We start from the raw sequence: 144,179 nt of genomic DNA, 5'->3' as shown, positions 1-144,179 counted from the left end.
GTAATTCTTAGGTGGCCCAACTATAATTATAACCTCCCATTGGCCAAAGGGGTAAATCCTTTCTTCCCAAAAGTAAATTAAAGAAAAAAAAAGAAAAAAAGGGGGGTAAATCCTGGATTGAATTTTTGAAATATTCATTTAAATATTATTAATTGTATAAAGTGGGCCCATTTATTTTTTATTTTATTTTTTTGCAGTTGAGTTACAGCTCTTCTGTGTTAACATCCTGTAGAAGATTTAATCTGCTATGATCTCTGGGAAGTCACAAAGCTAGATAAACTAGCACAGTGTTTGGGATAATCATTTTCAAGAAAAGTCACTGAATGGATATGGATGAGGAAAAAAGCCTGCGAAAGGCATCAGGCACTGCAAACAACAGCTGCAGCTGCACACCAGGAAGCACTCGTATCTCTGTGTGACAGTTTGTTCCTCAGCCTTCCCAGGACTAGGGAGTGCACACAGACGACGCAGATAAAGCCAGAGAGAATCATTTATATCTTTACGATGTTTGTGTTTATGCACACGAGTGAACAAAAAGTGTCATAGGAACACATTTGAAACACTGCTCTGTGACGAAGAATTCTGTCTTATCGTCAAAGTCATAAACTGTATGAATTGCCCTCATTTATGCTGAATCTCTCAGAGGCACCCCAGCAGCTAAGCTGTCACTGCTAGATGACAGCAACTTGAAGACTGGGTATTCTGTGCACTCTTGCTGCTGATAACCCTGGAAGACAAAAGCCATGTCTATTGCAGAATAACATACATGGGAACCCTCCTCTGAGACGGTGGTGCGGGGAGTCTGGATTTTAAGCAGGGGACTGGTGGAGAGAGGGTAGGAAAAGGAGGGGAAGGGTAAATCTAACTTGCCCTCTAGAGAAGAGAGATGGCTACATATCCTCTCAACTGCACTTATTCCTATTGCTAGTAGCATCAGGAACAATCTCTAAATTCTATTGCTATGTATTCATCTACTGCCTACTTTGAAACATAGAGTCTAGTGTTTTCGTTTTTCAACATGTTTTGCTATTTGTTTTCTTTTCTAATCTAATGTTACATAACATCTATAATTTTGTGCTTAAAATATAAACTCTCTTATATAAAGAGAATAGTAACAGGATTTCATAAATGCCTATAGTTCTGACATATCAAAATAACTGAAACCTTTACATTAGATGTCAATATATAGAATCTCATTATTTTGGTATATTATGTACATATTAGCTAGGAGCATCTACCATAAGAATATGATAAATCATGTAGAAAGAAGTGATTTTTAAAAAAATTGACATAGGATTTTAAGTTGAATATATTTTGGCCATATTATATGGGTTTTTTTCATCCAAAATATATTTCATTTCTCCTTCACCATAGTGAAAAATTAGCAGCAGGAGATATCTATTGTTATTACAACTACTATGAAAACATTTCCAAATTTATATCTCCAATCTCTTTAAAGGACAAAGAACTTTCACAATTTAAAATATCATGAAAGCAAGATTTCTTGGTGAAAAGTGCTAAGTGAAAAATTAACCATGTCATGAGCAATAATCATATGGAATACATTAGTAACTTTTACTGAGAAGCAAAGAGGGAATTTGTTTTCCTGAATTAGTGACTCAAAGGATAAGGAAATGGAGATTTTAGATGAGGAAGTCACACTAAGTCTCTGCAATTAGAAGTTTCCCAGAAATACATCTGGGAATTGTATTTCCCAGGCTTGAGAGCCAACCTTCTTGTAAGGTAGTGTTATAAGGTGGTTATATTGTTTTCACCTCATCTTTACAGGTACAGCAGCTTGGTGGAATTTTGGGGGTGACTGGACATTTTCAATGAATATTGGACATGAAAAGGACCCTTTTAAAAATTAATTGGTTTTTTAAAATTAGTTTTAAGTTTACAAAAAAAAAAAAATGAGCAAAAAGTTAAGAGTGCTCTGGTCTATCCCTAGTCCCCCACTAATTTCCTGTATTTCTAACATACATTAGTGTGGTGCACTTGTTACAACTGATGAACCTATATTGATAAGTTACTACATACTAAAGCAATAGTGTACCTAGAGTTCACTGTTTGTTTTATACAAACAGCGGTTTTAACAAATATACACTGACCTCTATCCACCATTACGGTATCATACAGAATGATTTCCACTGTTATATTATGTTTTCATTTAATATTTTAAAAACAATTTACTGAATACATTTTGGGTTGAAGTAGCTTTCACTTTGTGCTGGATATTGTCCAGTTGTTCCTCCAGATCACTTACTTCTCTCCTTCTGTCTTGCTCTGAACCCCTGATGGTGACCTCTGCAGATTGCATCTTGGGGAATCTCTTCTGAATTTGCCTTGGTTTGGTCAGTTAAAAAAAGTTGCCAGCACATGATCAGAGGAAAAGAGGAGAAAGAGGTCAGAGTGTTTATTCCCTACTCCTTCCCTGTCAAGTTATGATTTTGGCAATGACTGTGTTCCTCTACTCATGGCTACGGCAAGCCCTTCTTCCTCAGGTTCAGCTCTCACCTGGTTCCAGAAATAGCTATCTCTCCTGTCCCCTCCTGTCACTGTTCCCTGTTGTAACTAGTCCTGGAGTATTTTACCATCTTTTGTTGCTTTTCTTATCCTGCCCACAACTTTGTAAATAGACTCTTCAATAAATTTTCTCCATTCATCCCTTGAGTATGCATCTGTGTCTTAGGGAAGAATACCTACCTATTTCATTGAATTCTTACCATATGCTTAGGAATTCTGGCCTGTAGGCTTATCCTCATTTATAGCCAGCTCCCTGTGCATAGGAGTATTTGAAAAAATGCTTTGCTATTGTGTGGTATGTTCATTGTTATCTAAAAAGAAAAATCAATTTAAAAGACTATTTCAGAAATACTGAGTTTGTAAGTGAACTGAATCGTTTTAAAAAAGTGTTGAAGTAATATATATGTTAACTAGTTTGATGGAACCATTCCACAATGTAATGGAGAGAAGCAAATGTATTCTCAAGATATATAGAAAAATTTGGTCACTGCTATTGGTTGGAAGATGTCCCTCAAAGTTCATGTGTTGGAAACTTAATCCCCAATGCAACCATGTTGTGAGTTGGGGCCTAATTAGCAGTGATTAGGTCATAAGGGTCATAAATAGGTTAATGTCATTATCCCAGGAATGGGTTAGTTACCATAACAGTGGATTTGTTATAACCACAAGTCTGGTCCCCTCTTGCTCACTCTCTCTCATCCTCTTCTGCCCTTCCAAATCCTGCCATTAGATGGCAGAGCAGGAAGGTCCTTGCCAGATGCTGGTGCTATGCTCTTGGACTTCCCACCCTCCAGAACTATGAGCTAAATAAATTTCTGTTCATTATGAATTACCCACTCTGTGGTTTTCTGTTAAAGCAACACAAAACTAATAAAGATGGTGACTGAATGCTTTATGTGGTAGAAAGAACAGACAGAGTCAAGAATGACAAACATTCCTCCCAGAATATCAAGTTTCTTTTACTACTATTTAGCCTTTGCTGGTAATACTATCTGAGAGATTTTTCATCTTAAAGGATCTTTAGCCAAATATCAGAGAATGCTGTCTATTGCAATTTAATCGCACTCATTGCTTTTAAACTCTGTTGGTTAGAAAGAAAAAGTTATGAACTAACAATGTTATAATTGACCCTTATACATCATTTTGAGATGAGTAAAGAGTTTTTACTTACAAGAAAAAAATTACTGCGGGTGCACAAATGACTGAGTGCATTTGAAACCTAACTCAATTAATTATATGAGTAAAAGAAAGATGTGTTTTGTCAAATTTTAAAATACAACTAATGTATGTATTTCATTTTGCTTTTGAAATGTCAGTTACAGCTCTCTTTAAAGTACACAGTGGTGAGAAAACACAACACTTCAAAACTCCACTAAGAACTACTTTGTAGAAATGGCAAGTTTAAGAGCAGAGTGGTTGACAAGGTTCTGAAAATCCTAAAGAAAAATTTTCCAAATATATCAGGAGAGTGAGAAATGAATTGGAGAGATGGGTCTAATCATAGTTTTCAACTGCAATTCAGCTCCATCAGTAGATTCTTGAATTTCACTGATGATGAAATAGCTGACACAAACATCTTATATTTGGTGACTCAAAAGTTTTCCTTGCAATCGAAGATGAGAGTCAACTTATTTGGGTGTGGGCACACCATGAGCATTTCAGTCATCAACAGTGAATCATTCTTGAGTCCCTATTATGTGCCAGGCCCATTTGCAGGTTGTGGGAGGCAGCAGTGTACGTGTGGGATGCAGACATGCTTGCTTCACTCTATGTCTTTTCACACGGACCTGAACTTAATTTCCTGGAGAGATCACCTTGGTAATATCTTGAAAAATTTCAAGCATTTTTTTTAAAGGAAATTTATTGAATTTTGCATTTTTCCTTTCTCTTTTCCTCTTAAAGTAAATAATTTCTCTTTAAAAATAAATAAATAATTGGGAAAGAGGATATTTTCACTTCATTTTGTAATTTTCTTTCATAAAATAGACCTAAATATTAAGCATTCTGTGTCTCCCAGTTTCTACTAAGTGAAGGCTTTCACAATTTATTCTTTGCTCTAAGAAGCCATTCAACTATTTTAGGCAGAAAATTTGAGGAATGCACATGAAACTTTAAAAACTATAGGCTCTGGAATGAGTAAGACCAGAGTTTGTATCTCAGGTTTGTCACTTATTAGCTGTGTGCCCACAGGCAAGTTACCAAAGATTTATTTTTTCTTCTGTAAAACAATGATATTTCAGAGGATTAAATTGCCCTACAATTGCTTATTTTTATAATCTTTCCCCATCATCACCATTATTATTATAAGTATTCTTCTTTGCTAAGGTGAAAATATTACTGGTAAAAATTGAAAGAAGCAAAAATTGTGCAAATAAATATAATATTTGTCATGTTTAATATTCCTAACATGCTCTCAAACAGTATAAAAATAAAAAAGCTGCTAGTATTTAGGTAAAGTTTTCCCCTTTTCTTTCTGTTTTCAGTCCCCCTGCCATGTTGGAAATAAATAGGTAGTTAACTCAGGCAAAAAGAGTGAAGACAGAATTCTCGTAAATATATGTTAGATAGCATTTAAATAATTGAAAGTTGACTACATGAATCTTTCATAACAATCTATTTGTCTCCTGCTTCTCAAATGCTTCTTCCCCTAAGCCAGAGGGGTTCTTAGCAAGTCAAAGAAAATTATTAGAAAATAATTTTATTCATAGTCTGTCTGAAAAGGACTGGTGAGTGGTATGAGTTTTGGAGGGCTATGTTCCCTACATTGCTGTTTTACCACGAATGTACTGAAATCTTTCTGCTGAAACAGGGAAGCCTTCATGAAAATAGTTTTGGATTTGAAAAAAAGTCAAGTCTCATTTCAGCTACATGATATTTTTGATTTGTGATAAATGTATTTTGAAAATCGAGCTCCTAGGTAAAAATTTTAAATAATATAAAAAGCCTAATAAGCCTATTAGTAGACAATTTGTTTTCTATTCCAAGCATTTTTCCTCTTTAAATATTTGCGGCTGCTCACTTCATAACATTGTTACTATGATTGGAATAATGCATCAGTAAGAGTGATAAGAAAATATTTCTGTTATTATTTTTCTCAGTTATTTTTTTGGTGGCAAAAGGAATTATGTTGCCTGCAGTTCAACATATATTATTCAGGTTCAAATGTGACAGATGTCACACGTGAATTTAAAAAATAAGATTTATTCGATCACAGTATTCTGCATATAGAAAGAAAATTATAGATTTAAGTTCTTTTACTTCATTAATGAGAAAACTGGGGAATAAAAATTTGACTTTCTCAAAGACCAACAGCTGATTTCCTTTATTTTAAATGAGTGAGGAGTAGTTTTGGTTCCTAACATAGTGATGAGCTACAAAAATATGCACATTTATGTCATCTGTGCAACTGCAAACCCTCTGCTTATTCATGGATCTATTTTTATGAATCTATTTATGGATATTATTTCTCTATTTTTTTATGATGACGATGATGATGATAAAAATAATGAGAAAACAGTAAAGACTGACAGTATAAGGATCAGCTTTACTGATTTCAGATTTCAATTTCCACTAGGATTTCATAGCCACCAAAAAGATGATTCAATGACATAATTTTCACTTCTGTTTCAGTTGGACCCATAGTTCCCCCCAGTTCTTCTCATCCCCACCACCAACTCTGTCACTGCTCAAAGTGTGGTCTGCGCTGGCAGGCCCCGGGAGCTTGTCAGAAGGCAACGTCTCAGGCCCTGTGCCAGGTGTACTGATTCAGAGTCAGGGAGCACATGAAAGGTGCTCTGGCTCCTCTCTGAAGAGAAGTTGGTTAATGCAGATTCTCTGAGCATGGATTTAAGGTTACAAATATCATTGTGCTTTGGGTTTGGGGCAGGTGCAATCAATACAATCCAGGCTCTTTTTGTGGCACTTCTGAAATGTTTGCTATTGCCAAGAAGTGAGGAATATTAGGCTCTCACATCAGGATTTGGTGGCACCTGTATTCATTACCGTTTCAAGGCTGCGTGGTATACACTACGCTTAGAAGGGAGACAGTGCACTTCACAGAAGTGGCTTTGCACTTCATAGCTGTTAAAACTTTTCCAGAAAATGCTACCAGCTAACTTACAAGGGTGAATTAAAGGGTGCCCTTTATAAATAGTCACAAAAGGCCTCTGCAGCTGATTATAGTGTGGGTGTAATTCGGAGAAAGGTTTGCTGTAGGCATGAAATTATAGTACTGCTATTGGAATATAGCCAAGAGCCTAGCCATTTCCAGTAGCTGTATCACCACCTGCTAGTACACTTATTCAGATTTGAGTCAGAGGGGTGGGTGAGGTTTAATGAGTCATCAAGTCTTCATCTAAAACACTGAATCTAGCTATTACTCTTCGAATGAGCCTTGATTGAGCCAGACCTTTGCCATGGGTTGACCCAAAGTCCTAAAGATAAAAGCTTCTTGCCAAGTGAACAAATAACTTCACACAGTTTTCGTTCAGAGTCATTCTCAAAATTTTGTCTGGATCTCAGTTCTCCTGGGGGTCCTCATACATGACGACAAGTCCTAAGGAATCTTTAAGTCTTCTTCTTGGGTGCTGTCTTGATTCTGCAGCCAAAAGTTTCTAGCGCTAAGCCAGCCTGGATGTCATTGTTCTTAGCTCCTTTTTAACTCAGAATGGCCTGGGAATTGCATCTTCATATCGCTGTTGTTATTCAATAACAAGTTGCTTGCCACTAAGGTCTGCTGTGCCTTGGGGACAGGTTAGCTAGGGAACAATGCCCCCTTCTAAGACTTCCTTTCCTTCTAAATAGACTTCTGATATCTTATCTGAATTGGACCAGGATTAATTTTTTAAGGTGTATCTGAGTGTATGTATGAAACTTTAATGTGCTTTACATAGTAATAATAATACTTACATTTATATGAAACTTACTATGTACAAGGCACTGTTTTTAGCACTTTATATATATGAGTGTGTATAAACACATATATATGCATGTATAATCTCATTTAATTATTACTACCACCATGACTTAGGTACTGTTATTATTTGTTTTGCAGGTAAGGAAACTGAGGCACAGAAATGTTGAGTGCTTTGATCTGAGACCATAAAGCTAGAAAAGAGGAGCCATGATGCTAATTGCATCTAGGCAGTAGAGATACTAATTTATGTTGTAATTGTAGATTAGTTAATGGTGCTCCTGCCTTTAGTGGAGGAATCAGGCCAGAGGAGTAGAAGAAGCCCTGAGAGTAGAGATCTCTAATAAGGGACTGGGAAGGAGAAAGTCCTAGCTTTCCCTGGGACCTGAAGCTGATAGAGTAGTAAAACAGAGGCACAGGCAGTTCCTTCTGTCTTCTCTGGTGAAAAAGCAATGGGGAGCAGAAAAGCAGGGGGAACATGCTGGCAGGCAAAATAAGGAGCAAGTCACGAATTCCTCATTCCAAGAAGCAAACATGCCAACTCCTAGGCAGGCCCATGTGGCTGCACACTTAGGATCCCAAGCAGACACATGTGAAGAGTTTTACCATCCGTCTGCTTTCTCTGAGCAGGAAGGAGCCAGGCTGACCCTAGGGCAGTTGGCTGGACTGTCAGAAGTTAAATGGTAGTATGTAGGCTGATGGAAGCAGATCTGAAAAATCCTGTTTCAGTTGTCCGTGCCCAGATGGTGGAGGAGGCACTTGTGGGCAGAACAGGGTATGGTCGGGTCAGCTGTAATTTCTTAGGGGCTGGAGAGAACAGCTAGTCCCACTCTCTCCCTATTTTGTGTATAATATTCCCAGCTGTATTCATTAGATTATATAATCTTGAGTATTGAGAAGAAGATAGAATTTCTTAAATTCAGCAATGCACAAAGAATTCTTCATTAAAAGTAATTTGTTACACTTTTAGAGATGGGCGACACAACTGCAAGAAAATATGCTACTGTAGAAGAAAATGCTTTTAATTAATACTGTCATAGTGTGGACTCTTCTGGCATTGAGAACATTTAATATTAAAGCAAAATGTTGTCTGCCACTTCCTTTTCTTTTTAGATCATTAGCATAGGATTAAAAATTTTTAAATGGGACTTCAAACAGGCAGCTGTGCCTTCTATTACAAAAGACAATACACTCATACATATGTATTATGCACTTAATTAAAATTGTTGATTTTCATTAAAAAAAGTTCTGATGATGTCCTGAATTTTTATAGTGATTTGGATCTCTGGTCTGCCACCAGTTTGCATATATTAGGTGGAAAAAAAAAGGGTTTGGGTGGGATAAGCATTCCAAAGTTTCTATATTTGGAGGGGCATGGCCTGAAACTAGCTTTACCACTAGCTTAAAATTCCACTTCTATATTTATATAGAAGGAATCAAGAAGTTATTTTCTCCTTTGAATATTTTTTACTATAAGTAATATGTGTTTATTATAGTGATTTTAGAAAAATATAAATAAAATTAAAATTATCTATAATTCTATGCTACCAAGATAAACATTATAACTCTATTGTATATTTCTCTCTATAATTTTATTGCCTGTTGTCTATATATTTCATGGATTTTGAATTATACCATATTCATAAATATGTATCTTTTAGTATTCACTTAATTTTAAGTGGTCATTATTTTCTCATGTCATTAACTTGTTTTCACAAATGTGAGTTTTCATGGCTGCATAATAATAATAGTTTTAGAATATTTGAGCCTTCCATTTTTATAATGTATGTAATTTGAATTAAAAGGGAACTAGAGACATGATAGAACTATATTGGAGAAGGGAAGAGAGAGGTGAGAAGTAGTCTAACATAAATCCTTAGAGATTAAAGCAAGAAGTATATTATGTGTAGAAATGATTTTTGTTTAAAAGGAAATAACAGTATAAGCATACAAAAGCCAGAAAATTTCAGTTTGCTTCTAGAAAGAGAAACTAGAATTCAAATAGGCAACTGATAATTTTCATTATAAGTTCTTCTAAATTGCTTGAATTTTAACCATAAGTTTTGGTTTTTAAAAAATAAATTAATTCTGGCAAAGAAACATTATGATTACCCTCAGAATATCATACCTGAAAGGAGGTATGTGTGAGTGTTTATGTGGGAAGCAGGGGCTGGTCTATCAGGAGTGGCCAGGTGGCGCCTGGGGGTAGCTACCGGGGAGTGATGCCCTCTGGGATAGCTTCAGGGCGTGGGGCCTGACAGCAAGGAGCAGAAATGGAGGGGGGGAGTCAAGCCCTTACTTCCTCTATCTCACAGCAAGAAGACCTTATCACGTAGGAGGTAGGATCCCAAGAGCAAAGAATTTTAGACTTGGAAAAAGGACAGTGCTTTCAAATGTTATCATTATGTGGAAAAACAAGGGGGCAGTGTTCTGAGCAACATGTCTATGCACATAAAATCGCTTCCTTATAAACTTTATAGTGTGCTCAAGTCATTTTTGCTGTGGTGTGATTATGTTAAATATATAGCTAAAAGTGACATTTCCAAGCTGAAATTTTCGGAAAGGAAAAACCAATACTTCTAGGTTTCCTGTAGCAAATTATGAGTTAAAGTAAAAAGAATCTTAACTCCAAAGAAAAATGGGAGGTATCATGTCTTACATCATCTTCATCTTCTTCTTCCCTTTTTTTTTTCTGTTCTAAAGGGAGTTGTGCTATTGTTTTGTTTGATTTGTGTACTCGGAGGTTTAGCTAGGAAGTTAGAAAATTTGATCAAGACATCTGATTAATTTACGGATTTTATTTATTAATGTCTTGAGTGTCTACAATGTGCTAGGAACCAGGTTAGCTGCTGGTTTACAGTGGCAGATAAAACACAATCTCTACTCTCTTGAAACCATCCATTTGGTTTGGGATTTTTACCATAGTAAAAATTTGATCATGACAGTAGAACTCTGTGTACAGCTCAGACTCGCTGAAATTTCTTCCCATATATATTATAAAATGTTAAAATACAACCATTCTTTGTGGAAGGAGTAGAGGAAGAATAAGTAAAAAAGAAGAAAACATTTGTAATTATTTTTGTTGCTAAAAATTCTTTAGATACATCCAGTCCTAAGCCACTAGGCAAATCTGCTTTAAAGAAAAAATTGAGAACATAGATGACGTATTTATTAATAATTTGTTTTTGTTGAGCTTTTCCAATAGAGATTTATCTTATCTATTTTTGTCTCCTTTCCAGGTAAATGCAGACAGTGTTTCCACATTTATCCCTCTTATGTTTGTCTTTCCATCCCTTCTCTCTCCCTCCCTCTCCTAATAGTTTCTCTACTCATTCTTTCTAATTTTTTTTGTATCTATTTTCCATTTTTTGTTCTCTTTTTTCTCCATTGCTTTATCATAACCACCAGCCATTGAATAGTTTTAAATTATATGAGGTCAAATCCGGCTTTAGAAAATACATGCACTGCAAACAAGACAGAATATTGTACCCTTGTTGGGACTGTAAAATGAGTTTTGCCTGCCTTGTGGAAAGCAAAATAACAGCTCCATAATATATTCATGTATTCATGTTCTTCTTTCCAACACCTGTGAATATGTTGGATGACAAGGCAAAGGGGAATTAAGGTTGCTAACCAGATGACCTTGAAAGAGGGAGATGATTCTAAATTATCATGGCGGACCCAATTTAATCACAAGCATCCTTAAAAGTGGAAGAGGGAGGCAGAAGAGAGGGAAACAGAGAAATGGTGGTATGAGGAGGACTCTGCCCAGCTTTTGGGTTTTGAAATGGAGGAAGAGAGGATCACAAAAGTGAAGGAACATGGGCAGCTTCTAGAAGCTGGAAAAGACAAGTCAAGGAATTCTCCCCAGGGCCTCCAGGAAGGAACACCATCCTGCTGACACCTTGATTCTAACCCAGTAGGCCCTGTGTTGAACTTCTGACCTCCAGAACTGAGAATAAATTTGTTTTGTTCAAGCTACTAAATTTGTGGTAATTTGTTGCAACAGCAATAGAAACTACCACATGCTCCCTCACTTTGCAAAAAGTCTGGAGAAAGGATGCAGTTAGGGTTTGTTCCTTGTCTAATGACTAAAGGGAGTTGTGCTATTGTTTTGTTTGATTTGTGTACTCGGAGGTTTAGCTAGGAAGTTAGAAAATTTGATCAAGACATCTGATTAATTTACCGATTTTATTTATTAATGTCTTGAGTGTCTACAATGTGCTAGGAACCAGGTTAGCTGCTGGTTAGCTGAGGGGGTTTAGCCCCTCATTAACTTTTCCTTAGGTCCATTTTGGGAATGGAAATAATTACTTTGCAAAATATATTCCTAAACCATTGAATGGATGGGGTACATAATTACTCTTACAGACCTTTTTCCATATTTATATTGCCTATTTTCTTTGAGTGTCTGAGATTTGGATAATGTTCAAGAGTTCTGTTTTGTTTTTTCTTTTCTTCCATGCATATATTTCATGGGGTCTCTATATGATCTACATTCTGTACCCCAGGTGTTTTGTCTTAGTGAGGCAAGCTGGATGTCAGGATTCCAGGACAGTAACAGAAGCCATACTTGCCTCAGGCCTGCATCAGCCAAAACTGTGAATAACACAGCATTTAAACCAGCTGGGTATTTGAGCTTTTCTTAAACACTTGGATAAAAATAATAGTAGGGGAAGTGGATGTATCTTACTGTTCTTAATGTCTTTTGCATGTTTGATGAGCCTAAATTTGGAGTAGGTTTCAGGAGGAAGGATGAGATGAAATGAGAAGTACTATCCCAGCCGCAGGAGAAAACTTTATATTATAAAAACAACACAGAAAAAAACAAAACCCAAACTAAAAAAACACCCCAAAACCATATCCCAAACTGAATATAGTGTGCCATTAAACTCAGAATGTATCTACAGTAATACAGTCATATTTAAAGGCATTTAGGTAGTAACTATAAAACTCAAGAAAACATAGGTCTGAAATATTTATTCATATCTAAGAGCTATTTCTAAAACCCAAATTTACTTCAATCCTCTTCTACAGTTCCAGATTGCTACAGAAAAATTATTGTAGAACAAGGTCTTTAAGGTTAGGGTGACATAAACTAGCATCACTGTAGTTTCGATTTGTTCATGCCATTTTGTAGGGTTTCTTATGATATTGGAATTCTGAAATTTATACAAGCTCAACTCATTGAATTTGAATAAAAAAATTGGAGCAAACTCAAGGAGCAAATAATGTTAAGGTATAACTCTCTGAGTTTAAAAATTCCTTGTCAGCATGCCTGTTCATTTGTTCAACAAATATTAGTTGAATATTTACCATGGAAGGCATTATTCTAGCAGCTGGAAATATAGTAATTAATAAAATGGAAAAATGATCCCCACTTAAGGGGGTTCTCTAACTTAAGGTAGATTAACTGTAGGCAGAAAAACCAAGTTATTCTTATAACAATTATGCTAATTGCAAAAGATGGTGATAGAATGGCAATTTGAACTCAGGGTGTCTGACTTTAAAGGTTTTTCTTTTATTTATTTACTATTCTTTATTACTTTTCTAAAAACAGGGTATTGTATAATACTAAAGACAAAAACAAATGAACCAACGTATATAATCAATGTGAACATATATACATTCCACAGTATTGCCTCAAATTATATAAAGCAACTAACAAGAATGCCAAGAGATAAACCAATAGAATAAAGGTGAACTCCTACTTTACTTTATATATAAAAGTTAACTCAAAATAGATCACCTAAATATAAGAGCTAAAACTATAAAATGACAAGAAGAAAACATAGTGTAAATCTTGATGAGTTCAGATTTGGCAATGGGTTTTCAGATTTGACCCCCAAAGCGCAAACAATAAAGAACAAATAGATAAGTTAGAGTTTATAAAAATTTAAAAAAATTGTACGTCAAAGGATGTTATCAAGAAAGTGAAAAAACAACCCACGGAATCATAGAAAATACTTACAAAGCACATATGCGATACGGATTTAGTATCCAGAATATATGAAAACTCTTACAATTCAACAATAAAAAGATAAACAATCCATTAACAAAATGGATAACGGACTTACATAGACATTTCTTGGAAGAAGATGTATAAATTAGCAGTGTGCAAAAGAAATGATCTTAAACATTATTACTCATTAAGGATAAGGAAATCAACAACTGCTTCACATCTACCATATAATCAAACAACTGAAAAGAGCAAATGTGGAGAATTTGGAACCGTTGTACATGGGTGGGGGTATAAAACGGCACAGCCACTGTGGAAAACAGTTTGGTGGTGCCTCAAAAAGTTAAACATATGATTACTGTATGACCCAGCAATTTCACTTGTAAGTATACGCCCAAAAGAAATGAAAACATATGTCCATATAGAGACTTTTGTACATGATTCAGAATAGCTAAAAGGTAGAAATGATTGATATGTCCTTTGAGGGGTGAATTATATTATTATTATTTAATTATATATAATATATGACTTTTTATATAATTATTAATTATATTAATATTATATTAACTTGTGGTACATAGATACAATGGAATATTATTCAGCCATACAATTAATGAAGTTCTGATACATGCTAAGGGAAACAAGCCATACATAAAAAGTCACATATTGTATGATTTCTTTTGTATAAAATATCCAGGATTGGAATCCATAGAGACAGCAAGCAGATTAGTGGCTTCCAGGGGATGGAGGAGAGGTAATGGGGAGTCTTTATTTAATGGGTATGGGGCATTGTTCTGGGGTAAAGAAAAATCTAGAAAGTAGAGAACTGTGAATGCACTAAATACCACTAAATTGTACATTTTTAAATGCTTAATTTTTTGTTATTTGGGTTTCCACTCACTATACGATTTAGGAAGAGAGGAAGTAAAAGAATAAAAATACTATAACTAAAGTCTCAATAAATTCCATGGAATAAAACTTTTGAATTTATGTTCTCCAATCGAGTGTAATAAAATTACAAGTTAAAAAACAAAACATAGCCAAAAATCCAATATATTTGGAAACTAATAAATAGCATAATTTAAAATAACCATTGTGCTAAAATCATAAAGGAAAATAATAATTACTTAAAATTTATTTAAATTATTTAATTAAACTTATAATATTTATAATACATAAGCCATTAATAAAAATTTGAGAGGCAAAACTAGAGTACTATTTAGAGGGAAATTAATAGTTTTAATATGTTTTTCTCTAAACAAGAAAAAGAAAAAAATAAGTAAACCAAGAATTCAACATAAGAAGCTGGGAAAGGATTAACAGAGTATAGAAATAAGAAAGAAGGAAACAATACAAACAGTAATGATACTAAATTATGTAATAAAAACAAAGAGGTAAATAAAATATAGAAAAGCAACAAAAAATAGAGAAATGAGACAAAATGAAAAACTAATCTTTAAAAAGGCTTCTGAGATAATGCTGGGGAAGTTGGGGAAAAGTAAAACTGGATCTCCACGTTTCACCCAGTCTTCACTGAATCCCCCAAAATTTCCTAGTTCTACTTTTTCTGCCATTTCCTCACCTCTTTCTTCTGATCCTGTGCTTCTAAACTATGAGAAATTTCCAATAATTTTCTACTTTTGAAAAATGTTCATAGAAAGGAATGATAGCAGAGCCCATAGTATTTATTTAGCCCATAATATTTGTACCTGTTTTCCCTCCTCCCCTTCTTCCCTCTCTCCTTCTCTCCATTCCTCCCTCCTTCCTTCCTTAAAATGCCACCTGTATTTATGTTTTAATTTTTTGTTGTTTATGATGGACAACTTGCTTGTTATCATGGGATACTGTATTTCTTCCATTCTTAGCTCTATAGAAAGAATATATAAAGCCATGAGTAAAATACATTTTTACTGTCAACATTTTGAACAAAGAATCAGATTATAAATCATGATTTTGACAGGGAAAAGAAAATGATCTTAAGCTTCACTGCCTTCATTAATGGGCATGCACTTTAGTGAGTCAGGCTTGACTAGTTTTATGATGCAGTTTGGAGTCAGATATGATTTGTAAGCAGGTTTCTAACCTTTCTTTTTTTAAGGCTGTCCTTGCATATAATAGTGTCTCCTAGCTATGGATCATTTGCTGTAGTCACACAAGTGATATTATTTCTTAAAGACAGAAATCATAACCCTTTCATAATAAGTAACTACTCTCACCTCTTGAGAACAGAAAAAAAACCTGGGCATAAATCTAGGCTGCTTGCTATATTAATTATGTGTATGTTTTGGATGGTAATACATTTTTCAGCCATTTCTCCTGTTGGTATGTATGAGTAACAATACCATGTTCCTCTTCAACTGATTGGATTCACTATGCAGCCCCGGCCTGTGGTTTCACCACTTCACTATGTAGCACAACGTTTTTCAGAACTTAATATATCTATTCTTCCTTGGATCTATTTTATTTCCTAGGAATGAGCAAACTATTGGAAAGGCCTCTTTGTTAATGGAGTTCTGTAAACCTCTAGGGTACTGATGAGAAGAGAGAATGCCCAGAAAATTAGCAAGCATCAGTTTCTTTCACAAAGATTAGGTTGCTTCCTGCTTGTCTGCTTCTGTCACCAGCATTCTTTACCACTAAATTTATTATTATACTATTTCCCCCCAACCTAACCACACAGCTTACCCTGACAGCTTGGAGGCTGAAGCCTGCTCCTAGTCCTGAGCTACTCTTACCAACAAAGAAAGTGTATCTGTAGTCTCGGATCCATCTCCTAGCCAGGAATTGGGATGAAGTCATGATTGCCTGGCTCAGTGACAACTGCTAGGCTTGCTTTCACACCTGCTTTCCTCTAGTTCTTTGAACTTAAAACTGATTTGGAGTTCTGCGGTATCTGGCCAGCGTCCTTCAGCTCTTCTTCCTTGAGTTGGATCAAATTCATGTGTCCCTCATTTTATCATTCATTTACTAATTTAGCAAAGGTGTACTGAACACTTCTAATTTTCCAGGCAATTTTTTGTCCTCTTGGGAGAGAGCAATGAATTCAACAAATTGCCTGCTCATACACATCTTAGTGGGAGAGAAAGAAATAAACAAATCCATCTATAATATAAGTTCTGGTGGATCTGGTGTATGCAAGTATTATGAAGAAAAGTAAAATAATAAACATTCATGAAATGAGAAGGCCAATGTGGCTAGAGCAGATTAAAGAATGGTTGAGGCAGGCAAGGGCCAGATTATGTAGGATCCTTATAGGCTATGATGAAGAGTTCAGATTTTATTATACTTGTGATGGGAAGTTATTCAATGGTTTTGAGCCAGGGTATGACATCATCGTTACTATATTTTAAAGGGTCTTTCTGCTTTATGGACAATAAACTGTAGCAGGACAAGAGTGAAAGCACAGAGAGCAGTTAGATAAAAGGCTATTTCTGTGGTCAAAGTGAGAAATATTGGTGGCTTAATTAAAACATGATAAATGATCAGAATTGTTATATACTTATGAAAGGAATAGTACCTTGGAATCCTTGATTCTGTTCCTTGACCACTCGACTTAACTCCATGGGGCAATTTGTGGAGCTATTGGGGTTTGAGCTTTCTAGTTGCACTCACCATTGTCAATTTCTCAACCTCTTTTAACTTCTCCTTACAAAGGATCCCAAATTTTGCCTAGTGCAAGAGTAGTCTACATTTAGACGTGAACTTTTTGATTGCCCTCTTTAATGTCAAACTAGTAGCCTCTTTACTCCCAGACTGTAACTACCCAACACTTTTCACCTGTGAGGGAGTCTCTGCTTGGTCCCTGCTCCCTCTACGTTCCCATTGGCCCTGAGCTTCAGAAGTCTTTGAAGGCTTCCCAATGAGCCTGTGAACTCATGAATACCATCGGAAACCTGACCTGTGTAAACGCAAAATAGTGACTAAATGTAATAAGATAAATCTGAATTTGCTGTATTTTTTTTTCAGTTTATGTGTTTAAAAATATTTCCTTTCCCTGCCCTTACATGGCTTCCTTATGTGTCAAGTACAATTTCTTAGACTCAGTCAAAAATAAGCAGCATGTATAAAGAGAAGATAAAATAATTAAACCAAAATAACAGAAACAGACCAACCCATAGTTAGTGCAAATATTAGAAACATAAGAAATGAATGTAAAAAGTAATTTTATATTCAAGGAATTAAAATCAACATTAAGATTTCTGGCAGAGAATTTGATTCCATTAAAAAATAAGCAAATGGAAATTCTAGAGCTTAAAAATACAAAATTATTGAAATTAAGAAATCAGTAGATGGGTTTAATAGCATATTAGACAAAACTGAAAAAAACATAAGCAAATTGAAATATATCCAAAAGTCATATGTCTGAGCTCAAATTTCCTTGTTGAGAAATGGATTTTTAAAAATAATTTTTTATAATTAGAAAAGGTACAAATTTGGGTCCTCATGCATACAAAGTTAAGTAAATTTTACTAAATTTTTCTCAATTATTCTTTTAAGAAATCAATTCCTTCATCCTTTGGGAATTATTTGGCTAAAGGAAATAATCTCATTCAGTTTTCCTTCATATGGACAGATAATTTTGTCTCTCTATATAATTATAATAAAATCATTATTTCTAAATTAATAACATGAACTATTGACTCATAAATGTCTCTAAATTTTTGCAGTTTTCCTTATCACCACTGTCAATACTATTTTTTAGGTACTAACATATTTTACATAAGTCACCGTCACAAAGTCCTCTTTTCCTTTCAATTAGTCTTCTTTAATTCAAATCTTTCTTCACATAGCTGCTGAAATGATCTTTCTAAATTGCAAGTTTGGTTGTAACATTCTCCTGCTTATTTGCTTTGCTAGATCTTGTCCAATTTATTTCTCCATAATCTTCCTCTCTCCTGATTGGCCCTCAAATTCTCTATCTTAAATCTTGCCTTGCTTGGCCTCATAACTCTCTATTTTCTTCCAACTCCCGATTTGTTTAAAATGTGTATCTTTATTTGTCAGATACAGTTGTTGAATGGAAAGCTGAGAGCCATGTTTGAAGGACCCAAATATATTCAGGGATTGCTGAGGTTTCTGTAGGCAGAAATGGAGCCCCCAGCGTTGCAATTCTAGGTCTACGGAGTCACTACAGGACATCAAAGTGCTGAATATGTAGCCAAAAAAGAGGAGAGTATGGACAAAAGAAGACAGAAGGCAAACCTTTTATGAAGTAATTGCAATTTGTGTTCAAATATCATTACATCTCTGGGTGGAACTTGAAGAAGCAAAAAAATAAGTAAAATAGTGGTCATAGGCACAATATCTATTATAATGCTATCTATACTAGACCCAAATCACATTTATCCTAGATTACTAGAATAAAAATTTTATAGTGTTAATAATGTTAACAAAACAAAAGTTATTAACTCCTTTTGATTTTTAAAGTATTTTCTGCCTTATTCCTGATATTCAGGAAGTCTTATGTACTAAAGACACTAATTCTCAGCTTTTTGAGCTACAATTGTAAGTGAATCATTAGTTCATTAGTCTAGTCATTCTCAAGTAGGATATCATTATGTCATGCAATTTTCAAAATTCTGTTTTCCTGCTGTTCTAAAAACATGGCCAGTTCCCTTAGTGGAAGAGCAAATGGTATAGATTTATTCTACATACCTTGGAGACAGATGTTATCTCCAAGCTTTGCAAATTCCCCAAATCATTCAAAGTAAACATGGTGTCCAAGAAGGTAAAAAATTTCAGCCAAACATCCATCCAAGAGCCAGCTGTTTTATGTAGTTAGAAAAAAGATGCCAATCAGAGCTTCTTTTTTCAGTTACAGGATTCTGTAGCGTGTTTTATAAATGCTACAAATATTTACTTTTCTTTCAGAATAGCAAACAGATTGCCCACAAATTTACTCAGCATTTTGTGTTTCTCTTTGCTTTTTCTCTGATGAAGAATGAACGTTATTTGAATTGGAGCAGAGTAAATCTTGGTGAATTTTGAGCTTTGGAAAACTGTAAAGCCAGCCCTGTGATGGCATGGAAGAGATCATTTTTTTTTTTTTTTTAATGGAGACTTCTATTTAATTGCTTGGATATTTTTCTGGAAGCTTCCTAAAGTTTTTTTAAATTCAGATTTCCCAGTTCAGATCACCCTTACCTGCTCTGGTGAAGAGAATGAATCGTAAAAGTTGATTATGACATTTTGCCCTGAAATGTGAGTTTTGCTACTCTAAAGAAATATATTTTAATTTTTTTTTCAGCAAAGTAAGTAGAGCAGAAATAGAATAATACAGGACCAAGTGTCAGCAATCTGCTAATTTTCAGTGACTGCTGGTGATATTGGTATTTTTGTGTCACTCTGACTCAAAAAATATTTTAAAATTTAATATTACTATTATAAATGTCTTAAAATATGTCATTTAGGCCACATGACTCAGAAAAGAATGACTTTACAGGATACATGTCAAGGGTGAATGCCTACATAAGAAAAGAAGTTAATCATGAAAATCACTAATGTACATTTTTAAATCAAAACATGTTTTTCCATTCAAACTACTGTTATCCTATAAAAGATTCTCATAATCTCTCATTTGAGCTATCATAATAGTTCTGTTACTGGTCTCCCTCCATCATACTTCCATTTTTCCCACTACCTCCCTTTCAATAAAGAAAACACCAAACAATACACAGGTGAGGAAGATACAACCATGGGCCTATCTAGATTTGGGTGGGGGGCAATTCTGAGTGCTCTGGCTACTATTCATTTTTTTCCTCTCTCTGAGAAAGAAAATAAGAATACAAACTAGTGAGAGTGTTGCTGTCCAGATAAGTGCACTACTTTTTTTGGTTTAATCTGAGTTTTTAATCATTCAAGTATGATTTATATACAACAAAAATCCACCAATTTTAAGGATTTCAATTTCACGAGTGATGACAAATGTACACAGTGATATAAACACCACCACAATCATGTGATAAAACATTTCTAACACTCCAAAAAGTTCCCTCAAGTCCCTTTGCCTTTAATCCCCTTGTCCCAACCCTTGATCCCTGGCAAACAATGATTTTCTCTGTTATAATGGGTTTGTCTTTTCTAGAATTTATAAAGTGGATTCATAGAGCATATTAATATTTCTTTATGTATGACTTCTTTCACTTAATGCTTTAGAGATTCAACCACATTGTTGTATGAGTATTTCATTCTTTCATATTGCTGAGTAATATTTTTTGGAGTGGATGTACCACAGTTTGTTTCTACATTCCAGTTGATGGACATTTGGTAGTGTCCAGTTTTTGGCTATTATGAATACAACTGTTATAAATATTTGAGTACAATTCTTTCTGGGAGCATAGGTTTTCATATCTCCTGGGTAAATACGTACCAGTGGAATTGTGGCTATCTAGTGAGTGTTTCTTTAAATCTATTAGGAATTTCCAAATTGTTTTCAAAGTACCATTTTATGTTCACAGCAACAATGTATGAGAGGTCAAATTTCTCAATATCTTTATCAACACTTATAAGATTTTTTTTAAGTATAGCCATTTTGGTGGATATATAGTCTTATTTGAGGTTTTAATTTGCATTTCCCTAGTGACTAGTGATATTGAACATCTATCATGTGTTTGTTAGTCATTCTTATATATTTGTTATTTAAGTGTATGTTGTCTGCACTCTGGGCCTAAGACACCAATCTCAGAGGCATTCTTTCTTTTTCTTGAAGGTTTTATAAGCCTGTTTCATGCCTGTAGAATTTAGGGACTCCCAACAGCCTTCTTTCATTTTGTATTCATCCTCTGTCTGTCTCTGTGAAGCCTCAGGCCAGAGGGTGGAGCCAGGAGCCACAGAGGATTATTTACAGACCTTGAAACCTAATGAAGTTTACCCAATTGAATTTTGAGAGAACTGAGATTCAGAGAGGTCACATTGCTATATGAATAGAAACCTGAGTCTCACTATAAAGTCAATACTTTGTTCCTTTCATCATACCACTTTTTGGGTATGATAGGTTCTTTGATAAAAGGGGACATATTAGTTCATTAAAAGAATAAGGTATTTTCTGGATAATAATATCTGAAAGGAAATTATTCTTTCATGAAGAATATTGAATAATGACAAAAGAACTTGATGATTTGACATAAGATACAGAAAATTTATTCATTTCTTCAAATTTTAACTTTAATAAATTATGATATTAAAATATATCTAAATGAAGATGTAAGTAGCTAAATAGCTGAAGAGTATGAATATAGCTTTTGAGTTGAATAAGTCTATACAAGGCAGAACTAGGGACATATTTATAATGTCCATTTAAAAGTGGCCAATAAATTTTATGAAGAATGACTAAAATTATATCTGATTATTCTGCAATGGCAATAACAGCTTCTATTTTTGATGATCTGAAATAGCTTTCTAGGTACTATTTTTTTGTTGGTTGGTTAGTTTTATATTTTTCTTTGCCCTGGTTACTCTATTTCATTTGTTCATTACAGTTTTCATCTTTTATTTTCCACCATTGTCATGTTTCAACTTTGATAATACACATTATACTTTAAAACATGAATTGGTTAGTTTTTTATATCTAAGTGCCAAATTCAACTATCTTGTATAAATTCTTTTTAGATTTATTTAAGACATTTTCATTTTAAAAATAGTGATGTGTAATAATTACTATTTCTCATTTGAGTGAAGGACATGAGGTAAATTTCCTACTGAAAATAATATTACTTGTTTGGTTAAATAATTGTGCAGAGACCATTGGCTAAAACTGACATTTATTTATATATCGGCCAAATTTATAATCTGTCCTTTAATCAAACCCTTTTCTTAGAAATTGGTTCTCTACTTATTTTTGAATCTTATGTCTCTTTGATAATCAGACAACACAGTGTTAATGCTTATTCTAAGCTATCCTTTTACTTACCATTTTTAATTTGCTATGGATTGTTAAGGATTTTATAAGACTTTAGGAAGTCTTATAAAAATTTCCTCTAGATTCCCATATGGCCTATAAGATGAATACTATTACAGTGATTTTAAAGGTTAGAAAATTGAGGTTTCAAAAAAGTAAGCAACAAGTTTACATAGCTGCTAAGAGATGGAAGGAGTCTAGTTTCTGTGAGGTTTCAGAGCCCACACTGCCACTGCTGTACGATTCTGATACCTTGAGTGGAACCGTCCATTGCATCAACAGATACTCATTGTATTCTGACTGTGTGCCACTCACTGGAAAGGACACTCGGGATGCAAGGGGGATTCTTATAGACATGGTTCCTATCTGTGGAACGTACAATCTAGACACAATCGTGGAATGAAAAAAGGTCGTTTGAGTAAAATGTTTTAAAAACACTGGTAAGTAAAGTTTTGAGATTCAGTCACACTAATCAATTCATACTTGATATCAATGTTGGGAAGGAAAAAACAAAGAAAGGGAAAGGAAAAAACAAATTGATAGGTAGACCTGTTTACCTGTTTAGACCTCTCCACCCTCGTTTAGAAAGCTCAGAGTTAAAGAGGGCAGGGGAAATAACATTTTTTCAACTCTTCTGTAATCTAAATAAATAAAACAAGGCACACTATACATTGGAGTGTGGGATATTATTTCCATTTTAAAGACACGGAAACTGACTCTCAAATATATAGAACATAGTGGTGGAATTAAAATTGTAGATTATGTTCAATGTCTTAGCTTCATTTAAAAACCTTTGTAATAAAATTTTCTTTACTCATTCATCCTTTATATTAATGCCATCTCTTCAATTTTTTTTTACTTTTTCTTTCTTCCTCTCCGTTCTCTTTTCCTTCCTTCCTTTTTTTCCAGCCAGCTTAAAATTTTAATGGTACCTACGTGTCTTAGGTGAGAGTTCCTTGGAAGCAAAACATGAGACAGGGATGTAGTGAATGTGATTTATTTGGAAAGTGATCTCAGGTCAACAGGAGAAATGTAGGAAAGGGCAAAGAGAAAAAGCTGATCGAGAACTTTGTCTCAGCTGGAGATGTTCTTCACTCTGATTGCTCGGGCACTAGGGAGCAGGAATTGCGCCGTAGAGTTACTCCGTCCTTGAAGCAAGGGGTCAGCCTCTGGTACCTTAGTGCTAGTCAACCTTTGTTGGAGGGAAGTTTTTCAAGGAAGTGGTAGCTGTGACACACTGTCAACTCTCAAAGTAGCTGGGAGAGCGGTGCGGCAGCAGGTAAGGTGCTTCTGGACAGGGGCCCTACACTATCCATTATTGCTTGGAGCGCCTACAGTCCACAATTCTATACTGAATTCTGTCAGCTAAATTGCTTTGAATTCATATTTGTGTATTCCCCAGGTTCAGTTAAGAGCTCCTGGTACTTGCTAATGACTCAGTGTACGTTTACCTAGGGGCTCAATAACTAGTGAGCCAGAAAGCTATTTTGTGGAAAGACAAAGTTGTTTTTGCCTGGTTGGTCAGTGACTTATTTGGAATTACACCCAACACTTTAATTTTCTAGTACTGTAGTTAACATTTATGAAAATGCTGCCTAATATAATTGCAGTGATAAAGCCTATGGAAACTCTATTTTTATATAGCTTGTTTAGTCCTAATTATTGTGTAGTTCAGCAGTGTGGAGTTATCAGGTGGTGTGGGCAGTCATTTAGGGTTTTTTCCATCTGAAAAAGATTGCTTCAAGACCATGGTGTTGTTTAGATTCTTCTGCTATTGTCTTTTGTTTTTATTTTATCATTGAAGCAAGAATGAGGCTATAGTAGTATATAACACATTTTATTATAATAAATCACTTACACAAACCTTTCATCTATAGAAAACGTTGAATAAATGTGAACTGAATCAAACCTGTTGAGTTGGGCTAAAAAATGTTAAATTCAGCAACATGATTCTTTTAGGTAAATGACATGTCACATATTCTTGATTACATTGATGTGTTCAGTAAAAGTTATTTTTTCCCTAATAAGGCATTTTTGCTTGAAAAAATACAAAAAAAATTTTTGTTGTTTTCCTTCTGATTTGATTCTCTCTGGTTACGTTTGTACTAACTACTGAAATAACAGAGTTCAATACCCAGACAACTGGTTGAATGTTAAATGCAGTGTGTCTCTGCCACCCTAGTCTATATGAAGGGGTATCAGTATTTTATTTGAAACAGTACGTCACTTTGGGTTTTATCCTATGATTATCTAAATTAGGGTCTATGTTTAGCTGAGACAATAACAACCATAACAACCCACAGTTTAGTAAAGCCAAGGATAACTTTAAAAGTCACAGATGAAAGCGATCTGAGGTTCCCTTTTCTGTATACTCTTACATGCTTTTGTTTACCAGCCACGTTTTGGAGGAATATGAGAGTCTTTCACCCAGAATAGAATATACAATTATAATTCAGAAGAAGAATATGGAATGAAAGTAAAAAGAATGAGAGGCAATCGAAAGCAAATAAAAACCTAGTATAAACAAATGTTATCATAAGATAATGTTTGAAAAATATTTACATGATTACATAGATTCCATTCCTAACAAAGATAGCCTTTAACTAAAAAAATTAGATAATTAATAAAAACAAAGTTTCAATTCATGGTCCTTTTAAGAAACCATAGTTTATTTATAGACATTTGGAAGCAGTAAGTATACCCTTTCGACCATAGGCTCTACGTCTTAAAACCATCACATTTCTTTGAGCCTGTGGATACATTGACAATAGAATTTCAATGTATTTCTTAATTAAAGATTAAGAATACTTTGAAAATATAAAACAAATGTGTCTATTTTTAATATAGCATTTGGGACCTAAACAATCGAAGAAATTGTAGAGAAGTTTGTTATGAGAACAGCAGGAATGTACCATAGATTTACAGCAGACAAAAAGGTAAGAGTAAGTTTTATAATTTTGTTCTCTGGAGGTAATGAAAAATAATTTATTAATATCTTTGAAATCCATTAATTTTGTTTTTCTCTTAAAATGTAGCAAATTAATTTGAGAAAATGATATATTAAATGTATGTCATATAAGAAAATTTTTAGGGTTTAAATATTTTATTATACTTGTACTGACTTATAAAAAAGAATATGGTATCATCTTGTCTGTCCAGAATCATTAGGCCATGAGTCATTTGGAGAACAAATATTTTTTAATTAGTTAAGGATTTATCCCTTTACTTGCTACAGGATTTGCTCATGTTTTAAATATTATATAGCATATTTTTCTAAAATATTGTGTGTGAGAATGTGTTTGTTCTTACAGAGTGTGATGAATACAATTTGGGCATCATATTGAGAGCAAAGATCATGAGCTTTGACATTGATTAGGGTTAGAATTCTAGTTTGACCATTTAGCCACTTTTGGTAAAGTTGTTAAAATTTCTGAGTATTGGGTTTTTTGTATTTTTTTTTTTTTTTTTTTGGTTTTGGTTTTAGGCTGTGACATAGGAATAATGAGATATATTTCCTGTAATTGTTATATAAATTAAGTCTGATAGAACTTATACAGGATTCTTGGCACTCATCCAGCCTTTAGATGTCTCAGGACTGTCCTTGTGAACATCAGTTGAGAGATTTGGATTGTTTGACCACATACTAAATAAGACTGAAACATTTTTAGTACCTTAATCAACTTTAACCTTTTTCTTTCTCCTCCTTTTGTCATCTGTCCCCTAATTTGCTCCTTCTAGTTTATTGTAAGCCTTGAAAAACAAATATAAGAAGGAAAAAAGGGAATAAAAATATCAACCAACCAAAAAGCCAACTAAAAAATAATTTTTTAACCACTATAGTGATTGTGTAGAACTGTACTGTTCAATTCAGTAGGCTCTATCCACATTTTAATTAAATTAATTAACACTCTAATTAAAATTAAGAGCTATCATTTCTTTGTGTTAGGAACATTCCAATTCCACTCTTTTAGTTATTTTAAAGTTTACCCTCACTTATTGTTGATTATAATCACTTTGTTGTGCTATCAAATATTATTCTATCTATTTAACTATCTAACTATATATTTATGCCCATTAACCATCTCCACTTTATCCCACCTTCCCGTCTACTTTTCCCAGCCTCTGGTAGCCATCATTCTACTGTGTCTCCATAAGATCAATTGTTTTTAATATTTAGTTCCCACAAATGCCTAAGGTGATGGATACCCCAATTACCTTGATTTGATTAATTCACATTGTATGTCTGCCTGTATCAAAACATCACTTGGACCCTATAAAATATACAACTATTATGTACCCATAATAATTAAAAATAAAAATATTAAAAAATGGAATCATACAATAAAAAAGTTAAGAGTTAAATTTTTTACATTTCAAATGCTTGACAACCACAGCAGCTAATAGCTACTGTACTGGATATCACAGGGAAACATTTCTATCATCACAGAAAGTTACATTGGACAATGCTGGTCTACAAAGTTTAAAGCTCTGAATTTGTGTTGTTGAATTCTAAAGATGAGTGGCATGTAGCTCTTGCTTTCATATAACTTTAGTGAAATAAATAAGATATTTAAAAGAAATGTTTGGAAAATTAAAAAATGCAGTGATGCAGATGATAAATAATTGAAAACATTGGAGAGTTAAACTGTTCAGCATAAAAGGAAGAAACAACTGAGCTGAAAATAAAGCATAGTTAATGGCATTTGTGATTCTCAGTGCATGAAGAATTATAAAATATTGCAATTCAAATGAACCACTTGCAAGAGGAGACAAGGGGAAGGGACAATGATATTTACATTCAGAAGAATGCTATATTTTTCTTTTAAAATGTTTTGTATTTAAAAATATTTACTATGGATATGTATTATTTCAATGATACAAATTAAAATTTTATTTAAAAATAAAAGTTAAGACTTTCTGCCTCTTTCCCCATCTCTGAAAAAATTTCCTGGTATCCCTTTCCATTCTTGCCTTTTTTTAGCTTGACCACACTTAAGGAGGCACCTATCCTCTTGTCCAAACCTATTGTATTCCGAGCTTGAATGCCTTTTCTTCCTATCTCAAATGTTGCCTCATATTTCATTCTTTTTCTCCTCTGTCTTCAAACACCTCTGTCTTCAAACATACCATTTCTATTATTTTCTCTTCAAGTCTATAAATATACGTAAGATTCTTATATCAAACTGCTGTTTTTGATTTTACATTTCTGTCACTTTCTTTTCTACCAGATTTTCTAAGAAGAGTAGCTTCCATTTGTTGTCTCCAATTCCTCATTTATAATTTATTTTTCAACTCTAAAATTCAATTTTTTTCCCTTACCATTAAATTGCTATATCTTTTACCAAGGTTTCCAATTATCTTTGTAAACCATTACTGCTGTCAATGCTAGCAGACCCTTTCTTGGTAAATATGTTGGCCACTCTATTAACTATGCTGATGTTTCCAAAAATCTATCTCTAGCATGTGTGTGTGTATGTATATAAATGCACATAAACATGGGTATATATATGTATATATGTACACACACATAGATATATCTAATCACATATGCAACTGACTATTAAATATTTTCACAAGCATTTGCCATAGGCAATTCAAACTTTAACACAAACTGATCATCTTACCAAAATTTCCTCCTTCTGTTCCTCCTGTTTTTTTTTTTTTTCTCTTGGGCAACTGCGCCACCATCTACTTATCTTTCCAAGTCAAAAGCTTAGAAAACACTCTTCTTTACCCCAAATATATTTGGTTAGCAATTGCTTATACCTCCTTAAAATCCCTCTAAGTCAATCTTTTCTTTCTACCATCACTGACTTAGTGCAAGTGTAACTTAATCACAAAGCCTCTGACCTTCAATTCCCACTTTTCTCCAATTCTTTCTTTACATTGCCCCCAGGGTGATCTTTCTAAATTCAAATCAGCTATATCAGTCTCTGTTTCCTTTATTTTTAACTTACTTTTCTGCTAACCTCTCTGATAGTTTCTCTCACTTTTAAAAATAACTATTGCCTAAATAAATATTTTTCTTGGTAAAGCAAATGCAGAATTTTCAACATTTGAGCACTGCAATTGAGAATCTAATGAAAAACATCCAAATATGATGCTTTTCCTTCGGTTTTACTCTCCCTTGAGGGTCTCTAACAGTCACTACTGTCACCACCAACATTCTGGGTCCTGAAGATACCACTTCTCAGATAAATTTTGATCCCAGACAATATCCCTTCTCTTTTGTACAATGTTCAAAGTGATTAAGTTTAAGTCAAATTGCAACTAAATTTTATAAAACATATAATTCAAATTTTGGGGAAGAAAAATGAGAAAATAGGCAAGGAAAAATTAAAAGCTTATTGGTTTTATTATTTTAAATCTTGCTACCTTTGTTTTTAACAAGTTCTATGGATCTCTTAGGCCAACATTTTACATGAGGAGAAAGTAGTAGGCTTCTAGCACAGCTATTCCACTGCTTTGCTACCTTATGAATAAATAAGCCAAGAATAATGTAGTGTTGATGTTTCCATTGCCTAACTACTTGGTTTTGATTATCTGTGCAGAGGCTGATGCCAGGCTCTGGCAGAACTTTAATGTGGACTTGCAGTTATGATACATGATTCACATTTAAAAATCCCATAAGAACCAGAGTTGGCAGGCAGTAGCCTGGCAGATTGAATAATTACTTTGATGATGTGAAAGTTATGTTTGAACTTTCCTATAAAATATATGTGAATGATACGACACTGCTTTTAGAAGAATTCAGTGAATATTCCCTCATCCTCATGAATAGGAAAGTTGCTCTTGGTAATGCAGCTAGGACTAGTCTCAAGAGACAATTGGCTCAGTCTCCTAATACCATTAATGCCATCGGTTTATTATTTGTTATTTTTAAATTACTTTCTTAAACAATTTCAATATTCTATCAGTTTGTTTATGCCAAATAACCCCACACATTAATTACACCATGTTTTACATACTTATGATGGGTTCAGTCTCAGTTTATAAGGACAAAATTTATTTTATTGAAACAGTATATTTTAATGAATTTTTTTAAAAAACATAGGACTCTTAATGACCATGTGGTTTTTATTAAAGTGGCATTCCCATGCCTCTGGCACCCCCCTTTCTCTCACCCAGTACGAATTAGCTGCAAAAGCCTTCTTTCATGTCATAAGCATGTCTGCTAATTGGCCCCCGGTGTGTACCTACAGTGATGTTTGTGTTCGTAATAGTGACCCTGAACTATTTTGTAAAACTGAACACCTTCAGTTCATTGCAATGTTAAAGTTAACTTAAATGCAATGAAAGTCTTTTAAAATTCTGGGATGAGTGTGCCTTGAATTGTAACCTTCATCAAACAAGTATATTTTATGAGATTATAAAAGACCTTTGAAATCATGTGGCTTATTGATTTATAAACCTGTTTATGGGTCAGCATCCCCTGGGGGAGGGTTAAAAAAGAATGTAGGTCTCTAGGATTTGCCTAAAACTGATTAAAATCCAAGAATCAGAGTGTTTAAGAAATTCCTTAAATATTGCTGTTGTTGATGGACAGCTAGCTTGGGAAGGAATAAAAACTGAATAAATTTATGGTTTCCAGCTTACAGAAGACTAAGGCAGGCCAAGAGAAGCAAAATGATTTTCCCCAAAAACATAGCAGATCTGAGACAAGATTCTAACTCCTGACCCAGTATAATTTCCATGAAAAAAATATAGAATTTCTTACATTATCTAAAAGAAGTAAATATCTAAAAGGAATTATACAAAAAAATAGAAAATATATAATTTCTGTGATTTAAGGATGGATTGTGCCTATTAGGAATAAACTTGTTTCCTTCTATCTTAGATGTTATTGGGCCAGATTCTGAGTAAGTTATCTGTTTGCTTGAAATGTTTGCTGTCATAGCATGAGGCCATGCTAATACAAATATTACCTATGACAAGAGCAGGCATATTATTGTCAATAATAATATGCATGTTATAATAATGTTTTTTTCATATTTCTCTAAGAAACTCAATGTGATATTTTCCTTCAATTTCTAGCTTTGTGGTTTTTATAAGCTGGATTTTCAAATGACATTGAATTGCAGCATTATGTTCTAAAAATATATTCACTTGTTCCATAATACAACATTCCTAAGACATGAGCAATCACTTTTTATGCTGCTGCAAAGTTACAATGATACTAAATTCTAGCCAAGTCAATAGGTTCAACTAAAGCAGCCATTACATGAATCATAAGTCATGGCAGGGACTCATATTATGCCTTGTATTTTTTTTTAATCTCTGAAGAACCATGCATTAATAAAGCCTCTGAAATCTATGCAGGTCTTTATTAATTTCTGCCTATTGACATTCTTCAGTTTTATCTCAGAACTCACTAATGATAATAAGCACTCTGAAGCATTGATATGGTTCAGAATTCAGCTCTAAGTGCTTTGGGTACGACAGCATTTTAGGTCTTTAAAGAATGATTTGTTTACAACAGTAATTATTTACTCTCATGCTAAATTGAAATTTCAGCTCTCTGTTTGGAAAGCCATTGCCATTCCATTATTTACTGGTCCTAGCAAGTACCATTAAACTTTGATAAAGCGGACAATCCTTTTATTTTTACCATTGTAAAATGTCTTCTATAATATATCAGTCAGTGAACTTTCCTGCTCTTAAATGAAAGGCAGAGGACTATCTCTGGCCATTCAGTCATCAGTGTACTTTGAAGTTTTATTATGTGGATCAATAATCATCGTACATGCTGAAGAAGTAGGAGCCTTTGAGAGTAGTAGCTCTGTTCCTAAATAGCAGATTCAGATTCAGTGCAACCACTACAACATAGGGACAGAAATAGAACATCTCTAAGGAGCTTGTAGGTCTAAAGGTCTGTATTATTTTATAAATGAGAGATTGGGCCACATCTGTATTGACTCTTGTTGATGATCTTAAATTTATAGCATCAACCTCTCTGTCATCTTTAGACTTCTATTAAAAGTAGAGAGGATATTTTAATTAACTGAGGTTTAATCTTAATTAGTAAAAAAAAAAAAATAATCAGAACATTGATTTACTGAGCATTTCAGCTGATCAAACAATGTGAATACTATCTGTGCAACAACAAACATGTAAATAAATACCTGTTAAAACACCCTTGTTCTACGGTCCTTTCATCTTGCCAAAGTTCTTCTGTCTTGTCTGTCATTCTTAGGGTAAAGAAATAGAGCAGAAATGACTCAGACTTCTAACAGCTGCAGCTTTAGTTTTTTTCTTCTTCTTTTTTCTATCATGTTGTCAGAAAAATGGGCAAAAATAATTAGAAAAATAATCCAATCTATTTAAGTTCTGAATGTGTTATAAATATTAACCAAAATGACTTTATTCCAACTTTTGGGGGTATCATGCTATTATTGGTTGTGTTTTAAAACTATTTGTCTAAATATGGAGTTAATTTAAAACACAACATATGTGTAAGGTGTAAGGAATGACAATTCAAATGTATGCTCTATTCAACATTTAGTTTTAGAAAATGATTATTATTCCCTTTGAAATCTCCTATATTATTCTGAATTCTATTCCTTTTTCTCTTAGCTCAGAGGAAATTAAATCATCAATTTTATGTTTAACATTGCTTTGCTTTTTGACTTTTACTATATATCTTTCTATGCTAAAACAATATATTGTTTAATTTTTGCATATCTTTAAATAGGAATTACATTGCACACATTTGTCTATGATTTGCTTTTTACTTTTATTATACATTGCATTCCTGAAATTCATTCTTATTATTTTTTAAGGATGCAATACGTTTATTCTCACTGTTGTCTAGTGTCAACACAATATGAATACACTGCAAATTATTTATTTGTTTTTTGCTAATGTACATTTGGATTGTTTCCATAAATATTCAACCCCATTAGGAGTATTTTTGTTCAGATGCACTTGTGCTGCTGTTCTCTAGGGTAAATACTCACATGTTGGATTATGGAATTACAGGTTAAGCTTTGTTAAAGAATGTAAATTTGTTTTCCAAAATGCTTGAAGCAACTGGCATTCATATCATCATTTTATGAAAGTTGCATTTGCATCACATCTTACTAACAGTTGATATTTCACACTTTGATGCCATAACATTTTATTAATCATTTTCTGTGTGTATGTGAATTTTTGCATTTTATTTAAGATAACCTTCCTTAACTGACAACATAAACTTCTGTTTTACCTTTTAAAAGTTTTATGGCTTATATTCCACATTAAGTCTTATACAATTAATGTTTTTGTATGTGATCTAAAGAGTTCAATTTTGTGTTTTCATAATAATAAACAGCTGTTCCACTACCATCTATTGAAAATCATATTCTTTTCCCACTAGCCTATATGCCAGTTCTGTCATAAATCAAGTTTCCAAATATGTGTGGAATTTTGTTTTCTGGAGGGGAAAGAAGGACTGTCTGTACTGTTTAATTGGTTTATACCTGCACCAATATCAGATTATCTTAATTATTATAGCTTGATAATATTCCTGATATTTGGTAAAGAAATTCTTCTTACATTTTTTTTTTTTTTTTTTTTTTTTTTTTTTTTTTTTTTTTTTTTTGAGACAGAGTCTCACTTTGTTGCCCAGGCTAGAGTGAGTGCCGTGGCGTCAGCCTAGCTCACAGCAACCTCAAACTCCTGGGCTAGAGTGATCCTTCTGCCTCAGCCTCCCGGGTAGCTGGGACTACAGGCATGCGCCACCATGCCCGGCTAATTTTTTATATATATATCAGTTGGCCAATTAATTTCTTTGTATTTATAGTAGAGACGGGGTCTCACTCTTGCTCAGGCTGGTTTTGAACTCCTGACCTTGAGCAATCCGCCCGCCTCGGCCTCCCAAGAGCTAGGATTACAGGCGTGAGCCACAGCGCCCGGCCTTCTTACATTTTTATCTTTGTAAAGAGCATCTTATTTATTCTTTCGTCTTTGTACTTCCATGTACATTTTTGATTAAGCCTGTCAAATTCCACAAAATAATATTTTGGGATATTGGCTGACATTAGTTTCAAACTATTGATCAATTTTGGAAAAATTGATATCCCTACAACATTGAGATCTGTATTTATTGTTCATGGTTCATGGTGTGTTTTTCTATACAGTCATGTGCCACATAATGACATTTTGGTCAGTGATGGAGCTCATGTATAAAGATGGTCTCATAAGATTATCATGTCATATTTTTATTATGTCTTTTCTATGATTAGATATGTTTAGAAATACAAATACTTACCACTGTGTTACAGTTGCCTAAAGTATTCAGTACAGTGACATGCTGTACAGGTTTGTAGCCTAGGAGCAAGAGATTATACCATATTGCCTAGTGTGTGGAGGCTATATCGCCCAGGTTTGTGTAAGTACAGTTACAATGCTTGCACAATGATGAGATCGCCTAACTGTGCATGTCTCAGAACATATCCCCATTGTTAAACCATGTATGACTGTAGTTTGTTTTTATAAATGTTTTTTCAGAGGGCTTTATAAGTATGTCTATAAATATTTTGTAATCTTTGTTAAACTCTTAGTATGTATTTTACATTTTTGATGATATAAGTGAAAAATTACATTTTTAAATTAATAGGCTTTATTTTTTAGAAGTTTTAAATATATAGAAAAACTAAACAGCTAGTACAGAGAGTTTACATATACCTCGCCCCAACTCCACAGTTTCCTTGGTTATTAATGTCTTATATTAGTGTGGTACATTCGTTACCATTGATGAATCAACATCAATATAGTAAGTAAAGTTCAGATTTCAGATTTCCTAAGTTTTTTTATAATTCCTTTTTCTGTTCCAGGATCCCAGCTGAGATACCATATTATGTTTAGTCACCATGTCTTTGTAGGCTCCTCTTGCCTGTGACAGTTTCTCAGACTTTGCTTATTTCTGATGACCCTGGCTGTTTTGAATATTACTTACTGGTCAGGTATTTTGAAGACTGTTCCTCAGAACTTGTCTGATTTTTTTTTCATGATTAGACTAGGGTAATGGATTTTGGGGAGAAAGACAACAGAGATAAAGTGCCATTTTCATCATACCATATCAAAGGTACCTACTGCCTACAGGATTTATAACTACTGGTGTGACCTTGATGATCTGGCTGAGATAGTGTTTGTCCTGTTTCTCTGTTGTACAGTTAGTTACTCTTCCTCTGTCCTTCCATTGTGTACTTAGAAGGAAGCCATTATGTACAGCCCACACTTCAGGAGTGGGGAGTTATGTTCCCTTCAAAATTACTTTTTGAACTTATTTTTTGCTGGTGAATAGAAATTAATATATTGATTTTTTTAAAACCAGCAACTTGCTGAACTCTTATTATTTCTCTTGTTTTCTTTTAATATAGACAGTGACACCCTTTGCAAATAATATCAGTTTTGGTTCTTGTATTTTGATACTTATTTCCTTTTATCGCTTTATTGTATTGGCCAGATGCTCCAGTACAATTCATAATAGAAATGGAGATATTGGATATCTTTGTATTGTTCCTGATCTATCCATATATCTGCGTTAATTTAAAGAGGACCCTGGTTGCTTGTGTCCTCAGAAAACTTGCAGAAACAAATTTTGAAAAAACAAATTTTTAACCAAATGTGGTAGATTGTATTATATTACAGCAATTAAAAAATTGTTTCTCCTCCCAAAGTCAGCCTTATTAGTGTCGACGTCTGGCTACGTTACCTAAAATGTAACCACAGATCAATTTTGTGACACAGCTAGGAAACACACATCTTTGTTTTCATGAAATTGTCCCCTCTTCCACTTTCTGTGTGTCCACAATACCCTTTCTATCTATTTCATTTTTCTCTTTTCGATTCCTAACATTTTTGCTAATATTCAAACCTGTCTTAATTCTATTTCTGCTCCCTAAAGAGGCATACTGAATGTAATATACATACTAGAAAATCAGCCTTTACTTCAAAAATTACAGCTGTAGTAATATTTCCATCTTACTAAAGTATCTTCAATGTGGTTCCTTAATAATCTGAACATGATGTTCAAAGCCCTCCTCAAAATGATGATGTCAATGTTTGTTTTTTTCAATTTGTGTCATCATTGCCTTCTTAAATTTTTAAAAAATAAATTCATTAAATTCAGAGTCATTATGTCTTGACAGTAAAGTGGAATTCAAAATGAATTTTTACCATACACAAGAAATGTTTTTCAGAACATAGGCAGAGAGAATATCAGCCTTTTCTTCAGTAATGCATCAATCTGCTCACAGTGTTTAATACGCTAATCCAAGTAAGGGAAGTTAGAGAACTGTTTTTTTAACCTACTCCTGACCTATTGTACTCTCCTGGGAAAGACTGCTTGTTCTTGTTTGCTTGCCTGTAAAACAGTAATCATAAAATGTTTTATTCTTGACTATCAACAGGTGAATTATATTCATTGTAGATAACCTTGATTTAAAATCCCAGTTGGCTTAATTATACAGAATAGTGGAAACTATCTTTAGTGGAAATTACATACTAACTCTTGTTTACTTTCATTCTTTCTCCAAGTTTACTGCCCAGCAAGAGTACTTTTATAAAAAAAATTAATATTTTCACATTTCCAGAAATTTCTGAACAATTATTTCTTAATTATACCTTTAAGCTGATACATTTTTATTACTCTGAGAAGCAATGCTAGTTATCTCTAGCTTGGAGTGAAAAGTAAGAATGAGAGGTGTCAAGAAGGAAACATTAAGTCATGTTTTCTAAGAAGGAAACATTAACTAGCATATTCTCATCCACAGCAATAACAGTTTTTAAACAGAAGTGCTTTGATGTTTAATGGTGGGCCTGTCAAAACTGTAGCTATTTACCTGGGATAATTTCTGAATTTAATTTGAATATGGATTTTGCCTTTCCTGTTTCTGATACCTTGGGTATATTACTTAATCTCTCTTAATCTCTGCATGCTCGTGTGTAAAATTGGCATTATACATTTTTATTTTGGTATACGAAGTACCTGAGATAATGACCCTCGAGCATATAACATAGCTGGAGAAAACTTGAGCAGACACTCCTAAGTGTCAAGTGTTATTATTTTCTTAATAAATGAATAACTGTTACTATTTTCTTAATATAAATTCCAGACCATAAGACATACCCATAATCTGATTTTTTTTTTAAAATTCAATTTCTGTTGATTCTTTGAAGAGACAAAAGGTTGTGATCACTTCACATTTTCCATGGAAGGACTGGAAACCTTGGAAGCATGAAAGATTTTTGTTTCACAGAAGTGTACATATATCTTATTTTATATAAGAAATGCTCTTCTAAAAAAATAATGTACAATTTGACATTTTTATAATTAAATGGATTTTAATAAGTAGAAGATTTCACCATTTAAAAATTCTTTCTATTAATATGATTGGCTCTACCCAAACCTCCCTTAGAAGATGCATCAGACATGTGTACTAATACTTGTAATAGTCAGAAATATGAGACATTAGACCAGAGATTCTCAAGTGTGATTCCTTAACCCCAGCATCATTATCACTTGGGGACTTGTTAGAAATGCTAGATCTTAGGCCCCACACCAGATCTACTGAATTAGAAACTCTGTGTATGGGGCCAAGTAGTGAGTGTTAACAAGTCTTCCAGGAGATTTTGATGATGCTGTATTCTGGGAACCACAGCATTGGAAATACAAATATATGAACAACAACACTGGTGTACAGTTGTGGGAGGAAGAATGGAATGATCATGTCTTCTTTGCTTGAGGAAAATGTGCGATAGCCACTACCTTTGAGCTGTTACTTTGTCCTTACTCTGAGAAGCAATGCAAAGCAGATAAACTTGGAAAAATTATGAAGTGGTGTCCAGGAGAACAAGGTGGGGATGAGACTCAGGTCACCATATCACATTTAGGAAGCTGAAAATTCTTTTGAATGCACAGCACAAAGGACAGTAGAGGAAACAGAATTTGTTTAAAAGAAAAACCAAGGAGTCAGATTTTGGTTTACCATATAATAAAGAATTTCCAGTATCTAATGGTTCAGTGTTTGGACTACATCATCAAGAAGGAACGGTAGAAATCTAAGATGGGAGGGGATGTTTATTCTCAAGGTTTTAGGATTCTTAAATCCCTAATTAAAGTGAGATCGAGGAAAAGATGAAGTCTACATCCAAACAATTAGGACAGGGTTGAATTCTTTAAACTCCGCAATTTACTATTTCTATCTCTCTCGGTTACTAAGAAACATTTAAATATGTATTCCAAACTGTGCGGATTGGAACTGACCTACTTTCAAGGTATTCCTTTGTTGAATGAATTATGTGAAGGTCAGAAGTAAAAACAAAACAAAAATCACCCCCAACACAGGAACGTGTGTTTTCGGCCAGGGTGTGCTGACTGGCTTCCCTGAGCAGATTCGTGATTGCCCTGAGGCACAGCAAGTCCCTTCCACTCCTGACCCTCTGCTGCCAGCTCTGCCTTGCCTGCTATGAGGCTTTTTGAGTTAGGAAAATGTGATTGTAGACATATGTTTGGAAATAATACTGTTCTGGCTTCAAGGCATACATTCTGTTACTTAAATTGTCACCTTGTATGTGCCTGTTAAGACAAAAAGGTTTAGGAACTATTCTAAGTTACTTACCGGCCTGCTGGCCTGTTCTGTGAACACTATCACCTTCTGAAGAGGCAGGAGACTGGAGGTTTGCTTTGCTTTTTAATGATTCTTTTCTTTTGTCTTTAGTAAGTATCTGTCTTTCTAATCAGGGGCAGGAGAGTCACCAGGGTCATAAGAATTTTAATATCTTATTTTTAAGGGTTTTTGGACTTAAAAATGTCCTAGATGGCAGCATCAAATATAGTCCTTGAACTCTATTAAGAAAATAATTGTCCTCATCATTCATTCATCAACCTAAAAATCACATTTGTCTGTTAATTTTTTTCAACATGTGATTTTTTTAAAAACTGTTTTTAATCCCCACACGGTTGTGTGATTCTTCCTTCCAGATTTTTCTCTTGTTTCGGATGCCCAGCTTGTGGAGAATGCTCCTTCTCTCACCTTCCATGTGCCACAGGGTCTCAAAACAATGAGGGTGTTATGGTTTGAATGTGGTTCCCAAAGTTCATGTGGTGGCAACTTAATCTCCATGCAACAGAGTTAAACACCTTAAAGGGTGATTAGGTCATGTGGCCTCTACCCTCATGAATGGACTAAAGCCATTATCGTTGGAGTGGCTTTGTTATCATGAGGGTCTGGGCCTCAGCTCATGGATCATCCCAAGGATAGACCATATATTAGGCCACAAAACAAATCTTAAAAAATTAAAAAATCAAATCATACCACACATTTTCTCTGACCACAATGGAATAAAACTAGAAACCAATAACAAGAGGAACATTGGAAAATACACAAAGACACGGAAATTAAACAATATGCTCCGGAATGACCATTATGTCAATGAAGAGTGTAAGAAATTAATAAAAAAAAGTTTCTTGAAACAAATGAAAGTGAAAGCACAACATATCTAAACCTATAGAATACAGTAAAAGCAATAATAAGAGTTTATAGAAATAAAAACCTACATCCAAAAAGTAGAAAAGCTTCAAATAAACAACCTAATGATACATGTCAAACAACTAGAAAAACAGGAGCAAACAAAACCCAAAAGTAGTAGAAGAAAAGCAATAATAAATATCAGAATAAAATAAATGAAATTGAAACAGAAAAAATACAAAAGATCAATAAGACAAAAAGTTGGTTTTTTGATAAGATAAAATAGTTACACCTTTTGCCACAGTAACTAAGAAAAAGAGAAAGAAGACCCAAATAAAATCAAAAGGAATAAAATCAAAATGAAAAAGGAGACATTTACTGCTGATAATGCAGAAATCCAAAGGATCGTTAAAGACTACTGTGAGCAACTACATGCCAATAAATTGGAAAACCTAGAAGAAGTGGGTAAATTCCTAGACATGTACAACCTACCAAGATTGAACCAAGAAGAAATCTAATACCCGAATAAACCAATAATGATATAGAAGCAGTAATAAAGAGTCTTTCATCCAATAAAAGCCTAGGACCTGAAGCCTTCACTGCTGATTTCTACCAAGTATTCAAAGAAGGACTAACACCAATCCTCCTTAAACTATTTCAAAGAATAGAGAAGGAGGGATATTCCCAAACTCATTCTATGAAGCCTGTATCACCCTGATACCAAAACCAGACAAAGACACAACAAAAAAGAAAACTATAGGCCAGTATCGCTGATGAACACATGCAAAAATGCTCAGCAAAATACTAGCAAACTGAATTCAATAACACATTAAAAAGATTATTAATCATAATCAAGTGGGATTCATCCCAAGGATAAAAAGATATATTGATATTCTCCATGGCTATTGTTATAAAGCCTCACCTTTTCCTCAAGCTGTCTCCTTATATGGTCACAATCTAGATAATTTCTGTTAGAGATGATTTATGAGCATATATGGAAAATTAAGGTGATCAGTTATAGTAAGAAAATATAACTGCTTTGTTAAGACCCTTTCCACCTTTCCTCTAGTCCCAGTAGACAAGCTTGCTCTTGTCTGATACATGACAATTCTACCTTTCTTTGTTTTAGATCACATACCTTCAGCAGGACAATAAATTACATATGCAAATAGCTTCAAGTCCACTTTTTACTTTTTATTTCCTTAGCAGCTGCCTCATTCTAATCCTCATCATCCTTTGCTTCCCTGTTGCAATAGTGTTCTATGTGGTCTGCTTGTCTCATGCCTCATGCTGCTCCAGTTCATTTTCACACTGCCGTTACAATAATTCCCTTTAAAACATTTGGGTCCTGTGAGTCCCTTGTTAAAAATCCTTTGGAAGCTCCCCACTGTAGGTATGATAAAATGCATACTCCTTAGCATGTCATGGAAAGCCAACTGTGATATGGCCTCTTCCTCTCTGTTTCCCACCATGTTTCTTTTTAAATTGGCAACCCATTATTTTTGATTTTTAAATTGAGATTATATTTACATATAGAGAAATGCAGAGTCATTAAGTACTATGCAATGTGTTTTAATAAATATTTACACTCATGGCATACCATTTTAAAACTTAAGCTCCTAGAGTAATGAGCTACTTATATTTCCTAAAATATATATGACTAATACTTCTGCACCCATATATACCTTTTCTCCCTTGACCTGGAATACTTTTTCTCCTGTCACTTATCAGAAGACATCTGGCCAAAGTACTTCTGGGAATTTTATTCACTCACTTTTTGCTTTTATACCTAATACCTAACTGCCATGGAACACATAAAGCTTTATTGTTCTTATTAACCACATGTCTGTATTCTCAATCAGATGATATACTTGTCAGGATGAGGTCCGTTTTTAAAATTTTTCTGTGAATATTTAATCCTTAGTACTAAGTTAGCACTCAATAAATATTTGTTGAATAAAGGCATATAATAACACTACACAATTTTTTAGTAGGGCATTTCAGACATATGCAATTAATTAAGGGCAGGGACTGGAGAACTTGGCTACTTGGGTAAAATGAAGGCTCAGATAAATATTACCTTTGGGGTTTTGGGTAAGTTACCCTATATGTGACTCAGCTTTCTAATGTATAAAATGGGGACATGCATTACACATATCTCGTAGGTTTTTATAAGTTTTAAAATTTTTAATCTTTTTCATAGTGCCTAGAACACTTTCTGGCACTGAGTAAAGGTTCAACATTATTGCTATTACTATTTACATGATTAATTGTCAATAATTTTATATTAATAAAATAATGTTACATTGAGAATATTTAAAATTCAGCTAGTATAAGGATGATCAAATATTAGATCTTATAAAGTTCTTTTAATTTGATCAACTAGGAGTATCTTTCATGGTATATCTTATAGAGGTTGAGAAGAAAGCATTGAAATATCAAAATCCTTTTACCCCTGTATTGAGAATAATTCCAGATACCCAGAATCAAAGTATGTTTATATATGTTTTATGTACATTTATTTTTATTGTTACTATTATTTTTATGGTTATTATTTGATTACTATATAATACATACAAATTAGTGTAACAAACCAAATTTAAACCTATATTGTCAGTAGAAGAGATCATAAGAAACCATACAAGCACATAGGACAGAATGAAATAAGCAAACCACACCATCCAGAGCAGTTCAGAGATACATGGATAACTGATCAGTTTCTGAAAAATGAAAAGGAGAAAAGGTTGGGAAAGTAAAGCAAGGAGAGTATACATGATTGGAAACAAGTGAGATTGTTTTAGAATGGCTTCCAAAAGGAGATGCTGATTGCATGGGAAATTCTTTTATAGTCCAAATCTGGTGGTAGCTTGTTTTTAAAAATGATTCTTTTAAAAGGCAACATAGCCTAACTGATGGAAAAATAATGAGTTGGCAGACCATTCAAATGGAAAACTATTGTTAATGAAAATAACTTTGTCTATTTAACACAGCAGGATTTTGCTGCATTATATTTTTATGTCTGTCCAACTAAAAATAAAATCAGGATGGAGACTGCAGTTCATTTTTTCTGTATATAATCTTTCTTTAGATTCCAAAGCACTATAGCTTTATTTCTGCCATCTGGTGGTTGAAAATATTGGTGTTCTTGCAGTCTGTGAAGCTATATTAATTCTACATATACACATAGCAATATACATTTCTTTTCAAGGCATAATTTGTCATAACTGAAACTGGCATTCATTTCAGTATATTGCACATGGAAAAATGGAATATATTTATTTTTACTCTGAATTCTTCAATCAAAATTTATGAGAATTGATTTATTAAATTTTTGTGTACAAATGTTTTCCTTTATTGAATCCTATAAATAGTATTTTTTTGTAATACAGCTTTTAAAAAAATTATTTAAACATACTCTAAGTATATTTTTCTCCACATTTTTAAAGTTAGTGCATTTCCAGATTACCAAGGAATTTTTAGGTAGCCTTAGGATAAATTAATTTTGATTAATGTCTTTTCAAGAATGAGCAAGTAAAATTGAATGCAAAATGTAAAAGCATAGTGCAGTTATCAGTGGAGTAGAAAACAAGTAACTGTAAGGTTGCTTTTGAGCATTTGGTCCTACCTTCTGCAAAGTCCAGTTTATTGTAAACCTTTGCAATTATGCAAAGTATGTAATGCAGCAGGAGTGCATGTTGCAGGGGAGTGGAGAATGAGAGACTACAGACATTTAAGTCATCACAGTGGAAATAAATTTAAGGTATCTCAGATCATGTTGTCAAAACAAAAGTTCTCTTCTTTCCAGGCTCAAGGTCAAACCTAACTGTTTACCTCCTTTAAGACCCTGACTTTGGGCTCATGACTGACCTTCAAACATTTTTCTCTTACTGGTTATCAAGAACTCTTACTGACTTCCCTGTGGCTATCAAAGAGGACTTTTCAACACTGTGGAAAGTTCTTCCTATTACAGTGGTGTTTGTCCTGTGTGGCTTATTTCTTTGTTTAAAGCTTTGCAGCTGTATGTGCAAGAGGAGTGGTTCAGTTTAGACAAGAACAATTTCAACATTGACTGAAGTTTTGTTTTCTGTTTCTTTTGAAGCCTCTAGGCTTTTTCTATTTTAGGGGGAAAAGGACATGGAATTTAGAAGCAAGCTATCTGGATTCTAGGCCTAGTTCCTTCTATTAATTGACTTCATTGAATGATTTAGGGTCTGAGTAGACTCATCTGTAAAATGGAAATGATGATAACACAGCCTGTACCTGCACCAGAAATTTTTTGGTGATCAAAAATCATGGTTACAAAAGATTTTTAAAATTAGATCGCTAAAAAAAAATGTAAACAATATTATTCTTTGTCAACATTTGTCCTATTCTACTTGCTTTTCTCTGTCACTGGTTGCAGCCAGTTCAAAAAAGAGGAAGGAATAATATTTAAAGAGAATATTTAAAGAGAATATTATATGAGAGAGAAAAATTTTCCCCCAAGAGTCAACTTATGATGTAGCCTACGTGCATGGGGAGCCACAAAATAGGATTTTAGAATAACAGTGAGGCCTTTTCTGGACAGCTGCCACACTCACGTTGAAATTTTTCAGTTAAAGATGTATCCTTTTTAAGTCTTCATGACATTTCCTCTTCAAAAAGTCCCTACTAAAGAGAAAACACTTTATAGGGGTCCACCATTATTTAGTTATCAAAAGCATCTTGACAGAATTGGGGAGAAGTCTATGGGTCAGAGGTCAAGCAATGTGTGTGGGTAGGAAAAGGATCTTCTTCACCTTTTAAATGGATTTTCCTAAGGGTAAGTCCAATTTGCATGATACTTTTTCTTTTTTAGGAAATTACATGGGTTCACTACATATATAATTAAAATAAGGATTCATCAAAGATATAGATATTCAGGACTGTTTTCCTGTAACATTTTATAGGCTTTCTCTGAGTTCAATTTCTTTTAAAAAATATTTTTGAATTTGTACTGTGTGAAGTTATCACTGTGGTAACCTTAGAAATAAAAATATCCCTAGCACATACTATACATCTAAGACATTGCTGTGGATAACCTTAATATGTTGATGATAGCACAGAAAATTTTCCATTCTCATTTAAGAAATCTGGGTGATGATTTTTGTATTTCTAAAATTATTCCCTATCAAATATATTTTGTTCACAATCATAAAAATGATGTTTAGGATGGTGACAGGTTGTGATCACAATTTTCTCTGTGCCAAGAATGAATTTTTAAAAATATCATTCTTGCAAGATTGACAATCATCATTTTATATTTCTTTATCATTATATTTTTGAGAACTAGGTCTATGAAATAGATAAGATGGAAAGGAAACAATGACATCTCAGATGATATTCTCTATGTGGTATAATCTTCTTAGATAAACTTGAAATTAGAAATGTGTAGAAATTGCAAATATGGTCCTTCATTAAATATCCTCAGAATATTTGTTCATTTATTCATTTACTGCTTAGAGCTAAGCCAAGAATTGTGCTAGGTGATAGAGGATGAACTAAATGGTAAGTACAAAGATGCTAACTTGCTAAGTTGCTTGGATAATATGTGCAAATATTCAACACAGACTCTGCCTTTAAGGATCTCATATATTTCAATAGGTTTTAAGGAAGACAGTTTACTATTCAGCATAATAATATGAGCGATATGACAGATATGTAAAGGGGAATCAGAAAGAATGACAAATTTTTCTTGAGAATAAGAATGAAGAAGGCTTCACAGAACAGGAAAAAAAATAAAAAGGAGCTGAGACTTGAATGATGAAAAGAATAGATATTTTACTTACCAGATAGATATGGTGGGTAGAGATGTGGGTAAGAATTGACACTCTGAATAGATGGAGTGACATATATAAGAACTACATACGACATAAACTAATATTTAAATTATATAGTCCAGAAGAATGGAAATTGATTAGCATTATATGTTAATAACCCACGTAGGTTTTTTAAAATTCCTTCATTGGAGTAATAACTAAAAAAAGAATGAAATTATTGTAAAACTTAATCTTTAACCATTTTACCTGTTTGGTTTGGATCCAATATTTTAAAATGTCAGTAAATTATAAATATGTAAGAATATATTTGAATGCTAAGGAAGCATATAAAAGGATTTATGAATTTATATTCTCTCAAGATATGTCACTATGTTATAAAATTAACTTTGATATTTTTTATATCAGAACCTATGAATATTTTAGCGTTTCAAAAATTCTGAGGTGTATGAACACATAAATGTTGATCAGTTAATACCAATTTGATGGTGAGTACATGTAGTGTATTTTTTCCCATTCTTGTGATACTTCACTTAGTAGAATGGGCTCCAGCTCTATCCAGGATAATACAAGAGGTGCTAGATCACCATGGTTTTTTTTTGTAGTGGAGTAGAACTCCATGGTATACATATACCACATTTTATTAATCCACTCATGTATTGATGAGCACTTTATTCTTAATTTCTAAATAAGGAATTAATGTTTGGAACGGTTAGCTGCAAAGTTAAGTATATGTTAATCACCAACAATGATAAAACTAGGCCAAATTATGACATGCTAGTTGCACCTTAGAGATAATATAATTTAACTTCAAAAACTATTTTTTTATAAATAAATAAATTAAAACCCTAAGGCTTATGTGAAACATGTTTTCCAGCTAATCAGTAACAAAATTAAGATGAGATTCTATTCATATTTAACAACTTCTACATAAATATTCTTTTAACTCTGTAACATTGCCTACGACAATTCTGATGTTTTACATATTTTGTTTGAAAATATCTTAATAATTTATTTTTTAGTCTTCTAATGAAGATATTACAAATCTAAATGCAAATGCATTTGTTAAGTGAAAAAAGAATCCTAATGAAACTTGTACTGCTTTGGGTCATTTTGATGGAGTATAGTGTTTTGACAGTCTCTATTTTTTACTGCTATACTAAGTGAATTTACAAAGTTCCTCTGTAATATAACTAGAAGTGATTTAACATACTTATATGATAGCACATATAAAACTATAAACATAATTTTTAAGTTAGGTATTAGTTTAAGGCCATAAACCGAATACATCAAATGGAGAATGTGTTTCATGGGAAATTTTGTAAAAAACGAAACTTGACAACTACTATATATAATAGGCATTTATAGTTTTTTGAAAATTATATGTAATTTTCTTCTTAATTTGAGGATCTATTCCAATTGTTAAAAGTATTATGTCTCAACCTCAACATCTTTAAATTAAATTCTATGATAAGTATCCTGGAACTGTTTCTTCTCTTGTCTTTATTTTAAAATATTATGAAATCGAAAGTGTTTTTGTTACATGAATACACTCTATAATGTTCAAGTCAGGACTTTGCTGTGATAAACATTGAAATGCAGGTGTCTTTTTGATAAAATTATTTCTTTTCCTTTAGGTAGATAGCCAGTAGTGGGATTGTTGGATCAAATGGTAGGCTTACTTTTAGCCATTTGAGGAATCTCCATACTGTTTTCCATAGAAGTTGTACTAATTTGCAGTTCCACCAACAATGTATAAATGTTCCTTTTTCTCTGTATATAACACCAGCATCTGTTGTTTTTTGACTTTTTAATAATGGCCATTGTGGCAGGGGTAAGATGGTATCTCATGGTGGTTTTAATTTGCATTTCCCTGATGATTAGTGATATTGAACATTTTTTCATATGTCTGTTGACCATTTTTCTGTTTTCCTCTGAAAAAATTCTGTTCATGTCTTTTCCACTCTTTGATGGAATTGTTGTTGTTTTTTTTTTTTTACTTGCTGTTATGTTTGAGTTCTTTGTAGATTCTGGATATAAGCCCTTTGTCAGATATACAGTTTGTGAATATTTTCTCCCATTCTGTAGGCTGCTTGTTTATTATTTCCTTTGATGTGCAGAACTTTTAAATTTAATTAAGACCCATTTATTTATTTTTGTTGCTGCCGTATTTGCCCTTGGGGTTTTAGTAATACATTCTTTGCCTACATCTGTGTCTGTAAGACTTTCTCCTTTGTCTGTTTTGTCAAAAATCAATTAGTTATAGGTTATGGTTATGGTTTTATTGCTGGGTTCTCTATTCTGTTCCATTGGTCTATGTCTCTACCAGTACTATGTGGTTTTGTTTACTACAGTCATGTAGTATAATTTGAAGTCAGATAATGTGATGGCTCCAGATTTTTTTCTTTGTGCTTAAGATTGCTTTGGCTATTCGGGCTTCTTTTGGTTCCAAATGAAGCGTAGGATTATTTTTTCCAGATCTGTAAAGTAAGACATTGGTATTTTTTAATTTTAATTTTTTATTTTATTTCAGAATATTGCAGAGGTATAAACATTTTGGTTACATAAATTTCTCCTGTACTGTTTGAGTCAAAGTTATAAGTGTGTCCATCACATAGATAATGATATTTTAATGGGAATTGCATTGAATCTGTAAATCACTTCAGGCAGAATGGACATTTTAATGATGTTGATTCTACCAATCCATGAACATGAGATGTTCTTCCTTTTGTTTTTGCCACCTATGATTTCTTTCATTAGGGTTTTGTATTTCTGCTTGTAGAGATCTTTCACTTCCCTGGTTAATTATATTCTTAAGTATTTTATTTTCTTCATAACTGTTGGAAATGATATTGAGCCCTTGATTTGACTCTCAGGTTGACTGTTATTAGGATATAGAAATGCTACTGATTTGTGTACATTGATTTTGTAACCTGAGATTTTGCTGACTTTATCAATTCTGGGAATCTTTTGGTGGAGTGTTTAGTGTTTCCTAGATATAGGATCATATTATTAGCAAACAGGAATAGTTTGACCTTCTTTATCCTAATATGAATGCCCTTTATTTCTTTCTCCTGTCAGATTCCTCTTGTTAGGACTTCCCCTACTATGTTGAATAGAAGTGGTGACAGTGGGCACTTTTGTCTTATTCCAGTTCTTAGGGAAAATGTTTTAAACTTTTCTCCATTCAAGACGAAGTTGGCTGTGGGTTTGACATATTTGGCTTCTATAATTTTGAGGTCTATTTCTTCTATGCCTAGTTTGTTGAGAGTTTCATCATGAAAAGGTGCTGGATTTTATCGAATATCTTTTCTGCATCTATCAAGATGATCATAGGGTCTTTACTTTTGCCTCTGTTTGTGTGATGAATCACATTCATTTATTTGCATATGTAGAACCATCCTTGTATCCCTGGGATGAAACCTGCTTGATTATGGTGGATTCTCTTTTTGATGTGCTCCTGAATTTGGTTTGCTAGTATCTTGTTGAGGATTTTTGAGTCAGTATTCATAAGGATATTGGTCTGTAGTTTTGGTTTTTTTTTTTTTTTTTTGGTTATTATTGTTGTTGTTTCTTTTCCTGACTTTGGCACCAAGGTGATACTGGCTTCATAGAATGAATGAGGGAGGATCCCCTCCTCCTTGATGTTATGGAATAATTTCTGTAGGATGGATGTTCATTCTTGGCAGGCAGATGGCTGGGGGCTGGGCTGCTGTATGGCTAGGGTTCTCTCTCACACAGGTGCTGCTGGGGCTGCTACCATAGGATCCCTCCAGTGATGTGGCTCTTTCTCCATTCTAATTCCCTGGTGGAATGTGGGGTGCATGGCTCCCCATCGCAGGTGTGTGGAAGTGTCTGCTATCCCTACTCCCTCCTTGGCCCGGCAGGGGGCGTTGTGGAATTAGTAGCAGTGAAGCTGATCTCTTTGTAGACCAGGAGCTCATAGTGGCACCAGCTATGGCAACACAGGAACAGAGGACAGTGGGTCCTTGCTGAGCCTGCTTTCTGATGCAACTTTAGCATGTAGTCTCCAAGCAGTTCCCTGATCAGAACAGAGGCCTGCGATGGTGGTAGTGGGGGACCCTTCTAGCTTGAGTAGCATTGTCTGAAGGGGAAGTGTGGAGCCTTGGGGTTCTCTTCTTTATCCCTTCTCTGCATGTAGACATCTCCTCTAGGTACCTTCCAATCTTGGTAAGGGATCTCCCCATCCCTATCACACAGAGTGTCTTCTGTTACCTCTCTGATATGTCCCAATGCTCTCTCCAAGAGGGTTCAGCCATAGGTGGGCATCTACTTGCTACTTTCAATCCTCTCATTGTGAGTGGTGTGTGCAGGCTGCTTCTACTCCACCATTGTGCCCAATCCCCAACTGTTCTGTGCCCTATTTCTCAATACAAACCAACCTACTTTGAAAAGAATGGTTCACTAAAAGAGATTTGGGGAGGCGGAGCAATACCAAGCAATTCAGGGTTTTATTTTTGTCACCCTGACTATTATTTGGAGTACTACTATTCCAGTTACTAGTCTGTTAAGTGCAGTCATGTTGTAGCTTGAAGGCTGCAGAAAACAGTTTGTAAGATTGACTTCTTATGGAAATTAAATCCCTACAAGGATGGGTTTCTGAATAGAAGTTACCCCATTTCTACTAGGAGGTGAGCCAAGTAGAGAAGAGAGATAAATATAAGAGAATTGAAGATCATTGATTCACAGGTGCTATTAGACCTTAGTTTGATGAGATTACTCAGCAAAAGCATGAAGAGGACCAAAAAGTGATATGTGAAGTATACTTAGAAGAAGCCAGAAGTCATATGGGCACCATGAATATCAGACAAAAATAGTGTTTTGGTAGTCAAGGGTGAAACTATTTCAAGAATGAACTGGCCTAAAATATAAAATGTCAAAGAAGAACCAGATAGGATTAAACTGAAGGTTAGCTATTATTTAGGCAATTAGGATGTTACTAGTGACATTGTTTTTGACAGATAAAGGCAGATTGAAGTGCATTTAAAACTGTGTGAGATATTAGAAAGTTCCTAGACTTCAAAGAAGTTTTACTGGGAGAATGATAGAGAATTTATCTGATGATGATCTAGGGTAGATTTAGGACAAAAAAGCAAAAATGTTTGTAGCCTGAAGAGGAGATGATCTTTTGAAGTTATAAAAGGCAGAGAAAATACTTGACGGAGCAAGTCCTGCAGAGGTGGAGGAGGATGAAATCAAGATCACAAGTGAAAGAGCTAGCTTTGGAAAATAGAAGACATACCTTTCATTTAAATGTGAAGGGAGAGAAGAATGGCTGAATATAAAGGTAAGTGTGGACACAGAGGGAAGGGTTTTGAAAGATTACCCTATAAAATAAACTTTTTAGATGAAGGTAATTATAGTGAGAATAAAATAAAGATTTGCATAGTGCTCAAAATTTTGAATAACTACTTTGAGAAAAGGGATTTTGGGGCTGATTAGAGTCAAGAAATAGAGACCTAAATATATTACAGGCTAATTAAAAAACTAAACAAACATACATTAGTAATGATGCTGAGATACAAGGCTTTCTGATTCTCTTGGCAGCCTAAGAGATTTGGAATGGAGGAAGTTAATAGATTTTTCTAGAGATGACATTATTAGGATAGTTGTAGTAGAAAGACAAATAGACCAAGGACATATAACTGAACAGGAGAAGTAAGGCTCTGGATAATCTGAATGAAACTACAGGTTTTGGAATGCCAAACTAAAGGTTGAGTCAGAGAACCTTTGGGACTTAAGATGTTCCTTCCAGTTTATTTTCTGTGTAAATTTATTTCTTTCAAAATTTGTATCAGGACTAAGTTGAATGATTTGATCTCAATTATTTCAACTCTGATTATTCATTTGCTATAAATACAGGCCAAAGGAAGTAGAAAAATTTCAAGCTCAAAATGACATTCATAACTTTTGCTGTTCTGTATACATGATTGATATGAAGTAATGAGGCAGGGGGAACTCCATCATATAAATATTCACAAGACAGTTATAAAGCTTAATGAAATCACACTGAAACTTCATTAGAAAGTACACAGTCTAAAACCTAATCACCAACAATAACAAAAAAATACAGGATCCAAAGTTAAAGTTACTCTTGGTTAAAGATGATAATGATAATTATGTATTTTGTTTTTTCACAGTAGATTCTCTTTTTACTCAGAAAGGCAGAGATGAAGGGATGAGATAAGATGACTATTAATATATTTAGTTTATTTTAACCTTGAATGTGGCCTAAACTCAGCTGGAAATTTTATTTTCTAGCTTTAGCCATTCTTTTATGTTTAATCAATGATATGTAGAAATAAATTATTCCAAATAGGTCAATAATATTATTGAATGAGGAAAAAATATTCATTAATTTGCTTTACTTCTTGGTTGTCTCAAATTTATTCTGAAATGTTTTATATTATCATCATAGATTGTGAATTTTCTCCTTGAAAAGCTAACATTTGAGAGTTTGGATTTTTGACCTATGGAGCTGCTACAAGCACTGAAGTTTGGTCTTGAGTTGATGAGGATAGACTTTGGGTTTTTAAATATTCATCTGTATTAATTTTATCCTAAATGTGCACATGAGGTTTTCTGGATACAAACAGATTGTTATTATTCACTTAAGAAGCAAATAATGACTGTGTAATATTCCTCAGACTCTAATTTTTACTCCTGGGTAGTATGATGAAATCTAGGTATAATGTCCTATGAAGGAAAACTTCATAGTTTATCATAGGAGAAAAACAGATTTTCTTTGCCTATATACAGGAGAAAGAGGAAACTGCTTCCTCTTACCCCCTAAAAAATAAGGGAGAAAAATCTTTGCTTCTCAGATGTGGATGGGAAGGATCCTGTGTTCTCAGTCTAATCTTTTGGAATGTAAATACATATTTCCAAGGCCCCTGGATTATGTGACCTAAAGATATCTCCAAGGTTCCAGGCATCATATTTCCTTGAAATGTAAATTCATACCTCCAGAATTAGGTCAATCTCTCTGGAGTTCTTTCATCACCTATACAGTTGTAAATTAACTTCCCCAAGTTTTGCTCTTACCCGAGAATCCCTGTTTCAGCCAAATTCATTTAAAAGGACTCCCCAGAAATACAAAAATATTTCTTTTTTTCCCCACAATAAGTTATCAAGGGATTATCTTAGAAGAGGATAGGAAAATTAGAGAATCAAGTAATAAGAAATATGTGGACGCCAATGTCTCTTAGCCAAGATGTAGGCTGAAGTAACTACCTGACAAATGTCGTGTTTAGAACATGGCCGTAGGGAAGTCCAGGGACAGGTTCAAAGCAAAAGTCTTTAAGTGAAGGAGGTCAGCATCAGGTATAGAAACTCATAAGAGAAGCTTTGATTCAGGGTACAGAAAGATTTTTTTGAAAATGTCTACAGTTGGAAGAAGTGGTATCAAAAAACAAAGAGAAATAGAATAATGTTCCATGGTATATGCAAATCTGCCCCCAAAGGCTGAGAAGCTGAAGATAGAGGCTGACAAATCCAATTTCTCTGAAAGAAACAGTTACTAGATGCTTACAAATAGAAGTGATGTCTTGGGCAGCCATGAGAGGATAGATCCCCACACCTGCCCCCCAGAAAATATCCTTTGTATAGCAAGCGTTTAGGATACAGACGTGTCTCAGACTATCTTGCTGAAACTCATGACTACTGAGGAGGTTAGATAAGCATCTTTATGAGGAGTCATCTCTGCTACAGGCATTGTTTAAAGACTTTGGGGGAGAATACCTTGATATGCAGGAATCAAACATTGGTTATTATGGCAGTTTTGCTTCAAAATAGCATCATCTTGCCATGCATCAGGCTGTTTTCCTACAGATAAGGCTTGGTTCTTTATGTTATGAAATTTCTGAATTATATACCTAGATAGGGGTCATCTTTAAAAAATTATTCTTTCAGGATTTGTATACTTTTTCCCTTTGAAGACTCATGTCTCCCTTCAGTATTGGAAAATTTTCTTTTATTATTTCTCTGATAATTTCTTTCCTTCTATATTTTCTATTCCTATTTTTTAAAATGACTATTAATTAGGTACTAGATTTATTGCATTGATCTTCTGGATCCTCTTATATTTTCTGTATATTTTTCTTTTTGTACTGTGTTCTATATTCTGGATGAGTTCCTTGACTATTTTTACCATCTTTCTAATTTTTTTTATCTTTGCAAATATATAAGTTATAAAAATTACTATTTATTTGTCATAACTTTTATTTTTTGTTTTATGAATGGAATATTTTCACACATATCTGAGAGTAATATTCAGAACATTTAATTTTTTATTATTTTTTAAATTATCTGTTTCCTCCAAAGTTCGTTCTTTCTTGTTTTTCATATGAGAAAGAAAAGTAGCTCAGAGCAGTCTGAAGAATATAAAGTATGCCAAATTTATCAGTCTCAGAGAGACATGAAAATGAATCTTTAGTCCTCCCCCCAACCTACACCCATGCCTGGGAGCAAATATTTAAGAGCATTTTGTTCTTTCTTTTCTTTCCTATAGTTTCCAGACTACCTGAAAAATTATCTAAAATGTTATCAGAATTTGCACAGTATGACCCTCACCAGTTATCTTCATCTCCTGGAATTTGTGATACAAAGAACAAAATATAGACAATCAATAGCTTATGCTCAACTTAGGAACTGCCTCTTCCTCCTTTTTCCTTTGAAAACCCATTTGGAATTGCTGCTAATTAAAGCATATACTCAGGGCAACTTGAATCTGTGTCTCCCAGGTGGCAGTTCTCAAATTTGGCCCAAACAAACTCTCTACTTATATTAATTTTGCCTCAGTTTTTTAAGTTGGCACTTGTTTGTGCTTTCATATTAAAGTTTTATTTTTCAAATGTCATATGACCTATGATTATTAGCTTTTAGAACATGGCACATACAACATAGCAGGAATAATACGATGGCTTATATTAGTAAAAATAATGAAATCACAATATTTAATATAACTGAACTGCCATGACATCTAGAACTACTCTACGTCATATGTAGGTGCTTTTATTTCCTTTGCACTGTATTCTTTAGAAAGGTAGAGAAACATACATATTACATACATTATATATGTTATACACTAAATTTTATGTTTCAAATTACATTTGTATTTATATTTCAGAATATGTAGAAGTGTTTTTTTTTTCCCTAGAGATGTTAGAATCTGGGAGTTTGTAAGGAGGAATTGGGCAATTCTTTCATTCATGGTGCTTTGGTCCTGACTGGCAAATTAATTATAATACTTTCTGTCTACAGTACACTTGGGGAATTTATTTAGATCTGCTCTCAGAGCTGACTTCTCAAGAGAATATAAGTCAATTATGGCTCGAGCTCTTCTTGTCTCATTAGCTACTTGAATAATAATATATTTGAATGACGGCCCAGGAGATTAGAATTAGGAAGTGCTTGATGCAGTCCCAGAAGAGACTCTTAGATAATCCTAAGTGTCCATTATTAGTTCAAGCTGTGCCATACGACTAACTCAGAGATGTTCTCCTCACTTCCAGAAAAACTGGTGGGGTGTAGCTTATTCCGCTCTTAATATATAAAGATTCAATTGTACTAGACATCTGTAGGTTGGCAAATTACTTTTTAAGTCATCAAAATTGCTTCTAAATCAAAGGAAGATCCAAGTAGTATGTCAGTTTTGCTTATTTTCCACTTATAAAATAAGTAAGTATTGTGTTCTAAAGAATTGAATTTTAAAGGTTGTTAAAAATGACTATTTCTATGTAACCCGAATCACACCCAGTGCAAAATTATTTCATTATTCTCATGGCCAGCTATCTTTTGATGCATGAAGTGAAAATAAGCTGTGGAGTATCTATAAATTTTACAAATGATTATGACTTGGATCATTATTTAATTCAGTTGGTTAAGAGAAATTATTATTTCATAAAATATTTCCAAAATACTTGAAAAAAGAAGAGCTAAGTACAATAAATACAATATGATTGAAGTCAAAATTTCTAAAGGAAAAACAAACCATATTGTAACAATGTGAGCAGCAGTCCCAGAAGTCTACAAGTTATATTTTTAAGTATCATATATATAAAACTCAAACAAAATCAATTAGGCTTTGAATTAATTTTTGTAACACACTAGAGAAGGAAAGGTAAAAGAACAAAACCCAGTAGTATTTTCCAGTCCCTAAAGAGAAAGTGTTTCCTGTTTGATTAGAGCTATAATTTGGTAAAGTATTTAGCTGACCTGGAGCCATCATTTCTTTCTGTCTTTACAGCTCATCTCTCATCTTATAACATGCTGATCTACACTGTTTGGGACATTAGCACATCTTCTCAGAAACCCCAGAATTTAGAGATAGTATGAATATTTCTCTAATTCTATCTAAATTCTATATTATCATTAAATTGTGTGTAAATACAAAATAAGATACTAATACTAGAGAGTCCTGGATTTCTTATAAAGAGCGTTCTGCTTTTTGTCTAGAGAATTCATGTTCATGTAGAACATTTTCATACATAATATGTAATATTAACTATATGTTGGATTTTATGAGTTGGTAGATTGTTCCATGCATGAGAAATGATTAGATTATGGATGAGTCAACTTTTCACATTGGCATCTTTGTTGATAGATTAGAATTACCACGTAAGCAGTTATCTATGGTGATTCATATTGCTCAGCAAAGAAATTATAGAATTTTGCATGCCTTTTGCAAGTTCACTTGACAGCTGGAAATCTAGCTTCCATTAACACATTTCATTTAAGCATAAAGACCTAAACTAAAATGGAGATAAGATTACTTTATAAGGGATTAGCATTATCTTCTATGATAAGATAAAATTTAGGTTATTAAGGATGAAATGTCCGATTCCGTTAAGTACCAAGTCTGACAGTTGCTATTGCTGACATTTCACTTTGACACTTCTTGTTTTATTTTTATCGCGAAGGATATCCTCAGTCTTTCGAATGCATATTTTGGCTTGTGATTACCTTTCAAAGAAATTTTTAGAGCAATATTTGTGAAACCATGGATAAGTAAAAAAATTCGTGTTATTATTAAATATGAGTTTCATCATGGAACCAAAGCAATGCCGACAGCTCAAAGTATCAAAAGAGTGTCTGGAGGAATGTAGCTAATGAATGCAGAGTACATCAATGTTTGAGAAGTTCCATTCTGGAAAAAGCCACGTGGGTGACCTAAGACCAAGTTGGAGAATGATGAGCTGAAAGCTGTAGTGGAAGCGAATCCATCTCAACCTATGCGCAAATTAGCAGCAAGGTTTGGTGTTGCTTTTTCAACAACATTGGACCATTTGACACAAATAGGCAAGGTAAAGAAGCTGGATATATGGGTTCTGCATGCATTAAAGGAGTGTCAGCACAGAAGTTGTCTGGAAGCTTGCCTTTCTTTCCTGTCATGACATAAAGTTGAACCATTTCTATGTCGTACTGTTATGTGTGATGAAAAATGGATTCTTTAAGACAATCACAGACATTGGCACAATGATTGGATAAACATGAAGTGCTAAAACACAGTAGAAAACTGAATATTCATCACAAAAAGCTAATGGTGACTGTTTGGTAGTCCAGAGCTGGTATTATCCATGACAGCCTCATGAAACCTGATCATTCGATTACAGCGGATGTCTACTGCAACCAACTGGACAAAATGATGAGGATTCTTAAGATGCAGCAGCTGAGATTGGTCAATAGAGACAGGCCAATCCTCTTACAAGATAATGCTTGACCACATGTCACACAAACAATGCTGCTCAAACTATAACAGCTGGACTGTGTCATCTACCATATTCACCAGACCTTGCACCAACTGACTACCACTTCTTCCAGGCTTTGGACCACTTCTTGCAAGGAAAAATATTCAATTCTAAGCAAGCTGTAGAAAATGCCTTTTGCAATTGCATTACCACTCACTCTCCAGGCTACTTCACTGCTGGCATAAACAAACTACCATTAAGATGATAAAACTATGTCAATAGTTTAGGTTCATACTTTGATTTATTGTACTGGTTCTTGTTAGAGATATAAAATTATACTTTTGATTTTAAATCTGACATTTCATATTTAATGACCTAATAGTTAACTCATTTTAGTGGATGGTATTTATAAAGAAATTGAGCTTATTGCACTTATTATTTTAGAATGAAAAAAATTTTCTATTTATGTTTGAAGTAGATCCGTAATGGTAAACTTTCCAACATAACAGATAGCCGGCCCCTTCTTCCAATCTGTTTCTTTTCATAGTTTGAAAACAAATATCTTTGTCTATGTAGGTGAATGGTTTATTGGTTTTTGGGTTTTCTTAAAGCACAGAGTTTCAGGAAAATGTAGGTGAAATTTTTCTCATGCTAATATAACGATGTAACTGTTCTCATGAAATAAAGGAGCATGCTGTATGTATTATTATTCTTAGACTTCTGCTCATTTGAGTACTCTGAAAGCATTCTGCCTGCTCTTCAAAGTATAATGACACTTCTCTCTAATTGGACTTGGCAGTTGCTATGTACTGAATTGTGTCACTCCAAAATTCATTTTGAAACCCTAACCCCCAATGTGTCTGTATCCAGACATAGGGTCTTTAGGAGCTAATTAAGGTTAAATGAGATTATAAGGGTAGGGCCCTAATCTAACAGAACTGTACCCTTATAAGAAGAGGTAGAATTCTCTCTCTCTCTCTCTCTCCCATGTGTGGACACAGCAAAAAGTTGGCCATCTGCAAGCCAGGAAGAGAGCCCTTATCAGAAAATGAACTGTGCTAGACCTTGATTTGGACTTTTCAGGCTCTAGAGCTATGATACATTTTTGTGGCTGAAGCCACTCATCTATGGTATTTTGTGTAGCAGCCTGAGCTGACTCATACAGCAGTTTATAATTAGTGTGCTTTCATAAAAGGTCTGCTGGCACATTTAATAAGCTGTATCACATATTTAAAAACAAACTGATTAATTTTGAATTATAATTAATTGGACAATAGCCACAGTGAAAAATCAACACTTTTTCTTATAGTTATAGGATGAAGAATATCTTTCACTATGTCACTGCTGTATTTAATAAAAGTTCTAAAATATTATGCTTATTATATGTATGTCTATAAGAATCTTCAGTAGTTGAATAGCTATATGAAAATAACAGAGATATATTAAATTAATTGAGTGCTTACTACATTCTAGGAGACATAGTATTTAAACTTAGTATGAAATAGATACTGTTATTTTACTCATTTGGCAGATGATGAAATTGACCACAGTTAATGAGATCACAGGGATTTCATCAGGTGATCTTAATGTTTCATTAAACCACAGTATCTAATGCTACATCGTCACCATACAGAAATGTCTGCGGCACAGGGCTGATATCTGTGGGACAAGGCTTCCCTGCGTAATGCTGTAGATAACATGCCAGTTTTCTCTCTCTTCTCTCCCTTTTTGCAGATGGTGTTTAGACCATGTTTTTTCTCATAAACACATTTTTTAATACTTCAGACAGAGAGAAAAAAAAAAAAACCTAGATGAAAGTTTCCAGTTTTGCATCCTTGAGCTTATACTCAGGATTAATTTGATTAAATTTGGAGTGTTCCCAAACAATTAAGATGTCTTTTAAAGAGGGCTAAACTTATTACATATTGAGAACTTCTAATTTATTCTCTGAGAATAATTATAATTTTTAAAAGTTCTTACTCGTATCCCTACTTATAGAGAAAAAGTAAAGGGAGGGAAGAGAGAGAGAGAAACAGACAGACAGAGACAGAAAGAGAGTGAGAGTGAGCGCCATCTGTCTGTCTCTCTGCACCCCAGGAAATTTCCAGAGTAAATCAAGTATGTCTTTCCTTTTCTTACGTTCTATATTTTGCAGTAGGTCTAAGCCCAGTAAAAATTCCTCAATATTTTTGAGAGCCACAAGATAAATGCATCAATAATCCATAGAAATCCTTTTCAGAATGGTGTTCTGTTTCTCCAGCTTCTCCTAGACCACTGGCATGAGGGTGGTGGGAGAAGGAGGAGAGGCATGCCCAAGAGAATCCTCCCATGGGCCTAAGGAGAAAGGAAGAGAATGAAACTGCTAATAGTTACATTAGCCTCAACAGATATGTGTACTTTCCTGTTTCCCGCCATGAATGTCTATTGAGAGGACCCAGGACCACCTGGGCCCTCATTACCCAGAGATTAGTATTCTAGCCAAGCAGGCTGTTACCACGTTCTCCCCAAGGCCAGTGTTTACTATGACACACAACAAGCATTAAAGAAACACTAACAAACACAAGTTCATCATGTAAAGAAACGAGTTTATGGCATCCAATAATAATATTTTAAGTGTAACATCTGCAGCAAGGAAATAATTTTCTCTATGAGAAATAACCTGTCGCTCCTAGGGGTTGGTTAAGGACTTGTTGGTTGGTTAAGCACTCCTTGAAAGAATAGGAAGTCTATTTAGAGCGTCAAACAAGGGCTATCGGGACAGCTGAGTCAGAGAAAAGGCTTCCCAGGTCTCTGATTTATGGTGTGGAATTTATCCATATGCCTAACACATGGCGATGATTATTGTGACCATCATAAAAAAATTTATAAAATAAAATAGGAAAAAGAAATATATAAAATGGAGGTAAATTAATAAATGGAAAACAGACAGTTATGCAGGGATTTAAAACGAGAAGAAAATACTTCAAAATAAATCAGTGCATTTTAAAAGAAGTGATATATGATTTAAAAAATGAAAAAATGGAAATCAGAAAAATTAAACTTTGGGAGCAAGAAATAAAAGAAATAAAAGTTGTATATAAGTTAAAAGAGGTAAAAGTTTATAAAATGTGCATAAAATATGTCTCTCAAAATGTTATGAACATATAAGCAAGTAGGATTGTACAATAAGAATAAGAATAGGGATTAAAAAAACATTGAGTATGGATTTCAATACAAAACTGAAAATAAATAAGACCAAGAAAAACACAAAAACAAAGGTAACAATGATTAGACAGTTAGTAAAATTTAAAAGTTATAAAAAATAATTAAAATGCAATAAATCAAGATAATAAAAACTAAAAAAACTCAGTGTAATTATTTGGATATTATCATGATGTGCAAGATCTTGACAATGTTCTGACATTGACCAGCCAGGTCAATGGCATGAGCTTAGTATGGCAATCAAAACATTCTTTATAGAAGAAATTACTAATTCTAAGAAAGAAGAAACTAGTCTATACCTATCTAAATACACTTATCTGCCTATATTTTAGAGGTTAATATTTTGAACTACATAAAAAATTCTAAACTGCTTCTGTCGGGTGGAAGAAAAAAACCAGTATTTTTATTTTAGAATAAACTAAAGTACATATGGATGATTATTCATGTCAAGATAATCTATCTCAGGCAAATTTTTTTTTTTTTTATGTGTGATTCTGTCTTGGAACCCAAGAATAATCTTCAAGAACGAGAATACTGAATAAATACCGTGAGTCAAACAGATGAGCATTTTTATTATGGCCTTTTAAAGTCTATTTGTTCCTGATGCTGGTGTGATGTCCTTTTGTTTTGAGTTCAGCAGTGGTGAATGATGTGGCAAACAGCCTTGAGAAGGTAGGATAATGAGTTTGCATGAGCTATTAATACCCGCATTAGTTTGTCCCTGCAAGAGAGTCAAATGCAAAGAGACAGCAAGAGGAACAGTAGGTTGAGTCACAGGAGAAGAAGTTCTGTCTGGGACATAGCGGAGGGCACAGAATGAGCAGATGTGTGGAGGATGAGATGTATGGGTCTCTGAACTGGTAATTGGGAAACCTCAATATTATTCTATAGAAGTTGAAGATTGTAGATCAAAATGCTTATTTTACACCTAGGTTGTTCCCTCAAGGACCCCTCCCCTAGAGAGACAATAAATAGTAAGGGAACAGAGTTTAGCTTTGTCTTCCTGTTTTTCACTGGCCCAGACCTGTTGGAAGCATCATCCCTTCCCCTGCCTTTATGCTCTGTCTTCCTTATTGTCTGAAGCTTCCTGATATCCCAAGAACCCCCACACAATCACCTCCTCTGCTCCCTTTAAAGCATGATGTGTTAGACCTTTTTTCTCTGTTCAGATTCTCAGTTAAATCTGATTTCAACTGGACTTAAAAAGAAAGCAAGATCATATTAGAGCATACTAATTGATACCAGATGTATGAATAGCTGATAACCCTACTTCTAAACACTTTGAGAAAAACTTACATTTTATTTTATTTATCATTTATTTATTTATTTATTTATTTTATTTCAGCATATTATGGGGATACAGATTTTAAGGTTTCAATAAATGCCCTTTCCCCCTCTCCCCCCACAAGTCTGAGTCTCCAGCATGACCATCCCCCAGATGGTGCACATCTCACTCATTATGTATGTATATACCCTCCCTCCCCCCTCCCACCTGCCCAATACCCTATTACTGTAGTACCTATGTGTCCACTTAGGTGCTGCTCAGTTAATACCAGAAAAACTTACATTTTAAAATATGATACTTTAATACTAATAAATACTCAATTGATGATAATTTAGTCACCACGAGAAAGAGGAAAAAAAAGAAAATATCAGGGATTGTGAGAATATCTGGGGGCAGATGGGGTGTATTTAATGACTTCTAAAGTATACAATATAAGTGATTATGTACTTTATCTCCCAATTCTATTCTTGAATGCTGAGATTAAACTTTTTAGTATCTGGTCAAATATTTTCTGTGATTTTTATCCACTTTTGTATGTACTGATTAATGTAATGTTTTAGGTGTTAGGTTCTTCTTGATACAAGTTTTAGTGCTTATTGGCAACACAAATTATGAGAATAATCCTCACCTTGCTGAAGTTTCTTTCCAGGTCATAATAATTGAGTTTCTGCTCATTAGAGTGTTAAGCTTTTTATCTGTGGTAGAACAAGTTCTATTTTGTTTAAAAGACAGCTATAAACAGAGGTAAAATGACCTCTGTAGATGAAACAAACAAACAAAACCCAGCAACAGAACTATCGGCATAGTGAGAAAGATATATGCTTACATATTTTCTATTGACTGAAGGTCATGTGTAGATATTTAATATACATATTTATTCCTAGTTTTTTCCATAACCTTGTACATCCCCCACTAAGTTATGAAGAAAATATATTATACAGCAGAGGTGAGATATGAATCTATGTTTTCTGCTGGTATCTTTTGTTCCCCAGATTAATCTTTTGCTGGAAACTGCAGCCTTCTGATTTCAAGATTGTTCTTTTTTAAGCACGAAAGGAGGCAAGAAAAGCTTCTTCTCTGGTGCACCCCTTTTAATAAAAGGGGTATTTGTTCTGTAAAATTTGGATTCAGTCACAAGGCTGCAGTCAAGGATACAGAAGGCCACATGCGACCCAAGGCCAGGTTCCTCACCCCTGCAAGAGTGTCAAGTCCAAGGAAATTGACACAATATTGAGAAGTGACCACATTTGAATTTGAAATGCATCTGGGGAAAGATGGCCTCTAAAGGAAATGCAATAGTGGGAAAATAGGTGCAGAAGTATTCTGAAGAAAATCCTAGAAACAAAAGAACTCTAGCTTCAAAGTGAAAAATAAATAGTTTTTAGTTTACAAGCCTACCTGGTCCTTTCCTGTTTTTATGAGTACATCAAAGAAAATAAAATATGTTACCCATGAATCCCTGTAGACTTGAACCTGAATTCTAACGCTGCTCTTTACTTTAATGTGACTTTAGACAAGTATTCTTTTTTTTCCTTTTAACTCTCTATGCTTTTATTTCGTAATATATAAAAATAGGTTTAAATATGTTTGCTCTGATTAGTTTATATAGTCTTTGGAAGACTCAAGATAATAGACGTAAAAGTTCTGTATACTATTAACTTATTTAAGTCCCAGGTTGTCATTCTTTCATAGAATTCCTCTCAGGAAACAAATATTAATGGCAATACTATTTATATTCTTAAATATTCATATATGCTAATATATTTATAAGAACTGCCAACTCAAGTGAACAGTGATGCATATAAAATATTCATTTTACTAATATTTTGATAAATTAACTCTTTTACTGAATATATGTGATAGACTGATATGTGGATATTCAGTAATGATAATTGCTTTTGTAGTAAACAGGGAATATTTTACAGATATAGTTTATCAAAATAGTTTGCAGAAAAGTATATGTTATTGTTATGGACTACATATTTGTTCACCCCCTCCCCCCCAAGCTTATATGTTGAAGCCCTAACCTCGAAAGTGATTGTATGATATTGAAGATGAGGCCTTTGACAGGTAATTAGAGGTGGTCATGAGGCTAGAACCCCCATGATTGATTAGTATCCCTATAAGAAGAGACACCAGAGAGCTTGCTCTCTCTCCGCATGCTCACAACAAAGTCACGTTAGCATGCAGTAAGATGGCAGCTGCCTACAAGCCAAAGGAGGCCTTAGAATGAAACCTACCTCGTTGGCACCTTGATTTTGGCCTTCCCAGCCTCTAGAACTGTGAGAAGTAAATTTCTGCTGCCTAAAGTATGTTGTTATGGCAGCCTGAGCTGACTAAGACACTTATACAAACCTATTTTGTTAAAAATCCTAATATGTATATATTAAGAAAATAGAAACATAGAAACCAAACACTTAATAGTAATTAGTACTGGAATTCAAGAATTCAGGGCTCTTCACTTTTCACTCTACAAATTTTTATATTATTGTTTTCTAAAGTGCATATAATACCATTCTGATTTGGAAAAAAAGAAATAATAGGGAAATCAAAATTAAAATGTTAGAAAGAACACTTGAATTTAGGATCAGAAAGACTGATATTAGCCTTGATGATTTATTTTACTTAAAAACCACATACTTTAGGCAAGTTACTAAAGCTTCTTAAACCTCAATCCCTTTATTAGTAAATTATATTAATATATAACAATATTTGCCCTACCCAAGGTCTGGGAATTTTGTGGGGGAAACTGAGATAAAGCATAAGAAAGCTTTTAGAAACCATAAAAGTACTTTTCATATGTATAGTATGTCTAATAAATTGGTCATTAAATATGTTAAGAAAACATATTTCTGAATAAAAAAGAAGAAAAATCTTTAGACATGAGAAGTTTAAGAAATAGCTAGCAATACACAAAGGTGCTTTAAAAAATGCCATTCATCTATAGGAAAGGGGATAAAAATTGAAACTTAACATTGCCAACCATGTCTCGGAACAAAGAGGAATATACTATTATTCTGAGATGTCACATATTTCTGATGATAAGGTTCTTATCATCTTTTTTTTATGCTTTTTTTAATGCTTTTTTTAAAAAAAGCATTATTCAGATATTCTCTCTCTCCTAAGCTTATCTTTTATTCTATTTTCCAATTTCTCTACATTTATGTCTTTGAATGTGTATTTCAGAAAACTGAGAGTGTTAATATCCTTAGCTCTGATCATACTACATTAATCAAGATTTGTGGTTCCTCGTCACTTTCAATAGTTCAGTAAGACCTATTGACAAAAAACGATGCTCTGAATTTTCCTGTGAAAAACAACATGTGCCTTTAAAAATAAACAACCCATTTCTGTGCGCTCTCTTGATTGACGTAGGATTAACTTTAGCAGTGTCTGCAATAAGACATTAAAAACAAGTGCAGTTTGACGTTGAGCAGCTTCACTGCGTATTTGACAGATCATTCACTTTGAAAAAAGTAGTCCCATTTTCCTGTCACTTACCTTCATTTCATTGTGGGAGTAAAAAGCTTGGTGAAACAAAGGTCATATATGGTATTAAATTTAAAAAACTGACATTGCTTTTTTAGAGGACAAATTTTCTATGGAATAACTGACGCCCACAGCTAAAAATAAGTTTGTCTTTGGTATCATCTTTACCTCAACAAATAGATACATCACCTTGTTAGAAGACATATGGATACTCTGTCATGTGTAGATAATCATAGACATCCAAAACTTTATATTTTCCATTTGCAAATTAGAGGGATAGAACATTTCCAATAAAGAAAATTTGAAGTTACAGGCTTTGAGTTGTCCATGCAGATTGAAAAAGAAGTATTCACTGTTTCCATACTAAGTATAAGATCAATCTGGCATCCTATGAAATTTCTTTAGTGTATGCTTTTTTAGAAAAAAGTAAATAAAGGTAGAAGTCCCTGTTTAGGGTTCTCTATGTTCAGAGAGTGCCAGATTAATTGGATAAGAAATAAATATTTATGTAAAACACAGGAAGATGTGAATATCAAAGTTGAGCATTTAGAAATGAAAATGAGGTTAATCCAAAGAAGTTAAAAATGAGAGGACTTTATTTTAAGGAAAAACAATTTTTAAAAGTTTATCTGGATGCTTATTAGTGATTTCGTTGTTTAATTTTATTTTGTTAACTTTATTGAAATATAATAGACACACAACATAATTCACTTATTTAAAGTGTACATTTCAGTATTTTTTAGTATATTCCTGCTTATGAAACCATCATCACAATTTAATCTTAGAACATTTTCTTCCTCCCCTAAAAGAATCTGTGTACTTTTTAGCAGTCAGTCAGCATTATCACTCACTCCTACCCTCCAGCCCTGATCATTTGTTAATCTACATTGTATCTCCATAGATTTGCATATTCTGGATATTTTATATATGCAGAATCATACAAATGTGGCCTTTTGTGATTAGCTTCTTTACTTACTATAATATTTTCAAGGTATATACATTGAAACAAAGGTGATTCCATGTACCAGTAGTTAATTTTGTATTTCTAAATAATACTCCATTGTATGGATAGACCATATTTTATTTATCCATTCATCAGTTGATGAACATTTGTTTTGTTTCCACTTTTTGGCTATTATGAATACTGCTGCTAGGAACATCTATGCACAAGTTTTTGTGTGGTCATATGTTTTCTCTTCTCTTGGATATATAAATAGGTATGGAATTGCTAGGTCATATGGTAACTATGTTTAATTCCCGAGGGCTGCCAAAACATTTTCCACAGTGGCTGCACCATTTTACATTCCAACTAGCAGGACAAAAGGGTTCCATTTTCTCCACTTCCTCACTAACACTTGTTATTATCTGTATCTGAGTAGCTATTATTATGTAATAGCTACTCTAGCGAAGTGCTATTTCATAGTGGTTTTAATTTTCATTTCTACAATGACTAATGATGTGGAGAATTTTTTCATGTGTTTATTGACCATTTGTATATCCTTAGAGAAATATCTATCCAAATCCTTTTCCCATTTTTAAATTGGGTTGTATTTTTAGTACCAAGTTTTAAGTGTTCTTCATATAGTCTGGATACAAGTCCCTTAACAGATAAATGATTTGCAAACACTTTCTTCCATTCTGTAAATTGTCTTTTGACTTTCTTGATAGTATTCTTTGATGTACAAACTTTTAAAATTTTAATGTAGTCTAATTTATCTATTTTTTGGGTTATGTTTACTTTTGGTGTCATATCTAGTCCAAGGTCATAAAAATTACTTATATGTTTTATTCTAAGAATTTAATAGTTTTAGCTTTTAAATTTGGTTCTATGATTCCTTTTGATTTAATTTTTATGTATTGTCTGAGGTAGGGATCAACCTTCGTTCTTTTTGTTTTTATTTGTTCTAGCATATTATGAGGGTACAAATGTTAAGGTTACGTATATTTCCCTTGGCCCCCTCCCCCCTCGAGTCAGAGCTTCCAGCGTGTCCATCCCCCAGTTGGTACGCATCACACTCATTATGTATGTATATACCCATCCCCTCGCCCCCACCTGCCTGACACCCGATAGATGTTATTCCTATATGTCCACTTATGTGTTTATCAGTTAATACCAATTTGCTGGTGAAACCTTCATTCATTTGCATGTGGATATCCATTTGTCTTATTAGCATTTTGAGTAATTAAAAATGTAAAAGCTTTTATAAACCTTCATTCATTTGCATATGGATATCCATTTGTCTTATTAGCATTTTGAGTAATTAAAAATGTAAAAGCTTTTATCGGTACTCTCAATAATCTTTTTATCCCTTAAAGTCACCTAGTCATGACGTTGTTATCCTTTATTTTAAATCACTTATCTTATTTGTCACTGAGAGTTTATTGTTCAAATGTATATCAAATATCATTTGGCTGTTGCAAAATAAAAAAACTTTTATACTTTATGAAGAACATATGCAAATATAAACAGAATAGTAAAATGTCATAAAATGTCTGTCAGGACAAATAAACATATTCAGCTATATATATTTCCATGGTAAGCAACAAATATAATCAAAACCATATATAATTATTTGGTAATTTTATGCTTGAGAATAAAATAATTAATAAGCCAATGTATGTTTTGGAATGGATTGCTTTTCTTTATAATTAGCATGTGATGCATTTTATCTCATTGTCAAGACTAATCCAGCTTTCAAGTTACAAAAAACCCAATCCAAATTGATGTAGGAAAAAGTGAATGTATCTATGCAAATCAGTGAAAGGTCCATGGATAGGTGTTGCTTCAGATACAACTGAAGTCACAAAAACAATAATGGACAATCTTCAGTTTTTTAGATCTTACTTTTCTTTACTCTCAGTTCTATTCTTTATGGAAGTTTAACTTCCAGGCTGGCAAAATAGTTACCATGAGCTATAAGCTATGTGTCAATGCTTCTAAGCCATTCGATAAGTAAACATTATTTTTATTAACATTTTAAACCAAATTTCTGTGCTTGACTGTGTGTTGAATTGGGTTCTGTACTCATTCCTGAACCAATTCCTGTAGGTAGAAAGATGTGGTGACCTTATTAAATGTGATCGAGTCCCAAATTAACTCTTGGAATCAGGTGTAGAGTCTATTTTTTTTTTTTTTTTTTTTGAGACAGAGTCTCACTTTGTTGTCCAGGCTAGAGTGAGTGCCGTGGCGTCAGCCTAGCTCACAGCAACCTCAAACTCCTGGGCTCAAGCAATCCTTCTGCCTCAGCCTCCCGAGTAGCTGGGACTACAGGCATGCGCCACCATGCCCGGCTAATTTATATATATATATATCAGTTGGCCAATTAATTTCTTTCTATTTATAGTAGAGACGGGGTCTCGCTCTTGCTCAGGCTGGTTTTGAACTCCTGACCTTGAGCAATCCGCCCGCCTCGGCCTCCCAAGAGCTAGGATTACAGGCGTGAGCCACAGCGCCCGGCCTGTAGAGTCTATTTTATCCAAAGCCCATGTGATGGCTAATTTTCTATGCCAACTTGGTTAGGCTATGGTGCTCAGTTGTTGGGTCAAAACCAGACTAGATGTTTCTGTGAGATATTTTTGAGACATGATTCACGTTAAATCAGTAGACTTTGAGTAAAGATTGCCCTTCATAATGTGAATGGACCTCATCCAATTAGTTCAAGGCATTAAGAACAAAGAATGAATTTGCCCAAACAGGGAGGATTATTTCTTCTACACTGTAACATAGAAATTTCACATGAGTTTCCAGCCTTTTGACTCAAGACTGTAACATTGACTCTAAGAATTTTTAGCCTGCCAGCCGGCTCTGCAGATTTTGGACTTGCCAGCCCCAATGATCATGTGAACCAATTACTTAAAATAAATCACTCTCTCTATATAATGCATCCTATTGATCTGTTTCTCTAGAGAATCCTGTCTAATATAGCATAAGACTGAAGATTAGGAAAGATGTGATTTCACACAAACTATCAAGAGATTCTAATAAGAAGAAAAGGAATGGACTATATGCTAGATGGTAAATCAAATGGACTATATGCTAGATGGTAAATCAGTGTGTATACTACTAAAATTTGCTAATGTTTTAATCTAATATACAATTTATTTTGAAAGTTTTGTTTGTAATGCCACTTTCTGTGTTAATACACAAAAGGAATCACAGAGGTTTAACAGGTAAAGGAGAACCCTTATGGATATGCTATGTTTTCTTTCTCTATACTATTAAGGTATCAGCATCTATTAATTATATTCTGTCTTGGAAATTTGGGAAGAAATACAATCAGACATTATGCAGTATAGAACCAACAGGTAAAGGAGAACCCTTATGGATATGCTATGTTTTCTTTCTCTATACTATTAAGGTATCAGCATCTATTAATTATATTCTGTCTTGGAAATTTGGGAAGAAATACAATCAGACAATATATAGTATAGAACCAATAAGTTTTTTTAATTTCGAAATTTTACAGGGGTTCACACATTTTGGTTATTTGGTTCTTGATTAACTTGGCTCTGTTCTTAGGTGGTAGTGGTGTGGGCCTCATATCCATGGATTGTAATTTTTAGAAGAAGATGAAGAAGAAGCTTTACAATTCCAGGGTTTGGCATTCCAAGTCAGAGTCTTGAGTAATGCCTGTCCTTGGACCTATAAACAATCTCTCAAACCACAAGGTTACTATACAATTAAATAGGAGAAAAATGGGTTATTATGAGAAAGAAATCCTCAATTTTCTCAATAAATATGACAACAGAAATCATGTGTGCCAGATTTAAGAAAGAAAACAATTATTCTTACAATAACTTAGAGGAAATAATAATTAACAGGGTTAGAATTAATTGGGAAGCCTTAATGGAGGATATAGGACTTGTGTGAGGTTGTTATAGTAAAGACAAGAGTCAGGAAAGTAAAAGAAAAAAAAAGTAGAGATTATTCCAGAAAAAAGAATAGAATGAGCAAAGACACAGAGAAAGACCTTGCACAGGTATATTTAAGAGCCAATGAATACACCAGACTGACTGTACTGAATACCATGTGTGGAGAGGGTGATAGAACACAGATTACAAAGGTCTCATCTACTAGTCTAAGGCTGTGGTCCCCAAGCCCTAGTACTGATCCGTGGCCTGTTAGAAACTGGGCCACACAGAATGAGGTAAGGGTGGGCCAGTGAGCAAAGCTTGTATTTACAGCCACTCTCTATCGCTGGCATCATAGCTTGAGCTCCACCTCCTGTCAGATCAGCAGTGGCATTGGCTTCCCATATGAGCACTAACTCTACTGTAAACTGCTCCTTATGAGAATCTAGTGCCTGATGATCTGAGGTGGAGCTGAGGTGGTGATGGTAACACTGGGAAACAGCTGCAAATACAGATTATCATTGGCAGAGAGGTTTGACTGCGCAATAAATGTAATGTGCTTGAATCATCCCCCAACGCCCCCCAACACCCCCCCCCCCGGTCTGTGGAGAAATTGTCTTCCATGAAACCGTTCCCTGGTGCCAAAAAGGTTGGGGACCACTGGTCTCAGGGATTTGTAATCATCCTGTTGATAGCAAATTATACAACTGCTCAGAAAACTCAACTGATGTGTATGAGGCCTAAATTACAGTTTGCTACTGATTAGCTTTGTGTTCTCTGGTGAATCATGTAAATTGTCTAGGTCTAAGTTTCCTCATTAATACAATGAGCAGGTTGGAATACACAATTCCTAACATCTTTTCCAAACTTTATATCCTTTTGACTCTATAATACTCTGAAATGCCATCAATGTGAAAGCTTTAAAGCAAGAGATGAATATAGAAAGTACGGGGTTAGAAACACCTTTCCCAAACACCTTGGGAAAGTGTTTGAATCACTTTGAATGAAGAGGACCTGCCTTCAGGTCCTCTTCAGGTATCCTACCTGAATTCAGGTAGGATACAATTTTTGTTTAGGCATCACGTGATAAGAAACCTAACTAGAATTGTAGCTATGGGAATAGAAACAAAAGAAGGGTTGATTGTGAAAAGAAAACATTTCTGGAGATTTAAGACTTTTGAAAGAATAGATGATAGGGAATAGGAAGGTGAAATAAATCAAGATCAGTTTAGGAGTGTGAGCCTGAGTAATGTATAAAATGTCAAAAATAGGGAAATGAAGAGCAGGAGAAAGTTTGAGGAAAAGCTATCACTGAGCTGTCTGAATTAAGATGGCCATCAGGCTCCAGAACATGTCATGAGATGTGGCTGAAAATGATAGATATGAGACTCATTCACAGAGGGGCAATGAGTGATAAGATGAAAATAAAGATAAGATCAGAAACAGAAGAGAACACACAGGAAGGAGGCAAAATGATGATTCAAGGGTATATCCATATTTAAGCAGTCGATGTGAGGGTGAAATTTAAGAAGGGAGGAAAATAGAGCTGTGTTCTGAGAGTGAAGAAGAAAACCATGTCAATGCTGGAAATAGTTCATGCAGAGCAAGAATAGAGACATGACTATGAAATGTGGCAAGAAGGAGATCAAACATCAGTGACCTTGAAGAGAATAGTTTCCAAAGAGGGAGAAAAATAATACTATGGCTATAAACTTAAAGGTTTAAAGAGTAAGATTCAGGGAAGTGGCCAATGCAGACTAATATTTAGCAATTTGGATTTTGAAAAGAAAGACTGTGATAGGACTATAGCTCAAAATTGAAAAGTGTGTTTGTGCTCAGAGAAGAAAAATCAGTACAAAGAAAAATAACTGTAAAAGAGAGGGAATCACTAATTGAGAAAAGTAACAGGTAATGTGTAGAACCTATGACAATAGTCTCATGGGATGAGTAATATTTAATGGGATAACTCACATTTTACAGATGAAAAAACTAAGGCTTAGCATTTGGGCAACTTATCAGAGATCAGGATCACAGGACAACGAAGATATGATTTAAACCCAGGCCTGGCTAACTGTTTCTAATCATTGTACTAGTTTTTTTCTGTTATGTTGGCCTTAATCTTTTTCATAAGATGAAAAAAGGGCATTATTTGCTGACATTTGGAGTGAGTGTGGCATATGCTTGTGGAAAAGATTTGTGACCTGTTTTAATGTATAGAAACATAGTCTAGGGTGGGCATAAAATATGAAAGCTTACATTAAATATTTCTGGTTCCTAAATTTCTATCTTGAGCAAAGCAAACAGTAGTATGAAGGCTTGTAGAGGCGAGACAATGCAATGCTTATGAACGCACAGTTTTGCCCTTCTCCACTAGGGAGCAGCACACAACAACATATGCAACCATTCACTCTGCAAATAATACAAATGAGACAAAGAAAGACTTTCCAAAACTCCATTGCAGAAAAGTAGTAAAGAAACTGAACCTTTGATAATTGGGTACTGCCTTCAGAAAGTATTTAATGAAATAAGTGGGTGACAGCTTTGTTCCTTATTATATATTATACTTTCATTAGTTAAAAGAGCTATGTTGTCAATCCTATTTGAGAATCATAAGGGAGCTTCTTAGAAATTGAACTGATTATAGGTTAGTGTCAAGATCAAATACATTTAAATTTAGTATCAAGCATAAACATAATCATTAAAATCCAGAGTAATAAAAGGAATTTTTCAAAATCAATGCTTGAAAATTGATGCTTTAAAGATTTTCCAACATTTAAAACTTTGGAGTTTTAAACAAAAAAGTGATTTTTGTCATTGACTATATGAAAGAGAACCTGATAATACTACAAATGAATTTTTTTTGTATATTTAGCAGTCTACTGAGCCATGTCAGGTTTTTGTTATCAATATAACACATCCCACATTTGCTATTTTTCAATTTGGTTCACATCACTGCTATTACATTAAATACTTTGCTTCCAAAATTATTTTTTTAGTTTAATGGTATAATTTTGTTTTTGGTTTGTTTTTGTTTTTTGAGACAGGATATCACTCAGTCACCTTGGGTAGAGTGTGGTCATGTCATCATAGCTCACTGAAACCTTGAACTCCTGGGCTCAAGAGATCCTCCTGCCTGGGACTACAGGCATGCACCCTTCCTGGCTTGCTTATTGAATGATAGATTGACTGATTGATTGATAGTAGAGATGGGGATTTTACTATGTTGCTCAGGCTGGTTTCAAATTCCTGGTCACAAGCAATCCTCCCATCATGGCTTCCCAAAGTGCTAGGATTATAGGTGTGAGCCATTCTTCCCAGCCGGATGGTATAATTATTTTAAAAAAGAGAAGAAAAATGATGGTTTTTCTTGGTTTGTGATGACACAGGCTAGAAATGTAGAAATGGAAAAGCAATATAAACCATCTAGTGACAAAGGTTTTTGGTTAAAGATAAAGAAACATTATGTTTCAAGTCAATCTTTGATCTTTTTACTTAATAAACACAAAACTTAAAAAATAAATATATTAGTTCTAGCTTTAGAGAGTTCAGAATTACTTGCATTAAAATAAGCTAATATTTGTTGAATAACCAAACAGGATTTTTATAGATATTTAATTAATAGATATTATTTTACAGCTAAAAAAGGAGGCTTTAATAGATTATGTACTTTATCTAGCATCACACAGCATTCAGTTTGAAACTAGGATTCAAACACAGGCAAACATAACTCCAGATCTTATGATCTGTCCAAAATACCACACCACTTCAATCCCATGACCCTAATGTGAGTGTTTGAGTCTACCATATAGAATGCTTTCTCGTGAGTTAAGAATCCTAAGAAGGATTGAGAGCAACAGATGACTTAGAAGATAAGTAATAGAGTAGACTACCTGGAAAACATTTCCATTTTTACTCCTCTATCACTATATTTCAGAAGATAATCCCTACATCTAAAATGGTGGGATGGTGTAGAATACCTCTATGTACACAAGGTATCTATCATCCAGGAAAATGGTAAAGGAGCCATGTTTGAAGGAACTATCTCCTTTTCTTGTTGTGTCACTCTTCCTTAGGAACGCTCTACTCCTCCTCAGGTAGCCAGTTTCCTTCCATTGACTTCTCCTGTATCACTCCCTTTGGTCTGTTGCGCTGGGCTATCTTCTCTGACTAGTGGCCCATTACTAATCTTTCAAACAGGCTACATCCCATCAAAATGGAATGGAGTCTGCTAACCAATCAATGAAATACATTGAATAATATCTGTGCTTCCTAATAAAGTTTTTGGATTTTTTTGTAACTTAATTGAGATATAATTGAAGCATAATACACTGAATATATTTAAAGTATATAATTTGATTAGTTTTGATGGTTGTCAAATACCTGTATAACCATCATCTTAATGAGGTTTACAAATGGTTCCATAACTTCAAAAAGTTTCTTTGTGACACTTGCAATTCCTTCTTCTACCCTTGTTCCCAGGCAACCAATGACTTGCTTTCAGTTATAACTTTGCAAAGATCTAGAATTTATAATGTACCCATATAGAATGTAGAAGATGTATGAATGGTTAATAAGTAAATGAAAAAATGTTATAGTCATCAGGGAAATTAAAATTAAAACTACAATGATGCTAGTATGCACTTGTTTTAATTATTAAAATTAAAAAGATTGCCCAGGTAAGATGGTTCATGCCCGTAATCCTAGCACTCTGGGAGGCTGAGGCTGGAAGATCACTTGAGCTCAGGAGTTTGAGAGCAGCCTGAGCAAGAGTGAGACCCCCATCTCTACTAAAAATATAAAAATTAGCTGAGTGTGGTGGTGCATGCTTGTAGTCCCAGCTACTTGGGAGGCTGAAGCAGGAGGATCGCTTGAGGCCAGGAGTTTGAGGTTGCTGTGAGCCAGGCCAACACCATGGCACTTTAGCCCGGGTGACAGAGTGAGATTCTGTCTCAAAAATAAAATAAAATAAAATAAAATAAAATAAAATAAAATAAAATAAAATAAAGACTTATGACTATACCATGTTTTGGCAAGGGGAGGCAACTAAAATTTTTATACACTGGTGTGAGAATGTAACATGATACCGTCACTTTGGAAAACAGTTTGACTATTTCTTAAAAAGTTGAACATACACCTGTCATCTGACCCAACTATTTCACTCCAACATATTTACCCAAAATAAATGAAGACATATGTTCACACCAATGCTTGTACATAGATGGTCATAGCAACTTTATTTGTATTAGACCCAAACTTGAAACAATACAAATGTCCATTAATATGTGTGAGGATAAACAAATTATGGTATATCAATATAATGGAATTGTACACAGTAATAAAAAGAATGAGCTGTTGATACATGCAACAATGTGGTTAAATCTCAAAGGGCTTATATTTTTACAGCCAGTTTCTTGCCGATAAGTCAGAGTTTCTTGCTGATAAGTCAGAGTTTCTCAGTGAGGGAGAGAGAGGAGCAAAAAAAGGATGAAGAGAGATCTGGGTTTATTGTAATCATGTAAAGAGTTTTTCCTCAATGTAACATACAAGATAAATTTCATGAAGTATATAAGACAGGGAGAGAGAAAGAGGAATAATAAAAATATATTAGCAACCTCTTTTCCTGTCTCTTCTGTTCTTCCTCAAGTAGAACTTTAAATGTAGTAGTACTAGATGTACTGGTAACAGAATTATTACAGAATACTTCAATCAGATTAAATGCTTTATATACTTAAAATAATGCAAAATAGTAATAGCTAGATGTATTGAACTTTCTTGGCATGTTTTCAGTCAAACTACACAGCCCTCAGCTCTTCTTAGGCAGACTTAATCCTAGATATTGACAACATGAACATATCCACTATTCTTAAATCTTTCCCCCCAAAATAAGTGACCCATGATGAATAAAAGATAAGGAAACCCTCCTGAGCAGAGATATCTACTTGAATTTCCAGAGCTCACGTAGAGACCAAGCAAACCTGAGAGCTAGGGTATATTTTCTTTTGGATAATGTTATTTCAGAGCTGTTCTACTTTGAAGAAGCATATCATGAGTTAAAGCAAAATATGATCGATTTAAGGAATAAGCAAAATCATTCTATTTCTATTATTAAGACTTTTAATTCTCCATGGCCTAATTTATTTTATAATTTGTCATCCTTTCATGAAGCTCTTCTCATCTCACATATCCTCTTTATATACAGTCATAAGCTCTCTTTTTGTTATTTATTGTGAATTAAATGATTGCTCTTCTTGTTATTATGAAAAGTTCTTGATTATGGATTTTGGTATGGTCTAGGTGCTTCCAGTTGGCTCATGAGTACAGTGACCTTTATTTGTTCTCATTAATGTCAATCCCCCACTCCTCTCAGGTTTGCAATTAGAGCCATTAAAAAAAAAATAAACGTATTTTTCTTTATTATCTCCCTTTTCTCATTTTGATTTCATCTTGCATTGTTTCAATAAACAAATCTATATCTTTATTTTTCAAGCTGATAATATGGCACATATTCAGTGAATCCCACATCTCTACATATGACCTAGGGGAAAGGCCCTGCCGCTCAGAACCGACCTTCCACATTTGCATGCATTCCATATGCCTTGTGTCTATATTTTTGTTTTCTCCAGATGTTTTATAATTGCTCCCATTCTCTCTCACAAAAGAAGACTCTATAATATTAATTAAAAGCAATTTTTTGCTTGAATCAGCTAGACTAAGATATGACAAGCAAAAACCTCTTAGATAATAACAGGACTAGAATCTTCCTCCAGACTTGGGTAAGGCAGAGTATTGGGAAAGGCATGATCAGCATGCACCTGTCACAAATTGAAAGACATGTTAGTAATTATAAAATGTCGGCTAAAAGTAGAGGGAAATGAACAGATCCATAAACCTTAATAACAAGAGAATTATATTTTGCATTATTTTTAATATATAAAGCATTTTATCTGATTGAAGTATCCTGTAAAATCCTGCTATTGCAAAGTTGTAATTTAGAATTGGAAAATGTAATTATTAATTTTTTAAATATCTGTAATACAATCACATTAAATGCAATGAAAATTAAATGATTTTAATATATATTGAAAGTTTATTTTTAACTAATTACTATTAGTAGCCACAAGGACTCAATTAATCTTCCACACTATCCAAAAATATAGGTTCCAGTGTTATTAGAATTCTACTAATAGGTGACTGAAGCTCAGAGAATATAGAGAAAATTGGAAAATACAAACAAGTTAAGCCAAAACCAAAAAGTCATCATGAGGCTATATTGTAAAATCAAATACATAAGAATGTAAATTTGCTCCCAGAAGGGGAGAGAAATGTCTCTATGTGTGTTATTTTGCAATGTCTTTATTATTCCATGCAATTAAATAAAAGTGTATGAATTTTCTGCAGAGGGACTCTCTACCTCTATCTTTCCCTGACTCTGCTTATGTAAACATTCCTAAAATGACAGTTGTGGAGCAGACTGGCTGTTAATGCCTGGATGTGAGAAACACAGGAGATTCATGGAGAATTGTCTCCATGCATATAACAGTTGGAAGATCCTTGATATGTCTATAAAGGGGACTTAGTTCAGGAAATTAAGAAAGTTTATTGAGTTTGTATTATACCCACTTGAAAGTAGATAGTAGGTTCAAGGTCATATTTTGAGGATTTAGCAGGGTTAGCTGCAGGACTTTGGAATATTAGGAGGCATCAAGAGCACATCAGGTGGTACTAAGGATATTACTGGTTTTTAAATATTTTGAGAAGGGTAAGGCCTATGAAGCATAGAGAAAAAATAAATAAGAGATGTGTCATCAAAAGGAGAGAAACACAGAACAAGACAGGGAGAAAGATGAGGTGGGGTAGGGGAGAGAGAGAGAGGATAAAATTATTTGAAAAAATCTTCAACTAATTCTATTAGGGCCTCCCCTACCTCTTACCACCAATACCACCACGACACACTCCATTAAGAAATAATTGGCTTCTGGGAAATAGAAATTTAGAGAGATGCTCAGGTGATAAAAAAGACAAGAAGTTCCATCATAGAACTGTAAATGAAGAAGGATCTAGACATCTAAGATGCATGTTGTGAAATCATTGTGATTACATGACCTTTAGTCCCAATTTGCTATTTCCAATTCTCAACCTGAATGCATTTAGCTGGATAAGTTTGGAGCCACAAAGATGTCCTAGATGAGACAGGCCTCAAGGGCCCAGCCCTGCTATTGTTACTTTGGCCCTTCAGTGAGTGGGAGGCACATCAGACCTCTTAACACATCAGTAGCTTAGATTTTGTATAGACTCAATTCCAAAAGAAGATTCATGATTTTCCACCTTCCTTTAGCATAATGGCTCTTGGATTTTCTCTTCTGCCATTTGTCTATTTCTCCATATATATGTTTGCTTTTCTCTTTTAATTAGTAAACTCAAGTGAGTGAGTGGCACTTTTATCTTCTTTCCTCTTTGTAGAATATTTTTGCCCATCTCCAATATGAAAAATAAAGTGATAAAGGCAAGTTATAAACGTTGATTGTTTTATACCTCTTCCAGGAAATTTATTTAAAAATACTTTATAGTTGAGAAAAATTAACACATAGATTATTATAAAGCCAATCACTCAATCTTTCAGTAAATAATGATAGCAATGTTATTTCACATTACTCAAACTAGTCTACCTTCACTCAACAACATACCATGTATCTATTTAGAGTAATGTGATAGGCATGATTATAAAGTTTAGAGCACTGTATCTTCATGATCTTGACCTAATCTGAATTTCTATTCAAATATTAATCTTATCTCCAACATTTTATATCATTCTTACTAATTTTTATATGTAGATACCGAATGGAAAACTGGATCAAAAGACATAATTCTCAGATAACTCGCATTCAAATTCAACTGATAATCATTGAGAACTATGAATCTCAGGAACTGTAATGAGCACTTCAGATTCACCATCTCATTCAACTTCATGGAAATCCATAAAGTAGGATACACTCTACCATTTTAACTGAGCAAATTCTGTTTAAGAGAAGCTGAATTATTTATTGGAGGTAAAGTTGTTAACAAAATGGTAGAATAGGGTGAATCTTTTTGTGAAATTAAGTCACATCCTCACTGAGTAGAGGGTTAAAGTGTGGGGCAGGAGAGACAACCTTAGACATGCTGTGGGGAGGGACAGGGCTTCTGAAGTCTTGGTACAGAGGCTACATTACAGGCAGATCACTAGGTTTGTCAACAGACAGGCTCATGGTGTGTTTAACAGAAAATAAAGAAATGTAAAAGGAAGTTAAAAGGATGAGTAAGAAAGTAGGGATCATTGCTGTTATAAATGTGGGAGAAATTATATTTAAAACAGTGATTGTCATTTGAAATCAACACTGCCATATTTCTCTTTCCCCCCCAAAATAAAAAAAAGTTGTCAGTATTCACTGCCACCATTATCCCCTTATTCTTTAACTTAATTAACTCATGACTATCACTTTGCCATTACTGTCAGCTGCATCTCTTTGCCAAAGCTTTTTTGTCAATAACATCTGTGTCATTAATTCCAATATTTTCCAGACCTCATCTTAGTCAACCTTTTTGTATACTTAATACAATTAATTGCTCTTCTTTGATTTTGAAAAATTTTCCCCTCTTTCTCAACACTTCACATTCCCTGCTGTAAATCCTACATCTTTAATTTTTCTTTCCTTGTCAGTCTCCTTTGCAATATCCTCCTCTTTGCCAAATAACTGTTATAGTTCTTTGTGTTTGTATCCCATGATCTTTCTCTTCCTACTCTGTATTCTTATACATTCTCAGTTGCACCCACTCTTTCTAACACTAACTACCCTTGATGATTCGCCAATATCTACTTCCAATCCAGACTTCTGTGAGCTGAAGTCCAGAGTTTCCAACTGCCTACTCAGTTTTACTGGGATATCTTGAAGGCCTCTCAAATTGGTCATGTTCAAAGCCACTCTCATGTTCTCTTCTCCCTTCCTCAAACCTGATCTCTTTTACCAGTCCCTACCTCAGTGAGTCACAACCACCTTTGGAACTTCTTCTCGACAGCCCACTACACCCTGTCATATTTTATGGTGATAAATTAATCACTAACATATGTTGATTTGGCCTCACATTATACTTCCATATGCTTTTTTTATTCCCCACTCTGAGTGTCCTAGTTCAATGTATTATTATTAATATATTATCTACCTTTGGAAGATTTCAAATAGCTTTCCACCCATATGTACAAATATACTCTCTCTCTTTTGTCATTTTTCCACATCACAGCCAAAGTGATCTGTTCCAATTACAAATCTTACCATCCTATTCCACTACTGACCACTTGATTTTAAAAGAAAGACAAAACTTCTTAATATATCTTAAAAGATCCTGCATCAGCTGATCTTTTCAATCTCTCCTTACCCTATTTTCTTCCTTCCTCTTTGAGCTCTTGCCACCTCAGTTTTTTTTTTTATATGGCCTGTGATTTTTCTTAACTCAGGGCCTTTGCACATACACTTTCTATGGCCTGCAATAGTTACCTTCCTTAATGTCATAGCTGTATCCTCATCCTTAGTTTAAGTTTATTTACTCAAATGAAACTTCCTAACCCCTCTGACTAGATCACTGTTTATATGCTATGTGCTTGTAGAATCACATCCTTTGTTTTCATAGTATATATTGCATTTTATACGAAGTATGCTATTAATTTGTGTAATGGCTTTCTCCCTCCTAGACCGGAAGTTCCATCAAGGCAGAACTCATGCTTGTTTTGCTAATCATTGTGGCCCCCTAATTTGACACGGTGCCTATTTTATAATAGGTACATAATATGTATTGAGTAAATGAATGAATAATTGAATGACTTAATATGGTCAAAGCTGGAAATATTAATATGACCTTTATCACATAATTCCTTTTGAGATACATAGTGTATATCCCTTACACTATTTTGAAAACATACACTAGTTTTATCCACTCATACTTCCCTTAAATGTCTAAGTTTGAATATAGTCAGTGCTTTGCTCACATTTAAACTGAAAAAAATAAGTGGAAATAAAACTTAATACAAATCAGTGCTTTGTTGAGATGTGTAAAGGAATATCTTCCATACTATCTAATCATGAGAATCACAAATTCTTGGGGTGTTCTTCAGAGCAACAGAATCAGGGAAGAAAGCTGTGAATTTACACTTTTAAACAATCATCTCAAATGTTAGAAATTCAAGTTTGATAAACCCCTATTTAATATAGCTAATATATTTACATTAACAATAGACATAGTGATAAGAAAGAAACAATGATATCATTCACACATGTCTTGAGGAAACTATGTTTTCTTTCATCTTACCTTCCTTTCTTTCTTCTATATTAATTTATACTGATAGAGTTCAAAATCAAAATCAAGTTTATTTAGGACAGACTTATAAATATTGACTTATTTTTTCCTGGTTCATATTTACACTTTGTATTTTATCTGACCAATTTTTTGCTAAGGGTAAAAATGTGTTTGTCCTCTTGCATAATAAAGAAGTCATTATTTATGTCTTGAGGTAGGAGATGTACTAGTGAATGCTGACAGTGTGGTTGTACCTAATAATATGTGATTTATCCTAATTCACTATAGTGCAATTGTCTTTCAATTTATTGCATATTCTTTTGGGAAATCTCAACCTAAGTGCTAACATTTTTCTAGGTTCAATGATGTGGGTTAAATTGTCTAGAAAATAGCTAGGCTGAGGAAGCCATGCTAAGATCATTACAACAGCGTTTTAGTGAAAAATTAGAGTGTCAAGGAAGGATTTTCCTCAGATGAATAACCTCATATTGATTTTATACAAAGGGGAAAGTGGTTTCCTAGAGAAAAAGAGAATCTTGTCTGTCTTTTGTTTGGCACTTTAAAGTGATAATAAGTCAGATTAATAACACTCTAATGGTTCCAATTTTGGAACATATAAGATTTCTGCCAGCATGAAATTTGGGCTTAAATATTACAATTTCATATCTTAAATACAGCCATCTTTATGTTTCATAACTTAAAGATAACCATCTTCTCTTCATGCTCAATTCACCATGCAGAGTCAGGATAAAAATTAATTACCTGGAGAACTCCAAGGGACTCTCTTTACTTAGTGCTTTTTGTTTTCCTTGAAGACAATTGTTGCACAAAATCCCTTCCTATAGCATCTAAGTTCTATTCAGAAAAGAACAATGCTGACTGGTGGTACAACCTCATTATCCATGAGGTGGCTCTGGCAGGCCCAGGACAATACTCCCTCTTCTGGGAACCCAGCTTTATCAATCACCAAAGCTGCCTTTTACTGTGAAAATGGCTGTTTCCCATGTGTGTGGTCTGTCTAAAGGAATACAGGTAGTGCCCATACTCACTTTATACTGAACAGAATTGATAACCAGGAAGTAAGTAGAAGAAGTCTTTGAACAGTAAGCACTCTCACAGTTCATGCAATAGTATTATTGCTCTTTATTTTTTAAAATTTTTTTATTCTTATTTATTTATTTTTGTTGGGGATTGAACCCAGGGCCTCATGCATGCTAAGCACACACACTACCACTGAGCTACACCCCCATGCTCTTAACTTACTATGTAATATTTCCCAAACTTAATTTTCCAAAATACTAGCTGCATAAGTAGTGGTTCCAAAAAGAAGGAGCTCTTATATGGCATTTCCTTTTCAAAAATACACAACAGTAAAGAAACATGTTTAACTATGTTTGACCTTGTACGTTAAAAACTTGTTTGATGAAAGTAATCCCTTGTTTTAGTTCATTTAGGCAATTTTATCAGATTGCTACAGACCGGGTGGCTTATAAACAACAGAAGTTCATGTTTCACAGTTTTGGAGCCTGGGAAGTCCAAGATCAAGACACTGGCGTCTGGTGAGGGTCACTTCCTGATTCACTTAGGGCAGCCCTCTCCCTGTGTCCTCACATGGCAGAAGGGGTGAGGGAGCATTCTGAAGCATCCTTCATAAGGGGACGAATCGTATTCATAAAGGCTCTACCCTCATAACCTAATCACTTCCCAAAGACCGCATCTCTGTATATCATCTCAATGGGGATTAGACTTCAACATATGAATTTTGGGGGGACAAAAACAATCTATAGCATTTTAGACTGGCAGACACCTCATAGTGAACTTTAATCATTTCACAGTAACTTTTAAAGTGCTCATTCAAAATAGTTATTTGCTGAAAAATTGAATAAATAAATGGATGGATTAGCAGATGGATGAATGGAGGATGGATGAACAAATAAATGAATAAAAATAATCCATAGGCCTAACACAATGAATATAATTATTAAATATAGTTATGGTAAAGATGTAATAAGGGTTGCTAAAATGAGATGTTACTGGTAAGATGAACCAATATTTGCAATAGATATAAAAAATCTTATATCACCCTTTTTTATATAAAAAATTTAAAAATTTACTCTATTTTTTTTTATCTTTTTCACTAGACAGGTGAAGGAATACATCATCTTTTTAATCAGTACATTAACCTTTTAGAGGACACATCTTCCAAATCTTTTCCTCTTCTACCTCTATGTTTTTCAAATTCCTTCCTCTTCCCCAACTAGGTCCTCTGCTATGCTATGAACCCTCTTTATATTTCTATAATACAACATTACAATTACATGTTAACTTTTATGCCCTCTCCATTAATAACTATTAATCTCTAACATGTGCCAGGTACTCTTCTAAGCACTCCCCACAGAAATAAATTATTTCATTTATTTCTGTACTCAGAACTGTAGCTGTTATTATTTTCATCATTTTATAGATGTGGATACTGAGGAGTTAAGAACCTCACTCCAGGCTGTGCAGCTAATAAGTGAGAGAGCTGAGAGCTGAGATATCAGCCAGATGTCTAACTGAAGAACCACTTACTGGTGCTCCTCTCCTCTATTTATTAATATATTCTTTCCACACTAGAGAGGATGCTGCTCTTGTTTGTTTGCTTTTAAAGGCAAGAGATTTTTCTCCTGATGACTCACATTAGCTCCCAATGCATATGAGTTCCTATAGCAATGAATAAAATGAAACCCACATGCCTGAATTGAAACTCAAGTATCATTGTATTACAATATAGTAATTATTATTCATTATGATTATGAGACACTACAAAAAGGATAGACTATTTTGAAAATATTCTACCTCAGAATACAGAATAGTCTGTAATATAGTCAAACTATTCATTATGGTTTAAGATATGGGGGTTTGAAAGGAGCATATCATTTTCTAGTCTTAAAACACACTTTTTAGTAAAAGAAAAACCCATATGGCCAGATGGTCAAAAATAAATAATGCCCTTTGAGTTGTAGTTAACACAGTTTTATCATATTCATCTTATACAACTTGCATATCTAAACAGAGTTATTTCCTGTCAAAAAATTATACTCAGCTATATATTCCTTGCTTTATGACATCCCTTGTTGACATTGTAGTAAAATATGGCCTTATATGAGTTACTTGATGAGGTGATTTAAAGCAACATGTTTCCCATGCAACTCTAACATAATTCATTAGTCAGCTGACAGTTGGAGATTAATGTCACAATTAATATGTGGATATTTAATATGCCAACCTCCTGGATTTGAAGCATTCATAAAAATGCTATGGGCTCAGCTAGGCATTTTGTTGTCATAGATCATGAAGGCAATATAAACAGACATCTACTGGGCCTCTGCTGAGAGGGAGTTTGAAGATTGGCTTTTCATGGAGTAAGATTTTATCTAGGCTAATATAGAAGACTTTCAAAGTGAAAATATTATTTTCAACAGGTAAATGTCACAATGCATTTTTAGACTAATACATGATCATCAGAAAGTCAAATTGTGTATGCTTATCATTCATGCTCTGCATGAGTTTAATAAATTGCAAACTGGTTGTAATTTGGTCTGGTAATGATGCATGGGGAAAAGTTCGCCTCTTCAAATTTTTTTAAAAATAGAAAGTGAAGCTATTTGTATTTTTAGAATAGAAACACAACTAAGAGATAGCACAAACTGAGTATATGAACAGTAGAAATTCATTGAATCTGCCAAAAGTTTTTAATTTTTCATTCAAGAAATCTCATGAATTGTGTACAAAAATTCAACTGGCTAGACTTACATTTATGAGCTAAGGACTAAAAAAGTGGTAGGTTTCACTAATTAATTGGAAAAAAATCCACATCTATAACCATATATAGCAAGGGTATATTAGGTCTTCATGAAGCATGCGATAATGTAGTTGATTATATTCAACATGTTGACTTGATACTTTACAGCAAAAAGACAAAACCTTTGAAAGTTGCTAGGCTTGATGAGTTTGTAAGTTTAGGAAAAGATAATAGAAGAAACGTGAACATTTTAAGTTGATTTCCCTAAGTTACACACACATGTGTGTGCCTGCAGGTACACAGATATATAAAGATATGTGTAATTTTATGATTAATAAAAATGATCATTCTCCTCAGACATATAAATCTAAAAAATAGAACCACATTAAATTCCTATTAAACTGGGTTTTTTGTACTTCTCTTAGCATGAATGCATGAATATTCATTCAGAATTTTATTATTAAAGAACATAATTGCTAAACTTCTTCAAGAGTCTACTGATTTTCAACTGAAATCTCTCATAAGTAGTTAAATATATTCTTCTACATCTCAGTGAGGGAAACTCTTTTATATAAAGATATTTTAAAATGTGAAAAATTCAAAGGGAAACAAAATACATTCATATTATATAAAACTACAAATAAGACTTCTGCTATTATCTATTTATATTTATAGATGTTAAAGGGTCATTCACCTGTTCATTAACTACTTCGGTACAAGCATCAACTATAGTCGATAGCCACAGATGAATGCACACAGCCCAGTGTTGACTTTAGCGTTAATAACAAAACTTGACTTTTCTAATTTTTCATTTCTCAAAATAAAATTGTGAACATTTAAAAATAATGTAATGAAAACATATATGTATATGTTACCTATTCTGATTTACATTACAAATAAAGCTTCCTGTAAAGTAAAACAAGCTTTCAGTGCTTTAAAGCTTTCCTCATCACACAAGAGCAAAATGGACTCAATGCACAGCACAAACTATCGTGTGGACTATGAGTGCCGGCTGTGGGCAAGGTTTCACGGCTGGTGAGCACCATATCGAAGTGGTTAATTGTCCAAGTTATATTGCAAGTTTTGCAGTATAAGCATTTTCCAAAGCTCTGTGACAGAACTTTACTCAGGTAAATGGTTTGTAATCTCTTGAAATGTTACAGATAGTGGTTATTTATAGTAGAGGCTGCTACTAACTTTAAAAAGTACTGATAATTTGGGTGAAAATCTGTTTTAGGTTTTTCAAGTGGTTGAGTATGCAGTTCAGAATCTGCCCTGTTATTAAAGAGACAAAAGCTGCTCTTGAAAAGTTTAGAGACAATAGGAGAAAAAGAGTATAAAAAATATGAATTGAGTCCAAATCAAAGACTCAATTCCCTTCAAAATAGCAACAAAGAAAATAAAGTACCTTGGAATATATTTAACTAAGGAGGTAAAAGACCTCTACAGGGAGAACTATGAAACACCGAAGAAGGAAATAGCAGAGGATGTAAACAGGTGGAAGACCATACCATGCTTGTGAGTCAGAATCAACATTGTTAAAATGTCTATACTCCCCAAAGCGACCTACAGAGTCAATGCAATCCTTATTAAAATACCATCATCATTTTTCACAGATATAGAAAAAATAATTTTACACTTTGTATGGAACCAGAGAAGACCCTGTATAGCAAAAGCAATCCTAGGCAATAAAAACAAAATAGGAGGTATCAATTTACCAGACTTCAAACTATACTACAAGGCTATAGTAATTAAAACAGCTTTGAAATGGCACAAGAACAGGGACATTGACCAGTGGAACAGAACAGAACCAGATATAAAACCATAATCATATAGCCTTCTAATCTTTGACAAAGCAGACAAAAACACACACTGGGGAAAAAAAATCTTATTCAATACATGGTGCTGGGAAAACTGAATAACCACATTTAGAAGACTGAAACAGGATCCACACCTTTCACTTCTCACAAAAATCAACTCATGCTGGGTTACAGACTTGAACCTTAGAGGTAAAACTATTAGAATTCCAGAGGAAAACATTGGAAATATCTTCTAGACATTGACCTAGGCAAAGAATTTATGAAGAAGACCCCAAAGGCAATCACAGCAGCAACAAAAATAAATAAATGGGACCTGATCAAATTAAAAAGCTTGTGCACAGCCAAAGAAACTGTCAAGAGAGCAAACAGACAACCAACAGAATGGGAGAAATTTTTCACAAGCTACACATCCAATAAAGGGCTGATAACTAGAATCTATTTAGAACTCAGGAAAATCAGCAAGGAAAAATTAACCCTATCAAAAAGTAGACAAAGGGTATGAACAGAAACTTTCCAAAAGAAGACAGAGTAATGGCCAACAAACATATGAAACAATGCCCAACATCTCTAATCTTCAGGGAAATGCAAATCAAAAGCACAATGAGATATCACTTATCTCCAGTGAGAATGGCCTTTATTAACAAGTCCCAAAACAATAAATGTTGGCATGGATGTGGAGAGATAGGAATACTCCTACATTGCTGGTGGGACTGCAAACTAGTTCAGCCTCTGTGGAAAGCAATATGGAGATACCTTAAAGCGATATGAGTGGATATACCATTTGATCCAGCAATCCCATTACTGGGCATCTACCCAAAAGAATAAAAGTCACTTATGAAAAAGACACCTGAACTCGAATGTTCATAGCAGCACAATTCACAATTGCAAAGCTGTGGAAACAACCCAAGTGCCCATCAATTCATGAGTGGATTAATAAAATGTGGTATATGTGTACCATATGTACCATATGTGTACCATGAAGTACTATTCAGCTATAAGAAACAACGGTGATATTGTACCTCTTATATTTTCTTGGCTAGAGCTGGAACCCATTCTATTAAGTGAAGTATCCCAAGAATGGAACAGTAAGCACCACATGTACTCAACAGCAAATTGGTATTAACTGTTCAACACCTAAGTGGACATGTAGGAATAACATTTATGAGGTGTCAAGCAGATAGGGGGGAGGGGGATAATAAGTGTGATGTGCACCAACTGGGGAATGGACACACTTGAAGGTCTGACTCAAGGGGGGAGGGGGGACAAGGGCAATATATGTAACCTTAACATTTGTACCCCCATAATATGCTGAAAAAAAATAAAGGAAATAAAGATGTCAAATGTTCAAACACTAAATATATATATAGTGGTGCTTTTAAATAGGTTATCTTCTAATTATTATAAACCATTTAAAAGTTATGAATGGAAAAAATTAGCTGGCCATGGGTGGCACATGCCTGTAGTCCCAGCTACTTGGGAGGCTGAGGCAGAAGAATTGCTTGAGCCTAGGAGTTTCGGGTTGCTGTGAGCTTGGCTGATGCCACGGCACTTAACCTGCCCAACAGAATGAGACTGTCTCAAAAAAATAAAAAGAAAAAAGAAAAAAAATGTTATGAAACAAAATGTTTAAGAATGTTAAAGGCTGATTCCTTTGTTACTGTGTTTTGCTGTTCTAAGAACAGCGCTTCCTATGACATAACTCTGCCTTTACAAGCAGTTAGAATAAAGAAATGCTCCTAAACACATTCCAAGGTTCATGCTTCTTATATAATGGACTGACAAATCATTACAGGCCTTTGTGATGTGCTGCAGTTTGTTATCCAAAGCCTCAAAATCCATTTCCCCTGCACGTTTGCTTTGGGTTCAGAGATCTTATCTCAAGCCTTCTGAGAGATGGAGGTGGGTCTCTGTTTACAGAAGCATCAGTCAGGTGGCCAGGGCAAGAGTTGTGTTGCTTTCTTTAACAAGGCTTTGGGATTCTACTGTTACTGAATAGTAAAGGGCTGGTTTCCTTTCTAGAAACATGTAGCTTACTGACACTAATGGAATGTGGTAAATGGCTTTGGGAAAACAGAGATTGCTGGTATATTTATGTAGCCTCATTTAAAATGTAAAATAAGCACATAAAGCTTACCAGTTGGAAATGTTACCAAATGCATTCAAGATTTTTTTTTTCAAGTCTGAATTAGGAAGAAACAACTAATGCCTTTTTAGTCCTGATATATCATTTTCTTTGGACATTTTTATTCTTCCTCCCTTCCCAATCAAGATGATTAATACAGAACTGGGAACCTTAAAACATACACGCATACAGAGAGTAACAGAGCAAACATAACTACACTTATCCAAAAGCGGATTTTCTGGTTTTTGTACTATTCACAGGGGCTGAAAAGGATTTACTTGACCTTGTTATCATAATAAGGCTTATGAAGAAGGAAATACAAGGTGATTGGGGATCACGTAAGACAGATAGGCTGCCAAGACCCAGCAGGTGAGAGGAACTTTTCTAAAAATCCTAAAAACTGAAAGGTTGTGTTAGTTATTCAAGTGATAGGGAGAAGTCAGAAGAGTGTTCTAGGACAGAGGACCTTTGCCAGTGGCTTTGGATTTCAGAATGGCAAAAGATTGGAATAGACAGATAAAAAGGTAGCAGATCATGGAGAACAATGAAACATTATGGCAGTTGGACATGGTTCTATAGACCCTGGAGAACAATGGAAGAATTTGAAGTTGTGTCGTGTCATTGCTCTGGCAGTGGTGAAAACAGATTGGCTGTGCCAAGAATGGAGGCAGTGTGGACAGTTTAAGAAGCTGGTCCAGGAATCTCTGCAACTAGATGAGGAACAGTGAAGATGGAGAAAGGCAGATAATTAAAGAAATATTTAGAACAAGACTGTAGAATCAACAGAACTTGTTGAATAATTTGAGACGGGTAACAGGTAGAAAGCTTTAGGATTAGGGTAAAACCTAATCCAGCTTCAACAACTGAGAGAGATCATAAGAGAAGAGATAGACTTGGTAGAGGTAAAAAAAAATCATGATTTAAATTTTGAAAGTATTGAATATTATTTGTCTGCATATGACCCACAAGGCAGTTAAGATATACAGCTTTGCCTATCAAGAGATTGATCTTGCCCAGAAAAAATGAAGCCGTGAAAGACATAAGATTTCTAAGAATGTGTAGAATAAGAAGAGAAGATAATCTGGTAAATATTTTTAGTAATCCTAACATTTACAAAATGATCAGAGAAGTTTGAGATGTAAAAGCCTGAGAGATAGGAGAAGATAGGAGAAAAACTAGGAAATCATTATGGCATTCTGGAAATCAAGGGAAAAGTAGCTTTCCAGGAGAACTTGGTAAACAATCATTGGTTCATTGGTTCATTAATTCACAGATATTCAGTAAGTTTCTACTTTGTGTCAAGAGCAATTATGTAAAACCTCAGGAAATGTATAATAAAATGGAGAAATGAATATAAATCAAACAATCACATACAAAAATATTTTTGTATACTTTAATAAGTTATAAAGAGTAAAATTATGAACACCTATAAAAATACATACAGGTGACCTTCTGTTCTGTGGTTTGAGAACCCTGTCTTAAGAAGTGAACTCTGACCTAAGATTTGAAGAATGAGTAGGAGCCAACAAGAATGGAAGAGGGCAGTCCTTGCAGATCAACCTACAAGTGCAAAGGACTTAGAGTGTGAAAGTCAGGGCCATGTGCCCTGAGTATTAGTACTCCTGTAACTTTATTTCAGCATAGGAATGATCTCAGCTTCTAGGAGTTTTAAAAAGGAAAACTAAATTATTACTTTTAGACAACCAACCATGCAGAGAGATGCTTCACAAGTTTTGTTCTCTTTTTTCAGAAGAGAAAACTCACATCAATATACATTGAAAAAAAATGATTTTCAATCACATATATGAGCTTGGTTTTGTTCTATTCTGACCACTTTAGAAAATAGGAATGTCTTTCACTTAAAATAATGGCTTTCCTTGTGTGTCTCATGTATTATTCCTTATCTGAAAGGCGTAATAATTAGAGGACCATTACTGTTCCTATGAAGTAAATTAGGGTCTTTTTATTTCCTTTTTCTTTCATTTGACTCTATTTATTACTTAGCTAGTGTGACCAAATGTGGCTTAAAATAAAAGTGGTGCTATTACTAATGAAAAATGTGCTGTCAGCAGCAGTAGTGGTAAAGGAAAGTGTCACAGAGCAAACATTTTCCTCTTGATTTGGTGGAGTGGTAGTTGAGAAAAAGTTGTAATAAACAGAATAATGGAATGGCTAATGTGTTAGCAGAATGGAATTTTACTTTGATTTACTGAAAGGATACACATTAATAAGCAGCCAATTGATTACAACTCACACAACACAGTAGTTGTCAGGCATCAAATTATATTTCTTCTGCTTTTCACTTTGAGCTAATCAAGATTTTAAACACAGTAACAGAATAATGGAAAGACACACTTTACAAAATTAATGGTTACTTAGATTTAAACAGAAGCTTGAAAATGACCCACCCCCAAAATAAATAACAAGAGCATGAAAAGAGACTATATATCTATCTGTGTAACATTCTACAAATTTGGAGTTGTTTCAACAGTTTTGCTAATCACAAATTTGACTAAAATATTGTATATTGTGATTATCAGAAGATTATCATGTACTATTGAACTAGAAACAACAAAAAAAAAAAAACTAGAGTTCTTAATAGAATTTTATTATCTGTTTCATTAAAGTTATTCGTAATCCAAATGTATTACGTTTTTAACATTTGGGTAGAAAAACACATAATGTAAGTGTGCCCCCATGTGGTTATAGAGTGGTTTGTAAGAAAGTCAGAAAAGGCATTAAAGGAAAGAGGACTTCGATTGATTATATTATCTAGTGAATACTTCATCCTAAGCAGAAGGTTGTCTCCCCTATTTTTAAGGTTAGTCTAAGTGAGAAAATTTCTAATTTCTTCCATAATGCTTATCAATATTTTGTTTTTAGTATTCATACATTATACATTTTAACCAATGTGTCTACCTCTAATTCTGAAGAGGTATAACTTAATAAAAGCACATAAACCAACACAAAGATTTATTTTTCCTCATGTACATCGTGTTTGGTTAAGCCTAAGTAATTCTCTGCAAGTGTTTTAAAGTATATTTTGTGATTAAATAGGATGATGCATCTGGTAAGAAAATTTGTTATTAGCACGGGCCCGTAGTCTGAAAAAAGTTGTTTTCCCACTTATGTGATACACATGAAGACTATTATTTGTTCACCACTGTTGTTAATTGATAGGATATTGGATATTTATAATAGACATTAGAGATGTCACAGAATTTAACCACTTTGGTAGGGCGCTCACCGGCCGCGAAACCTTGCCTTTTAGTTTTGTGCTGTGCATTGACGACGAATCCGTTTTGCTCTTGTGTGATGAGGAAAACTTTAAAGCACTGAAAACTTGTTTTACTTTACAGGCAGCTTTACTTGTAATGTAAATCAGAACAGGTAACATATACATATATGTTTTCATTACGTTATTTTTAAATGTTCATGATTTTATTTTGAGAAATGAAAAATTAGAAAAGTCATACCATGGCTGTCAGCTAAAGTCGATGCTCGGCTGTGCGCGTTCATCTGTGGTTGTCGACTATAGTCGACATTCATACCGAAGTGGTTAAAACCCCTTTTCCACAGAGCATCTTTGTAGAGGTGACCACTTTCATAATATTTTGACACACAGGTATTGACCTGTTAATACTCTTCCATTTAACTCTGTAGTCCCTAGTCCCAGAAGGTAAAATGTAATCTGCTGACCAGTTCATGCTTCCGGGAAAGCTCTGTGAGGAGTGGTCGTCAATGACCCCATTGGATGTAGGCCCACATCTTACCTCTGAGGTAGTGCCTAGGGACAAACCTCAGAAAGGAGTGAGGTGGAAGTGTTAAAACTCGAAGGCAAGCAGGATTGGGGAACATTTTGAGTCAGGAATAGAAACTTCAAATAACAGAAGAGTAAATTGTCAGTATAATTATGTCTGAACGTGTTTGAGTGGAATTCATTTGCTTGTTGATTGTGTGAACATCTTACGTGATTGAATGGCAAAGACAAAGGGATGCTTCTTTGGGATTCAAAGGCATTGACTGTACAGTTGGGAGCCTGACTTTCCAATTGAAACAGGTGTTTCAACTTTAACCAACATTGTTGGTCTCAGAGGGAGTTTCTTCAGGTTAAAAGCAAATCTTCCCGTATTATCAGTTTGTTACTTTATTTAATTAGCTCCAAATGCTGTGCTTCTACTCCAACTTTTTATATTAAAAATTAAAAAGTACAATCAGAAATAGCATAAACTTTCTTATGCTAACTCTAAGTGCAATCATCAAGTTTTTTTCTCCAGGGTAAAGCTTTTAAATTTAAAAGATCGCAATCACTAAAGAATTAATACAAACATGTATTTTTTTTTTCTGTACTAAAAATTCTCTCTCAATTAAAATTCATTGCTTATCACAGCAATATTTCCGATTGTGAAGAAAAGTTTTCTTTTAAGTTAAATCATAGCGTTGGAAGGACTTTAACAGTTTTTCTTTTTTAATACAAACTAATTTCCATTTTTAGTTTGGTCATTTAACATTAAAACATTCTCAGAGGACATTATTTCATTAAAAATATTGATATCTGTCACTTTTTACACAGGTTAAAATGAGTTATATACTTTTTAAAGGCAAATTGAACCATTTCTGACCCCACCCTTTCTGCCTACATCATTTAATAAAACAACCCTAAAGTTAAGTCAGAATAGTATTTCAAATAGTATTTTTTTTCCTTTTTGGAAAGTTTTCACACTTATGGAGAAAAACAATTGAATAGCTGGTAAAAAAAGGACAAAACAATGGATGAAACTAGTATAGTATTTGTAATCTTAATTTAAAATCTCTTAGCTTCAGATGTCTCCTAACAGAATGTTTGGTTGTTGTCATATCAATTATTGGTTCTCAGTCAGCAAACTTTATGGGATGCCTGAACTAAATGATTAGTCAGGCTTTTTTTGTACTTGGTATCTTAGGTTTCTAAATAATTTACATTCTGTAAAAGAATTTCAAATTTTTTAAATATAACTTATTTTTTGACTATATTTATGGTAACTTCTTTGTGTCCTTGAAAAAAATGATAAGTATGTAAGTCAAGGTTACTTATTGAATTATAATCATTCTTATGTGTTTAGAATGGACACTTGTTATAGAACAATGAAGTAGTAACACTGGAGATAGAGCTACCTAAATCCACCTGAAGGGCAGATGGGCAAATTGATCAATGTATGTTCACTGCATCTCATCTAGCTTATCAAAACCTAATTAAACCTCTTTTAAGAGTCATTATAAATCTTATGTGGTGACCTAATATACTGACTATATATCACTTTCCATAGCATAGAAGGATAAATGATATGGAGATGTGTTTTAAGAGTATATTTTAGAAATGGTAGACACATTTAAAAAAGAAAAAAATCATCTTTTTTTCTTCATAAATAACATGATTTAGTTTTTAAAGCACCAACTTAGCTTTTAAAAAGAAAACTTTGACCATTAGAATACAATATGATAGTTAGAATGCATAAATACAGTGCTAACAGAGAAGCTCTACTTTTGCCTTCTAGACTCTATCTGCTTGTTCCTACTTCTTATTCACAAAACACAAAATATACCAGTGCTAAAACATCAAATGATTTCTCTCTTTTGCAGTCTATAATTTTTGTCCCAAAGCCCATGTGATCATCCGCTGTGATAATGTCCCATGCCACTCTGGAATAAACTGTGGGGGATGAGTGCTCTACAGAAGGCTGTCACTCAACTGAGCCTATAAAGTCTTACACCGTGTACTTGACCATACATTTTCCCTTCTCTTCAACCAGGGTGGAACAAAATGATAAATTATTGAAATTTTCAACTCTAAGGGTAAATTCAGCATTAATTAATGACTTTTAAGAAAATAATATAGCAGATAATATTGTATATATTTATTTTGCATATGTAATTTATCATTAACAAGAAAATTGTATAGTACACATCTCATTTGCAGCTGAAAAATATGGAAATAATTGACTAATAAAATGCCTGTGCTATTTTCAAATTGTGTGGCACAGGCATGGTTATATTATCAGCAAAAATGAATGCTTCTCAAATTCTGGCCAATGGAAATGATATAGAATTATTAGTTCATATTCTGGCCAATGGAAATGATATAGAATTATTAGTTCATATTTTTTATTCTACAATTAAATATAGGCCACATATAGCAGTTTATTTCCAAGAAAATTCAGTGTCACTGATGTGTACGGTTACAGTTACCAAAATATATCAGTTTGTACATACAAGGACATCAAAGACACGCTGTTCTCCATGTCCCAAAGAAACTGATTCCTATCCGGATGAAAATACATTCAAATTTCTGCATGAAAACTTTTTGCTTTATAATACTAGTTACATTACTAGATAATATCATATATATTCAAACTAAACACGTCACACAGCACCTTTTCTTTTATATCTTGAAAAATAACCATGAGTAAGAGTGGAAGAGAAAGCAATTGGTTAGAAAAGCCCACAGTCTTTCAGATTCTCTTTGATTATTATATCTGTAACTGCATCAAACACGAACTTGACATTTTGAGTATCAGTAGCACAGGTCATGTGGGCATAAATTTCCTTGTCTTCTTTTTTTAAGTTCAGGTCTAGAAATTGGTTCTTGATGTAGTTCCCTGCATCTTCAAATGTATTTGGCCCTTGTTAAGCAAAAAATTTGAAGAGGTAAGCATTAAACACATATCACAAAGAATAAAACTATAAATAATGTCAATAAATTTTAGAATTTTACTCTGATATACTAAATATTGCAAAATCAAAATGGCAAGGGTTAATTATCAGGGCTGTATGCAGCATCTACTTGGTTCTGGGAATTACACTTGTCCCAATACAGGATTCTGGTGGCTAAAATGTAATCTTTGTATCAAAAAGCTCATGATACAGTAGAAATACCAACCTGATATATATATGTATTTCAAATGCTCTGTGTTTGAGGATATGTGTGTGTGTGTGTGTGTGTGTGTGTGTTTAATGAATAGAATAGATAAATAGGTGCAGAAGAAGGTGGTATTTGAGTTGGACCTTGAGAGAGAGCTAGAAGAGAGAATAGAAAAAGTATGAGTGATAACAGAAAAGTGAAAGTGAAAATTGCCTGTACTTCTAGATTTGAAGGTCAGGTTGGAAATGAGTTGAGCTTTAGAGAATATGGTCAGATGAAAATGAAAGGTTTTCATGAAGGAATCATAGGAAATCAGGTAGAATATATGTTATGAGCTAGATTATGAATCAGGTTACTAACTAAAGAAGCTGAGATGAGATAGGGAAGGTTGTAAGAGCTATTGACTTATATTTTAGTACAGCAGTAATATGATGAAGGCTGTGCTTGAGAAAGTTTAGTCTGGTAGCAGAACATACAATGAATCACTTGGGAAAAGGCAGAAATAAAATAAGTAGGCTAACAAATAGAGGACAGCTAAAAATGATGCATTGATTGGCTTTGTGACAGAGTATGTTTTGAGGGGACTTGACTTAGGATGGAGCAGTAACATAAGGATTTTCAAAGGAGGTAAGATTTTGTTTCTCACTTTATTGTAACTAGAAGCAAAATTCCATGACAATCATTAATATGGCCAGAATACAAAACACTGGCAGTGCCAGTGCTGGCAAGGATATGGAGTCAAAGGAGTTCATTGCTTCTGGAATGTAAAGTGGTGCAGTCATTTTGGAAGGCAGATGGTGGTTTCTTAAAAAGCTAAAGCTAGTCTTACCATAAAATTCCCCAGTCATACTCCTAGGTATTTACATAAAAATTTATGTCCACACAAAGACCTGGATGTTTATAACAGTTTTTTTCATAACTACCAAAAATTGGAGATAACCAAGACATCCTTCAACAAGTGAAAGGATAAACTAACTGTGATTTGTTTATAGAATGGAATATTATGTGAGAATAAAAAGAAATGAACTATAAATCCACAAGAAGACATGGAGGAAACCTAAATGCCTATTGCTAAGTGAAAGAAGCCAGTCAGGAAATGCTATATATTGTATGATTTTAGCCGTATGGCATTCTAGAAAAGGCAAAATTATATAAAAATAAAATAATTAGTAGCTACTGCTCAAAATACAGTTGGAGGTGCCAGAGGAGGCATGAATAGGTAGAAGACAGGAGATTTGGGGGCCAGTGAAACTATTATGTATCATACTGCAATGGTGGATACATGACTTGTATTTGACCAAACACATAGACCTGTACAACAGAGAGAGTGAACCCTAAGTACACTATCGACTTTATTAATAGTTAATGGTGTAGCAGTGTTGGTTCATCAATTGTAACAAATGTACCACACCAATGCAAGACGTTAATAATAGGGAACTGTGGGAAGGGACCAGAGAGGAAGCAATCATACTCCTCGATATTTAACTAAGGGAAATACCTTGGGAAATCTTTGTACTTTCTGTTCAAACAGTTCATTTCTCTGCAAACTAACGGATCGACACCTAAGTGGACATATAGAAGTAACATTTATTGGGTGTCGGGAGGGTGGGAGGGGTATATACAACCAAACGAGTAAGATGTGCAATGTTTGGGGATAGACACGCTTGAAGCTCTTACTCGAGGGGAGAGGAGGGCATGGGCAATATATGTAACCTTAAAACTTGTACCCCCATAATACGCTAAAATGAAATAAAAAATATATAATAAAACTGCTCTAAGAAACCCTATTACTTAAAAAATATATATAGCCCTTAATTATGAGTCCATATTCAATTTGTAATATTCAATATTGAATCATGCTTGTTTAAGCACATGATAAAAGTGTGAACATATAAATATTTGATTATAGAAGAAAAATATGAACACTAATTATAAGTTAACTAGCATAAATATTTTTGACTGAATGTTATGTTCGTAACATCTGGGCTACCCCATATACCTAATTGGTGATGTTGGATTGTGTTTTTTGTTTAAATAATAAATATTTCCATCTTACAGAATTTCATTAACAACAAAGTATCCTACTATTTACAAAAAAAAAAAAAAAAACAACTGGTATGGAACTTGACATTTGTAGTAACTGACTAACAGGATCAGCAAAAAAATTCCGGGACTTAAGAAAACCATAGAAAGAGAAGATGTCACTATTCTCAAATTCATTCATGCTGTCCCTCGGGAAACAATTCAGACATTGAAGAGCCACTGAGGTCTAATTTATACCATTACTATATTTCATTAGGAAATACATTAAAATGCCAGTTTGGAATAAATTTGCATTCCTATTATGATGTTGAACATAATACAATTTGCAATGTTGTTTGATGTGTTATAGAGAGTAGCAAGCCTGGTCCACGTCTTCTGCTTTATTTATTAGAGCTTTGCTTTAATGTAAACAGGATAGAGAAAGTTCCTCTTTATTTGTCAGATTCTTTTCAGTTTGGATCATACACATGACTCAAGAAAATTCATGAGCCTCATATTCATAAATATTAAATGTCAAAATCCAGGTAGGAAAATATATGTCTATACAAGAATTTATTACTTCAGAACTAATGGAAAAGAACCTTACCAGTGTATTCTGGAAAGCAGATGCTAAGATGCACCTTGGTTACTTTTTCTTGAAAGAGATCTTTTTTATTGAGGAACAGGACAATGGAGGTGGTTGCAAAATACTTGTGATTACAGATACTGTTGAATAGGTGAAGGCTTTCATGCATTCTGTTCTGTTAGATATAAGAAATGAGAATGTGTAGGATTATTATTTGCAAAATGAGAGGGCTGGGCATCATAAAGATCTAGAAATAACATGCATTTGGGGAAGGACTTCATTGAATTGGGTAATGTGGTAGTACTATTGAAAAGCACAAGGTTTGTAATTTATCCTGGCCTTGTTTGCCTTTTAGACTTACCACTTCTTCATCTTCCACTAAGACCATATCATAGGCACTGAGAGCGGCACAAAATATAATGCATGTGACTCCTTCAAAGCAATGAATCCATTTCTTTCTCTCTGATCTCTGTCCACCTACATCAAACATTCTTTAAAAAAGACATCAAATCAATAAAAAATCTTAGAAATATTCCCCCAAATTTGCTGTGAGGTTAACATTTAGAGTTATAAATGAATGCTTCAATATCATTAAAAGGTATTCCTTTGATTTTTGATTATAAAATAAATCTTTTTGGCTAACTTGCAGCTCAAGGACTAAAGAAAAAAGGAACATTAACTTTTTAAAATGCTTTTTCTTTTTTTTAAAAGAGATAAAGAGAGATTAATAAAGAGAGAAAGAGAGGAGGCAGAGGAGGAACAGGAACATTAATTTTTTATTGTCTTTGTGCAGACTAGATTAAAATAATTTACACACTGACTTTGACAAACTGGGAAGTTTAAAGCAATTTAGAAATTTAGTGAAAAATCAGTAGCTTTAAAAGATTTTGATCAAAGCTTATACATATTCTGTTGAATAAACAGAAACGGCAAAGACTAGAAGCTACTATAGTTCTGATACTATGATTCTTATCTGTTATTAGATGTTCCTACATTTATTTGTTTATTCAAGCAGCTATCATTTGCATTCTATGTGCTAGACACTGTGCTGTATCTACTGACGTGAAGATGAAAAGATACAGTCATTATTTTCAAAGAACTCTCTGTCTGGTTGAAAGAAAAACAAGTTATTATAATATTATGGAATAGATATTCAAATATACAAAGTAAAATGTGAGCACACAGGAAGATTTAAGGCAACCAAGGAAACAGCAATAGCAAAGGATTTGAGAAGGCAGGAGTAAGCCTCAGGTGATTGGCCAGCTATGGGTTTACTGGGTCTTTCAAGTTACATGAGAAATTTAGATTTTTATTGCAGATAATAGGTGATTATGAAACATTTTTAGGTAGGAAATTAACATTTTTGGGTCTTTGTTTGTTTGTTTTATGGTGTGGTAGATCCCTTTGATCTGAGTCCACAGGATAGATTTAATGAGGAAGAAATTAGAGCCAATTAAAGAAATTATGATGCTATCATAATAGTTTAAGCTTAAGGTATTAAGTACTAAAAAGCATCCAAGTTGTACAGACTTCAAGAGTAATAACTATATTTAGAGTAATAAATGTCAGATTATCTTCAATAAATTTACTTATTGAAGATATTTCCCATATGAACCAAGTAGAGAAAATATATATAGAACTAAAATTTCTCAAATATGTATATATTTATCTGTCTCTCTGTATGTGCATGAGTATGTGTGTGTGTGTGTGTGTATATATATATGTAACAATGCAAAATCACTCCATTTAATAGTAGATTACAAGAGAAGATGCTCACAATATTGAAGATAGTAGTTGAGCATTCAGTCATTAGTAGTCTGGAAATCTAAATTCAGTGTCAATAAAGAATAGTATATATGCTGCAAAATACCAAGCCCTCTGCAGTTTTAGACTTGCAAAATAAATGGATGAAAGGGAAACAATTTTGACTTTATATTATGTGAAAATTAACAAATAAATTTAATTAAAAAACTAGTCAATATTCTTATGAAAGCAAGATTGATAAATATATACTCAAATGCTTACATTTTTAGTCAAATATTTTAGTAATTCATAAAAGCCATCTTAATTTTTTTTGCCAGACTTTGCAAAATAGAGTTTTATCTATTCCTTTATTGAAGTCACCTAAACTATGAAATGTGGGAGAAATGGAAATAGTTCATGTCATGACTTTTATTTCCTCCTTAAATTTCCATCTCACAAATTGTAGTGGATTGATTTTAACACACCTAATAAGAGTTTACTATCTGCCAGGAATATAAGCATCTTACACAAGTTGACTTATTTAAACCTCACCATGAACTTGTAAGATAGTTATCATTATTATTCTTATTTTTTAGATAAGTCCTTAAGCAACTTGCCTAATTATTACTTCAACCAATATTTATCGAAGCTATTGTGTACTAGGCACCATGATAGGTTCAACAGGTTCTGTGGGTATGATAGTTATGCTGTGAAAGTTGTTAACTTGTTAAGTATAAATCTATTTACTTAGACCAGAGGGACACAGCTAGTACTAGTGCCTACAGTTAGCTCTCAAACCTTCACTAGTGGATCAGAACCATTTCCACTGTGGAGTCTATCCCTTTTTTCCCCAGGCCAGGCAGTAGTTCTATTTGTTGTCAGACAGGTCACTGGGCAAAAACTTTAAACTCTCCCCAGAAGGGGGGGAGTTTTGTTCTATTTTTTAAAATGAAGATAATGACCTTCTGCATTCCAGATGTTATACATATTCTCCATTTGATCATACATAAATATGTTATTGTCATTTGTTGACAAAGAAATGTGGTAACTGTGATTAAACAAAGATGCATTAACTTGTGGATTTTGGTGATTTAAGGGTGGAGTATATATTACTGGGTTTAACGTAGGCTTTTCGAACTTAAACCACCCCTCTTAGCCCTACCTACTACATGTTAACAGGTAAGAATCTCCATAATTCTAGCCTCCTCTTTTGCTCTAATCCCCCACTTAGGGGAAATTCCCTTTTCTATTGCTTACTGGAAAGCTAATCATGGAACCAGGAGAAAGGTAATCGGATGAATGGAATATTAGTGCTAAGACAGGCCAATGTTCAATTTCCACAGTAGGTATAGCAGTACTGTAGGAAACAAATTATATAACAATTTGGTTAAGTTTTCTCTACTAAGCAGGCCTTGAATTATCCTTGTTAGCATTTATTTTTAGTCTCAATTTCTCTGCTTTTATGCCCAAACATGCCATTTTTCTTCATTCTGATTAATGCTTTTTAATAATTTCTTTTAATGACATCTATATTTTCAATTAGATTATATTCAAATCTTAAAAGTTTGAGAAAATCCTTCTCTCCTTAAGATGATTTTGTGTATTGCTCAGATTCCCTGAATGAGACCAGATATTTTACCTCAGGGAAAATAATCTTATTTCTCTCATGTAAATAGGGTTTTTTATTTGATTTTGGTTTTGGCAGGGAGTCCCTAGTAATAAAAACAATAACAAGAATTATCAATATATAGGAATTCTATTTTATGGACTCTATGGGAGACATAAACTCTGGAGCAAAAGGGAAAAAAAAGAAACTTTATATACTTCCTACATATTTAACAGCATAATGGTTTCAAATGGCTTTCCCACAAATTAAAACATCCAAAGAATCTCTGAGATGAAAATCAGAGTGACAGCGAGCCTAGAAAACTCACTGGCTATGCCTTGACTTTCTCTGATGATTGAGCTTCTTTGGGGCCTGCTAGAGTATTTTACCACCAGGTGTAAGAGATAGCCATTCTCCTCTACAGGCAAATGTATACAACCGTGATAAATAACAATAGTTGTTGGAACAATACCTTATATTTGTATGAAAGTCATCTTAGAACTGTGTGTTCTCCTTCAAAATTAAATTCAAATCTATGGTTTTATTTGCTCCTCATAACAATTCCTTTTGCCACAAGGGAAAATAGTATTATACTCATTTCACCAGTGGAGAAACGGAGGCTTGGAGAGGCTAAGTGGTTTGTTCCCAAACTCACAATTACTAAGGACCGGCAATGATGTAATATGACCCTTAGCCCAGTGTTCTTTCAGCATATGACACAGCTTCCAATAAACATGTTATAATAAGCTTTGCTTTCTCCCAAGGAAGAGAAGACAAAGGTTACTCAATCTTGGCATTAGCATTTTATTCATATTGATAAAATGGCTTCTGAAAGTCTATCTTGGATTGAATGCTTATAATCTTCTCATGACTCACTTGATAAAGAAGACCTTCTTTTCTGTGCAGATTGTGTAGGAGACATAGGTCTGGGGAGCATTGAACATTTCTCTAATGCCATCTGCTACTGTGGAAATGAAATGCTCATTAGCAAATCAGACCAAAGGCCAGAGTTTTGCTTTTATATTTATTCTCCTCCTGGACATGATTATAACTCTAAGAACAGTTACATTTTGTTTTGCTATTATTGTAGTAATTTATTTTTCGTACATCTCTTTTCAAGTTTAGCTTTTCCTCTAAATTTTAATTTAGGTCTTATTTTACAGAGGTATAAAGTATTTTAACTTGTTAAAAGAATTTGGAGATTCCCAAAGTGAATATTTATATTTTTCACTGAAGAAGTATTTTCCTTACATATAAAGACAAAAACAAAGAAGTCCATTGTGATCATTTTGTGAAAAACAAAATTAAAATTAGAGAAAAGCATGTATATGTGCTGCAAGGCAATTTGGATTAGTAAAATATATAGGACAATTAATAAGGGGAATGGGTGTGTTTCGATACCTTTAATTCTCTGACTAAAGTAATGGAAGCCTTAATGATGTTGACTGGAACTTACAGTCTTTATTCTGGGTTTCTGTCTTATTTAATATATTAAGAATGGTAATGCATATTTATTTATTAAGTCTGATATTTAAGATAGGGTTCTTAAAGTTAAAAAAAAAGTTTTTAAATGACTGATACTTATGATGTAGTTAAAAATTGACAGGCCAGGCTTTTAAGTGACAGATAAACATTGATTATTTGTTAAATTACCCGTGGCATTAATATAGGGCAAGCCACCAAAGTTTTATGGCTTTGTATTAAACAGTTGAGTGAACAGTTGAGTTTTATGGTTGTATTTTAAGCAGCTGGCAAAGCTTTAACTTTTATAGATTTATATTAAACGTTGGGCTATTCAAACTTCATATCAGAATAAATTATTATGACATAATCTACCCTTTATAATTCTTATGAAATGATTATATCATCTAGGATAGCTAAAAATCAATAATGCTACTGCAGCTAATGTATTTGTTAGATGTCTTTGTTCATCCTATAAGCACCTGATTATGTTTGAAAAATCACAGTTTCTGATATTTTCTATATATTTGATGACATAAAAATAAGGTATAATATGAGTAGGAGTTTAAACTATTCTGTTGCATGGCATTTATTCAAGATGTTTGGCTTTCTCAGAGTTGGTGTAACTTCTTAAGATGGCTACATGTGAGAGGGTCACCAAGAGGATCCATGTTATTACTAAATAGACATAGCAACATGGTCTAACCAAATCTTTCCCTTATGTCCAGTTCTGAAAATAGAGAAGGGTAGATACTTGTGGACACAAAGGGTATGCACAGTGGTCTTTTTAAATCCCTTAATTGCTTATGATTTAAAATCAGAATGAAAAGGACTTATAACCACAAGGGAGTCAGGGCCTCCAAATTCTCAGAAGTGTTAATACCATTATATACTTCCTACTACGTGTTCGTGTATGTGTGTGTGTGCACGCACATTTGGAAACTTTAAATGCCCACTAGATAATTTTCTTATTAGTGAAAAATATAATTTATAAAGTCAATAAAATAAATTCTGTGACTATAATCAATTAGGCAGCATATTATGTAACTTATTATTTTGGTAATACTAATCATGAACATGCCTGAAACAAATATATATGAGCTGTTGCTCTATGAGATATAATAAAGAATAACAAAGCTGAATTGAAATACAGCTGCTGGGTGGACAACCAAACTCCTAAGCTTAGAAGACTCATACTCCACACAAATGAACACAGTATACATGATTCAACTTCATGTTTCAGGAAAAATAGATCTGCTCAAACATTTATCAGAACAGTTATGTTGATCTTACAAAATCTGAAGCTCTGTGTTGTAATAGTTGCTCACCATTTTATTTTTTTTTAGCTCCCATAAAGTTTTAAGTCCTCTCAATTCTGTTTTTTAAACACTAGGGAGAAAATTTCTTCTCTATAATGGTTTGATAATTCCTTGCAAATCTATATCTAAGTTACTTGTTCTGAGGAATTATTCTGTAAAAATAGAAGAGCTCACATTTGCATTGTATTTTCCACTTACATAGTACTTTAATGTCTGTAAAAATAATTTATCTTACCAGTTTGACAGTTGGAGGTCTGATTTGATAAGAACTCTCAGGTAATTTCCATTAAATTAGATGATACACAAAGATGATACAGTGCATTGGTAGAGAGAATTTTTCATTTTAGTGTTCCTATTTAAAATTCTAGAGTTCTCTAATTTAATATGTAAATTAAGTCTTTAGTTTTAAATAGGATGATTTATGCTATGTGAATACAAATCAATGCTAATGTAATATATTTTAATACCTGGGCACTTGCTGAAATGAAGTTGGAAGGTGCATTATTTTTATACTTCATATTTTGAAATGCTGTAGAATTTTACACTACAAAAGCCTGAAAACTTTTGGACAATCCTATTTAGCACCTGAAATAAAGTAATTTAACTGTGAGAATTTATTAAAGGATTAATATATCTCAATTGCTGTGACTAAACTTAAAATGTATTTAAATGATTTTAAATAGCTCCTTAAGAAAAAAGTATCATTTAAAAATATTTTTGTAGCAAATTTAAATATTGTTAAAATTTTATTGTTTAAATAAATATTTTTTTTAGAGAAATTCTTCACATCTGAGTAAGGAGTTACTGTAACTTTCATCTTCTTTCTCATAGAAAACACTGTTAATATAATAACACATCCTCTTGAGTCAGAGGGAAAACAAAAGCTCTTAAGAAAACAAAATAGCTCAAAATCTGTTTTAGTGGATAGCAAAGGGGTGGTAGTTGTATAGTCAAGGGAATGTTATGTCAAAACAATTCCTAACTGGCCTTTACAATCCAATTGATGCTTTATGTTTTAGCATTGACACTGTAATAGAGAGTTAGCAAGACCCTCTTCATTCCTGCATAAGGGCCAGCAGTAGGTGAAAGTAGAACAGATCACCTTCCTATATGACTTATGACAGTGCTTCACAAAATTAACCACAGAACGACAAAAGGACTGAAGAAAATGATCATGTACCAATGGGCATCTAGAGGCCTACTTTGAAGAGTGCTAAGGAAAGCATGTCTTTAAAGTAATATTTCATTTTTTTTAAAAAACTAACTTAAAGCTATATTCTCACAAAATATTTGTTTTAAAAATTTTTAATTACTTATATTACTTGGTACTGAATGAAATAGGTATTCCATGACTTTTTGAGGTTTTGTGTGTTCAATGACAATTGCCTTGTACCCTGGTTTTAGAAGCATTGGCTTGTGAAGTACCACAGGACCTTGCCAACTCAAAAGATATTTCCCCAGAGGACTGGCATTTTATCCTCCCTCCTCGCTTCTCTCTGAAATTATAAATGACCAACAACATTGGAAAAAGAACTTTACAATAGAATGGTTTCCACCCCAATTTATCTAATTACCCATAAGTGACGTATAGTGTAAGGAGTGTGGTCTTTGAAGACAGAACGATGTGCATTTATAGCACTTCTGTGTAAGACCTTGGGACAATAGTTGATCTCATTCTAGCCTCCATTTCTTGCTATCCTACATACTGATAGCAATACCTAGCTCATCATGTTCCTGTGAAGCTGTAAAGACTAAAGACTGCATATATAGGGTGCTTGGCATACAGTGTTGACTCAGTCAGCAAAAATTGACCACATTCTTGCTTTGTTCTAGCCATGGTGATAAGCATATCAGGTAGCTATAAACAGGTGTGTTCCCTGGCCTCCTGGAGCTCAGGGAGTATGAAACAGAAACAGAAACAAAAAGAGCAAACTAATAAAGAAACAAGGTGATCTCGTACAATGGTAATTTTAAAAGAGGACAGTAGTGCGGGCTCACACTAGCATGGCTAGTGAAAGCTGTTTATTTGCATTTCTCCCCAACTCTGCATTACATGACATCACCTTAGTAGGGTGAAATCAGTCATGGTGGGGGTATTTACACCAGGGAAATCATCAAGAGCTACAAATCAGCCCTCCACCCTGACTCTCCTCCCTGCCCTGGAGAGCCTGTTGTTGAATGTTTACCAGTAGGCTGCTGGGAATAATAGTTGCAGCCAGATATGCAGGGATGGTAAACAGATAGCATGGTCAAGGCTCCATGAGAAGATAGAATTTGATTTGGGAACTTAATGATAAGATGGAGATGTTCCTTGCAGAGATCCAGGGGCAGAGTACTTTAGGCCAAGGCATTAGCAAGTGCAAAGGCCCTGAGGCTTGGAATGTTAGAGTACAGATAAACATGATAATTTATGAGAGTGACCCTTTCTGAGACAATACCGATTGGTATTGTAGCAAGTGACCAGGGCTATAAGCTTTCAGGTGGTCGATAGATGAAATTAATTGACAAAACTGGTTTAGGATTGCGACAATCTAAAACTCAGAAAATTCCTTTGGCTTATGAAAGGTAAGCTATATCAAACTATGGCTCTCTGCTAGGACTTCATTTCATGTAATCTTTACTACAAACATATTGGACAAGTAAAGAAAAGGTATCTGTGTTTCTTAACTCCTGCTGCTGATTATGGAAGAATCTGGAATTGAAACTTCAGTCTGAGCAGCCTCAAGGCCACACTCAGTTCTAGTCTGTGTTTCAGTGAGACATCAGGGAAAAGAAAGGAGAGTGAAACAGGAAAGGGACTGTGTCAAAAATGTTTTCACTGGGGTAGGAGAGACAGAAGGGAGAAGCAACTGGACTCAGGCTCCTAAAGGAGCACTCAAGAAACTGCGTCAAATACCAGCAGTCTGAAGAAAGTTGTTGCCAAAGAGGAACTATACAACAGTGAAGCCAGCACTGACGACAAACTTTTCTTACATTTGCCAAGAGAGGATGTTGATTCCAATGTGTGCGGTCCCTTTACCCTAATTTAATCTTTGGCTCCCTTTTCAGAAAATTAACTATTTGTGAGCCTGAAATTTAGGCATAAATTTTGAAGAGATTTCTTTCCTATTAATTGAAAATATCTTATCTATATAATAGCTATTCTAATTACATATTGTATATAACCTATACTTAAAAAAATTTAAAGCTTTTCTCCTACTAAAACAAATTTTATGATATTGACTATTGTTCCCTTTTTTTTCACAAATGGATACGTATAATTCATGTCACCTTTCTCCAGTTTTTCTCCTCTTTAAAAATGTTCCCATTATTGGATGCGTGAATAATCTTATTATATTTTAATAGATTTTTTTTCATTATTACATAAGATAGCTAGAAACTGGTATTAATGTTTAATATTTCATTAGGTGCTTAAGTAGCAAAATATATTTTCTAACATTTTAGCATGAATTTCCATTTCTTGGTATAGTAAATGAGTGATTTTGCAGTATAATTTCTGGGAAGGTACTGCAATGAAAGGAACAGCAATGAAAGGAACAGCAATGAAAATAATGATTCATTTTCATACTCAAAACATGCTTATAAAATATGCCTTGTTGTTCCAGTAAATAGCATCACATTCAAATAATACTCTTCTTAATTATTTGCATTTTTTAAAATTAAGAGAACAGATGTAACATGAATATTTCAAGCAAATGGGAGAGTAGGAAGGCAAAGGAAATAGAATTCCTGGCACCTGTGGCTCAGATGTTATTTAAATGTATTTTCTTTTTTTCCCCTCAAAGTACAATGTCACTTTTAAGTGTGAGGAAAGTGAAAAAAAAGCCACCACCTGCTCAAGACAGAGGCACTTCAGCCTGGAAGGAGGGATGAGACTCAGGAGGGAGGGGTTGGGGAAAGGCCTTAGGAAGGGAATGAAGGACAGTAGGACTAAGAAGACCAGGCCTGGTGAGCATGCCCCAGGATCACTGCACCTGCCTATGGTTAGCGATTGTCTCCATGAAAAAATATCCAACCCAGGGCATACTTCTCTTCATAGTTAGAAGAGACCTTTGACCGTACCTGAAGTGCAAGTCTTTAAAGGAGAATTGAGTTTCAATGATTCCAGTTGTTTTCACTCGAGAATGTAGAACGTCTTGCTCATTTGGCACGTATCCCGGTGCCGTTATTCTATCTAAATCATTAAGGTAGCTAATAAAAACAAAACGAAATAGCAAATTTTTTAACTTTGCATTTGAAGATCCCAAGGTTCAGTACAAGTGAGTTTTCAGTTTAGGGTCCATTAAAAATAATAAACTCCAGACAGGTGCTTTACAAACTCTGCTCATCTGTAATAAGGGTTTGGTACCTGGGAGGTTGCAGAGCTGCAGACCCCTAGGGGCCTCTTCTAAAGGCAGGTAATCAGTGCTATCTTAGCCTGTGTTTGATGAGGTTTATGTGATAAATCTGCTGGTACATGGGTAGGAGTACGGAAGAACAATTCTCTTTATAGGGCCTAGACCATTATAAAAAGAAAAAAGCTGTCTTGTAATGATAGTCACCAGACTATGCTCAAAACTGTAGTTTGAAGTTAGGCACTTTGGATTTTAACACAGTGGTTTTAATGTCATGATTTGAAGGTTGTTATTTTTGCATGGATTGCCTAGTAAGGACTCAGCCATTTCCATTACATGCCTTGATATTATCCAGTCATGTCAATGAAAGAAGCACCTTTTGTCTGTCTTGCTGGTCTATGCTGGAGCTAACTCAGGAAACTGCAGACCCACCCCTGAGTCCACACTCTCAGGACAGGAGGCTGAACTTACCCACTGTACCCTCTCCCACCTCCTCGTCCATCAGTGCATAGTTGTGCCCTTAACCCTTCCAGGAAACCTTATTAAAAATCCTACTGTTGTCAGGCTGAATACTGTCTTCTGTCTCCTCACAGGATCTAGGGGTGGGGGTGAGCAGGGATAAATCTAATTAAGCTGTGTACCTTCTAAGAATCTGGTAGATTAGAGGAAAAAAACTGCTTTTCGCTTCTTCATCCTTGAAACCAGATGCTGTCTTTAGGCTAAAGCAAAGTATTTTATTGCTTGAAAAACATTTTGTAAATCACTGTTCTAGACTTTTGATTCTAAATCTTTAGTAGCTATTTCTGTGAAAATTTTGAACATAAATATTAGTAGTCTGGTAATGTTTTCATGACAAATTTCAGCATTACATTGAAGCTAATTTATTTATACAAACAAGTGTATGTGTGTATGTGTATGGCTTAAATAGAAAGATAAAGATTGAAGTACTTGGTTTGAGAAATTGAGAGGTAGACTCCATCTGAATGTTAGTGTTCAAAAATTGAATTCATTCAGGGATTAAGTTGAGGAGCTATTATATGTAAGGCTAGCACAATGCCTTAGAAAGCAAATTATTTTATGATTAGAAAATAAATTCAGTAGCAATGTAGGTAATTAATTCATGGAAGATCTTTTTACTTTTAAGCTGAAACAAAATAAGAATGGGCAAATATCCTAAAAGGATCTTGGTCAAGGACAAACAGAAAATCACATGTCAGAAATACACATACATATGTATAATGTGAACATTTATCAACATTGTTTTATCCTAATAAAGATTTAGTTTTCTTTAAAAAAGAGTGATAAGTCAAAATATAAAGGTATTAAAGAGAGTATTCGAAGATTTTGCTAGTTTATTTTCTATTTTGGGAAGTAAATCCCTTTGTGAATTTTATGTTGACTAAGTGTTAGGTACACTGTTGGTCAGTGGGTTCACACAGGAGTAAATAAATAAAAAAAAAATAAACATATTTACCAAAATAGAGATTAAATTCATTTTAATGGTAGCTAAATGAAAATGTTGGTAAAGACACATTTTAATTCACTTTTATTTGCATGTATAAATCATTTCAAGCAAAGCAGAGGCGTTAGCAGACTGACACATTTGCATTTAAAATGCTTGTTTTAATAAACAAATGTAGGATTTGGATGTTCAAACCTGCAGTCTAAAGCTTAGACCAAACAGAGGCCCTTACTACATATGGTTTAAACCACTTGCAAATACTGAATTTTTTTCCAATTCATGTGAAAATTGTATTTTTCCTGGTAAACTCTATGTTAATTCTTAAAGCACATGGAATTTAAATAGCACACTAGCTGGCCACAGTCATAAACCATGCAGTTGTAACCAATCTCTCCCCTGCTTGCCACTGTCATGCCCCTTTTCTTTCAGTTTGCTAGAACAGATGGGATTGTTACATTGCCAACTACAGCATTCCTTCCCCTTGCTCTGTTCAGATTCACCTTTTTGTTAGCCTAAACTTGAAGGAGCTCAAGATTTGAGAAAAGATTCTTATTTTCACCAAAAAACAAAGAAAAGGACAAAGAGGAATGTTTGAGACCTAACTCTATATAATGAATATGAAATAGACCTGAAATGTAATATCAATCTGATTAATCTGATTTTATATTTAGTTTTACAGTGTAATTAAGTATTTGAAAAAAATCTGCTCTTAATTTCTGGAAGAAAGTAATGTCCATTCAACAATCTTTTGTTGCAAGCTTTACTTAACTTTCCTATTAAGGAAACCTAAAGGTAGAAAAAAAATTAACATTTTACTTTTTGGTTTTTGTGTGTATGAAACATTTCTGAGACACAGGGGGTTAGAAATCAGCTTTCCTATTGTTATTCTACTGCCCCTGCAAATTAATCTGGGTAGTCAACTATTCCAATTTGGGCAACTTCACAAAATGAATGCATATTGATGCTGCTTAATCGTATTTAACTTAAAGAACAGATAAAAAAAATTTAATACGAATCTATAGTAGGGTAAATAGTCCCAGTGTAAAATGTATTTTAATTATTTAAACAAAGGAAAAAGCTAAATTTAAAGATTAGAGAGTACAATAAAATATTATTTTGTTTGCCCATTTTAATTACATGATTTGTAAATAACTTTCTGCTATCAAAGAGCAAATAACTTGGTAAACACAATGGTAATATAATTGCAAATAAATTACTTTCAGCATCCTAAGGGAAAAATAATGTTTAATCAATATCATGTATCCAAGAGTAAATATTTTAATGACAGCTCACTCTTATCTATCTCTCTAGAACTTTACTAAGCATGTTTTGTGGGAATATTCCATCATTTAGCATCTTACTCATTGTGATTGCCTTTATCAATGATTATTGTAAAAAAGTAATCTTTTACTACACTACAGAGATTCCTTTTACTATTAAAATGTGGTAGACACTGAGAAACTTCTAGCAGTTATTCAAGTTTATGTAATCACAAAATGACACCCATTTGTCAGAGAGATAAGAGTAACTCTTTCCTCCAAAGGCAATGTGCCCACTGGGTTTGGGGGTCTAATGTAAAGATGAATGAGTGATCACAGAAGACTGGTTTTGTTCCCCCTGAATTTATGCACATTCATATACATGGACAGAAATATAAAATAAGTAGATTGTATTTACATACATATGTACACATTTTTGCAGCCTTATAATGGTGGAATAGGTTAAGAACCACTTGCTAAAAGGAAATTTTAAATCACTTTGGTAATGAAATTATAGTGTCACAATCTCCAAATTTCCTTATAGTTAATTAATGTTAACTGGATGATATTAGCAGTGAAACTTATATAATCTTTCTTGAGATTCCAAAAGAGTCGCATACTATAAAAAATGTTTTGGAAATTAATACATTACTTTCTTCTAGAATTTGTATCATGTTAATCAGTCCAATGAGCCAAGGCATGTGTCATTAATAAAATTATTCTAGGAGATGATTTCAGTAGCATGAATATAGGTGAAATGAGTAGTCAAAAACTTCAGTGTGCATGTCACCAGTCTGTTAATGTTGAGTGCTATGCATAGTGGTTAATTCTTTTTCATCAAGGGAACATATTTGCAACATATGTATCTTCTCAAAGAGTTTCAAAATTAGTTATTTAAAATGCTCCCCTAATTATATATTTTTTATGAGTCATTTTTGTCATCCTATTCTTTTTCATTTCTCTTACATTGCTTTTTATTTTACTATAATAAAATGTTAGCCTGTTTACTTTCCTCATTTGTATTCACAAATGCACAGTATGCAGAATCATAATTCTCAATTTTAAATGTTTCAACTGTAATTCCTGTCAAAAGGAATTCACTTACTAAGCAGCTGAATCGTTGAGCTGATATTCAGATGCCCTTTCAAAACAGGCCTGAATTCCTGGATCTTTCCACAGTCGTTTTATTACCTCAGCCAGTTGAGGTGTCATGCCACCGTCTTCCAGGGTATTTGCCATTGCATAAAGTTGTTCTTGGTCTTCCTAGAGCAATGTTTTGGTGAAAAGGATAAAAGCCTGTTATTTGGAATCATGTATGCTGTTTTTCAATAGAGCACTTTAATTTGATGATTTTTATCTTATTCCTTTAGGTAATAATTCCACTGAACATCTTTTCAAAATATATTAAAGTCAGTAGAACTAGTGTTTCTTACAATGAATGGCTGGCTGATGTCCAATTCTCCTTTACAAAAACTATAAAATATTAAATAGAGAAATTATTATATTTTGGCATATCACTGACTTCTTAATATATCAAAAAGGACAACAATACCTTGGAGTATGTTTATTGAGTTTGTAGAGAGTCAAAATGCTAGGGTAAAAGAGTAGTGAATATAATCTAATCTTACTTTTTGTCATCTTTTGATCATAGCTTTGTATTTTTAAAGAAAAAGAAAATGCCAAGTAAAAATTGGAGTAAAAGGAAGAAATATATTCAGTATTATAAAATTGTATTTTTTTAAAAAAATTAATATATATATATTTTTTGGCATCAGGTACCTCTTTGTAATCATATAAATAAGCAATGGTAAATATTCAGATCCACACAAATTTTTTGAATACCCTGTAGGTGCTGTGGATGGCATGCCTCTGGAGCAAGTCAATTCTTATCTCTGGAGATAAGAATTCATTAAGAAAAGTAAAGCAAAGCAAAGCAAGGAAGTATTGTGTTATCCCTGCTATTGGGATGATATTTGAAAGTTGTAAGGAGAGAAGTTTAATGAATAAATACTATAGTCCACAATTTATTTAATACTCAAAACTATTTTTATAACAAAACTTTTTTTTTAAGATTAAAAATTTGAGTTTCAGAGTAATTAAATTGACTATGATAATAGTCCAGGCAAATTTATCGAAGTCTAGGCTCAATGTGTTTGGCAGCCTCTAAAACTAATATTCCTTCTAGCTCATAATTCTTCTAGTGCATGTTACTACTATTACAACAGTTTTCAAGATAGCACATACAATATCTCACATAATCCTCACAAACACAGTGAAATAGACACTATATTTTCTCCATTTTATATGCAAGAGATCTAAAACTCACAAAGGTTAATTTGTGGGACCAGTAAATACAATAAGCATCAGAAAAGGAATCAAACCCAAGCACATTTTGTGCAATGTCAAGCTGCTACTAGTGAATTATATCTAATAAGAACCTGCTTCTCTGATACAATTGAATTTAATGTTATTATCATTTTAAATTGACTACAGGCTTATTTTACTATTTTACCAAAAATATGCTGTTTGTAAGAAAAAGTAAAGGTACATCTCTAATTGTTAAAGACAGACTCTGTTAAGGCTAAAAAAATCTTATTCCATATTTTTTTACAATCAGTTTTTTGTGTTAAAAACAAACTGATCCAATGATCACTGGGCCAATTGTTAAATGGCCGAAATCAATGCTTGACCTCATTTTCTTGCATCAACACAGGAATAAAATTTTAAAATCCTTCTTCTGTATTAGAAGGATGTGAGAGAAAACTGCAAATCCAGTAAAATATGATGGGTCACTTTGCTGGCAGCATCCTATTTGGCTCTTTCCACAATTAAAGTGCCATTTAGAACAAATGGTGCAGTGAAGCAGCTGCTACACAGTTTTATCCCTGAAGGGAAAATATATTATTTGCCTTGTCAGCATCTTTATAAACCAAAGTAACTCTTTTATTTCTTTTAAAACATTCCATTTTTAATTTAAATATACTTTATTTGCATAGGTGTCATGAATGTAGTTTCACTTTAAATGTTACAAAATCTTCCTTATTACCTCTTGAATCCTAGGACCTTGCCCACAGGCAAGTCATCCTATCAGCTTGGTTTTTTCCTCACCAGACCACTTATTTTTATTTTTATTTCTTCTTAATTTTTAATTTTTTTAAATTTCAGAATATGACAGGGGTGCAAACATTTTGGTTGCATAAATTGCTTTTGTACCATTTGAGTCAAAGTTATCTGTGTCCATACCCCAGATAGTGTGCACTGTACACAATAGGTATGAATTTATCCATCCCCTTTTCCACTCTCCCACCTGCTTGACATCCACCTTACTTCCCATATGTGCACATAAGTGTTGATAGATTAGTTCCAATTTAATGGTGAGTACATGTGGCATTAATTTTTCCATTCTTGTGATGCTTCACTTAGAAGAATGATCTCTAGCTCCATCCAGGATAATACAAGAGGTATTAGTTCACCATTTTTTTAATGGCTGAGGAATACTCCATGGTACACATATACCACATTTTATTAATCCACTTATGTATTGATGGGTACTTGGGTTGTTTCCACATCTGTGAATTGTGCTGCTATAAACATTTGAATGCATTTGTGCACATCTGTGAATTGTGCTGCTATAAACATTTGAAAACATTTTTAATAGAGTATCTTTTTTTTCCTTTTGGTAAATACCCAGTAGTGGGATTGCTAGATCAAATGGTAGTTCTACTTTTAGTTTTTGAGGTACCTCCATACTACTTTCTATAAAGGTTATACCAGTTTGCACTTCTACTAGCAGTGTATAAATGTTCCTATCTCTCCATATCCACACCAACATTTGTTGTTTTGAGACTTTTTGATAAAAGCCATTCTCACTGGAGTTAAATGATATCTTATTATGGTTTTGATTTGCAATTCCCTGATGATTAGAGATGTTGAGCAATTTTTCACATGTTTATTAGTCTATCTTCTTTTGAAAAGTTTCTATTCATGTCTTATGTTTAAATTATTGCATGCATGGATAGAGTCCATGGTGATGATTTTCAATTCAGTTTGCACATAATAAGCATAGAAGATACCCTTAAAAAATACTGACAGCAGAACCCCAAACCAAGCAAAATGGTCCCGAATCTGCAATGGTACTTTTTTAAAGCTTCCAGTTACTCAACTGCTTAGCTTGAGTTAACAATTTCTGGCAATATGCAGTTGTTATTTTGTTTAACCACAAATAATATTTTATTGTTTTTGTAAACCAAAATAACACTTCATTGACTATAGTGCGTTGCAATTCCTAATGTCCTTTTGAGGGCTGATGTAATTGACAGAATTAAAATTCATCTTTTTAAAGGCCTACCAATAAAATTTTAATTTTTAAAGAATATGACACAAAATTTAAGAAGTATTATTTAACCAAGGGGACAAAGACCTCTATAGGGAGAACTACAAAAAACTGAGGAAGGAAATGTCAGAGGATGTAAATAAATGGAAAAATACACCATGCTCATGGATTGGCAGAATCAACATTTTAAAATGTCTATACTACCCAAAAAGACTTACGAATTCAATGCAATGCCCCTTAAAATACCAACATCATTTTTTACAGACCTAGAAAAAAATAGTTCTACATTTCAAATGGAACCAGAAAAGACCCCAAATAGTCAAAGCAACATTAAGCAAAAGGAAAAAATTGCGAGGCATCACTTTATTAGACTTCAAGCTATTCTACAAGGCTATAGTGACCAAAACAGCTTAGTATTGGCACAAGAAGAAAGAGATAGACTGATGGATTAGAAGAGAGAACCCATATAAAACCATTTCCATATTACCATCTGATCTTTCACAAAGCAGATAAAAACATACACTGAGAAAAATAATCCCTATTAAAAATGGTGCTGGGGAAGTTGGACAGCCACATGTAGAAGACGGAAACAGGATCCACACCTCTCACCACTAATAAAAATTAATTCACAATGAATAACTTACTCCTAAGGCCTGAAAAAGTAATAATGCTAGAAGATGTTGGAAAAACTCTTATAGATATCAGCCTAGGCAAATAATTTAAGAAACAGACCCCAAAGGCAGTCACAGTGATAACAGAAATAAATAAATTGGACCTGATCAAATTAAAAAGTTTCTGCACAGTCAAGGAAACAATCAATAGAGTGATTAGACAACAGACAGTGTAGGAGAAAATATTTGCATGCTGTATCTCTAGTAAAGGGCTAATAACCAGAATCTATGAAGAACTCAAGCAAATAAGCAAGAAAACATCAAACAACCCCATTAAAAACTTAGCAAAAGACGTGAACAGAAGCTTTTCAAAAGAAGATTGACTAATGGCCAATAAACACTGGCCATTTTTCATTGAACAAAAAATTGTTCAACATCACTAATCACCAGAGAAATGCAAATCAAAGCCACAAGATATCATCTATCTCCAGTGAGAATGGCTTTTATCCAAAAGTCCCCAAACAACAAATGTTGGCATAGATGCAGAGAGAGAAAGGAACACTTATACACTGTTGGTGGGAATGCAAACATTTCTACCTCTGTGGAAAGTAGTATGGGGATACCTCAAAGAACTAAAAGTACACCTACCCTTTGATCCAGCAATCACACTAGTGAGTATTTACCGAAAGGGGGAAATAAAAGACATTTTATAAAAAAGACACTTGCACTCAAATATTTATAGCAGCACAATTCACAATCACAAACATGCAGAAATTACCCAAGTAACCTTTATTACATGAGTTGATTATAACATGTGGTATCTGTATGCCATGGAGTATTACTAACCCATAAAAAATGGTGAACTAATACCTTTTATAACAACCTGGATGTAACTGGAGACCATACTTCTAACTGATGTATCCCAATCATAGAAAAATGAACACCATAATTACTCACTATTAAACTAGAACTAAATGCTCAACACTCATGTGTACATACAGTAGTAAAATTGAACAGAAATCAAGCAGGTGGGACGGGGGTGTAAGGAATGGGTAAATTCACACTTAATTTACACTCATGCAGATGTGTACGATGTACACTATCTGGGAGAGGGACATACTTAAAATTTTGACTCAAGCTATACAAAAGTAATTCATGTAATCAAATTGTTTGTATTCCTATAATATTCAGAAATTTAATAAAAATAGATATGAAAAGTTATTTTCCCCATAGCAGCCAAATTGATCGAAAGTTAACTCCTACTGATTATTTTGCTCTTATCTTTTAAGAACTCTGGTAATTTCCCACCAAACTCAAGATAAAACCCAAATCCTTTATCCCTCATTATGGCTCACCAGGCTTTAGCCACTTCACTTGATTGTACGATTCTAACTCCCATCCTGCCCTCCTTAAGCTTCAAGATGCACTGGACAACTTACTGTTCTTTGAACTCACCAAGTTCCCATTTCAGAGCATTTGAATAGTTGTTCCCTCCATGTCTTTACTGTGGTTCTCTTCCTATTTCATGCATGTCTTTTCCCAATTCTGCCTCCTCCAGGAAGCCTTTTCTGACCACTCTTTCTTCCATTCTTCCATAACTCTCTAACCTTTTACCTGACTTTTTCTTCATAGTAGTTATTACTATTTATATGGTGAATATTTCTTCATTTATTTTGTATCTTTTATATTCAACTATGAGCCCGTGAACTCAAAGTTTTAATTGTTTTGCTCATTTCTACGTTCTTAAGATCAAGAACAGAATCTTACACATAGTACATGTCCATGAAATATTGTTGAATGAATGAATCAATAGGAGAAATATGCTAATTAGCTCAGACATCATGTTCTAAAGAAACTCTAGTGGACGTCCAATAATCTCCCATGTTTTTCTAATAGCACCCTGTGGGTTTGAGTGGCATCCCATAGAAATTTTATTTCCCTATGATATATTTGGTAAAGCTTGGCAATTACAGTGGTTCTGGAATGGTTCATCTCTCAAGGTTGTGTACCTTTAGAAGTATATTGCATATAAAACAAAATATGTATTTTCTCTACAGGTTACTCAGACTTGTCTCATTAATATTAGGGATCTCAGCTGGTCATACAACCTTGACAAACTCATTCTGAAATTTAGAGTCATTTCTCCAAAGATCATGGAAAAAACATCAAGGGAAGAGAAAAATACATAGCCCATCTAGTAATTTTGAGAAATGCTAGTTAAAAATGCCAAGTTTTGTTGCTACTGCATTTTCAGAATCTTTGAGTACTAATATTAGTTGCAACTTTCAAGTTGTTACAGGATGTATGTATCTCAAACCTCTTTGATCACAGAAATTTAATTGTAGGACATCTTGAAGAATCAGTGTTCTTTGGTTCATATCATAGAGTTTACTTTACAGGGTTCTATGTCAAAGATGGTCATGACACTCAAATAATATAGTAAAAAGTGTTATAATTTTTAGCATTTTAAAAATGTCAATATAGTGGATTTTACATGCTCTAAAATAGAATATAATAATATTCAAAAAGAATAGGTGAAAATTTATTAAATATCTTTATTATTTCCCCTTTCCTGTTTTTTTTCAGTTCTACTTTCCTTATAAGTTCTATACTCATGAAATTACAGTTTATCAAATTCTAAACCAAAACAAATAAGAACAAAACCCATCTAGCTGCTTTCCCCTCTAATTATAGATCCTATCTCTCTTTGATCCCTTAAGTACTCCTAGTTCCCCAAAACAGTCTTTAAGTTATTCCTATTTTCTCTACTCATTTCTACACCTATCCCATTGGATTCTGAGTCCACTCTTCTTTTGAAACCTCTTTGATTATATCCCCAGTGATTCCACATTTCTAAGCCCAGTAGATTCTTATCAACATTCTTTCTTCAGGACCTCTCAAGACCTTTCAACCTGAATACTCTCCCTTTGGAACACTTTTCTTTAATTCTGTGATTCCACATACTTCCTATTTTCCTTTTATTGTTCCATCATACTCTCCTCTGAAGTTTTTTCTTTTTTTTTTTTTTTCCTCTTAAATGACTGGCAAATGTTGGCATTTCTAAACACTCTTCCTTAGGCTCTATTCTCCTTAAGATCCTTCTCTCTCTCTTTTTAAATTTAAAAATATTAATAATTAAGGGGGTACAAGTGTTTTTGTTACATAGATATCTTGTGTAATAAGTTAAGTCAAGGCTTTTGGTGTGCCCATCACCAGAATAGTGTTCGTTGTACCTATAGGTAAATTTTTATCCCACACCCACCCTCCCCTCCTTCCCTCTTCTTGGTTTCTCATGTCCTTTATATAGCTTTGTTCCCATGTATACCCATCTCTTAACTGTCACTTATTAGTGAGAACATATAGTGTCTATTCTTGAGATACTTCACTTGGGATAGTGGTCTCTAGGTCACTCCACGTTGTGGCAAATGACATTGTTTCATTCCTTTTTATGGCTGAGTAGTACTCTGTGGTGTGTATATAGTTTTTCTTAATCCACTCATGAATTGAAGCACACATTTTTGCAATTGTGAACTGTGCTGTGATAAACATTCGAATGCAGTTGTATTTTTTAGTACATGACTCATTTCCTTTGGGTAGATACCCAGCAGTGGGATTGCTGGATCAAATGGTAGGTCTACATCAATCTAAGCACTTGACCTCTCTCATCCAGTCCACTTCCTTAGTGTAAATTATATACCAGAGTGTAAAGTTATGCCAATAACACCTAAATTTAGATCTCTGGCCAACGTATCACATTTGCAATTGCTTACATATGTAGATATCCCATAGAATTTACAAACTCAACATATCCCAAGCCAAACTAATTAGTTTAGTTCCACAAATAAGGATCTAGCTTCACATTTAGTTGTGCTGTCTTTTTGAAATAGCAGATGCTTTGCAATTACTTGTTCAAGGTCAGGCTTTCCTCTCCTAATGGCAGATATTGTTCCCATCTGAGACCTCAGTATATTCTGGTATCCAACCAAATATCTTCCATATAAATAACAGTTTAATAAAAAAACAATTTTTTTCAAATGATGTAGGTTATGTAGATTTCAAAACGTAAACTTTGATGATCCTATATTCAAAATGCTATTGAAAAATAATAATATTTACTGCAAATTTACAATCTGCAATAGTATGTGTTATAATGGATTACTTACATTTTTGCTTCCTCTTTTAATAATTATCATTCAATGAGGATAGCACTAACAGTTTTTGAATGAAGAAACTGCAATTTACGTTAAGTAACTTACCCAAACTTACAGAACTAGTGACTAATAAACCTCACATAAATTTTCTATAAGAACTCTCACCCTTTGAATGGCAATCTGTGTGATGATGTGCAAATGGTTATGTAAAAATAATTATACTTGTATAAATAAACATATTAGAAGCTAGTCAGGGCTCTGAAAGCAATACATAGGTAGTGTTTAGCAGTTAATCTGTTGAATAAACAGTTTAAACCAGATAGAGAGTGCATTAATTCTAAAATCAAATACTAAAGCATGTGGTTGAAATGTCTAGAGTTTACATCAGTTGAAATCAGGATATGAACCATGAAGTTCCTGGCAACCATGAGGTTCCGTTATTTGAGAACATAGGTACCCCTGAGAAGTTATGACAATTGCTTACTGGAGCTTAAGTTGCTCTGTTACACCATTCAATATATTGTACTTATTTTTATTTTTAGTAAGCACAATGGCAGCAATGAGTAGAGTTTATTATTTTCACTCCACTTGTATGTCAGATCATTAATACTCTTACCCTCTTACCAGTAGATTTCAGGACTTTAGTGATGACTGGCATCACTGTTTTGCAAACACTGGGCTGTATGAAGCCCATGATATATTTAAATAAGTAGCAATAGGTAAGGTTGTGATTTCCAACTTCTCTGACACAAATACATAGAATATTATATTGCATGTACAAATTTGAACATCACTAAATTATTCTCAAAGGAATTCAGAAGGTACACCTACTTCAGTAACAATTATTGCCTAGAAGAGAAACAATCAAATAAGTATTTCTAATCATTCAATCTTTGCATAGGGAAAAACACTATAATGGGAGCGAAAAGAAGTGAGTTTTGCCCTAAACTCTAGCTACTTAACATAAACAAACTAATCCTCATTGAGTCTTATGTTTCTCATCTTTAAATTAAGAGGGTTATAAGAGGTGGTCTCTTAAGGACCTGTTTAAAGTCCTAGGTTCTCAGGAAAAGCCAGGGACAGAGAGATAACTGAAGTACCTTTTTGATGCCCAAGTCTTAGAACAATAAAGAATGAAAGGATTTTGGAGTTCAGCTCATTCAAATTCCCCTTTTATACATGAGAAGGAAACTGGAGCCAGAGAAGTAGACTGGAGCCAAGTTGTGGGGAGAGTTTGAAACGGAGGGAGAATCAGTAGAACCCCTGACTTTGCTTTACAAACTATCTACCTACAGGCATATTTAGCATTTTGTTGTTCTTTGAAGAAAAGTGATGGGTGGAGAGGGAATTTACCCTTTCCTTTAAAATTAACAGCATGGAAAAACATGGAAAAAGCATTTTTATCCTAATGATTTCCATTGGTCATTTACACGATCTAACTCTAAGCTGGGTGGGTGGGGAGTGCAAATGTCCCTTTGTTCTCTATCGTTATTATATTATTCCTCTCTATTTTTATTGTTCCTATGGCAAGGTATCTAAGAATTACATTGGGAAGAGTTCAGTTGACATCCTCTGGCACTAACCAACTGCCCAGTTGCTCTTGGACAGGACATGTGAAAACAGGTGAGTTTTTCCTGTGGATTGTATTCAGTTACTTTTTTTTGTGCTTGGAGTCAACTATTGTTCTTTGAATAACACTATATGTTTAATTTGCTAACTAAAATAGTTTTATATGTTTGGACATAAACTTTACAAGTATACTTCTAGTGCATTTTAATGTAAAATAATTATATTATAAAATATAAAATAGAGAAAATGAAATTATTTAGATGCTACCTTATAAACAAAACCCTGACTACTTGAATGTATTTAGTATACGAGTATTTTGCTTACCCACACAATTTGAATTCTCTTTTAAAATGTTAACCTTATAAAATAAGCATTTACCTGTTGCCACATAGTCTTTGTAATCTTCATCAAACATAAATTGTAGTGTTATTAGTAAAAGTGTTTTAAAAGTCTCCATGAAATGACTCATAATTAATTGAAAAATAATGTAGAGATATTGCAGATTGGGTTTATGCAATAAACCCTTTTGTATTTAGCAGTCATAAGCAATATTTTTCTTTATTATAGTATATTATTTGATATTAAGTTTGATGTTTAGTAAAACAGTTAATGTTGCATAAAATTATAGCACACAGTGAAAAAGAAAAATTCACTTCAAAGGAAATAAGAAATCTTATACTAAACTGAGTAAATACTCAGTTTAGTAGTATGAAATATAAAAGTCATATTTTAGATTTTTAAACTTTGGTATAGATTAGTACTACAAATTTATTAAGTCCTACCATTTTATGTCTCAAACTCTGTTGTAGAATCTACAACTGTCATTATTTGCATACTTACTGCACTTCCTGGATTTACATAATCGATTCCAAGGGTAGTCATGGCTTTCACAATAGCTAGGATGGACTGCAAGGTATTGCTGTAAACTACTGCCTTGAATTCAATGCATTCTTGCTCACTGTAACCATTTTTATGGATGATCCTATAATGAAAAGATGAAAAGCTTTTGTGAGCTGAATAATTGATTGTAACACTAAAATATATCAACAATACATTGCTTGAATAAAATGGGAGTATATATTCATTAAAAAAGGTCAAAAAATTTTGACAATATGTACATGCTAAATCTGCATAATTTTATGTCTTTGGATTTTTATTATCATTGTAAATTAACAGAATATTTTCTTTCTGGACTACCCATGATAAATATGAAGAGAAATTAGGGTTTGTTCTAAACAAAACACTTTTTACAAAGAATAAGTCATAAGTGTTTACTTAGAAAGCTGCTCCTTTTCAAGAGAAAAATTGCCAGATATCCAGGACAAAGATACAGAGTTCTGAAACTTGGTGTTGTGTTTACAACCTGATGTCTGGAGGAAGTGAAGTCATTTAGTAGAACATTCATGTCTTTCCTATCATTTAAGACACACTGGAAAATAGGAGTGCCTGCTTTCTATTTACAGCATTAACAAAGGCATCTTTTTTTAATACAGGTAATTGCACACTGTTAAATCCCTTGTCACTTTTCCATCTGTGTTCGTGCCACTCTCACGAACAGATCTCAAAAGTTGAAATGCTGAGATATTTACTTGGCTGACCTCAACTCTTCCTTCCACTCATTCAGTCAGAAGTCAAGGTTTTACTAGTACTTTAGGAATAATAGCTTAAAATAGATTTACCTATTAAACGCCAAAATATTTGGGTGTACTAAATAGTTGCATGTACTAATTACACATTTTTGCATCTTTACTGCATGCTATGTTCTTGTTCCTTCCTTTTTTTATTTTTATTTTTTGAGATAGGATCTCACTCTGTTGTCCAAGCTGGATTGCAGTGGCACAATCACAGTCACTACAGCCTCAAACTCATGGGCTCAGGTGATTGTCTTGTTTCAGCCTCTTGAGTAGCTAGGACTACAGGCGGATGCTACCAGGCTCAGCTAATTAAAAAAAATTTTTTTTTAGAGATGGTGTTTCGCTATGTTGCCCAGACTGGTTTGGAACTACTGGGCTCAAGTAATCCTCCTGCCTCAGCCTTCCAAAGTGCTGGGATCACAGGCATGAGCCACTGTACCCAGCCTATTTTTTTTTAATTATTATTTTTGAAGCACCTTGTGCTCATTAGACATCTTTTTGTATGTCATCTTACTAAAGATTTATGTTGTGTCCATACACATAAAGAGGTTAGTATGGGAGGGGAGAGCACAAAGCCCTCTTTAATATCTTTGACAATAATAGAACCTTCAAATACAAGTATTCTGAACTGAAAGGGGTAAAGGCAGAGACTATATTTATTATTTTTAAAATATTTATTGCTATAATTTGATGAATTTCTACTTTAAACATGGCCATGTTTGTTTTGTTGCATTAAATAATTAAATAACTTAAATGAGTAAAAAATAGACAATTAGAAGCCATAGAAAAAATACAGTAAAATGTTTTCATGGATACATCAGGGATAAGTTGATTAAAGAGATACTAGTTCTCTGTCAAAAATTGGAATTGAAAAAACATTTTAATTATTAAATTAAAATGGTTATTATGAGTAAACTTGGGATACTTAGGTTTTTTTCTGACATCCTTTTATCAGAAGATGAGGAAACATTTATGACAAAGCAAAATGATAAAAGCAAACTTTAAAAAGTCCAGTTGAAGTGAGACATTAAACAACATGGTTTTTCTAGGAGCTGCATGAATAAATTTCTGTGAGATAGTGCTCTTCAGCTACAAGTTGGTTTCTAGGTCTGTTTAGATTAATAAGCATTCACTGGGCATTTTCTGTAACATACTGTGTTATGGGCTAAAGAGAATAAATAGATTATACAAGTCCCTTCTTCTCAAAAACATATAGACTAGAGCCTCACTCTACAATGCAGTAGCCACTAGCCAATTGATTAAAATTAAGTAAAATTAAAAATCTAATGTCTCAATCATACTGGTGACATTTCAAAGCGGCTATTAAAGCCACATGTGGACAGTAGCTACCATATTTGAAAGCACAGATAGAAATGTTTCCTAGCATCACACAAAGTTCTACCAAAGAATACTGGGTTACAGTAAGAAGAACATATAAACAAATTTTTGAAGAGTGATAATGTATAGCAACAACATTTGCATGTTGGTAAGATGCACTAGAAAAGAAAAAGTGTAGACTCTATGGAGTGTGGTTAGGTTATCAGGGAAGACTTCTCAGGAGCAGTGATGATGAACTGGTTTTTCAAGGTTACTTATTCCTACATGGTCAAAAGGAAGGAGAACATTCTAGGCAGAAGGATCAGTATGAACAAATAGATGCTTACAATTATCAGGTGTTCAGTATGTACCAAGCACTGTTGTAAGTGCTTTGTATGTCTTCTTATTTCTTACAAAGTCTTCTAAAGTAGGTAAAATTATGGTCTACGTTTTATACATAAGAAATGTAGGCATAGATAAATTACACAACTACCCTCAACTTAGTGTATGGTAGAATTGGGCAACAAACACAATCTGATTTGACAGTTTATGATCTTAGCCACTAAGCTTTACAACCTTCCATAATATGCTTGTCCACAGACTTATAAAAGTTCAGCATTGCTGAAGCAGAAAGTAGGAGGGGAGAAATAATTAGACAGGAAGATGAAGAGACAGGCAAAGGCTAGATTCTGAAGTGTGTTATATGCCATTGGAGGGATCAGTTGGTGGTAGTGGGGATAATGCAATGGAAGGAAGAGTAAAGACATAGAAACTACTGAGGAAGATACTGAATTAATCTAGGCCAGAAATGATGAGGTTTTAGGCTAAGGCTATGGCAATGATGTGTTTGGAGTCAAATTGAGTAGATGTGGTATGACTTGGAGAGAGCATGATGGCTCAGCATAACTACACTGAGATTTATTGCTTTGGTGGCCGGTGTTGCTGTGCTTAATTTTAGGTAAATAAAGGCCAGGTGGAAGATAAATTTTATGTTGTTTATTCCGATTTGGACCTAGCCGTAGAATATAGAGGTACATGTATTTGCCTTCTTTGTTTAGACAAATTGAGTTTGACAGAAATATTCTGTGACAGTCAGCTTGAAGATGCTAGTGGAAACCATTGTCCTTTAGCAATTTTCATTTGATGAAGGTGCAGAGTAAGCAAGAGGATCTAGTGCATGGGGACACAACATTCAGGATGTAGACAAAGGACTGAAAAATAAAGGAGACAGAGTAGGGAAATAACTGGAAAAGAGAGTTCTAGAAGCCAAGGAAAAGTTTTAAGAGAGAAAAGTGGTATCATGTGGAATTAAGTAAAGGACTTAAGAAGACTTCATAAAAAACGGCTATTAGGAGATCATAAGTGGTCTTCATGAGGGCAGTGTCTGTGACATGCCAGAGGCAAAAGTGTGATGGAGATGGCTGAGAAGAGTAAAGGGAAAGTGGAAAGTAAAGAGAGCTAGAGTTAATTATTTTTTATAGAAATTCTACTGACAAAAGGAAGGAGGAATAAGGCAGAACAAGGAGACTTATTCTTTTTAAATAATAAAAGTATTATAATATGCACCCATTGTAGAAAATGTGAAAAGCTTAGCAATATTCACAGCAAAGGTGCTTTGAACTTTAAACCTTGATATTCAAAGCAAATTTCTTTGAATACTGGTATGTGTTCTTCCATTTTTTCAAATGATCTATTTTGTCACAGTTGAGATAAAGATGTTCATGTAATTTGGTATCCTGGTTTTTCAGCAAATACAGTATTTTCTCAATAAAACTTTCTCATATAGATATGATTTATAATGGCTGCATAATGTTGAAACTGAATTAAACATAATTTTGCAACCTATTTGCTTCTGTTTAGTTTTAATTTATGGTACTTTTTTCTATCCCATATTTCATTATTTTAAATATATGAATCTGTACATAAATTTTTATATTTTCTATATGTGAATTATTTTATTTTTCATACTTGCATATTTTACATTATTTTATTATTGAGAATTCTCAGAAATATAGAAGATTTAGAAGATCAATAATTATAATTTTCCCAAGGTACTATGTACATTGAAAAATTATTTCTATAAATTTTCTGTAATATGTAATTTTATATACTAGTAATTAGGATGTAATATAGTAATTAGTAAGTGATATAATTTTACTTTAAGTATTAAGAAATATTCATTTCTTAAAACCTCATTCTTATTGCATAATATTTTAAAATTATTATTTGTTAAGTTACCAAGAGGATAAATAACTCATTATTGATTTAATTTTCTAACTTTATAAGTAATGACATTAAAGTAAAATATATCATTTATCTATCTATTAAAATTTTGTGATTTGTGAACTGTAAATAGTCTTTCCCCATTTTTATATATTGGGCAGCTTATTGTTTTACTTAACAAACTATAAGTCTTTATATATTAAAATAGTCATTTATTTATTATATTTATTATAACTTTTTTCTAGTTTTCTATTTTGGGTTTAATTTTATTTATGGTTTACTATATTTAAAATTTTCAGTTTTATATAGCCAAAAACCTTGTCATTTTTTTTTTTTTTACTTTATTTAAGCTGATAGAGAATGGGAAGAGATTTTAAAAAAAGTAAGACAGGTTTAAGCATGCTTATAACCAAAGAAAAGATCAGGTGGACACTGTGGTAACGTTATAAATAAATGACAGATGACTTAGGTGCAAGGATGGACTTGAGAACTCAAAAGTAGTGTGACCAGGGAACAGGATAAAGAGTCTCTGTTCTTAAGAGACAAGACAATAGGTCAAATATTTGGTTGCAAATAAGTGAGGTTAAAATATTTAGTTGCAGAAGGAACTTACATGATATTATCACATGGAAGGAAAAAAACAGCAGTTTAGAGTAAAACCAATTTCACCATTGACTAGAATCACTCCCTCAAATAGTATGTCCCAAAGAACAAGGTCCTTTAACACATAATTAACAAATAGGCTCAAAATGATTCTTCTTGTTCTGTAGCCACAATTATTCTTCAAAATTCTATAGCAGAGACAGAGCCATAAGGTTTCACCTGTCCACCTCCACTTATCAATCACAGTTTTATCATTTAGACATTACATTCTTGAATTACAGCATTTTTGTGTTCATTATTTCTTTATTAAGGAATTCAGGTCTAGTTGTTTCATTATAAAGAGAAAAAAGTAGAGAAATAAATGCAAAAATATATAAAATTTCATGATAGTAATGATTTTAGATAGGCATTTTATCCCCAGGTAGGCAAAATGCCAATGAAGTTAAAAATATTTCTCCCAAAATTCCAATGGATCATTGATTGACATATTTTGAAATGTTTATAAATTTGTCTTGTTGATAGGTAAAATGTTTTAAAAATGGTAATTACAAAATTACTCATATATTATGTTTTCTGCTATAGAATGGAAGGATATTTGTACAGGAACTGTGACCACTCTGCCAGGACCTATGATTTAGAAAACACTATCAATCGACATTTCCAAAAGCATTTATTTTATGAATGGTCAAATACATGAACTGGTATCCAATATTAAGCATTTGAAATAATTGTGTACCTACTTCATTTGTTTAACGATAGTACTTTTTCCAGATTCTCCTGCTCCTGAAACAAAAAGAAAAGAATGTTATCAACTGACAAAGCAAACTTGTATAGACATTAAACAAAACAAAACCTGACTATCATTTTCTCAAGAGAAATCTTTAACAGATACCTCTTCTATTATATCTTCTAAAGCAAGCATTATATATTATCAGGGAAAAATTATATTTTTGCATCTGAACATAATTTGGGAAGCTATATGTCCTAGCTTTGCAACCCAAGAAAATGGTCCCCAACTTCATAGTCTGTAATCACTCTCATTCTTTCAGAATGTCACTTCATATATCAGATTTGATTAAATAATATAGCAAGATAAAAAAAAAAACCAGTAATAACTTTTTATTTCTAGAATTTTGATTGAATGATGGGCTCTTGTCTCCAGAATCATATTTACCTTGGTATGTGGTACCATTTACCTTGGTATGTGGTACCAAAATTTCTTCTGATTTAACAAAGGAAGGTTGCTAAGACCATTAAGAAATACTAAGGAGCCTGCAGATAAGAATAGAAAGGAGAGTGTCTCAAAGTGGGTTACAGTGACATTCCTGGGGGAGGAGCTTGATGTGGGCAAAGGTGGAGCTGGCAGTAATACCATAGAGAAACCTGTTATATTTATCTGGAACAGCTATTTTAGCTGATGATATACAATGTAAAACTTTATTTTGGTATAAAGTCAATTCTGCAAATATCATGTAGAGGAAGAAAAATGTTTTCTAAAGATAAAACATGAATCTCTTTTTTATTATTTGTCTAAATTTAAGGGGTACAAGTTAAATTTTTTTATATGGATATATTGCTTAGTGGTGAAGTCTGGGTGTATAGTGTATCCATCACCTGAATGATGTACATTATACCCATTAAGTAATTTCTCATCATCCACCTCTCTCTCCCCTCCAGCCTTTCAAGTCTCTAATATCTATCATTCCACACTCTATGTCCAAGTGCACCTGTTATTTAACTCCCTCTTATAGGAGAAAACATGAGATTTTTACTTTCTGTTTCTGAGTTATTTCATTTGAGATAATAGCCTCTAGTTCCATCCAAGTTGCTGCAAAGGACATGACTTCATTCTCTTCTATGGCTTGGTAGTATTCTGATATATATATATATATATATATATATATATATATATATATATATATAAAATTTTCTTTATCCAAGCATTCATTGATAGACACTTAGGTTGATTTCATATCTTTGCTATTATGAATAGTGCTATGATAAATGTAAGAATGTAGGTATCTTTTTGGTATAACAATTTATTTTCCTTTGGGTAGATGCCCAATAGATGGAATTGCTGAATTGAATGGTAGTTCTATTTTTAGTTTTTTGAGAAATCTCCATTCTGTTTTACATAGAGGTTGCACCAATTTACATTCCCACCAGTGGTGCATAAGTACTTTTTTTCTGCATTATTGCCAACATCTGTTATTTTTGTCGTTTTAGTAATAGTCATTCTGACTTGTGTAAGATGATATCTCATTGTGGTTTTAATTTGCTTTTCTCTGATGATTAGTGATGTTGAGCATTTTTTCATATGCTTGTTGGTCACTTGTATGTCTTCTTTTGAAAAATATCTATTTATGTCTTTGCCCACTTTTTAATGAGGTTGTTTTTCTTTGTTATTGTTGAGTTGTTTGAGTTCCTTATAAATTCTGGATATCAGTCTCCTGTCATATGCATAGTTTGCAAATATTTTCTCCATTCTACAGATTGTCTGTTCACTGTGTTGATTATTTTTTTCTGAGCAGAGACTTTTTAGTTTAATTAAGTCCCATTTATCTATTTTTGTTCTCGTCACATGGATTTTGAGGTGTTAATTGTGAATTCTTTGCCTAGACCAATGTCCAGAAGAGTTTTTCCTAAGTTTTCTTCTAATATTTTTATAATTACAGATCTTAATTTAAGTCTTTAATCCATCTTGAGTTGATTTTTTTGTGTATGGTGAGAGAAAGATGTCCTTCTGCATATGGTGATCCAATTTTTCTGAGACCATTTATTGAAAAGGGTATCCTTTCTCCAGTGTATGTTCTCGTTAAATTAGTCAAAGATGATTTAGCTATAGATGTGTGGCTTTATTTCTGGGTCTCTATTCCATTCCATTGACCTATGTGTCTACTTTTATATCAGTGCCATGCAGTTTTGGTGTTACAATCTTGTAGTGTAATTAGAAGTCAGATAATAAGATGCCTTTAGCTTTTGTTGTTGTTGTTATTCAGGATTGCTTTGACTATTTGGGCTCCTTTTTAGTTTTATATAAATTTTGGGATTTATTTTTTTTTCTACTTTTGGAAAATTGATATTGGCATTTTGATAGGAATTACATTGAATATGTATATTGCTTTGGGCAGTATGGTCATTTGAACAATATTAATTCTTCCAATCCATGAGCATAAATGGTTTTACCTTTGTTTGCATCATGTATAGTTTCTTTTATCAGTATTTAGTAGTGTTCCTTGTAGAGGTCTTTTGCCTCCTTGGTTAAATATATTCCTAGGTATTTTATTTGTTTCATAGTTATAGTAAATGTAACTGCCTTCTTGATTTGATTTTCAGCTTGTTTATTATTGATGTATACAAATGCTACTGATTTTTGTATATTGATTTTGTATCCTGAAATGTTACTGAATACATTTGTTAAATCTAGGAGTTTTTTCATGGAGTCTATAGGGTTTTCTAAATATAAGATCATATCATCAACAAACAATCTTTTCCAATTTGGATGTCCTTTATTTTTGTCTTGCCTGATTCTTTTTGCTAGGATTTTCAGTACTATGTTGAACAAGAGTAGTGAAAGTGGGCATTGCTTTCTCATTCCAGTTCTTAGAGGGAACACTTTTAGTTTTTTCCCATTCAGTATGATGTTGGCTGTGGATATGTCACATATGGTTTTTATTATTTTGATGTATGTTCCTTTTACGAATAGCTTGTTTAGAGTTTTTATCATGAAGTGGTGCTAGATTTTATCAAATGCTTTTTCTGTATCTATTGAGATGATCATATGGTTTTTGTTTCTAATTCTGTCTATATGATGAATCACATTTGTTGACTTGTAAATGTAAAACCATACTTGCATCCCTGGTATAAAAACCCTTTGATCATGCTGTATTATCTTTTTGATGTGTTGTTGAATTTGCCAGTATTTTGTTGGGGATTTTATGAAAAATCAGTGGTTATTTCAGGCTATGTCTCAAGGTCTTTTGAGGACATATCTTGAGTCTCCTTTGCCATTAAAGCGTATTTCTTCTGAAAATGAAAAGCAACAAGTACTGAAATAAAGTGTGATGATCTAGGTTTGAGGATTTTCTCTTCCCTGTGTGTGTGTGTATGTGTGTGTGTGTGTAATAGCTTCAGTAAGCTCTCTAACCCCCTCAATTTCCTCACCTATAAACTGAGAATACTTAACTCACAGTATTATTAGAAGGCTCTAATAACATAATAAGCATGAAATTGTTTGTAGATTACAGCACAAAATTAAACATAAAGCAATGTTGTCTGAGAATCTAAGCATCTAAGAAACTTTGAAAAGTTTTGTAAAGACAATATTCTATTGCAGATACCTTACATGTATTCAGCAAATAATGCTGGACCAATTGTATAGATGTATGGAAAAAAAACTCTTGACTCACATCACAACATACCCAAAATTAATTTAAAATGGCTCACAAACTTATATATAAAAATTAAAAAGATAACATTTCTAAGAAAATACATATTTGAAAAATATTTGCAACCTTCAATTAGCCAAAATTTTCTTAGATAAGGTATATAAGAATGAATGAACAAAAAGTAAAAATTTAACAAATTGGAATTGATCAAGATTAAGAAAATAAGAGGGGCAAGCTACTGACTAGGAGAAAGCCCCCACAACACGCATATCAGACATAGCATGCCAGCAGCATAAATGCAATGTGGCTCAGGAGGAGTAATATAAGGATCTTCAAAGAATTAAAGAGTATGGGGCTGCATATGAAAAGACACTAACGGTGATTATGACTCCAAAGTAAAAATGAGAGAATTTGATTAAAATTACTCTAATATAAGGCCGGGCGCGGTGGCTCACGCCTGTAATCCTAGCACTCTGGGAGGCCGAGGCAGGCGGATTGCTCAAGGTCAGGAGTTCAAAACCAGCCTGAGCGAGACCCCGTCTCTACCATAAAAATAGAAAGAAATTAATTGGCCAACTAATATATATAATGTAAAAATCAGCCGGGCATGGTGGCTCGTGCCTGTAGTCCCAGCTACTCGGGAGGCTGAGGCAGGAGGATTGCTTGAGCCCAGGAGTTTGAGGTTGCTGTGAGCTAGGCTGACGCCACGGCACTCACTCTCGCCTAGGCAAGAAAGCAAGACTCTGTCTCAAAAAAAAAAAAAAAAAAAAAATTACTCTAATATGTAAGGTATGGATAGAACACAAAACAAACTTTGAACTTTTGATGCATCTATGAATCTTAGACTTGTGAGGGATGGGGGAGGGGGTGGAGTAAATTCAGGAAACTTCTTGAAGTTAGAAAGTTCCAGTTTTACAGACAGGAGGAAAGCAAGAAGTCACCAAAAGCTGGTAAAGTCTGGTAAGACAAATTAGGTCATAAAATTTTTAGATAAAATCACTAATAAATCTCCAAAGCATTGTTGATAAAAACTCAGCATTTTATACTTATTATGAAATCATATCGTTTAGAACCTGTTCTCAGGCTACAACCAACATTTATCATCAGAAATATGATCTTGAACTACATGGACCAAAAGCCTGATCTAAAATGCCAATGAGTAGATTTTTAGTCTTCAAATACTAATTTCTGTGTCTCTGAGGGAAGCAAGGCACTTGACATTTTACTGGCAGTTCCAAAAATTGGGTCATAGGATATCTTCAAAGTGTCAGTGTGCCTATTACTTTTGAACAGATTTCAAAGTAGCATGAATAAGGCAATTTTCAGATTTCCCAGGAAGAATTCAAATTCAGGAAAACTGATAGACATTACCATGTCTTTACCAGCATGGCAGTCAACTGCCTTATTTTACTAAAACTAGTACAATTTTATGTAAGCAAAAGTGATATGACTTTTTGTAACCCCAAATCTCAAAGTTTTATTCAAATTATATTAAAATATGTATCGAATCAGAGGACACTGACTATCGTGTTTAAAAGTCTAACCCAACCGTCACCCACTTAATCTTCCTTTCTTTACCTTCACTTCATTCTTAACAGTTATCTTTTTCTACATGCTTAAAAATTATTCATATATCATTTTTAATGTTTTCTGTTTGTCTTCCATCATAGCAAGTTAAATTTCAGATTGACAAGAGTCTTTGTCTCTTTTGTTCACTGATTTATCCAAAGTACCTAGACTGGTGCCTAACTCAGTAGAATCTCAATGAAACAAATTAATTCTTTAAACTCACATTTCAGAAAAAAATATTTTGTCCTTTGTACTATATTTTTTAAATTGAGATATTTCTGTATGATTTACCATGTTTTCTTAAGTGTTGACGAATAGATATAGCTACACCTAAATTTGATTCTATTTCACAATAATTTTTTTTGTCCTAGGCACATCTAAATGTAATCTAGTTTCTGCAGTTTTCTGAAATAGCTGCCCATCTTATATGATATTTAGGAAATTAGGATGCTAAAGCTTTAGAAAATAATGTTAGATTTTTTGGTGATCATATAGAATCTTTCTCTTGGGTAAACCTTCAGAATACATCTCTTTAAGATTTTATGCTATTGTGCCCTATAGCACAGGTAATGAAATATGACAACAAAGTTGATAAATGCAAAAATCAATCAAAGTAATTTGTTAATATTTCTCCATAGATTTCACTTAACAGAACTAAACACAGACTGACAGACTGGGTGCAACGATATCATTTAATAGAGGCTGCAATGCCCAAGATTAAAACTATTAAAAATGAAATAAAATCACATTAGAATACCACCTCTCCAATTTTCAGAAGACAGCTGACTATATTATTTTGTGTGGCTGAAAGTTATTTGTTTGTGAGAGTGGCAGAAGCAAATCAGTGTGAGCTTTGCACAATATTCTGGTTTGCTGGCATTAGATAATTTGCTATTTTGCTTTAGGATGTACATCACTTTGAATGAAAAGTTTTATAAAACCTTAAGAGGTTTTGTTTAAAAATACCTAACAATAGAAGTGGATATTAGAGATAGTAGCATCATTCTACATAAGTGACAGATTTGAAGAATGTCTCACTTCTCCAAGTACATTTATTTTACTATCTTGAAAATTACATTTATGGGGATGTGGGAGAAAAGTCGGTGAGCCCAGTAGGAATTCCAGTCCTTGCTCATGCAGGTGTATTTAGTGTTGTATTTTATTCAACCAGAGTGAAAATACAGAGGGAAATCTGAGACCGAAAGAAGAATGTCTTATTTCTGAATATCAATTGAATTCCCTTAAATAATGCTACAATATGTATTATTTCTATAATGAAGTGAAAATAATTTAGACTTTTTATTTTAATGAATTATCTACCGTGATAATAAGAGAAAAAGTCTGTCAAGAATTTTCCAGAATTGTACCAGAATGTGTATTATGGATGAATACGTATGAGCTAAGAACCACTGTTGTATAGTTAAAAAATAATCACAACCAAATTTCATTCTATTTACTCTGTTATTATTGACTAGTCAGAATATATCATAAATTTGGGGAAAAAGTTACTTTTAGACTATGCAAGAGAGTCAATGTACATTTAGAATGGTCTTCTGTACTTCATATTGATGACACTAAGACCTGGCATTTCCAAAATTATTTCTGAGGCTAGTGGGTGTGTTATTATATAACAGTTCTTTGTAACTTAGCTGCTAATTCATGATATATCTAAGGTAAACAGAATAATCAATAACTTTAAAAAATAGCATTTACTTTTAAATGAAACTTTAGAATTAGTACTTTTCCTTAGAAATCTTTTAATTGGTGTCTAAACCATCCTTGCTCTATGTAGTGACTTCATTCTTCTATGTGAAGGTCCAGTATAGTCAACTACAGCATTAGCAGGAAAATTCCTACAGAAAAGGCCAATCTATCTAAAATCTCATTTATTATTTACAACTCTAGTGCAAAGTTATTTCAGAAATAAATTATTGAATCCCATTCTCAATAATAGTTCTAGGTCTTAGTTCACAATAGCCATTACATTCTTGTAAGATTAGATTATTTTATAAAGCCAAATATAGACATTCTAACAGCAAGTTCCCATATGCTGAGGATGTCCTGAGAAAATCTGTTCCTTCCAAATTGCATTCATCACTGAAATGATTTTCTGGGTTGAGAGATACCAAGGGAATTTTCAAGATATGCACTGTTTCTTTGAAATAGATGTTTCCAGTAATTAAATATTTATTTTTATACTTAATTTTTACTTTGATACTAACAAATTATTTTTAATAAGAATAAATCAGAGATTATGTTACACATTTTTTATTTGAAAATATCAAAACAATTTTAAAGCTACCTATTATCTATAACTGTAAGAAAACTTCAACTGAATATAAACAAAGTTTGATTTTTCATTTAGTACAACTTGATAAAATAGGCAAAATGAGATTGAACATTTTGACTTATAATTGTATGTAAGATTTACTGTAGGGAGTCTTAAAAATCACATAATTCTACAGTAGAAAGAAACCTTAGAAATCAACCTGCTATGTACTTCTCTTCATTCTCTGCATGAAAAAAATGAATCCAGTAGAGATTATGATAATCATGCTAAGTCCCAGATCTATCTTGAAACAAACTGTGTCTTCTGACTCTCATATTAAGATTTTTAGGGTAGTCTTTTTTCAACCAATTTAATTTATTCCACTTACTCTTTCTTTTCATGGAGCAACAACAAAATTGTCTTTTTTCCACATGACAGTACTTCAAATAGTCCAGACATGGAAGGGAAGTGGAATAGGCATAGTCATGTTTTGAAATTAAATAGATACAGGTTTGCACTCATTTCTGACTTTTACTAGGTGTCTTGATCAAATTTAATCTCTCTTGAGAATCAGTTTCCTCTTTTATAAAATTGTATTTTTAATATTTACCTTTTAAGTCTTGGGAGGATTAAATTATACATGTAAGTTACCTAGAACACGCTATAACAAATAATGACCTCTCGACATTTTCTTTTACTTGAAGAATGTGTTCACACCTTTTTAAAGATATTTCAAGTATATCTTCCATTCTTTTAATTTTTTCTTGTGGAACATGACTTTTAGACCCCTTACCCTCTGAACTACACTCTATGCAAGAGCCAATCTCCTTCTGAAATGACGGTGCTAAAAATTTCGCTGTAGACATCAGGTTTATGAACAGCACTGATATTCTGATGCCCTAGGATAGGAATGCAACCTAGACCTACCTCACTCCTGCTGACTGTTGTTTAATAGAATATGTTTTCTTAATAGGGACTGTGGCTAGTTTGCCTCCTTTCTTTTTTGTCTTTGTGGTATTCTTTACCTATACTGAGCTTGTAGTAAATAAAGTTTTTGTACTTTTTTATATATCAACTCTTACCAAATAGTTTTTTCCAGAACTGAAAATTATGTATTTAAATGATTTTGAACCTTAATAAAAATATTCATTAAATATAATTTTGCTTATTTGAGGCAAGCATTTCTGCTAGTTGAGATCATTTGGAATTCTAACTTTGTTTTGTCACTATAGCCTTCCAAACTGAATTTTATTCAAATTTGAAATGTCTGCCTGTTCACCTTTACCCAAATCCCTGATACATGTGTTGAAGAGAAGAAGGTCAAGGGCAGGAAACTGTGTCATACCCTACAGTCTATTCTGTCAACAGGAAACCCATTAATCATCATAAGTCCTTCTTCGCTATCTGTTGTCAACAATGCTAAATGTTTGCCATTAAGTATAATAGTTACTCATGGATTTTTGTACACTGCATATTTGGCTCAGGAAATCCCCTTCTATTCCTAGTTCAGTAAGTGCTTTTTGTCAGGAATTGATTAAGAATTTTATTTAATGAATTTGTTTTTTTGCATTTACCAACATTATGATTTTTCCCTTTTAATTTGACATTGTAGTGACCCTTCTCCCTGCCCCTTTAAAAAATATGTTATACATTGTTGGCATTAATTTTCTAATATTGTGCTTTGGTTTTTGTATTTATGTTTGTGAAGATGATTGGCATGTTATTGTCATTGTCAAATTTAGTCAAGCTTCTCAAATGATGAATTAAAAAGAATTTCCTAAAAATGTTTATGTAATTTTGAAATAATCTGTCCATGGGCTGCTTGGTAGAATTCACTAACAAAGCAATATGAATAAATTTGCAGATAAAGTTATACATTTTCTTTTGCCAGAAAATAAATAATAGCATAATATTTGTTTGTTTTTATTTTCCCTAAACTTTTTTCAGAGACAGGGTCTTGCTTCGTTGCCCAGGCTGGAGTGCAGTGGCACAAACAGTTCACTGTGGTCTCAAACTCCTGGGCACAGGTCATTTTCTGCCTTGGCCTCCTGAGTAGCTGGCACTACAGGTGAGTGCCACCAAGTCAGCTATTTTAAAAACTTTTTTTTAATAAAGACAGGTTCTCTCTTGTTGCCCAGGCTGGTGTCAAACTCCTGGCCTCAAGTGATCTTCCTGCCTTGGCCTCCCAGAGTGCTGGGATTACAGGCATGAGCCAGCACTCCTAGCCCTAAACTTATTATCTTGATAACTTAAACACCTACAGAGGTTTGAGGAAATAGTGCTTTAGAAGCCTATATTTTATAACCTTTGCCTTCACCAATTATTGATGCTTTGCCATGTTTGCTTTCTTTCTTTTATATATACATATATATATAGATTTATATCTGGATCTATGTACATATTCTCACATTCTTTGTTTAGCTGAATCTTTATCAGACATTTTACCTATAAATACTTCAGAATGCATCTTCTAAGAATAAGGCCATTTTTCTAAAAGACCACAATACTATTTTCAAGCATAAGAAAATTTCTATTAACCCACATGTTACCTAATACTATATACTCTGCATTTAAATTTGTGATTGTTTTAGAAAATGTTTCTCGTATCTTATGTTTTATGGATTCAAGATCCAATCAAGTTTCAAACATTTTTTTGTTATATTATTTAAACTTTTTAAATTTAGAACATTTCTTTTGGTATTGTTATTTTGTTATTCTGACATTGACATTTTTCTAAAGTCTAGGAAAATTTTCTTATATAATATCCAACATTATGTATTATCTGATGGTTAGATTAAATGTAAATATTTTAGCATAAATACCATATAATATTGTGGTTTTTCAGTGCATGATATCATTAAACATACAGTATCAGATATATCTCTATGGCTATTAGTACGTCCAGATACCTATTTCTGTGATATAGAAATAATAAGCTTCACGAATCTGTAAAATTCCTCATCAAACTAAGCATGTTTCATTTCTGAGAAAGAATATTATAGCTATGTACTATCTTTTCTTTTGAGTGATCTTTTATTCAAATATTCTAACTTCCAATTTTATACTTTATTTAAAAATATCTGATAATATTTGTACCTATAGTTTAAAATACTTTACTGTATACTTAAAAATTTGCTAAGAGGATATATTTTATGCTAAGTGTTATCATTAAATAATAATAATAAATGTGAGGACAGGAAGAAAGTTTTAGAGGCAATGAAAATGTTCACCACATGGATTGTGGTGATGGTTTTATGGATGTATGCTTATCTCCAAACTCATCAAGTCGTATGCATTGGATATGTTTAAAAATATGATTTTTCTTGGATTTTGAGAAGCATTTGAGCATATATATCATCTTTCTTATTAATATACCTTTTAAGCTAAAAAATGAAGACATTAAAGTATAAAATTGTATGACCTTTCCCACACAGACCTATTTTATTAATAGATATTTGTCTGAGTGTTCTTTAATTGTGGCAGTAGTTGAGTATACAATATTTTAGTGTAAATTTATGTTTCAACAACCAAAAACAGGCTTTGGTTAATCACATGGTTGGCCTATACACACTGGATATCTGGAAAAGGGAAAATATAAGTAATCAAAATGGGGAATTGAATGTATCAAAAACAAAGCTCTCACTAGAGTTATCCTTTCTAATTTTCAGACCCATATATTGACCAAATATATATCTCCATTTGGTCATTCTAAAAAAAAATCACAAATTTGAATGTTCCAAATTACTACCTCCTTTCCCCCCATCCCCAGCTTATGTCACTTTTCTTTGTTATACATAAAAAGAAGACAAAAGGAAGATAAATTGTACACATATATTAACATTTAATTTTTTTAAGATTTGAGAATTGGTTATGCAAAAAAATAAACCACATTTGTCTGCCTTTTTACAATTTACAAAATACTTTGACACATCATTTTTCTGAGGAAAATGTGGCTAGTTTAAGGTCACTCTGAGAGGTAAAAAAGCAAAACACCTGACGAACTATTACTAAATCAATTTTACCTCAGTGGCTTAAAAAACACATTCCTCTTAACTAGTATTAAATTGTGTTCTCACTATTCTATGTGATTAAACTATTTAGCTCATTCTGCTATGTAAGTTTTATTTTACCAATTATTTTGTAATAAGCCCTTAGAAGTATCAAAATCATAATTATAACTCTCCTCCTATAATACTAAAAAAAGCATACTTTTCAAAATATATATTTGTTGAATAGGTATGACTATTTGAAAAATTTTTAAATATTGATTAGCTACAATAAATATAAGCACATTTAAAGTAGATATTCTTTGATGTCTAGATTCCATCCATATTCATGTTTCTAAGAGCCAGATGATTGGAATAGCATTTTAAAACAATAAAACTCATATGGCACCATTACAAGAATAGCGTGATGGTTACAATATAGCACAAAGAAAAATTAAAAACAAAAAGATTTTAGAACTAAAGGAAAAGAACACCCATGATGAACTTCCTGTAATAGTGCTAGAAATCCCTAGATAAAAGCTAATTATAATATCAGAACTGAGAACTGCAGAATCAATGTTAATTATATAAAAAATGTGGAAGAATGTTTTGGATATGAAGAAAAAAAACTTAATTTTTTTCCCCTATACTTTCCATTGGCTCTAAATCTAACCAGATCCTGTGATGGAAATTTATAAAAAACATAAGGAAAGTAATGTGTAGAAATAAATTTAAACTGAAATTTGAAGTAATAAACACAAAGGAGAAAGAAAAAATGGAAACATGATCCATATTTAGTTTATGACTAAGTAATAGGTATTGCTTTTGAATAGTAATACAATTTAGTCAAACATTTATAAATAAAACTTTAAAAACTAACAGTCTACAAAAGAATTCATTAGAATTTGTTTTTCTTATTAAAATTATTCTTTGGAATATATTTATAGTCTAATTATTTTTCAGAGTACATGACATTATTGACTTGATTGCAGTTGTCAAATGTGTCAGTGATATATGAATCCTTTTCAGTGTTTCCTAAAAGCTTGCCTTTTGCTGAAAATACACATTTGACATCTATTCTGTAATTTTACTGTAGGTCCGAAAGTTATAATAAGAAAGGAATCTTTCTGCAAGGAGACACTTTTATTGTAAAGTAGCACTTTGATGGGTCCTCATATTCATTGAAATCTTGTGTTCAATAATGCCAAATGGTTGCGTCTACTTTATAGTACTCTGTTAAATTTGGAAAGGTAATGTGTTTAGGCACCTAGAAATTCACCAGATAATGAGGATCAGCGTAAACAGTAAATTCTGTCAAAGGGTTTTGTAGATTTCTCATTTTTGTAAATGTAATGTTACACTCAGGATCTGATCATTACTAAGGTTAAGCTGATTAGCCCCACATGCCATCCATTAATTGGTAAACTTAGAAACTTGTTCAGATTACACTGATGACTAAAAATACTGTTTTGATGATGGGACAAATTAAGTAGATATCATTGGTGAGGAGATTTAAGGATGAGAGAATGGAAAGTGTTAGTTTAGTTCTACTGAACACTTTTATGATGTCTTAATAAGGCCAAATTGAATATAACAATTATTTGAATTTAATTTAAAAGAATGATGCAGAGTTGTTTCAAGACTTTGTTATTTTGACTTTGATAATTGAAACATTATACATAGAACTCAAAAGGAGTCCAGGAGGGAAAACTCAGTCAAATGTTTGGAATATAAAAACTTTAGAGAATTTGATTTATTTTGTATAAATACAATATGATTGAGAAGTTTGGTGCACACAAATCCAAGCATATGCTATGGTAATGATGAAAATAAATGTATAAAATTATGATAGTCTTAGAAAAGTTAAGGGTATACTAGTACCACTAGTGATTCTTTTATACCCCTGGAACAAATGTTACTCTTTCTTCTTGCTCTAACTTACCACTGAAATCTAAAAATAATTTGGATGGTTCCTTTTACATTTGGTATCATTGTACATAATAAGTTGAGGCAAATCAATAGCCCTGGGTGAAGCTGTGAACTTTTCTGATTCCATATATCAGTAATCTACTGATTCTCTGTCCAAAATTTTAAAAATTTATCCATTTCTTTATCATTACACTGTACCTTTTGACTGAATTTTCATTGATAAGTTTTCAGTCGTCTGCAGATATTTTTAAAAAATTTTTAAATATTTTTTAAATAGCATTGCATATTTTTATTATGTGCTACATTATGTTTGAAGTATATATACATTGTGGAATGGTTAAATATAGCTAATTAACAAAGCATTATCATGCAGTTATCATTTTCATGGTAAGACCATTAATATCCATTCTCTTCACATTTTTCAAGAATAAAATATATCATCCTTAACTATAGTCACCTTGCTGTACAATAGATCTCCTGAAATGTATTCCTCCTGACTATAATTATGTATCTTTTGACCGATATTTCCCCCTTCCCTTCTACCTCCTAACCACCCCAGCCCCTGGGAACCACCATTCTGTCCTGCTCTTTTCTTTCACAAGCAAATCTCCAGTTAACCACCTGCTCTGATGTGCTTCTCTCAAAAGTCATTGCTTTTTGGCATGTTTGATAGCAATTTTCTTTGTCTAAATTTTAGTATCAATCCTTTTATATTTTTGGCTTTCCATAATAAGAGAAATATTTTAAAAATTGATATGTAGAAAAACATATCTATTCTTCTGAAATTTTATTCAAACATAGGGATTTTTGTTGTATTTTATCACCACTCTTACACCATTATTCTTAGGACAAGAGGAGTATAAAAGGCATTTGTATGAATGCTTGGCTTTCTCTCTCACCTTTTGTTTGTTTTTTCTATGTCCATATTACTTTCACTCTTGATTAGAGCCCCAGAGCATTCTTTGAAGTGTTAGGGCAAGTGTGTTGAGTTGAGTCATAAGCACTTATTCCAACATCTTTCTAAGTCACCAACCTCTTGATGGTTAGTGGCAAGTGCTGTGGGCATGTGTGCAGCCACAGAGCTTGTTTGTAATGGGAGTGGACATTTCCTTTCCTTTGAGGAGCAAGTGTGGCAATCCCACAGTTGGTTTAACACTCTTGCCACTAGGAGCAAATTAGATACAGTAAGGGAACACTAAGAAAATGAGGAAATTTGTTGTGTAAGAGATTCACAATTCTGAAACACAATCAAGTCCTTTTGTGTATTGCCAAGGTCAGAGAGAACATACAACCCTGATTATATTAAAGCTCTTGTTTTGTATTCTGCTTTATATAGGACTTTAGTTTTTACTTCAAAAACATATTTCTGTTTCAGTGACCACTGCATGTTAAATGCTTTACGTTTTATGGAAAATGTGTGGTAAAAATTATTTTCATTCTTTCAGTTAATTAAATATGTATTGAACTTATGGTCATGGTAAAATATTTTGCTGAGATTTGAGGGAATGAAAAAAGTAGAAGAGATGTACTGATCTGAATGAAATGCTCTAAAAGGATTTAGATGGATTATTTCTAAAGTGTACAGAAAATATCACAGGTGATATTCAGGAGCCTAAATAGTATTAATATAATTTAAAGTACTTATCATTATTCTCTAAATGACTTGAGACTAATTGATTTTAAAAGCACAGGTAAATAAATAATATATTACATTAGATATAAAACAACACAAAATACTTCTGTTCAAACAAAGTAATGTAGATCTTTATAACATGTAATTAAAAGATTGTTTTCAGTATTTAAAAGCTAACTAACATTCAGAAAATGATTAGGGTGCAATAAAATAATAAATGTATATGGTTTTTTATATAATAGTAAATCATATTGTTGATAGAGAAATTGAGTTATCTAATATGTATCTCTTTCCCTAACAAAAAACATGTAATAAAATACTAAACCAAAAAATATTAAATATTTATAGAGCTCAAATAAAGTCTGCTTAAGTTTCCAAATACACTTCCATAATAAATCTCCCATATTTTAATATATTTCAGAAATTAAAGTTTGAGAAACTAAATACATCACAACTAAAGAAAAATCAGGGTTTTGAAAGCAATAGGGGAAAAATATTACCTAATAGTAGCAACTTTACAGTTCTTGCATCTCGCTCAGCATCCTCCTGAAGCTTTTTCTCCAGTTCTTTTGACCTTTTGGCTGACTCCTTGCTCTCTGAACTAATTTTACTTCCCATCTTGTGGTTCTAGAGACTTGTCAGTTTATTCGCTCAAAGTTTTCAAGTATAGAGCACAGCTCCGGTTTGGACATAGGACGCAGGAACAGTGCTCTGCTGAAGTACCCAACAGCCCATTCCCTCACGCTCGGAGAGTCTGCTTTGACTAAGGGGATGCTTTCCCGTCTGTCACCTGATCAAGGGGTAGAGCCATACAACCCTGATAGAAGCTAAAGAGGAAATTCATTATGCTTTCAAATTAAATGGCCACTTCTGGCACATCTTTAAAAACAGGCTTATCTGCCTTAAAGAGTAGCATAAAATACTGTAGAAAGTTGTCAAAATCTGTACACCAAAGATGATGTACAATGAGCAATTCAAATGGAATGTTTTTCACTAATAGGCAATCTCTATTATTGTGATTGGAAGTTATTATTACTAATCGACAATGCTTACATCTTATCCTCAGATATTTGGCTCTTCAAATGCTTCATAATCACTCTTGCATCACAATCAGAATATTTATATTAAGCTATTCAGATGCTATGGTCTC

The 144,179-nt window shown here is 33.5% G+C and overlaps 1 protein-coding gene and 1 long non-coding RNA gene across 2 annotated transcripts; one reads left to right on the top strand and one right to left on the bottom strand.

Moving 5' to 3' along the window:
* Positions 1 to 23,404: 23,404 nt before the first annotated feature.
* LOC105879341 (uncharacterized) lies at positions 23,405 to 121,645 on the top strand. Its single transcript, XR_001157719.2, has 3 exons — positions 23,405 to 23,572; positions 25,141 to 25,229; positions 121,441 to 121,645. It is a non-coding gene; the product is annotated as an uncharacterized LOC105879341 (long non-coding RNA).
* On the bottom strand, positions 94,526 to 143,785 carry GNAT3 (G protein subunit alpha transducin 3). Its single transcript, XM_012779494.2, has 8 exons — positions 143,530 to 143,785; positions 127,996 to 128,038; positions 122,319 to 122,460; positions 111,920 to 112,077; positions 107,822 to 107,950; positions 97,992 to 98,121; positions 97,652 to 97,805; positions 94,526 to 94,783 (listed from the first exon to the last, which is right to left on the bottom strand). The coding sequence occupies exons 1-8, from the start codon at positions 143,645 to 143,647 to the stop codon at positions 94,593 to 94,595; spliced, it is 1,065 nt and encodes a 354-aa protein (XP_012634948.1). The 5' UTR covers positions 143,648 to 143,785; the 3' UTR covers positions 94,526 to 94,592.
* Positions 143,786 to 144,179: the final 394 nt, after the last annotated feature.

This window comes from Microcebus murinus, chromosome 9 (genome assembly GCF_040939455.1).
Source record: "Microcebus murinus isolate Inina chromosome 9, M.murinus_Inina_mat1.0, whole genome shotgun sequence".
Lineage (NCBI taxonomy): Eukaryota > Metazoa > Chordata > Mammalia > Primates > Cheirogaleidae > Microcebus > Microcebus murinus.
The sequence above is the reverse complement of the archived record's forward strand: the minus strand, read 5'-3'. Positions and strand labels throughout refer to the sequence as shown.

Coding starts and splice junctions, on each gene's coding strand:
- GNAT3 (XM_012779494.2), bottom strand. CDS start 143,647: ATGGGAAGTAAAATTAGTTCAGAGAGCAAGGAGTCAGCCAAAAGGTCA. Junction 122,461..127,995: donor ACTATCGTTAAACAAATGAA/GTAGGTACACAA, acceptor TTTTCATTATAG/GATCATCCATAAAAATGGTT. Junction 98,122..107,821: donor TTTAAAGACTTGCACTTCAG/GTACGGTCAAAG, acceptor TCTTTTTTAAAG/AATGTTTGATGTAGGTGGAC.